Raw genomic sequence first — 144,179 nt, forward strand, 5'->3', positions numbered from 1 at the left:
TCTCATCATTTGTGGGAGGTGTTACTGTTTTGTTTCAATATGAAGAAAACAGTAGCTGAGTCTCATTGAATGCTCTCAAGTATGTGTGGTAAGGACGCTATTAGTGAAAGAATGTGTTCTGAGTGGTTTCTTTAGGACGGTGATTTTAACGCCATAGACCAGCATAGTGGTGGGAGAGAGAATGTTTTTGAAGATGCAGAATTGGAGACATCGCTGAGTGAAGATTCGCGTCAAACTCAAGAAGAATTGGCATGATTAGTGGGAGTGACACAGCAAACCATTACAAAATGTCTTACAGCTATGGGCATGATTCAGGAAGAAGGAAGTTGGGTCCCGTGTGAGCTGAAACCAAGAAATACTGAACGGCATTGGTGTGTTTGTGAACAGTTAATTCAGAGGCAAAAATGGAAGGGATTTCTGCATTGCATTGTGACCGAGGACGAAAAATGGGTTCATTATGAAAACCATAAACGCAAAAAATCATGGGGATATCCCAGCCATGCTTCCACATCGACAGCCAAACCGAATATTCACAGCTCCAAGATTTGCATTTGGTGGGACCAGCTTGGCCTCGTGTTCTATGAGGTGTTAAAACCAAATGAAACAGGCACTGGTGCTCGTTACTGAATGCAATTAATGTGTTTGAGCAGAGCGTTGAAAGACAAACAGCCAAAATACATAGAGGGGCACAATAAAGTGGTTTGGCAGCATGACAATGTTTGACCCCACGTTGCAAAAGAGGTCAAAATGTACTTGAAAACGTTAAAATGGGAAGTCCTACCCCACCTGCCATATTCTCCAGACATTGCTCCCTCCGATTGTCACCTGTTTAGATCAATGGCGCATGGCCTGGCCGACTAACACTTCCGATCTCATGAAGAAGTCACAAATTGGATTGATTCGTAGATCGCTTCAAAAGATGAAGAATTTTTTCAACGCAGGATTCGTACACTGCCCGAAAGATGGGAGAAAGTAGTGGCCAGTGATGGAAAATACTTTGAATTATACATGTGTAACCAATTTGTTTCATTAAAGCCTCAAATGTTGGGGAAAAACAGTGGAAGCAAAGTGTACATCTTGTAGCAAGAAGATCTGCATGTGCGGGATCCACTGAAATTTATTATTAATTACATCAGCTAGTCACTATCCATGGCAAAATAATTTAGAACAGTCAGTTTTACTTTAAGATTTTATGCCAACTGCTATGAAAATTTTTTGTTAATTTGTATTTACTGTATGGAAGCAGTGGATAAGTTTTACTTATTTGGCATATTTAATTTTTGGTAATTCTGCAGTATTTGGAACAATAGCGGTGCTGTTTTACTTGATCATGAATTTGGACACACTTTAGTACATCATGCTAAACTTACCTCTTCATTTTTTTGTAACAAGAATAGGACTCTCTCTCTACAGAAATAAAGAAAATTTTGCAGCCACACACTTAAAATTTGATAAATCCATGACCTGGAAGATGACAAGCCACATGGAAGTTAAATTTCTGTAGAAGTGTGATAGAATTTTTGTGAAAAGCTTCCTTGGAGAAAGATTTGATTATGAAAGACTGTTTTCTATCTGACCCATTGCAGCTGCTGTAGCAGAAGAAAATAGCATTTTTTTAGCTGTTGTTACAGTGAATAACATTTCTCTTGTATTATTTATTTATTAAAGATGATAAAAAACAACACACAATTGGGTAGTTAACAATAATTTAATTACATACTATTACTTCAGTACAAATGTGTATTATTTATAAATAATTGGCACTTAGAGTTTTCTTAAGGTCAGTTTCTTAAAATAACTCTAATGTCTTCCTCTATAACTTACTTCCAAAATGCCAGTATAAACACAAAAACTTCTCTTAGTTTGCAGGTTTTTGCATTACCAACTTTCTGGCAGCCAACCCCGAGTTATTGATGCTTAAGGATGTGCATCAGCTTTAGGTGCTGGTACAAGAATGAAGTCTCAAAAATAATAACCTTAACAGACTGATGGAAGAAGAATTTTAAGTATGAGTGGATCACATAGTTAATGTGGCTCATGTTGTTGCTGCTCCCTTGACATTAGCAGTAAGTGGTAAATCAAGATCTCTCTCTCTCTCTCTCTCTCTCTCTGTCTCTCTGTCTCTCTCCTTCCACCCTCACACATCCACACCCACACACACGAGAAAAGGGAACTTGAGTAATAACAACAAAGTCTAGGCATGAATAGATGTGTTGGCACTATTCTGGATAGTATGAAATTATCTCAGCTGTATGTTGAACAAAATGTTGAATGTTGCAATTGGAATAAAAAATAAAAAAGCCACTGCCAATGGAAGTTTGTATTTTTCAATATGTTTCGCTATGTATGTTAAACTAGAGCACTGTATTATCAGTGTCAAGCCATCCCAGGCAAGGATAAAGTACTCTTGCCATGAATGGCTGTCTTTTAAAGCAACTGTTAGACTAGTATGACATCTCTTCCAGAGGAAACTTCCAGTCTCTTATACATCACTTATGAAAGACTCCCTCTCCAAAGGAGAACTCTAGACTTTTTCATACTTCATCTACAAAAATCAGAATCAACCCAATGGATGGTCAACAAGTTGCCCCTAATGGCAATAGCAGCGACAAAGATTTGAAAATACAGGGTGGCCAAATAAAAGTGGCTCAAATGAGTAGATATGACTGGTCATGAATGTTTGCATATAACCACACCTCATGACACACATACCACCTCTACCCCTGCCATGTGATCCACACAGATTCTGAGCATAGAGCAGGCTATGTCAGTGTGAGTGGAGGAGAGTAAAAGGGCTGATGGTACTCTCAGTGGAGCAGCAGGTTTTTGTTGTGGAAAGTTGTGTGACAACAAAGTCATGGGAGTGTCATGGTCAGTTGTTTGCTGAGAAGTTTGTGTCAAAATGCAAGCAAAAATGTGCCCACACACCAGTAAATGTTGCTGCAGTACACCAGAAAATGCTTCGGAGTCCTACCACATCAACCTGAAGCCTGTCTGTTCATGCATTAAAACTGGCAGATGCCCCTAAGTGCCTCCAGTTTTTGAGTGGCTGTTCTCTGATGTAACAATGAATGGGTTAGACAGGGCTCTGTTCTTTATGTCTGATGAAGCCTGGTATCACCTGAGTGGCTATACATCTTCAGCAGCTTGCTAACCAGGGCTCAAAAGTGCCAACAGATGAATGGTAGGCATTTTCAACATCTGCTATAGTCAGTTTAGTTCTATATTTCCTTTCCTCTGATGTCCCTCTTTGTACCCTGGAACTCCATTCTCTGGGCCATTTTTATTTGCCCCACCCTGTACATTTTCCACTATGGATCACCTTGAAGTATGAAGTATCTTATGTATGAAGTATCTTACTTCTGAATGCTGCTGTGAAAGTTTTTACATGTTACAGTAACACACCCATGCATGTCCATTAGATATTGCAGGGATAGAGGTGACACCTCACCTTACAATGAAGTAATGAGACTGATTTTCTTTGCAAGATATGGCAACCCTGCAGGCTTACGTAGGCACAATACCTTTGACCTTGGTCTATAAGCTTCTTCTGGTCCAAGCGGCACATCGATGCAACAGCTCAGTAGTGAGTTGTACTGTAATAAGTTGACACGTGTTTGTGTCTCTCGTCATGGAAATGAAACCACATAATACTGTGCAATGGCATGCCATTTCTTTTTGCGTTAAATTGGGTGAAAACGTGATGACAACTACGGTAAGCTTCAGAAGGCTTTTGGAGAGGAGGTTATGTCAAGAGCTCAAGTTTTTCTTGGCATAAAATGTTTAGTGAAGGCGGAACGAATGTTGAAGGTGAAGACTGCAGAGAACAACCATCAACCTCACGGACAGACGTCAACTTGGCCAGGGTGAATGAATTTGTACGATCTGATCAAAGATTATCCGTGAAAATGATTGCAGAAGAACTGGACATCAATCGAGAGACGGTTTGTCTAATAATAACTGAAGATCTTGGTATGAGAAAGATTTGTGCAAAAATGGTCCCCAAAAATTTCACACCACAGCGGTGAGAAACATTGAAAAATGTGGCAGCTGGGCTGTTAGAGCAAACAGAAATCAATCCAGAATTGTTGAGCCGTGTTATCACTGGTGATGAAAGTTGGTTTTTTCTGTAAGATCCAGAGACAAAACGCCAAAGTTCGCAGTGTGGCTCAAAGGGATCACCCAGACCAAAAAAAGCTCGCATGTCAAAGGCAAAAGTGAAATGCATGCTTGTGTGCTTCTTTGATTCCAAGAGAATTGTTCATAAAGAGTGGGTGTCTCCTGGATAAACAGTTAACCAATATTACTACAAAGAACTTTTAGAAAGACTTCGTAAAAGAGTTCTTCATGTCCGTACCAACATTGCTGATAATTGGATTCTGTGTCACGATAATGTGCCATCCCACACTGCTCTGTCAGTACAGCAATTTTTAACCTCAAAACGAATTTCGGTACTACCACAGCCACCTTATTCACCAGATATCGCTCTGTGCCACTTTTTTCTATTTCCAAGAGTCAAAACGGCAGTCAAGGGACACCATTTCCAAACAACACAAGATGTCCAAAAAGCTGTGACGAGGGTCTTGGAGGATATTACAGAACATGAGTTCCAGAAATGTTACCATCAGTGGCAGAAGCGCTGGAAAAAGTGTGTGCAATCAGAGGGGAACTACTTTGAAGGAGACAACACTAAACTTGACTAAAACGGTAAGCAACATTTTTTTTCACATCAGTCTCATTACTTTATTGTCGCACCTCGTATAAGCATATCTTCTTGTTGACGGTCAGATACTGATGCTGTCTTCCAACATATGTGCAAAACTCCCATACATCACAGTCCACACATTTCAGATCATGTATTCCAGCTCTGCTCAAGTATTCAGCAGTATTTCTTTCCCTAGCTTACACACTTTTGGTACAATATCTTCATCAACTGCCAACTAGATGCTAAAGAGTTTCACCTAACAGGTGAATACCTCTATTCTTTGGGCCTAACTGGGCATCCTTATACAGTGACGTGATAGTAAAAAAATGAAAACAAATTCTGTAGTTACGGTAACATACAAGTTATCCATGTCTCATTTCTGCGAGACATAAAAATATCGATGATTTTCCCACTGTGGTTAAATCTACATTAACGTTCCATATAGCCCAACAATATTTTCAGAGACAGAGTCAGGGAACATTCTGACAAGCACGTCAGCTGAATTGATTCCCTGTTAGAACTGTAAATGTGAAATAGTTGCAGCAGGGAACTACATGGCTTGTGAATGATGCAGCAGTTAAAAAAAAAGTAAGAAAAAAGCAAGAAAAAAAAAACGACTGCTATTGTCAATGAACACAGGTCACATATGAAAATCTATGAAGTAATTACTTCTTCTTCTTCTTCTTCTTCTTTCACTGACAGTGGGATAAGTCGATGGGATTTTGATCAATCGTTCTTGGGAATGAGTGTCGACTAGAGTGGTTTATAATTAAAAAAAAAAAGTCACAATTCTTTCTGTAGAACTATCATGACGAAGTCCACAGCATTGTTTGTCCGTGAAGGGACAACAGATACTGGCTTCTGAAAGTTAATATCACTTGAAAGTACAGGTTTCCACAGCAAGGCAGCAGTATGCAGCATGTGATACATAGCGGCCAGTTAACTGAGGACACTGCTCCGGTCTCACCACCTGGCGCACGGCGTGTTCGCAGGGTTGTCCGTATTGCTTCTGGACGGAACAAGGGACGGCTGTCGGCTGTCTGTGGCTGCACTCAGCTCACAGCTCGCGGCGCACTGCATTGGCAGAGTCTTTCGGGGGAGCATCGATGACGTAGCGGCGGGTGTCCGCGGGTGGCTGTGCTCCGTCGAGTCGCTCCGCCAGCGACCAGTAGCGCTTGCGCACCAGATGCGCTGCCGACTTGGGCTGGCGCGCCCGAGTGAAGATACCCTTCTTGTTACCGCCGACCCTCGTGTACGCTGCGAAAGAAATATCTTGATGAAAAACGCAATAAACGAGCTGGATTTTAGTTTTCTACATCTGCATGCAATTTTCATTGGATGGTAATTGTTAATTACACTCCTGGAAATTGAAATAAGAACACCGTGAATTCATTGTCCCAGGAAGGGGAAACTTTATTGACACATTCCTGGGGTCAGATACATCACATGATCACACTGACAGAACCACAGGCACATAGACACAGGTAACAGAGCATGCACAATGTCGGCACTAGTACAGTGTATATCCACCTTTCGCAGCAATGCAGGCTGCTATTCTCCCATGGAGACGATCGTAGAGATGATGGATGTAGTCCTGTGGAACGGCTTGCCATGCCATTTCCACCTGGCGCCTCAGTTGGACCAGCGTTCGTGCTGGACGTGCAGACCGCGTGAGACGACGCTTCATCCAGTCCCAAACATGCTCAATGGGGGACAGATCCGGAGATCTTGCTGGCCAGGGTAGTTGACTTACACCTTCTAGAGCACGTTGGGTGGCACGGGATACATGCGGACGTGCATTGTCCTGTTGGAACAGCAAGTTCCCTTGCCGGTCTAGGAATGGTAGAACGATGGGTTCGATGACGGTTTGGATGTACCGCGCACTATTCAGTGTCCCCTCGACGATCACCAGTGGTGTACGGCCAGTGTAGGAGATCGCTCCCCACACCATGATGCCCGGTGTTGGCCCTGTGTGCCTCGGTCGTATGCAGTCCTGATTGTGGCGCTCACCTGCACGGCGCCAAACACGCATACGACCATCATTGGCACCAAGGCAGAAGCGACTCTCATCGCTGAAGACGACACGTCTCCATTCGTCCCTCCATTCACGCCTGTCGCGACACCACTGGAGGCGGGCTGCACGATGTTGGGGCGTGAGCGGAAGACGGCCTAACGGTGTGCGGGACCGCAGCCCAGCTTCATGGAGACGGTTGCGAATGGTCCTCGCCGGTACCCCAGGAGCAACAGTGTCCCTAATTTGCTGGGAAGTGGCGGTGCGGTCCCCTACGGCACTGCGTAGGATCCTACGGTCTTGGCGTGCATCCGTGCGTCGCTGCGGTCCGGTCCCAGGTCGACGGGCACGTGCACCTTCCGCCGACCACTGGCGACAACATCGATGTACTGTGGAGACCTCACGCCCCACGTGTTGAGCAATTCGGCGGTACGTCCACCCGGCCTCCCGCATGCCCACTATACGCCCTCGCTCAAAGTCCGTCAACTGCACATACGGTTCACGTCCACGCTGTCGCGGCATGCTACCAGTGTTAAAGACTGCGATGGAGCTCCGTATGCCACGGCAAACCGGCTGACACTGACGGCGGCGGTGCACAAATGCTGCGCAGCTAGCGCCATTCGACGGCCAACACCGCGGTTCCTGGTGTGTCCGCTGTGCCGTGCGTGTGATCATTGCTTGTACAGCGCTCTCGCAGTGTCCGGAGCAAGTATGGTGGGTCTGACACACCGGTGTCAATGTGTTCTTTTTTCCATTTCCAGGAGTGTATTATGTAGTCGGCAAGTGAACACAAGCCAACAGAAACTGCTGCACATTTAAGAATGCAGAAATCCTGTCACATACAATTCCAAAAACTTACAATCGAAAGAAACCTCCATATACAGGATGAACCGTAACTCCACTGAAAAACTTCCAGATTTTGTTTAGGAACCGGTGTGGTCGAGCGGTTCTAGGCGCTTCAGTCTGGAACCGCGCGGCCGCTACGGTCGCAGGTTCGAATCCTGCCTCGGGCATGGATGTGTGTCATGCCCTTAGGTTAGTTATGTTTAAGTAGTTCTAAGTTCTAGGGGACTGATGACCTCAGATGTTGAATCCCATAGTGGTCAGAGCCATTTGAACTATTTTTTGTTTAGGGATGTCTTCAGAGTATATTGGTATAAGGGACCCACGATTTCCAGCAGCTCGTTACAGAGTCATAATGTAATTATGATTTATTAGAATTGTCACCACAATCACTCGTTTCTGTAAAAATACCTTCACAGCAACATGGAAGCCTGTAATACGCAATAACGTGGCCAACACGTACAACACAGAGAAATGCCGCAACCCTCATATGAAACACGTACACTTTTATTGTGCTACCTGTTTCAGTTGCAAACCATCAACTGGTACGCAACTGTAACAAAAACACATTACGAACTACGATAGTGGAAATTTAGGAATGCAGCTAATGACACACATTGACAAGAATACGTCAGTCATGTTCAGTTGAAAAATAACATTACAGAAGGTCCAAAGAAGAGCGGCAAGATTAGTGACTGGTACATTTAGCCATCGCGAGAGGGTTACAAATCTCACAGAAAGTTTGAAGTGGGACATTCTTGCAGACAGACGTCGCGCTAAACAAAAGGGCCTGCTCACTGAATTCCGAAATCCGATCTTCACCGAGGATGTAGAGCATATATTATTACCATCAACTTTCAAATCACGCAATGATCACCATTCAAAAGATAAAGGAAATAAGAGCTCGTACTGAGGCGTTCAGTCGTTTTTCCCTCGCGCGATCCGCGAGTGGAACAGAGGGGGGAATATGACTTTGGCGCGAATTGTGCCCTCCGCTACACACTGCTTGGTGGCTAGCGGAGTGTATATGTAGATGTAGAACCTGACTGACGTATTTTTGTCAATGGAAATTTGTGGTAAGTTCCTATGCGACCAAACTGCTGAGGTCATTGGTCCCTAGGCTTACACACTACTTAATCTAATTTAAATTAACTTACGCTAAGGACAAAACACACACCCATGCCAGAGGGAGGACTTGAACCTCTTACGGGGGAGAGCCGCGCGAAACATGGCAAGGCGCCCTAGACCGCGCGGCTACCCAGGGCGGCTTTTGTCAATGACTGTTTCTATTTTGGTAACATGTAACGTGATATTGTTAAGAGTTCCGTATCAGATGATGGTTTGTAACTGAAACCGGCAGTACAATAGAAGGACCAAACACAGCTTTGTGTTATGAATTTTGTGAAACTTTCTGCGCTGTTGACTACTGATTGAAGAAAACTTACACTTTTATCACAGCGTGTTTAGTCTGTTCTGCTAGTGTACAGCGCAGCACGTAACCAATGCACAAATTTTTCCGGCACAGATTATATTCAGCAGTTCAGATGAGCAGTATTTAACGCAAACTTGAGGTTGGTGGAGAGGTCATTACTGTTGTCGACAGCAGATATTGTGTGCAGTTGGAAACAAGACACACGGCGCATACCATCGACAGTTGCAGTGTTGTTCACTGTTATCAGTGCACTGCGGATACAGAGATAATAGCGACAAGAAAACAAACTAAATGCAATAACTCTGGAACCAGGTGCCGAAGATAGTGGGTTTGCTGTATCAAAAACCAACTGAGCATTCCCGAACAACCCGTGAAAGTTCGTCGGTGCATTTCTGGTTCGCCCCGCATATTGCAAAGCGTTACACTGCGCTACAAGACCACACTGACGGAGTGGCGAGATAGGTCCCCGCCAAGGTGAAGGTCATAAGCAAAATACATTTTGTTTTACTTTCAATATTTTTAGAAAGTTTATACAAGTCTTAACTCACTTCCAGAATGAGATTTTCACTCTGCAGCGGAGTGTGCGCTGATATGAAACTTCCTGGCAGATTAAAACTGTGTGCCCGACCGAGACTCGAACTCGGGACCTTTGCCTTTCGCGGGCAGGTGCTCGCCCGCGAAAGGCAAAGGTCCCGAGTTCGAGTCTCGGTCGGGCACACAGTTTTAATCTGCCAGGAAGTTTCTTAACTCACTTACTACAGTAATACAATTAATTTGGCGTGTGAAGTATTTTTAATGTATATAGTCTATTTTAATAATGTTTTTCAATAATTCTTAATTTTTATGAACCATACTTACAAAATTATGAAACTGGCTAAACCCACGTATGAAATAATTTCAGAGAGTTGGTTTTACGTGACGGGATTGTGTTGCAGCTTTGCGTGTTCTGCGCAGGATCACCTCTGTACTGTTCCGTTACACTATACAGTGACTTAATATTTAGTACAGTAAATAAGCTACCGCATAAAAAACAACATAAATAGATTAAAATGCGTGGGCGCACGCACACTCAGTGTTATTTTGCTAACTCGCCAATTAAATTCACAAAAACATCGTATTGTTTTGCCTGTCTGCGACTTAGCGCCTCCTATACGTGGTAGGTAGCAGTCTATTCTTTCCATATTGTTACTACTTTCTGGACTTTCCACTGTTTAAACATCATTTTGTTTCAAATGGCAAGCTATATTAATGTCCTACAAAATGTAACCTTCGAGAAACTAAGGTAGGAATTAGAATAGATACGTGTATAGGCCTAATTTTCGTTGAGTAATTGTTCCATAAAACATAACTCACTGATACTGATATAGACCTACATATGCTGAAAAATGAATAGATAACGAGAAAAGTTAGTTATATGCATAATCAGACGGAATCCAATCCTCAACATTTAGTTTGCAAATACAGTCGGTCTTAGGGCACCAAAACACAAAATAATAAAGATGATCATTCGTCGATAAAGTAGCACATATACCTTTCTCCCATGTGAAACTGAATTCTCCAGCTAGGAAGGCAACGTGCCGGAGGAAGATTTTGCGATCATTTGCGTAGAGTTTATAACGAGTTATTTCCCTGCATTAAATCTCACTCACACTTTTACATGGGTTTTAAAATCGTGATCTTTGGAAACACTTTCCGAAAGCGAGGCGCGACGTAACTCCGATCGATAGCATCATGCATCATCTCGCCCCCTCAAAACAACCCCTCATTCACAGAGGCTTGAAGTTACTTCTCTCCTATGTAACATGTGGTGTCACCGCCAGACACCACACTTGCTAGGTGGTAGCTTAAATCGGCCGCGGTCCATTTAGTACATGTCAGACCCGCGTGTCGCCACTGTGTGATCGCAGACCGAGCGCCACCACAAGGCAGGTCTCGAGATACGGGATAGCTCTCGCCCCAGTTGTACGACGACTTTGCTAGCGACTACACTGACGAAGCCTTTCTCTCATTTGCCGAGAGACTGTTAGAATAGCCTTCAGCTAAGTCCATGGCTACGACCTAGCAAGGCGCCATTAACCGTATCTGAAGAGAGTCTTATTTGTATTATCAACAGCGATGTACCACAACATGGAATAAAGTTAAGTACTTGAGGAGCTGCATACTTTTCTTATTAGAATTCACTACTTATCCTGTTCCAGAATTCACGCCCGTCTGCGTTAGATAGCGTGCATTTAGGCCGCCTCTATCTACAAGGTGTTGGCACATTTACCAACACATCATAACATCGTAGAAGCGGACATTCTTATAAGAATTGGCACAGGGGAACGGGGTTGACCATGAGCAAAGTACAAAGCTACGCACTGCGTGTTGCGGGCGTGGACCCTAGCGTCAGTTGCTTTTAGCACAGCCAGCTCTACGTTGCTCCCTCTCTCATGTTAGTGAAGCAAACCAGCTCTTCGTTCATGTTTTCTGTCAGACTACTTCAAACGTTGTATACAAAGAAGCTTTAGAAGTAAAAAATAAATTACAAGCGTACGAAGTCTCTAACACAGCTGTAAATAAATACCCGGATAACTCCGAGTTTCTCTGCTAATATAATTACTCGTAAGCCCCATCCATGGCTTAATGGCAGCGTAGACGATTTTCACGTAGTGGAACTGGGCTCGATTGCTGGTGACATAACCAATTGAAACTGACACTCCCATCGCTGAACTAGCATCAGATGAAAATATTTGCAACAAGATTATTTGTTTATTTACGACTTTGCAGTAAGGATTCCATTGTTATATCTACAGTGTGGATCACAATTAATAGCCGAACTGACAGTGCGAAAGTATACGATGACGGAAGCAAAAACGTCCCAGTAAACATGCTAATAAGCCATTTGTGAATGTGTTGTTACGAGCTGTCGCTTACTTCAGTATGAAAAATAGACCTACGTAGTACAAATGTAGCCGCGCGGGACTAGCCGAGCGGTCTTAGGCGCTGCAGTCATGGACTGTGCGGCTGATCCCGGCGGAGGTTCGAGTCCTCCCTCGGGCATGGGTGTGTGTGTTTGTCCTTAGGATAATTTAGGTTAAGTAGTGTGTAAGCTTAGGGACTGATGACCTTAGCAGTTAAGTCCCATAAGATTTCACACACATTTGAACATTTTTAGTACGAATGTATCTGAGATGTAAACTTTGCGTTCAAGTCCCCATCTAACTGGGCTCAAATCTGACCCATGGCGTACCTTATCTTGCACAACGTGGGGGATTGTAATACATACATGATATTTTTCTAATGATCCGAGGCAGGCAACGTCTGTTTCCTGGCCTCGAGGAGCACAAGGCATCAATCAATCATCTGCATTCTTCTCTCTAGGACCGTATCAAAAGAGAAGTGTACGGCACTCCAGTTGATACGGTTGAGGAAATGGAGCAGCAATCGTACAGTGTTGGCAAATTTACGTGATAATTTGGAGGTATTTAAAAGAATTTGTAATCCACTGCAGAGACAGGAGCAGTATTGTCTCCATATGTGAGAGCATGTGAAGACGCGTGGAAATACCCGTGGAACACCCACCTTTAACAGGTAAAAGTGTAGAGTAAATTGTGACATTCTAAAGCAGTATCGTACTACTTGTTGAGGTAGGTATTGGGTCAAATTTGAGTCCAATTACATCGAAAACTATACATTTGAAATACGTTTATATTTCGAAGACAGTATCGGTACTGAGGTAAGTGGCAGCTCATAAGCACACACTCGCAACTATTTCCGAAAAGATTCGTTTGCAGACACATGTTTACTGGAATGTTTTTACTTCTGCTATCGTATAAATTCTCCAGTGTCAGTTTTTGCTGCTACTTATGATATACTCTGTATATAAATTATTGTAGTATGCACGCAACACGAGTTACCATCTAAGTATGATTAGCCTACATGGAGCAGTGTTGTCAAATTTACGTGATAATTTGGGGGTATTTAAAAGAATGCGTAATCCACTGCATCCGATGCAGGATTAAAATCCCACGAATTGAATTCGGCTCATCTTGGGAAGTTCGTAGACGGCTTAAACTACTTTTGTCAATTAACTGATTTTTCATTACCTGGGACGCTCTTGTGACCGTCCACAACTTAGACTCATCAATCACCACTTAAAACTGGAATCTATAGGCCCTGGCGGGGGAACCGCACACAAATATGGTAAGTTTGACTATCACGATTATTAAAAGTAATCAGTGACTGTAATGCTTAACTTTCCAGGTGTTTTGGAATAAAAGGCTACGTAATTTCGTTTCTGCAGTTGCCTGCGGGAGCACGGCGCACTCAGGTGAAATAACGAACCGAGTAATTTTTTTGCTCTATGCTGTAAACGGCAATTCGTCGGAGTACAGCCAGATCAGTCCGGAGAAGAAACTTCAACATCTGAGTCGAGAAGTTGGAGTCGACAAGATGTAATGACTATGCACAAGAAAAAGTTACATGATTGAAACTAGCCACGAAGTCTTCTGTCTCATTATATGTTATGATCCATTAAAGCAATTTTACGAGTCAATTTCTAGAGAAGTCTTTACATAAAATATGACACATGCAGAATAAAAAAAATCATGAAGGTTTGTAAATGAAGAAATAGTATGGGCGCAAATTAATGCCACTTTTGTTAAGATGTCAAAAACAAAATTAGAAACTTGACTACTGTTCTGCTGTTTATGATTTAGATTCATGGGTGTTAGTTATGATTTAGGCTTTAGATAGATAACTTACTTTGTGCAGTTTTGAAATCTGCAAAATTCCATATCATTTCTCCGATGAAATAACCCTTTTCTCTGAGGATGTCGAATGCTTTGAAATGTTCCGAGAACAGCACTTCTTGGTATTCTTCAGACCATATGTATTCAGGTTCCTGTAAAAACGAAAATTACCAGTTAATACTTCAAGAGAAGAAACGTGAAGGCATGTGTATTGCGAATCCTGTATCTGTGTACAATAATTAGGATGCTGGCGGAAATAATGACGGAATACTGTGAGACTATTGTAGAGACGTAGTGGTTTTCCTTATACACTCCTGGAAATTGAAATAAGAACACCGTGAATTCATTGTCCCAAGAAGGGGAAACTTTATTGACACATTCCTGGGGTCAGATACATCATATGATCACACTGACAGAACCACAGGCACATAGACACAGGCAACAGAGCATGCACAATGTCGGCACTAGTACAGTGTATATCCACCTTTCGCAGCAATGCAGGCTGCTATTCTCCCATGGAGACGATCGTAGAGATGCTGGATGTAGTCCTGTGGAACGGCTTGCCATGCCATTTCCACCTGGTGCCTCAGTTGGACCAGCGTTCGTGCTGGACGTACAGACCGCGTGAGACGACGCTTCATCCAGTCCCAAACATGCTCAATGGGGGACAGATCCGGAGATCTTGCTGGCCAGGGTAGTTGACGTACACCTTCTAGAGCACGTTGGGTGGCACGGGATACATGGGGACGTGCATTGTCCTGTTGGAACAGCAAGTTCCCTTGCCGGTCTAGGAATGGTAGAACGATGGGTTCGATGACGGTCTGGATGTACCGTGCACTATTCAGTGTCCCCTCGACGATCACCAGTGGTGTACGGCAAGTGTAGGAGATCGCTCCCCACACCATGATGCCGGGTGTTGGCCCTGTGTGCCTCGGTCGTATGCAGTCCTGGTTGTGGCGCTCACCTGCACGGCGCCAAACACGCATACGACCATCATTGGCACCAAGGCAGAAGCGACTCTCATCGCTGAAGACGACACGTCTCCATTCGTCCCTCCATTCACGCCTGTCGCGACACCACTGGAGACGGGCTGCACGATGTTGGGGCGTGAGCGGAAGACGGCCTAACGGTGTGCCCAGCTTCATGGAGACGGTTGCGAATGGTCCTCGCCGATACCCCAGGAGCAACAGTGTCCCTAATTTGCTGGGAAGTGGCGGTGCGGTCCCCTACGGCACTGCGTAGGATCCTACGGTCTTGGCGTGCATCCGTGCGTCGCTGCGGTCCGGTCCCAGGTCGACGGGCACGTGCACCTTCCGCCGACCACTGGCGACAACATCTATGTGCTGTGGAGACTTCACGCCCCACGTGTTGAGGAATTCGGCGGTACGTCCACCCGGCCTCCCGCATGCCCACTATACGCCCTCGCTCAAAGTCCGTCAACTGCACATACGGTTCACGTCCACGCTGTCGCGGCATGCTACCAGTGTTAAAGACTGCGATGGAGCTCCGTACGCCACGGCAAACTGGCTGACACTGACGGCGGCGGTGCACAAATGCTGCGCAGCTAGCGCCATTCGGCGGCCAACACCGCAGTTCCTGGTGTGTCCGCTGTGCCGTGCGTGTGATCATTGCTTGTACAGCCCTCTCGCAGTGTCCGGAGCAAGTATGGTGGGTCTGACACACCGGTGTCAATGTGTTCTTTTTTCCATTTCCAGGAGTGTAGTAAAATCTGTTTGCGTGATTTAAAATTTATTTGTTCATTTTTTAAAAACCAGGAATTAAAAGTAACTATGGTAATAAATACAATAATATTTTGAAGGAGTTAACGATTTAGTTCTCTGCTTGCGTAATTTGATGTGCACGAGAGACGAACAGTTGGTAGTAATTACGACGACGAAGGTCAAAGCAAAAAAAAAAAAAAAATTGTGGTGATACTGGGTTGTGTAATAATAACTGAATATCAATAACGGCAGATGATATTCAGAATGACAAAGATGACTATAGACGGAAGGAAAAGAGAATAAATACAGCCTCTGCAACTTCACGAGATGAAGGCTTCTGTCGTAATAAGATGCACACTGTCAGCTAAAGCTGGAAGGTGTTAGGAAATAGTTTAGAGTAACTGGAGAAATCGAGAAACAACACTTTTTCTGCGGTTGTCTGGAATGGGGATTTTACTGGTGGAAATAAGTAATCGCATCGTGATTCTGAGACAGGGTGACAGCTCTTGAGAGAAACGAAAAAAAAAGAGGAGGAACTAACATTTTGTTGGAGTTACTAGAGACGCAACATTGGCTCGGGTGGGAAAGGAAATGGTTGTGGTCCGTTTAAGGATACGGCTGGTCGTATGAAAACAAACTTCACATCTGGATGGCTCGATGGCGATTTAAAGGTCCCTCATGCAAAATTTAAGTCCGTGACCTCAACAAGTGTACTACTTTCAGGTCTACTCTCTCGTGCATTCATTCATACGTCATGTAACCCACGATTAATAGAAGAAATGCGCAACTGCACTGCACGCAAGCACATATCGCCAGCCTGAGACATAAAGAGAAAGTCCGTCTAAAAAAAATGTTTCCGTAGTCCAGCGACTCCACAAAATTTTTTCTATGTTTCTGCAATCCATGGTCAGTGCTATTCTGTAAACTATAACTGTTTTCAGCCTGGCTCTAGAGATCATCTTGTAATACATCTGTATTGTAGAGGCAATTTGTGGTAAGTTCGATGGTTCCTCTTCTGCGCATTTACTTTTTAGAGAAAGTGAATGACACAAGAGCGCTCGCACGAAATCCATTTGAAAATCAGAAGACTGATATCAGGTTCTCCAATTCCAATCACCAAGAGACACTGTAAGATGACAGCTACAGTCGTAATTATAGTTTTGTTTGCAGGTAAATACTATATTTAGTTTAATATTCTTTCTCACGCTTTCTGTTGGAAAGGTGCGCACTGACCGACTTTGATATGGGCGTGAACCTGACCCTGGTGTGAGGGTAACTTAACATGTGGTGTCCCAAAAGGAGCAGTGCGGCATCAACTACATCTACGTCTACAGGGGCATGATTTTTGCTCGTAATTTTCGACTCCTTCGTTTCCGGACCAGGGACACTTACCTCAAATCGATATATTTGTCCGCGTCCTTTGTCCTTTAAAGTTTGTAACATCATCACAGTATCATCTTGCATATACGTACATTTAGAGACGCCTGCGTCTATAGCTTTGACCTTCTGTAGCTTCGTTGGATGACTCTTCCGGACATGTGTTCCCATGTAAAACTAATCTACTACGTCCCCTCTACAACCTCTAACATAAATTGTGGAACACCCTACATATGTGTGGTGTTGGACGTATCCGATAGAACAGTCACGACAGATACATATGTATGTAGTAACATGTTTTCAACGGGACTCTGTATCCACTATGCAGCTAACTATTTTCTTTGAAAAATAGCAATGTAATCAAGTAAATATCAAGCTAAGACATCAGCTAATTAATATAACTGAGGAAGCAGCAGCTGCTTTCGAAGTAGCAGCTTTATTTCTAATTTACTTAGTTGAATTTATCTGGTATATGAATGAATGGCATTAAGCAGTATCATAGTCCACTGTTAATACAGTGTCTTTCTTTAATTTGTAACACGCCCATGTCTTTGATTTTTTTCATTCCTAACGACGTGACTTATTCAACATCCCCGAAAGTTCACCTTCTCGATGGGATCCACGGAACTGAATGAATGATTAAATTAAGTCAGTGAGTTTAATGAACTCCTTTTTGGTTTGTAACTAAGTAGTAAATTGTAGAAAATGAACCATGAGTATTACCATTGTCGTTACGAATGACGTTAATATACAACTGAAGAGACAGGGAAAAGTGCAAATTTAAATCTGCACAAGACGTGAATAAAGTCGAAGAAGTCATTCTTAACGCGCCGCGTGAAAAAACGTTTCTGGGCAGTGCAGTACAGCCTGTGGTTGGGAAACTGTAGTCCCTTTGTCCATCAGCTGTCCTAATAAACTAGATGGAACAGAATACTGAGATGGGCATCTATAATAGCTCACTGGTCTGAGGAAGAGGTCCAACGCGATGGAGACAGATCTGTTTGAGTGGAGGTACCTTGCATGCTTCAAAGTGTGGATTGCATCACAGGCAACGTACAGTGATACGTCTACTTTACATTCTTTACGAGGTAGGGATTGGCTTGACACTGTGCCAATCAATGATTAAAATAATTCAGTGAGTTTCATGAACTCACTTTCGGTTTGTAGCTAAATAGTAAATTGTAGAAAATGAACCACGAGTATTACCATTGTTGTTATGAATGACGTTAGTGTACAATTTGAAGAGACAGAAAAAACGTGTAAATTTATATCTGTCGTTCCGTTCGTATAAATGTATAATACACTGAATATTAAGTTGAAAACTAAACGAGTCTGCTCGTGTAAATTATTGTACCTTGTTGCACAAGTATTTACACCGCACCAAGTAATGACAACAACCGGTAACTGTTAGAAGAACATAATTTCAGTTCTGCATAAGAAGCTAATCGCTTAATCACTCCGAATTTACCAAAACATCTAGAATATTATTTTATGCTCCAACATGCTGCCACAGCTGATCTGCAATGCTCCATAGTAATCATAAACATTATGATCTTCCGTGATGTATGTTTGTATATAAGTAAAAGTGAAGTGTAATTGTGCTGACACGTGGATGTATCCCATTTTTCATTATTTCTTTTCCGTAAGGCTATTTGCTTAAAATGAAATGGCTTCTGCAGTGTAGTCTAAATATACGGCTTTGTTACAAAAGAACAGTGTTGCAATAGTGTCATTGTGTATAAAATGTTTATGTTGTTGTGGCTCCGAAGTACTTTGGAATTATTTTGGGAATGTACCAGTTTTATGTATAGCGTTTCCAGTGAGTAATATTACGTGTGATGGATGATTAGGCATAGCCGAGAAACGTCTGATAGCCATTCACTACAAATTTTATTCTGTGTCTATCAAGCGGTATAATTAATGACAAGGTGTATCTCTGCTCTGAAAAAAAAACTTAACTACGACAAAACATTTTGAAATCCAAGCAGCTTTCTTAATGTCAGGAGCAGCGTAGTATTTCAGTGAATACCTTGGGGCTAAGTAAAAAAAATAAAAAGCTTTTTTTTTAATTTGACTAGTTTCGACCTCAGCACATCATATGGAAATTGAAGATGGCTACGAACTGTAAACATAGTCTTTTGTCCATGATGCTTTCGGGGCTATTTTTCATTTTCAGGTTTACCCTCTGGTGTTTCGGGGTTGCGCCTTTCGCCAGGCGATGCAGTGAAGACAACACTTTTACGTCAGGCAAATCTCTAAATCCGTCGAACAATAAAGTTTTTAATACAACTGCGAGGCGTTCGTTTACAGAAGCGGTGACGACGGCTCTCCATACTCCTAGTTCAGCAAGGCTTTGATTAATAGTTTGACATGCACAAAATAACTTGCCTCATAGCTGCAAAGGTGATGTGCCTAGGTGATGGACGGGGGGGGGGGGGGGGGGGGGGAGGGGGGGGGGTGCAGCGGCGACTCCGGTTGTGAACGACCAAACTGGGGGTAGGGAATGTGCAGTTAGACACCTTTATAGCTCGCATATCTTGTAAGCTACCGCTATTTTCATCCTACTCGTTATCGTTACTTAGTGACTGGAATAGCTAACGGTTCCCGCAATCTTCTCAAGTACAATTTTCAATGATATTTTGCTTCCTTGTTTGCCTCGTCCGACAAAAATTTAATGGCATTGCATATTATCACACGCACCTAATTGCAAAGAACTTTCCCTGCACGTTTGATGCGTGAAGGCTTCGGTGCTATTCGGAAAATAAGTTCCGATCGGTCGCGAAATGGAAACCGCTGTGAAGATCCGATAAAGTTTTCAGCAGATGGATTTTGTGTCTGGTACGCACGTCGATCGCGGCAAGTCGCTCTTTTCAGTTCTGAGCGTACAGTGATGCCTGGAAAATAATCTATCGCACCAAGTATGAGAGAGAGTCTGGTAAGAGATTTCCCCTGATGTCGTGCAGCCCACATAACATAACCGTGGTCACGCGTTTCGTTCTTCCTGACAGTTCTCGGCCGCACTGTGCAGGGTCAATTAAGATGCTCCTGTAGCACTTTCGATGGGAAGTGTTTGATTACCCACAGCACATCCCGTAACTGGCTCGTCCTGAGTTCCGTCTCTGCTCATATGAACCGCTGGCTATGAAGACAACGTTTTGGCACAGACAACGTGCTGTAGACGAGCGTAGAGAATTGGCGGAAAGCACAGGCGGCTGCCAGCTGTGACGAGGGTACTGAAAAGTTGATATAGCGCTACGTCAAATGTCTAAGTGGGAGTAGCGACTATGTAGAGAAATAGCTGTAAGGTGCAGCTGACTACTGGAAATAAAATATTTTTTACTTTCACACTGGTTTCCATTTCGCGATCGATCGGAACTTTCTTTCCGAATTTCTTTCCTTCGCTTACGCCACAGTCCCGCAGCGATCGCAGGGTCGGCGTGGCAATGTTAGTTTTAGGGATGGCTGGATGCCCTTCCTGCCGCCACTCTATACCCCCCCCCCCCCCCAGGTTGGAATCAGTGTACCCAACTGTCTGCGTCTAGTGTAAATCGTGAAATAGTGCAGACATGTTTCAAATGTCTGCGACGCGTGTAACTGAGGCGGAACGTGGGGACCAGCCCGGTATTCACCTAGCGGTATGTGGAAAACCGCCAAAAAACCACTTCCAGGCTGGCCAACACACCGGCCCCCGTTGTTAATCTGCCGGGCGGATTCGATCCGGGGCCGGCACGCCTACCCGAGTCCAGGAAGCAGCGCATTAGTGCTCTCGGCTAACCTGGCGGTTAACTTTCTTTCCGAATAGCCCTCATATAAACGAGGGCGCACTAAAAAGTGGTCTCCTAATTCTTTATGTGAAAACTCAAATCTTTTTAAATAAATCAAACTTTATTAACATGACACTTCTTTATTCTTCATGTCTACATATTTATTTCTCAACATAGTAATCCAACGGCGAACATTTCTCCCAACAAGAGACAAGTTTGTAGATACCGTTACTGCAAAATGTTTGAATTTGTTGACAGAGCGACAAACTCACCTTTGGTTCCACCGCTTCATCACTAAGTGAAATGCTCGAAGGTGCTCGTAAGTTTCAGCAACAGATGAAAATCGGCTGAGGCCAAGTCGAGATTGTATGGAAGACTGACTGATTGATTGAGGGGTTATGGGACTAAACAGCAAGGTCATCAGTCCCGCGATTCACACGTTACATGTGTAAGATAGTGGTTTCTACTAAAACTGGGCGGATCTAGTCAGAGATGTGAAACTATAAAGAGAGGGAGCTAAAAACACACACCATAGAAGGCATAACAGGGTAAGCCAAATGTAAAAACTAGAAAAACAGGGAAATGAAACAGTGGTCCTTTCAAGAGGATTGATCATGGGTCCCAGACCGGGAAAACACGAAGTGAGGCCCAGCCACAACCACCATGCCCCTGCTCAAGGAGTAAACAAAAACCTTATATCTGAAAATAAAAACCACGTTCACATAGGAAACTGAAGACCAGTTCAACCACCCATGAAGGATGGGGGAGGAAATACACATGGCACATTCCAGTGAGTGGAGACTGAGGCCCTGACAGTGATGTGAGATGCATTTTAGCCAGCAATCCGACCTGTGGACGGTGATCAGGAGGGAGATGTCCTTTGTTTGCAAAGAGGGACAGGGTACACAGGATGGTCAGGGACTTATCAAATGGTGATTCCATAAAAAAATGAGGAGTTGGCTCCATTGTATTTGTAGAGGGGGAATCCCCACTTCTGTGAGGAGACACTTGACAGGCGAAAGGCACCGATAGCCAGGCGCACCCCATAGTGATGAACAGGGTCAAGTAGTTTCAGAGTGGAACGGGTCTCCAAGCCATAAACTTGACACCTATAATGTAGTCTGAACAAAACAAGAGCCTGGATAATATGGAGGAGAGTAGTATGGTCTGCATGACAGGATGTGTGTGCCAGGAGGTGCAGAGCATTAAGCTTCCACATGTGAATAGTCTTAAGGTGACGAATATCAGGCAGCCATGTCAGCTTTTTATCAAAAAGAAGACCCAAGAAACGGGACCGTGCTACAACATCTAGGCACTGGCTGCGTAAATAAAGTTCTGGATTGGAATGCACTGTGGGTCAACAGCAAAAATGGATAAACCGCGTTTTGGAGGGAGAAAATGAAGCTATGGAAAGGGTCCCTGCAGAGGACCATCAGATGACATCTTGGAGGTGGTGTTCAGCAGATGCTACAAAGTGGGGGCATCGTTGACATACAACACCAGGGTAACCAGAAGCCCAAGAAAGGCTACAAGCCCACTGATGGTGGTGAAGAACAGTGTGACACTTAATACAGAACCCTGTGAGATACTGTTCTCCTGGGTCGAAGGGGTGTTAAGTGAAGTGCCAACTTGAAGCCAAAACAGCCGGTGGCATAAAAACTCGTGGATAAAGATGGAAAGGGAGCTGTGAAAGCCACAGTCATTGAGGGTAACTAAAACATGACGGCTCCAAGAGATGTCGTATACATTATATAGGCCCAAGAAGACCGCCACAAGGTGTCAGCGTTTAGAAAAAGCCTGTCGGATTGCTATTTCCAATCTTAATAAATGGACAGTTGTTGATTGACCTTCCCAGAAGCCACACTGGTATGGGGACGAAAGACCCCGAGATTCGAGTACCCAACATAATCAGAAGCTAACCGTCCTCTCTAGCAGTTTACAAATGTGCGTTTGTCGGCTAATTGGTCGGTAGCTTTCGAGAGACGTTGGGTTCTTCCTGGGCTGTACGGGGATAACTATGCTGTCTCGCCATTATGGGGGAAAGGCGGCCATGAGACAGTTGAAGATCCTGAATAGATGTTGCCTCTGCGTAACATCAAATTGTTGTATCATCTGGTTGGATGGAATCTGGGCCTGGGACTGAGTCATATGAAGAGGTAAAAGACTGACAGAATTTCCATTCAGTGAATGGTTGATTATGGACTTCAGCTTGGTGGAGGTTCAAACAGAGGAGTGTTTGTCAACTCCTCATTTCTGCAGGAGAAAGGTAACAGGAACGTATGAGGACACCAATGCTGTCTCAAAGTGTGTTGCGAGTTGTTACGCAAGGACCAATGGATCAGTACACAGAGCATCATGTGGGATAAGACCCTACACAGTTAATTGTCACTGGTGGCCCAGAAGGATACAGAGCTTGAACCAAAACGAAGATGAAGAGGCATACATCCCCAGGGAGAAAACACACCACTCGCAGCATTCCATTTTAGTCTCCTTAATAATGTAGCGAGTCTGAGTAGGGAGACATTTAAAAGCAATAAGGTTAATCTGTAAAGGGCGTCGTTTAAATCGTTCCACTGCCCGTTGGCAGTCCTGCATAGCGACTGCTACATCCTTTGTCCACCAGGGTACTGGTTGGCGTTGAGGGGGAGCCCTGGATATGGGTATAGCAGTGCCAGCGGCTTGAAGAATAGTGTCAGACACATCTTGCATGACCGCGTCACTGCAATCAAGGAGAGAGGCCCCTAAGTGCACGGCAGATGTACAGTATATAAGGTCAATTAGCTGAGTGGAATGCCCACGGTGGGGGCCCCCTCTGCCTGGCGGTGGTAGGGGAACGATAAAATCTGCGGAAAGTGGTCATTGTGACAAAGATCATCAAGGGGTGATCAGTGTAGTGAAAACAAGAGAGCAAGGGAGGAGATCGTGAGACCGACAGCAGAAAAGGTGCTATGAGGGGCACTGAAGTGGGTAGGAGAACCATCGTTGGGGAGAGAAACCAAAATCTGTAAGAAGTTAGTCAACTGGAGGACTCTTGCCTGTCTAAGTGTCACTGTCTCTCAGGGGGTGGTGTGCATTAAAATCTCCAAGAAGAAGATGTGGGGGTGGGAGTTGCTATGGTAAGGTAGGCAGTTCAACATAAGGAAGTGGCCTACCTGGAGGGAGACAGACATTGCAAGTGGTGATTGCTGGGGGTCATTTGCACTTTTACCACTATTGCTTCCAGGTTGGTTTGAAAGGGGATCCAGTCACTAATGACATAGGTGTGAACCAAAGTGCAGACTCCTCCAGCTGCTACCTCGGGGCCAGCACAGTTCTGACAGAACGCCCAATAACCATGAAACATTGGAGAGTGATCATCATAGAAGTGCGTTTCATGAAGAGCAAGACAACTCAGAATAAGAGGAGACAAGTTGTTGTATTTCCAGTAGGTGACAGTAATATCCATTGCGATTCCACTGGATTATCATGTGGCGACAGTCCAGGTTAGACATAAAAAAGCCAATTGGCAGTCATATCACCATGTCAGTGGTCGTCACTGTTGAGGACAGGGTGAGACCCATAAGAACTTGGTATGTTTCTGAGTGAGACCAAGGGGGCAAAGCCCCCTCAAGATGTCAGGGAAACCTCGTACTTCGACTTTCACTTCTTCTTCTTCTTCTTCTTCTTCTTCTTCTCCTCCTCCCTCAGAGGGGGGGGGGAGGAGGTTTTATCAGTAAGGGAATAGGTGGCATCAATGTCTGGCTCGAACAGAGAGAGAGCAGCTCTGAGCGTGGGTCTCTCATCTGGCTCGAGGCTGCAAGCTTCCTATCTTGAAAACGCGGGGAGGGAGGTTCTGAAAGGTAGCCCCCATCCCCATCAGGAGCCAAATAAGAGGATAAGGAGAAGTTCCTTGAGGGGAAGGGATGGGAGCTGCCATGGGGAAGGAAAGGGGGCAGGGTGGGGATAAGGAGGTGGGGGGAGGAGGGGAAGATGTAGCTGATGCAAGGGTAGATGAGAGATTCACAAGGTGAAGTCTGTCAAACTACTTCTGGGCTTCAAAATAGCTGAGTTGGTCAAGGATCTGTATTTCCTGGATTATTTTTTTCTATGTGTACGCTGGACACTCCAGTGAGTGGATAGAATGTAGACAAGAACACCTTACACAGTTAGCCAGTGTCGTGCAAGGGCTCCCCAGGTGAAGAGAGTGGCCACAGTGACAACAGATGTTAGTGGCATCACATTGCGAGTGCATGTGGCTGAACGTGAGGCAATGGGAGCTATGCATGTGAGTGGAATGAATGGTTTGACGTCGCATCTGTATACCATCACCTTGACGTTTTTAGGCAGGGTACCCCCCCTCAAAGGCCACGATGAAAGCGCCAGTGCATAGAGAATTTTCCTTAGGGCTTCTCGGGACACACTGGACGAAATGGACGTCACGTCGTTCCATATTAGCCCTAAGCTTGTCATTTGGCGGGAGGAGATTGTCCCTATGGAAAATTACACCCTGCGTCATGCTGAGAGACCTCTGAGGAATGATATTCGTCGAGATGTCTTCTACATGGTCGCTGGAACAGATGAAGGCCGACTGTGGTGCTAGCACAAGTTGTCTTTGTAAGGAGGGTGCCAGATTACATCTTGCTTAAGGACTCAGCTTCACCGAACTTGTCCTCAACGTTTCCAAAAGATTTATTGGCAACAAAAGTCTCCCCATCAGTCATGGTACAGACCAGCGGAAAGGACTTTGTTTCAAGCCTGCAGGCCTTGCCCTTCCTCCCATGCAGTAGCTAAGGGGGGAAACGCTGGGAAGGCAGAAACAGGAACTGAGACATAACTATCCCTGGGAAGAGTTGCGGCCGCGGACGAGCGACCAGAGAATTTAAAAAGTTTCATGTGCCAAAGGTCCGTCCTAGTAGCACCCATTCAGGCCAATGGCTCGCCTCAAGGGCGCCAACCAACCACAGCAACAGCTGCCTAGTGTAATGGTTATTGCTGGGAGTTCTGATGTCCCAAAAAGATCGGCAACAACTACTAGGTTTTCATGAAGCGTTCACAGCGCAGGTGCCAGCAATGTGATCCCTGAGGTGTCAGGGGGCTCATTGAGTTGGATACATAACAGCCCCACTACAATGACTGGCTAATGAGCTGTTGACCAAGGAAGAAGGCGAAAGGACTACTGCAGGGAGGAAGGGGAAAGGGGAAAAGGGAAAGGGAGAGGAGGAGGAGGAGGAGGAGGAGGAGGAGGAGGGGAGAGGAACACACGCCAAGGACACTAGGTAGGGAGTTCTTCCCTACTTGGCTCTCACTATAGATTTCAAATTTAGAGATCGAGATCAAACCGCTAAAGGGGATCAAAAGAAGAAAAGCCGAAAAGGAGAGGAAAAGCAAACAATGCAAAACTGGAAGACGAAACGAAATCAGGAGGATAGCCTCGCCGACATAAATAAGAGCACCAAGAGAGGGAAAGGGAGAGGCAAAAGGAAAGGAATAACGAGAGGGGGGGAGAAGAAAGGCGAGGTAAAGCAGCTTGATAAAGAAGGAAGACTTCAATAGTTAGGGGCCCGACCTTTTTGCGCAACACACACACCTACAAAAGAACTGTGAGCCCTTTGGGAGCACAATATTGAGGGTGATCGATGACACTGAGCCCAAAGCGTTGGGTTGTTGCAGAGGTCGCAGTGCTCTTGTGTTGTCTGGCACTGTTGTGTTGAAGGAGAGCATGCTCCATTTGTGGCGTTGTTTTTCGTCACCTGTCACATTGTTGTTAAGTAACCTATCACACAAATGACATTGTCAACACATGTCCAATCTCTTCTGTTTCATGTGAAGGGGGCGAACATTCGAGGCTTCCACCGTGCACATAGTTTTTTGTACTGCAGTTCTGGAATGATGGCCTATACACGCTCTCGTGATATGCCACTCTTACCTAAGAGCTGTGTCTCTGCTATCCAACGATTTTCTCTGATGAGTTCATCAATCCGATTCCAAAGGTCGTCGGCTCCCGCAAGCTGTCGGTCGCTCGAAGCTCTGTTACAAACTTAAAGGTTTGCACCACCATTTCCTTCATTACGAACCCGAAGAGCCAAACGTTGCACGTTACTGGTGTTGATACAATCGCCACCGTACACAGCTTTCATTCTTATATGGATTTCAATTGGAGGCAGGTTTTCTGCGGTTATAAACTCTAATACACTACGCTGTTTCTCACGCAACGACTTAGCTACGTTACGCAGTGCCTCGTTACACGCTAGAGTTCGGATCGCTCTAGCGACAGAAGACTGCAAGTTACGTCAGCAAACCGATATTGAGAATAGAATGAAAAATATGGAGACATTTCTTTTCAGGGCGGCTTCGTAGTAAGGAAAGAGCAAAGAGAACGGTCGATGTGCGCAGCAGGGATGAGAGGAACCAACCTTTTTAAATCAGTACCGGTATTTTGGTTCTGAAAAATCGGCATCATTCGGTATTTGTTTGGTCTCTGTTGTGGTATTTTACTAATAGTTAGTTAAAAAACCGAAATATCAATTAGCCAAAGCAGCAGTGGTAAGATTTGTTTTTAAATAAACCTTTTTTAATGAACGAGTAGTTTTTATTCGCAAAATTTCCATTGTTTTGATATATTGCTTTATCATACAAAATGGAAAAAAACGAACAGGGCTATTTTAATTCAGCGCCGATAGAAACGAGTAACAAGCACATGGCATAAGAATTGGAACAGCATTCTGCGACAATAATACCGTGTCGCATGGCCTATTACACGGTACGCGCGCACAAGCAATGTGCATGACTTGCCCCATCTGGTCTATACGGCAGTTTCTCACTGTCGTCGTCGGACATCAGTTGCATTATAGAACAGCACCATGCCTAATCTGGAAGCATTTAACGAACTGCGGTATCAATGACGTACAATACTCCATTTGCTTCAACAGATTTAAAATGGGTGGGACTACAACAAGATTGCGACGTCATATATGCAGTACGAAATACTTCATTTACGGTAAGAATAGAAAGTGGCTGATCTGTTGCCTGTGTCTACAGAATATACCTCAATCTAGTTGCAGCCTTTGAAAACGTACAAATTAACACGAAGAACTGTTCTTCAACCTCAGTTTTCACTCTTTACCACTGACAATCCGTAATGCCTATATGCGGGTACGATCCTCGATTAGAACGTAATTTCTGAGCAGAGTTTCAGAAAATTTAAATTAATAGGAGAATAATTGTGACTTTTTTGTAGAATTCAACCACTTAACCATTTTTCGAGAAAAGCAGCGAACGGCGGTCTGACTAAGTTTTATTTTATTTGATGTTTTGATTCCACTTATCTTTAAACTGAGGAAGAAGAAGTTTTTCAATCTCTATTCGATTTCTACGTTTATCACACGAAAAAATAACAATAAAAAATCGAAAAGCGGTTATTTCAGAAACCCTTTATTATGGGCGATTTGAGAATTCAGGTTAAACTGACTTTAAAGAAAAAAAATAAATAAAAAGGAAACCAATGTAACCGAAAACTGGTTGTTTCAGCGGTAACCGCCACTCCCAGTGCGCGGCTCGGCAGGCAATAATGAATTGAATCAACCACCCCTTCCGAACAATGCGATGAAATGGCCAAGTGCACTCCACGATAATGCGTTTCTACACCAGTGCCACGATATTTATGCGGGTTCTACACTTTCATTATCTAATCAAGCCACACTTACCAATTGACTTTGGTACTGGGTACTCTGTCGCTACTAGTAGAGCGCCGCAGTGAGAACTGAAGTGCTGCGCTGAATTGCGGTTACGGGCTCACTCACCAGGTGCAGGCCCTCGAGCGTGTCGGCGCCGTACTCGGTGACGAAGACGGGTTTGCCGAACCTCGCGTACCAGCCCTCCGCCTCGGCCACGACGCGCGGCACGATGGTCTCCGTGAGGCCGCCGTTGCTGTACCACGCGTTGTAACGGTTGAACGCGATGATGTCGATGAACGGTGCCTGAAAATATCGACATAATCCACTGACGTTAACGTCACAAATGTGTAGAAAATCACAGCAGTCACAAGTAGACGTCAATCAGCATGCAGCTGAAAGTCATACAAATACACTATCTGATCAAAAGTGTACGGACACGGCTATGAAATGCGAAACTGACCAGTAGGTGTCACGAGGGGGTGGGGAGTATCGCGTTGTCAGTAGAGAAGCAGTAATAGCAGAATGGGCGGTCAGGAAAGCTTAGTGACTTTGAACATGGACTATTCAGTGGATGTCACCTAAGTAACAAATCCATCAGGGACATTTCAGCCCTTCTAAAACCCCCCAAGTCGACTGTTGGTGATGTGATTGTGAAGTGTAAACGTGAAGGAACGAGAGGCAGACCTTCTGTATTGAAGGGTATGGATCATCGAGCACTGTGGGGATGGTTTTAAAAAACTCTCGTGAAATCAGTGGAAAGCATCACCCGTGAGTTACAAAGTGATGTCAGCAGTTCAGTTAGCACAGTAACTGTGCGTGGGGCACAACGGGGCACAGTGGTCGAGCAGCTCACCATAAGCCACATATTTTGTTGTTAGTGCAAAGCGACGCTTGAAGTGGCGTAAAGAGCGACGCCACTGGATTGTCAATGACTAGAATCGAGTGATTTGGAGCAATGAATCACGCTATACCATGTGGCAATCCGATGAAAGGGTTTGGGTTTGGCGAATGCATGGGAAACGCTATCTGCATTCATGTGTAGTGCCAACAGTGAAGTATGTAGGAGCTGGTACTGTTATGGTATGGAAGTGTTTTTCGTAGTCCCGTTATGGTCCTCTTACTGCGGTTAAGGAAACGCTAAATGCGGTGGGATATGAACTGTACTACATACAGTAGAGGGACAGTTCGACAAGATGGTGGTTGGTATCAGCTTGATAGTGCACCTTGTCAAAGTGGCAGTGAGGCGATGGTTTGTGGACAATAACAGATCTGAACTGGACTGGCCTGCTCATAGTCCCAAAGTGAGCCCAACGGAACATCTTTGGGATGAGCCAGAACGTAGACTTCACTCCACACCTCAACCTCCAACATCACTACCTTCTCTGGTTTCAATTCTCGAGAAAGAATGGACTGCCACTCCTCCACAGATAGTCAGACGCCTCATTAAATGGATCCCCGGCAGAGTACAAGCCATATTAAAGGCAAAGAGTGGACACACATATTAATGGCTTCAAATGGCTCTGAACACTATGGGACTTAACATCTGAAGTCATCAGTCACCTAGAACTTAGAACTACTTAAACCTAACTAACCGAAGGACAGCACACACATCCATGCCCGAGGCAGGATTCGAACCTGCGACCGTAGCGGTCGCGTGGTTCCAGACTGTAGCGCCTAGAACCGCTCGGCCACTCCGGCCGGCTCAGATAGTGCACTCATAATTCGTTCTCTAGATATGAAGACGTAAATGGTTCAGGCTGCAAATGAATATTTCCTAAAGTGATGCAAAACCAACTCCTGTGAACAAATTTTACAAAAAAACATCATTTTACATTAATCATTGGGAAACTCACTTGAGACGAATACAGGCAGCTGCGATAGGAAGCTAGAGGCCAATTTGCCTCTCCCTGCAGTCAGGACCTCAGAATTTTTATTCATTTTAAAAATGTCAGCAATCTTTAGAAATGTCTGCGAGTCTCCTAAAGCGCACATGTATTCTAGTCTGGCGTTCCACTGCTGAGAAATACTGGAAATCTGTGCTTCGTGACGCTCTACTTGTCTGGAAATGCGTTTTGATACAACTTCGCGTGCATTACCATTCGTGAGACCTTATATCACATTTGGTTGTTGACAAAATATATACCCTGAGATGGTTGAACGGAACACTTACCGAGTGAATCTCAACTACATTCGTGAAATATTCAAGGCAGTCCGACTTAACATGTACAGAAGTGTCAAATGTAACCATGTCTCCGTAGTAGCTCATCAACATCGAGAATACACTGTGAGCATCAACTGAGCCATTTGTGTCGATATTATCACAAAATTAGTTTTATTGCAGACATCACATTTAATGGCCTGACTTAGAATTTTCATTATAAAAAAATTTATATTTTTACTTGGTCTTTTTCTGGCCCCAAGTTTGTATTTGTGCGACACCCTGTAGATGACAGTCTTTATTGCCTCTTCTTCCACTTCTGAGGAGTGCTACCAAACAGCACTTTATAACTGGTTATGTTCTTACACCGGTGAGAATTATTGCTGCTATTCTCAATTTTTCTATCACATTTCAGTTTTCTGGACCATCCGAACATTTGAGTATATTTCATTCCTTTATTTCCAAATTTGTAATTTTTTTTAGACTTAATAAAGTAAAACAGTAATGAGAATAACATTTTACATCATTGTGGTATGACAGGTGACACCAACAATTATACTAATGTTACAAAAACTTATAGTTAGTATAGGACTATGCTAACGATTCATGTGAATCTATAACAAACATTGAGTGGATAACTGTCAAAAGATCTGCAATACAGCCAGTTTCATTTATCTCCTGTAAAATTTAATTCTTGGCGAGCGAAACGTCTTCAAACTGTGTCTCAGTAACATAACAATTTTAAACTCATTCCTCTGATTTTGAAAGATCTTTATGGACGTCCATGGTGACAATACTAATATAAATAAACGACTGCAGTTTCAGGCTAGTATGACCAAATGTTTTTAGCTACTGTAACTGAAGTAAGAACTTCTGTAGGTCGCAATAGCAAATCATTAACGTGTTACGATGATTTTCAGAGTTACTGACTATCAGTATCTTTCAAAACTGTATCAAAGAACGTTAATGGTGACTACTGGAGATTATGAGCCAGTTACCCTGAACGACTCATGCATATCTACATAGTTGAATTTATGACTGTTTAATGGGCAGAATAACAAACACTCGTGCGTTTCAGTTACACAACCTTCAACTCTACGAAACTACATGAGCATTGCAATAATGTGCGCAGAAGAACATGAATCAATAACGTTATGACACGTACATCACAGGCCGAATTAGAAGAGCCTTTCCTATCATGGGCATCCGCAGACATTTTTCCAGGGGAAAACAAGACTCTAAAATTGCAATTTTTGATGTAAGTGAGCTGGTCAGTTTCGAAACATGTTATGCCACAAGAACTACAAAAATGGTTCAAATGGCTCTGAGCACTATGGGACTTAACATCTATGGTCATCAGTCCCCTAGAACTTAGAACTACTTAAACCTAACTAACCAATGAACAGCACACAACACCCAGTCATCACGAGGCAGAGAAAATCCCTGACCCCGCCGGGAATCGAACCCGGGAACCCGTGCGTGGGAAGCGAGAACGCTACCGCACGGCCACGAGCTGCGGACCAATAACTAAACGATAACTTTCTATATCCCTGAAAATTTATGGTTATCCACTGACTATGTGAATAAAATCCAGATTTCAGTGGGGGGATGGGGTGTCTCCCCTTGCCTCCAACCCATCTTCCATCCTGCCCTTCCGGACGCCTACGATGCTTACCTCTTTCAGCCGTGAGTCAAAGGAGCTGCCGAAGGACACTAGATGTGCATAATTTTTCATGGATGTATTTATTCACAGCGCAGCGTATTGTCGCCTAAGGACTCTGTCGGTCACCTGTCTGAGAGTAAAACAAAAGATTTGTCTTCTATTGCTAGTTTATCAGTTTTGCCTTACCGTTCAGCTGGAATGATCAGTAACATAATGGAGAACCCCCGTCTTTTGTAAGCCTCAACAACCATCAGACAATAAGATTGTAAGGAGCGAAGCTAAATTGATCCCAAACAATTTCTTCTCATGAGGGTCTTGTCAGTAGATGGAGTAACGCTGACAGTCATTGCAGCCAATATGCGTGTTACACCTGCGATATAACGGGCAACTCTTGATAACATCTTCATAGAAAATTTCTGAGTCATGCTTGAGTTTCTTATAGCAATTTTTGTTTACTTTGGTTCCAACAGGGCCGAATGCATGACAGTTGTCTAAATGGTAACATTTGGTCTCCCTGGTTGTCGAAGGATGAAGTAAAATTGACGGTTTACGTTTGTTTTACTTCATTCAAAGACAGTCACCGGGTTACAATATTTCTTAGACAATTTTTGTTTGTGTTGCTTATTTGCCAGAACTACACTACTTATAAAGAGTGGCCGTGCGGTTAAAGGCGCTGCAGTCTGGAACCGCAAGACCGCTACGGTCGCAAGTTCGAATCCTGCCTCCAGCATGGATGTTTGTGATGTCCTTAGGTTAGATAGGTTTAACTAGTTCTAAGTTCTAGGGGACTGATGACCTCAGCAGTTGAGTCCCATAGTGCTCAGAGCCATTTTTGAACTTATAAAGAGTTCTGCGGCTATATGTAATACTGTGTAATTCTCTATTACCTACCCGCCATTCTACCATTTTACGTGACTAAAATATTGTTATGAGAAGATGATTACTCTGTGCATGTCTGTAAAGTTAGAGAGAGAGAGAGGAAACGGAGGGTGGCGAGGGCGTTGGAGGAGGTTTAACTGATCGAAAATCGAACTGAGTGCTGTGGTGGTTAGTACAATGGCGACAGACGCTGTCGGTAATACGAGCGTTGTACGATAATAAATGATGGTATCTGTTTTTAAAAAATGCAAGGTTTCACGCAAAAATGACTGACGCAGCAATAACGCTTTACTTGACAGACATGGCGCTTTTTGGTTTCCATGTTATCATTAAGATATATTAGGAACTGTTTGTTGGCTTTTCTATTTACGTATGTACCTCAAATGTGTAAATTTGCTCCTAGGATAATATCGTAATTTATGTACAAGGAAAAAATAGAGTATCTTATACATTAAACTACGTCTGATTTAAATTTGGCAAATTCTGTTTGGTCGATGTATGGAAAGATGAACCCACAGGTTTGAAAGTTTAAGGAAATGTAAATTTCAGTAGACAAATACTTACAGCCCTGTCCTCGCTGAAGCCCCTGGCGATGGCCATGGTGGTCGGCCGCGACGGGTCCAGGCTCTTCACGTGCTGCACGATCTCCCTGCAACAGACGGCGGGCCGCACGGTGGGTGAACGGCGCTCTTCCGTGTTGCACACAGCAAGGGCGTACGATGCTTTAACGGCAGGTCAGCTTTAACGTGTTGCCGATATGTACGTGACAAGTGACTAATCACTAGCTCAGAAGAAAATGGTTACGAGAAGCGATAGCATCCAACATTGTTGGCAGAAACGTCAATACATTCGTCTGAAGTGATTTAAGAAAGCTAAGAAACTTTAAATCAAGATGCCTGGATGGAATCTGGAATTCAAGTCCTGCCATGAAAACTAATGTATGTTTGGGTCTATTTGTTTAAAATTTTACCTTTGATAGAGCATTCGTGCAGAAAGTGTGTGTGTATTAATTGCAAGCTGTTTTCCATAATCTTATTACAGCGAAGTTTTTCGTGCCTCAGTTCGAGGTGGAGCATATGATGGCACTTAATCTTGTTACAGTGAAGTAGATGGCCATATAACATTACGATTTAACAGTGCGAATACAAGGGTAAAAAGAATACTTGATGTAGAAAGGTATCAGACATAGACCATGTACATTTTTCATTAATTTATGAGGGGATACACAATGAGAATTTTATTTTTTTTATTTATTTATTGCCAAATTATAGACCTGTTACCTGATGTTTAAAACAGGTCGCACATTTACAATTTTCGTTTTTCATCTGTTTACAGTTTTCTTTCCTTTTCTTTTATCTACAACATTTACAAAGAATGATACTTTTCAAAATAACAATAATTTAAGGTTGAAATATAAATAAAATTTTGTTGTTTTTTAAGAAGAATATAAAAAGAAGGTAGGATAGATGAGAGATTTGTTAGTACCATCACCGAGTGTGACTGACGGTGAATACCTCGGAATGGTTTCTTCGAGCCGTTGACCGCCAGTCACACACACACACACACACACACACACACACACACACACACACACACACACACACACACAAATGGTTATTAGTTGAGAAATAATGTTATACACAATGAGAACATGGATCATCAACAAATCAACATTAACAACAACATCTGGAACATCTGGAACATTTTCCAGCTCCAGGGTGGGTCTGTATGGAACATAAGCATCGCCATCTAGTCCTGTTTTCCCACCATCTTTCTCCTTCGCGTCTCCCTTTCATGTATCTGCTTGGGAACCCTCATTTTTCCATTCTCTTTAAGTGCCCATATCATCTTAGCTCTGATGTGATATTCTGCTCTGCAAGGATTCTTTTCCCTTACTCTTTCACTCTTTGTCCTCTCCTATCCTACTTTTGAGGAACTTCATTTCACTTACTTGAAATCTGTTTAAGTCTTTTTTTCATTAGCCTAGTTTCAGGTGCACAGGTCAGTACTGGGATGTAGTAACTGCTACTTTTACTTCCCTTTTTATTTTTGAGGTACGTCTTTGTTCCAAACCAAGCTCGTAACACAGCGCAGAAACGTTTCTGTCCGTCTGCCTTATTCGTCTGCTCTCTATCTCATTTCTTTTGTTTTCCTGTTTCACTCTATCCAAGTACTTAACTCTTTCCAACTTCTTCAATTGTTCACCTCCAATCCTTATTCCGCTAGTTGGTCTCCTTCTAGCAGTGATCAGGATCTCTCATTTTTTTACATTAAATTTAAATTCCACACTGTCTCACAGTTTCTTCCCAAGCATCCAGCTGTTCCTAAACCACCTCCTCCCTGTTTCCCCAGATCAAGTAATCTGCTAACAATGAGAACATGAATAATTAAATTCAGAAGCCAGACAATTATCAAGTTTCAACCTGCGGCTGACACCACATACTGCGGAAATCTGAAGAAGGTGAAATACTTAACAACTAGTTATTGTACTGAAGAGCAGGGAAATGAGTAATTTATCAAAGTTATGGATGTATTTTGAGACAGGAAGGGAAGAATGCGAGGACCAGCTGCTGTAATTAATTAGACAATTGGTAAAAGAAATCTTCCAATACAGACTAAAATAAACGTGACAGACTTCAATCTCACCGATAACTTTGTATGGACGATAATTGTGAACAGTGAAGATTGCTTTTCGTCCCAAAGATAGGCACTGTTGAAATAAAATTAAAAAAATAGAGAAATCATCTACGGGTTTGTCGATTATAACAGCAAGGAATGACTCAGCGTTTCAGAAATAAAGCCAAAACTAAATTTATTTGCGAAATACAAGGACTGTAGTTAAAGTGACGTAAAAGAGGCGATAACTTCGTTATTAGAAGATGCAGGCGGGTCAAAGTTGACGCCTAGGTGGAATCACTTTCTCTACATACAGTTACTACTCGATATACTGTAGTTTCCGTTCGAAGAGATACATTTGCTTCTGTGATGATGGTCATATGTGCACTGTAGTATCCGTCGCTTCTGTATCATGTGTGGCATCATTACTTTGCCCCGAAGACTTTCCATCACAGGAGCTAACGGGCAAGGTCTAGTCTTGGGTGTGAATAGGCGACCGCAGACAAATCCGGTGTGTCAGTTACTTAATATACTGACGAATTCTTCTTCTTCTTCTTCTTCTCCTCCTTCTTCTACGTGATCAGGCCCAGTGGACCGCACGCTGCTACAAGGGGAAACTTGTATTCAGTCCATTGCTGCTACCCGCCACCTGTCCACATCTATTGATGCTTGGTTTAAATCTTCATGGAGGCCATCCCTCCTTCTTGGGTCTCCCTGGGGGTCTCTTTCCTGTAGCTGTGAAATTCAGGAGCTTCAGAGGCCATCTGTGATCTTCCATCCGGGCCACATTGCCGGCCCACTGCTTTCGTTTGGCTTTGACAGTTCCTGCTATGTTTGACTTCTGGTATAGCTCCTCAAGCTCTTGGTTGTGTCTGATCCTACATTCCCCTGTGTCTACAACCAGAACCGGACAAAAGATCTTCCGAAGCACTTTGCTCTCAAAGACGAGGAGCTTATGGAAGTCCTGTCTCACAGCCATACCGAACAACAGGCTGGATCTGGGTTTTGTATAGTCGAATATTGAAGTGTCTGGAGAGATATCTGGACCGAAGGAGTTGTGCTAGGCCGTGGTAAGATCGGTTTCCTGCTTGTATTCTGGCACTGATCTCTGCTTCACATGACGAGCTCTCAGCGAAAAGTACCCCTATGTATTTGAATTCATGCACACTCTTGCAGGACTGGTCTCCCACCTGCAGTGATTGTAGATGACCAGCAGTCTGACTTTGACCACACGTCATAACGAGGTACTCTGTCTTGGCTTCGTTTACGTTTAGCTCAAATTTGCTGGGAGCCCCCTTTAGTACTCTGGTCATTTGCTCCAACTCCTCTTCAGACCTAGAGAGTAAACAGATGTCGTCTGCGTAAGATTCTTTCACTCGATTTCAATCCCATCGTTCTCCTGGAAGGTCTTGCGTACGATTTTCTCGAGGGCAAAGTTGAGCAGGATAAGGGACAAACCATCTCCTTGCCTGAGTCCTGTCACAATTGCAAATGATACCCCATGTTGTTGTGGTCTTCAGTCCTGAGACTGGTTTGATGCAGCTCTCCATGCTACTCTATCCTGTGCAAGCTTCTTCATCTCCCAGTACCTACTGCAACCTACATCCTTCTGATTCTGTTTAGTGTATTCATCTTTTGGTCTCCCTCTACAATTTTTACCCTCCACGCTGCCCTCCAATACTAAATTGGTGATCCCTTGATGCCTCAGAACATGTCCTACCAACCTATCCCTTCTTCTAGTTAAGTTGTGCCACAAACTTCTCTTCTCCCCAATCCTATTCAATACCTCCTCATTAGTTACATGATCTACCCATCTAATCTTCAGCATTCTTCTGCAACACCACATTTCGAAAGCTTCTATTCTCTTCTTGTCCAAACTAGTTATCGTCCATGTTTCACTTCCATACATGGCTACGCTCCATACAAATACTTTCAGAAACGACTTCCTGACACCTAAATCAATACTCGATGTTAACAAATTTCTCTTCTTCAGAAACGCTTTCCTTGCCATTGCCAGTCTACATTTTGTATCCTCTCCACTTCGACCATCATCAGTTATTTTGCTCCCCAAATAGCGAACTCCTTTACTACTTTAACTGTCTCATTTCCTAATCTAATTCCCTCAGCATCACCCGACTTAATTCGACTACATTCCATTATCCTCGTTTTGATTATGTTGATGTTCATCTTATACCCTCCTTTCATGACACTGTCCATTCCGTTCAACTGCTCTTCCAAGTCCTTTGCTGTCTCTGACAAAATAACAATGTCACCGGCGAACCTCAAAGTTTTTATTTCTTCCCCATGGATTTTAAAACCTACTCCGAATTTTTCTTTTGTTTCCTTCACTGCTTGCTCAATATACAGATTGAATAACATCGGGGATAGGCTACAACCCTGTCTCACTCCCTTCCCAACCACTGCTTCCCTTTCGTGCACCTCGATTCTTATAACTGCCATCTGGTTTCTGTACAAATTGTAAATAGCCTTTCGCTCCCTGTATTTTACCCCTGCCACCTTCAGAATTTGAAAGAGAGTATTGCAGTCAACATTGTCAAAAGCTTTCTCTAAGTCTACAAATGCTAGAAACGTTTAATCTAGCTTCTAAGATAAGTCGTAGGGTCAGTATTGCCTCAAGTGTTCCCATATTTCTACGGAATCCAAACTGATCTTCCCCGAGGTCAGCTTCTACCAGTTTTTCCATTCGTCTGTAGAGAATACCCGTTAGTATTTTGCATCCGTGACTTATTAGACTGATTGTTCGGTAATTTTCACATCTGTCACCACCTGCTTTCTTTGGGATCGGAATTATTAAATTCTTCTTGAAGTCAGAGGGTATTTCGCCTGTTTCATACGTCTTGCTCACCAGATGGTAGAGTTTTGTCAGGACTGGTTCTCCCAAGGCCGTCAGTAGTTCTAATGGAATGTAGTCTACTCCCAGGGCCTTGTTTCGACTCAGGGCTTTCAGTGCTCTGTCAAACTCTTCACGCAGTATCGTATCTCCCATTTCATCTTCATCTATATCCTCTTCCATTTCCATAATATTGTCCTCAAGTACATTGCCCTTGTATAGGCCCTATATATACTCCCTCCACCTTTCTGCTTTCCCTTCTTTGCTTAGAACTGGGTTTCCATCTGAGCTCTTGATATTCATACAAGTGGCTCTCTTTTCTCCAAAGGTCTCTTTAATTTTCCTGTAGGCAGTATCTATCTTACCCCTAGTGAGATAACCCTCTAAATCCTTACGTTTGTCCTCTAGCCATCCCTGCTTAGCCATTTTGCACTTCCTGTCGATCTTGTTTTTGAGACGTTTATACTCCTTTTTGCCTGCTTCATTTACTGCATTTTTATATTTTCTCCTTTCATCAATTAAATTCAGTATTTCTTCTGTTACCCAAGGATTTCTACTAGCCCTCGTCTTTTTACATACTATGTCCTCTGCTGCCTTCACTACTTCATCTGTCAAAGCTACCCATTCTTCTTCTACTGTATTTCTTTCCCCCATTCCTGTCAATTGTTCCCTTATGCTCTCCCTGAAACTCTGTACAACCTCTGGTTCTTTCAGTTTATCCAGGTCCCATCTCCTTAAATTCCCACCTTTTTGCAGTTTCTTCAGTTTTAATCTGCAGTTCATAACCAATAGAGTGTGATCAGAGTCCACATCTGCCCCTGGAAATGTCTTACAATTTAAAACCTGGTTCCTAAATCTCTGTCTTACCATTATGTAATCTATCTGAAACCTGTCAGTATCTCCAGGCTTCTTCCATGTATACAACCTTTTATGATTCTTGAACCAAGTGTTAGCTATGATTAAGTTGTGCTCTGTGCAAAATTCTATCAGGCGGCTTCCTCTTTCATTTCTTAGCCCCAATCCATATTCACCTACTACGTTTCCTTCTCTTCCTTTTCCTACTACCGAATTCCAGTCACCCATGACTATTAAATTTTCGTTCCCTTCACTATCTGAATAATTTCTTTTATTTCATCATACATTTCTTCAATTATTTAGTCATCTGCAGAGCTAGTTGGCATATAAACTTGTACTACTGTAGTAGACGTGGGCTTCGTGTCTATCTTGGCCACAATAATGCGTTCACTTCACTGTTTGTAGTAGCTTACCCGCACTCCTATTTTTTTATTCATTATTAAACCGACTCCTGCATTACCCATATTTGATTTTGTATTTACAACCCTGTATTCACCTGACCAGAAGTCTTGTTCCTGCTGCCACCGAACTTCTCTAATTCCCACTATATCTAACTTCAACCTATTCATTTCCCTTTTTAAATTTTCTAACCTACCTGCCCGATTAAGGGATCTGACATTCCACGCTCCGATCCGTAGAACGCCAGTTTTCTTTCTCCTGATAACGACATCCTCTTGAGTAGTCCCCGCCCGGAGATCCGAATGGGGGACTATTTTACCTCCAGAATATTTTACCAAAAAGGATGCCATCATCATTTAACCATACAGTAAAGTTGCATGCCCTTGGGAAAAATTACAGCTGTAGTTTCCCCTTGCTTTCAGCCGTTCGCAGTACCAGCACAGCAAGGCCATTTTGGTTAGTGTTACAAGGCCAGATCAGTCAATCATCCAGACTGTTGCCCCTGCAACTACTGAAAAGGCTGCTGCCCCTCTTCAGGAACCACACGTTTGTCTGGCCTCTCAACAGATACCCCTCCGTTGTGGTTGCACCTACGGTACGGCTATCTGTATCGCTGAGGCGCGCAAGCCTCCCCACGAACGGCAAGGTCCATGGTTCTTGCTTTCTGAAATGTATCATTGTGACGCTAGATTTTGACAATTGGCCAAATTCCAGAAAATATAGGAAATTGCCGTCATTTTCACTCAAAAGAACAATCAGCAAAACTTCCTGATTATCGCTTCAAGTGGCTTTACAGCATTTCGTGGTGTTTGTTTGTGAATCATAAAGGTAGTCCAAGTTTCATTTTTTGCCACAAAGCGGGAAAACAATTGACAGTTGGCTTCGAACGCTTCAGGAAAATCTGAGCACAAAAAAATGGTTCAAATGGCTCTGAGCACTATGGGACTTAACATCTATGGTTATCAGTCCCCTAGAACTTAGAACTACTTAAACCTAACTAACCTAAGGACAGCACACAACACCCAGCTATCACGAGGCAGAGAAAGTCCCTGACCCCGCCGGGAATCGAACCCGGGAACCCGGGCGTGGGAAGCGAAAACGTTACCGCACGACCACGAGATGCGGGCGATCTGAGCACATTTCCACACTTTTTGTCCGCCAAGATACCCATTCTTTTTGTATAGTTTACGGTATTTTCATCTCAGTTCTGATTCGCAGCACGTTCATGGCCTCTGACACGTGTATTCGCGCCAATCAGCTCGTCCAATCGCTGACGACTTGCGTCAGTGGTGACAGTTGCTCTCTCATTGCGCTGTTAGACACCTGAGCTCATTTCTCTTGCCAGTGGGATCATCTGCGTACGTGTTCTGTAGCCTTATGTAGATGAGCGATAGCTTTTCACTCCTTCGCAACAAATCCAATGAACTCTCATACAGTTCATCACTGACTCGTTAAAAAAGCACCACGATGCAGAGGCACTAACGGCATGTGCTATCTGAACAATCTACATACAGAAGAAAGATGGTGTCACCTATTTTGCATTACCTTGTATTCGATGTGCAATATTTTCAGCTTACCTAATATACGAAAATGAAGGCCAAAGGCAAAGAGCAAAGACCAAGAATGTGGTGGCTAGAAGTAACTGTAGTACGTTCTAGTGTCGGTTGGTGGCTCAACGGAAATTAGGTAAGTGCCAGACTATCAATCCAAAAGTCCAGGGTTCGATTCTCTGTAGGTCATAGGATTTTTTCCTGAGAAACCTTTCACGCCTAGTGATGATCAATCCCTATAGTCTTTCAAGCGGGGTTTAGTTATTTACCTATTCTGATGTCATTAAGTTTATGTCCTGTTTTTCTGGGATCGACCTGTTATGTATCTCTTTGGGATTGTAACTCAGTATTTTCATGGGTAGCCTTGCACCTCTCAAACAATTTGGATGAAACCCTTCACTCTCCTCGAGAATAGCATCTTCCTGCTTAAATTTTTCTGACATCTTTGTTTTTATCTATCCATCTTTCACTCTCATACAACAATAATGTCATTTCCATAGTTTAAAAAAAGGTATATATTTTTTGCAGCTTTTCAGATATCGTAGTTAAATTTCTGTCTATTGTTCCACATATTACTTGAAATTGGCGCACCTTTTCTTCTATATGCTGCGCTGGCCATTAAAATTGCAACATCGTAAGTGTGGCATACAAAGAAGATCAAATTGACAGAGAGTACTACATGTTTTGATATGTAAGTGACGGGTGTTGCAGCGCAGCTTCGCGAAGTAGGTAGGCGTGGCTACTTCAACATTCTACATAAAAGGAAAGACGCTTCGGCGGGTTTCTGGATTTGAAATCGCGTTTGGATGTTGTTTGTTTGAGAGAAGATCGTGTCATGGCTTGTGTAAGAAAGAGAAACATCTACCAGCCCAAAATTAGAATTATATTAATACCTCCAGTTGCTGAAGGGCGTTGATATATATCAACGGGGGCAAGTGAAAGTGTGTGCCCCAACCGGGACTGGGACCTGGGATCTCCTACTTATATAGCAGATGCTCAATCCATCTGAGCCACCGAGGGCACAGAGGATAATGCGACTGCAAGAACTATCTCGCGCACGCCTCCCGCGAGACCCACATTCTCACCTTGTATGTCCACACACTACATTCGTAGTGTCCCACCCCAAGAAACTCATTACTCGTGGAAGACATTCTTGCCAAATCCCGTAAGAGTTCGGGGCATATGTGTGCATCGGCACAGAAGAAGTAGGTTACGGCCGGTATTGCCAGAACTATATACTTATATGGATATGGTGTCTGTTCCTTCGGACATGTTCAGGAGGGCCATACTCTGTGTCATGCAGGATTCAACGACCCCACGTGACTAGCGGCAGAGAGGGCATATATTTTTCACTCGACAGCACAGCATTGTGTAGCCACTTCATGTACGTTGAGTCAGGAAATGGGCTTGTTTGTAGCAAAGAACTATCTGCAGGGACAGTGCGACGCCGTGTGGAGGAGCACCGATTATCAAAATTGTGACGGTTGTTGTAACTTGTTGCACTGATAGGACAGCAGACAGAGCTGGGCCGACAGCAGTTCTGCGCCCAACAACGCTGGACACAGGTGTGGCACCACGCCGTCTTTTTAGATTCATTCCACTTCGGTATGTATCATCACAATGGGCGTATTCCCCTGTGGAAGCTTAAAAGAGAACGTACGTTGACAGATTGCATTTGTGATCATCATATGGACCCTTCACGTGGCGTGATGGTATGGTGTGTCACTGGGCACACAACACGTTCACCTCTGATTCAAGTAGCTGGTAATTTTGGCAGCGGGCATTACATTCATATCGTGCTAAGGCTGGTGGCTTTGCCCTGTCGTCGAGGTCTTTCAACAGCATAATGCAAGATCGCATGGTGTCTGTACTGTCCTGACCTCCCTAACTACAGAGGGTATTTAACTGTTACCCTGGCCAGCACCTTCTGCAAGTATCTCACTCAGAGAAAACATTTTATCACATTTTTCCGAGAGATTTGCTCGCCACTACTCTCCAGCCACTTATATTGATGAACTTTGGCATAGAATTTAAGCAGCTCCCAGTGACACGTCCACATCTGTCGTCCAAGTTCTGCTGAACTCCACCTCAAGCCGCGTCAGAGCCAATTCTGCAGTCAGAGGTGGCAGCCCTGTATACTAAATATGACGACCTACATATTCCCAATATACCAACAAATTTAACCGCGTGTTCCTTCTAATATAGTGTATACGCACAAGAAGTAAAATTTTCCTATTCACTATCCTTCCTGCTGTCGCAGTTCTAAAGGCCAGTATTTCATTGTCATATGAAGGTTGTACCAACAACCCAACAGTACAACACTTACTTAACCACTGTAACGCTCGAACCAATGCTCCTGTTCAAAAAGATTTACTTTATGTAAGAGGAAGAGTGCAGAGAAAAGTATTTTAGTGGAACACGTTACTACAGTGTGTTTACAAATTAGTTATACAAGTAACTGTTAATTGTGAAGAAGGTAATTAACTTAGAGAAATGTTTGATGCAGCAGTGAATGCAGTGTACCTTCAAGTTTTATTTACAGTTTTTCCATGTGGTTACCTTTTGTAACACAACAAATCTCCCATGTGTAATCCGTTTCCTGCCAAATCCTACGAAGCAAGTCTTGATTTATGATAAGAACTGCAATTGTTATCCGTTGTCGCAGCTCGTCGACGTTTTCCAGAAGCGGAGTAACAAACACTCTGTCTTTAATGCAGCCCTATACACTGAAGTCCGTTGGGTTTCAACCAGGTGATCGTAGTGACCAGGATATTGCTGCACCATGTTCAGTCCAAGTCGGCACACTCCTATGGAGATACGAGACAACGTCACAATGACAATGAGGTATCGCGCCCTCTTACTGGAAAATAAATTCTGTACCCATATTTTGTTGTAACTGAGGCATTAGACAATGTTCGAGCATGTCCATGTAAGATAGGTCAGTGACAACTGACTCGGCAAAAACGAAAGGACTGTAAATCTTGTTACAGTTACAGCACAAAAAATATTTGCCTTAGTAAGTCCGACACATGTTCGATTATGTTACGCGGTTTCTGCTCACCCGGTATGCGAACATTATGCCAATTCACTTTACAGCAGGTATGGAAAGTGGCTTTGTCAATGAACACAATTTTATTAGAAAAATCATCTTTAGTTTATATTTTGCAAAACTCATCTCGTTTTTCTTTATAATTTTTTCTGCAAACCTGCAACAGCTGCAATGTAGGGCTTGAATGATACGACATTTCTGTAATACCTTCCACACAGCAACACTAAGCATATTCAATTATTAGCTGGCACATTTCGTCGGTTTACCCAGACTACGAATGCACTTGTTCAGTTGCTGCGTCAGAGACTGTTGGCTGACCTTGACCTGGCGTCCTGTGTTGCAAAGGCCAGTTTTGGTGAACGATTACACAAATAACAGTTTGCTCTTGAGATGGTGGCTTGCTGTACTTAGTCCTAAACTCTGTCTGAACTGTAGGAGCGGATTTGAATTCATGAAACCATAAACAGCACTACACACTGCACTGTTATACGACGCCATGGCGACTGCTGGAATAACACACTCGCGCATGCCACCTAGCGGGATCGTCGGGAACTTAGTGTTAGGCGGGAGTAAAACTTGAAGGTATACCTCATTCAGTGCTGTATCAAACATTTCTGTACGTTATTTGCCCTTTTCGCAATTATAGATTATTTTTGTGTAACTATGAGGATGAGTCAAATGAAAACCCTAAATTTGTAATAACAAATCGAAATTTCGCGCCGTTATCCTGTAAGTTGGTAAGCGTGCTACAAACAGCGTGCAGAATGGCCTGTAGGTGGCAGCATAGTGCAGATGGACACATTCCGTCGCAGTATCAGTATAAAGATGGCCACCCCACTTGCGACTTGCACCACGGAAGAACAGCGTTCTGTTATTCGGTTTTTGCGTAGTGAAGGCGTGAAACCAATTGAAATTCATCGACGAATCAAGGTCCAGTATGGTGATGCATGTTTGTCACAGCAGCAAGTCTACGAATGGAGTAGGAAGTTCGCAAATGGTGTGACTTCAGTGGAAGATGCTCCTCGTCCAGGTCAGGAACAACGAGTTGTGACTCCACAGAACATTGCAGCACTTGAAGCCATAGTGAAGGAAAACCGCCGAGTGACACTGAATGACATTGCAGCATGTTTACAGATTAGTCATGGGTTAGCACAGCACATTGTGCATGATGTGCTACAGTTTCACAAAGTGTCTGCAAGATGGGTGCCACAGCAGCTGACTCCTGAAATGAGAGAACGGCGTGTTGATGCTTGTGAAGAACTTCTTTGGCACTTTGAACGAGAAGGTGATGGCTTCCTTGCAAGAATCGTTACTATGTATGAAACCGGGGTTCACTTCCACCATCCGGAAACGAAGACAGCGAGCAAGGAATTGCGCCATTCCTCATCACCAAAACCAAAGAAGTTTCGAACAGAGCCATCAGCAGGGAAGGTTATGCTGACTCTCTTTTGGGACGAAAAAGGCATCATTTTGGAGCATTAAATGATTAGAGGGGCTACTGTCACCAGTGCATCATACACAGATCTCCTAAAAAATCATCTGCGGGCTGCAATCAAATCAAAACGATGTGGATTGCTGTCAGTAGGTGTCCTTTTGGGACATGAAAATGCAAGGCCCCACACTGCCCGTACAACAGTTGCAACAGTCACAGACCTGCTTTTTGAATGTCTTCCTCATGCACCATACTCACCAGACCTTGCCCCAAGTGATTTCCATACGTTTGGACCACTCAAAGACGCAATGGGAGGAAAGAAGTTCCGTTCTGATGAAGATGTACGGCACGCGGTGCACGAGTGGTTGCGCGGACTACGTAAAGAATTTTTTTTTCTAAAGGAATTTATGCACTTTGTAAGCGCTGTAGGACTTGCATTGAGCGTGGGGGAGATTATGTTGAAAAGTGATACAGCTTTGTACCACTTCTGCACAATAAATAATTTTTAAAAAACATTTAAGGTTTTCATTTCGCTCACCCTCGTAATTTATATGAACACCCTGTGTGTTAACACATGTCACACTTCTTCCTATTAAATCGATGAAACATGGTCGTGGAGAAAAGTTATTTACATAAGAACTGTATATAAAGAACTTCCCAGTGTGCCTTTACTTTTTTTCAAATCTTTGTACAGACGTGGGGAGACTGAGCGCAGAGCATCAACATGACGTGACAGCGATGAAACCTTTCTACCTGCAAGGGAGGGTTGGCTTATACTTTGTGTCGCGGCTTGGAGTTTTCTTGTAAATTCTGTAAATTCACAGAACCAGATGGGCTGGTCACATCCCGAAACAAACTAAGAATGTTCTGTAATTTGGCACTTGCTTCTGTGATGAAATTCTGAGAGCTTCTGTCATGAACTTGGCTACGTGAAAGTATATCGGCCATTGTAATTGTTTTATATGAGAAGCAAAATACAGAAGAGTGTTTGAAAGTGGTTATGTAACGTCATAGCTAGGTGGCGTAGATGGGAGCTCTTTTACAGCCCTCGACCCTCTGCAGATAGTGAAGAAATCACACAGTAGGATTAGTGGCACTGCATAGCGGGTCCACAGCATCAAGAAACTATCCGAAGGTGACCGTAAGAAAATAATCAGCAGGAGTGATTACGAAAAGCACGAGGGTGATATTGTTAGTAAAGTTGTTGACTCACCTGCAGCCCATAACTTGAGGGATAAACACTTCATCGTGCAGACAAATTGTTCGTCATGTAATCGGGAGTCAGAAATGATTTGATGAACGATATAAATAATTCATTCTGCGAAACGCAATTAGAACATCTTAGACACAAGCCTGATCAAGTGCCGATCACAATTTGAAGACTAGAAGAAGGAACGCAAGACAACGCGCGGTTTCCCTAGGTTGTTGCTTGTACATGGGGCATATTGGGCCGGTAGTGAGGTTGTGGGTGGGCGGGTGGGTAGGTAGGTGGGTGAGTTTGAGTGAGCGTGGCGTTACCTGAAGTAGGACTCGGCAGCGAACAGCTGCGTGCGCGCCTCGTTGGCGACGGACCACATGATGACGCTGGGCCGGTTCTTGTCGCGCCGGATCAGCTCCGTCAGCGAGTCCTTGTGCTTCTGCAGCAGCGCCGGAGAGTAGTTCCTGCGGCACACGGGATAATACTATACTTAGTGCGGTGAGAGGCAGTAGTCTACTTACTCTGCAGGGAATAGCCGCCATTCAGACGTTACTACTACAGTATGAAGCACAAAACGTATTTGTTATTCGTGTAAACCAACGTAAAAGAGACATCAGCAGCATGTACAGTACAAAGAACAGCCTCAAATGCTTCTTTAGGTGCGAATTCGAGGGAACTTACTAACGATAATTGAAGGTGATGGTTTTCCACTTACGGTGTTTTTATTTAATCGTGTTCTTCGTTATTGTACCAAATTGTGAGCCATTATCGAGTGTGTGTACGAAAAGTCCTCGTTACCGCTGCTAAACAGGAACACAACATTGCGAACAAAAATTGTGGTATTCCAGATGGTGAAAGTTTTAAATGTTCTAATATTCCCATTTTATATCTCAATAACTTTATAATATTTTTTAGTTTTTTTACTACACTATTTCGCTATACGAATAAATATTTGCTTATAGATCCTAGGAATCTTTTGTCTGTCATCACACTTTGGTCAACGGCGTACCTTTCCCGCCAGAAGTGTGCCGAATAACTGTCAAACCAATAAGAACAGTATTGCTTCTAAAACACAACGAACGGTAGCGCATGAAGTGAATACGCTGTCACTTCCATATCAATGGCACTATTTTTGAGTTAATTACCTATCTGTGAAGTTACTTTCGAAGTGTTGTGCTGCAGTTTCGTAATGGTACTGTATGCGCTTTTTATGCAGCTAAACATTCACTAAGCTTCAAAAGCAGAAATTATTGTTTAACAGAGAAAAGGTGTAATTAAATAAAGTCTAAGTGGAAAACGACGTTACCATTTAACAAATTAATGGCTGTGATGCCCACTATGAAAAACATATTAATAACGGTAATTGAGCGGTAATTATGTCTTTAAACTTCTATGCAGACCATACAAAAATTAATTCTGGCATCTTCTATATACTTTACAAGAGCGTGTACTCAGTTCTGAATGAAATCACATTTACATTAAACGGTACAAATAATTTGCACACAGTGTTTAGCAATGAAAGGAGACCTACTGACTGTGAAGACCACATGGACGGTTTTTCAATAGTTAGGCGACACCTTTGATAACCTTGGTGAGGAAATATTACACGCAAAAAATATTTAACGCTACATGAAATCAGTGTTTTTATCTATTTCTTATTTTTAGCACTAAACGCTCAAATGTGCTAATTTTGTTGACATCTTTTCAGAATAAACAACAACACCATGTCGGTAATTGCGTTAAATGGAAACAGACATTTGGAAAAGTAACGACAAAGAAGATACTCACACATCTGTGTGCTACTCCAGCAGCTTGTCTGTTTCGTCTATTTGTCGTAATTTTTTAATGAATAGGAGCTGTGGCAGGGCCAATTTTAATGTAAAGCCACCAGTGTTTGGGTAAGACAGTTAAGTGACCGCACAGTGACTTAATTCTTCAGCAATTCTTGCATCTATTTACAAATCCGTAACCACGCAAACTTTAATTTTCTAACATTTCAGACTTTATCAAACACATTCACTGAATCGTCGTGTGCACAACTTTTTTTATTTCTGGCCTGACTTACGTCACTTGAGAACACGGAAAAATCGAACCGATTGAAAATAAACACGAAATGACTAACGCACGGAGGTTGGAAACTTGCATCGTATAATCAGAATTTCGTTTAAGGAATTAGTTACCAAAAAGCATCATACAATTCGTCAGGCATCCTGATCGCTCTGGAGAAGGTAAAAAAAGGTACTGAAGACAAAAATGCAGCTAGCTGAACAAATGCGAGTTTGTGAGGAGATCATGGATGATAAGGTAAATAAGGTAAAACGCCACCGCAGTTGAAATATTTATGCAAAAACTAGTGATCAGTAGAGTACAGAGTCACTGCAGCGTACTAGGAGGAAAAATTGTGAAGTTCGGGAATTGTTAGGGAACTATGATTCTGCACTTGCTGAATACAGAATACGCAGTGAGGGCGACACAATTCTGGAGTGAATAAAAGAAGGATCGACCTTTAAAAAAGACTGACGTAATTAATACTGTGCACGTGAATTTGTAGAATTTAAACCAGTAGGCAATGTACATAATGTTACATTCAATGACAAACTTCCGACAGGCATTTCAAACATTTTTGGGGCAAAGAAAGGAGAATAATTTGTTCATACAGAATAAGTGAAAAACAAAGCTGACGATTCAGGTATCAGAATCAGAGAAGAACATTGTAGTTACGAAGAATAGTCAGAAAAGTTAGTCGCATAGCCAGAAACGAGCTGGAAAATTTGGATTCTTAGATAACACGAGTTATATGCAAAAATATGGCGCCATAAAAGATGTCAGAAGCTTGAACGTGGTGCCGAAACTAGAAAATCTGAAAAGGGAAATGCAAAGGCCCAATCTAGATATAGTAGGGGTCCGTGAAGTGAAGTGGAAAGAAGACAAGGATTTCTGGTCAGATGAGTATAGGGTAATATCAAAAGCAGCAGAAAATGGTATAAGGGTAGTAGGATTCATTATTAATAGGAAGGTAGAGCAGAGAGTGTATTACCGTGAACAGGTCAGTGACAGGGTTGTTCTTATCAGAACCGACAGCAAATCAACACCGACAACGATAGTGCAGGTACACATGCCGACATCGCAAGCTGAAGATGAAACAATAAAGAAAGTGTATGAGGATATTGAAAGGGTAATACATATGTAAAGGGGGATGAAAATAGTCATGGTGGACTGGAATGCAGTTGTATGGGAAGGAGTAGAAGAAAAGATTACAGGAGAATATGGGCTTGGGACAAGGAATTAGACAGGAGAAAGACTGAGTTCTGTAACATGTTTCAGCTAGTAATAGCGAATACTCTGTTCAACAATCACAAGAGGAGGTGGTATACATAGAAAAGGTCAGGTGATAGGGAAGATTTCAGTTAGATTACATCATGGTCAGACAGAGATTCCAAAACTAGACACTGGATTGTAAGGCGTACCCAGGAGCAGATATAGACTCAGATCACAATATAGTAGTGATGAAGAGTAGGCTGAAGTTAAAGACATTAGTCAGGAAGAATCAATACGCAAAGAAGTGGGATACCGAAGAACTAAGGAATGACGAGATACGGTAGAAGTTCTCAAAGGCTATAGATACAGCAATAATGAATAGCTCAGTAGGCAGTAGAGTTGAAGAGGAATGGACATCCCTAAAAAGAGCGATAATGGAAGTTGGGTTGGAAAACATAGGCACAAAGAAGGTAACTGTGAAGAAATGCTGGGTAACAGAAGAAATACTTCAGTTGATCGAGGGAAAGAGGAAGTACAAAAGTGTGCCGGGAAACTCAGTAATACTGAAATACAAGTCGCTGAGGAGGAAGTGCAGGAAAGCTAAGACGAGATGGTTGCAGGTAAGATGTGACGACATCGAAACAGAAATGACTGACATACAGGAAAGTCAAAACAACCTTCGGTGACATTAAGAGGAAGGGTGATAACATTATGAGTGCAACGGGAATTCCACTGTTAAATGCAGACGAGAGAGAGGAGAATACATAGGAAGCTTCTATGAGGGGGGGGAAGATTTGTCTGATGTGATAGAAGAAGAAACAGGAGTCGATTTAGAAGAGATAGGGGTTCCAGTATTAGAATCAGAATTTAAATTAGATTGGAGGACTTAAAATATCCTAGAATTTAAGAGCACATTGACCAGAATTGCCGTTAGCGATGCAAACACCGCCAAGCAGAGCTCTCGTGCTACGCTGTCAGAATGTCAACACATTTTCTTGTTTACTTGTCTGCACTGCAGGCCGCTCATTTCAGCTTCAATGTTCGTTACCTGCAGACACACCACTTTTATGTGGTGAATATAAGAGAGATGCTGTAAAAACAATACAGCGGTAATTTTGTTGGTTTGGCCTCCAGCAGTTGAGGGACGACCCTACGATTTTTCAACGTGCGCTCTTATCGAGGAAACAACGTTTACTACCCCTATTAATGTAAATTTTCATAACTTGCACTACTGAGCAGCCGAAAATCCGCAATGGCTTTGTCAGGTGCAACATCGACGGCCGTGGAGCGTAAACTAAGGTGCGGCATCATAGGAAATTACATTGTGGCACCTTACTTCATCTCAGACGTTCTAAATGAACATTCGTACACACACGTTCTGAAGAACACTCTGCCGGTCCTTATAGAAGAGGTACCACTGGATATTCGACAGTGTATGCGGCTGCAACACGACGGTTGTCCAGCTCACGCGTCCCATGTTGCAACGCGAATACTGAATGAGAACTTCCTTGGACGTTGGATAGGACGAAATTCTGTTGTCAAATAGCCTGCGCGGTCCCCGATTTGACTTTTCGATTTATTTCTTTTGGGAGCATTCAAAGACGCAGTCTGCAAAGAAGCCCCAACTACACCAGACGACATATGTCGCCTGTGCATGCTCCACCATATAATCCACTGTAATTACATCTGTTCAACATAGTTCTTTCGAACGGCGATTGCAAATTTACCTTTCTGCCCATTATTTACAGTTTAGGCACATGCTTAAATAAAAGATAAAGTTATTTTTTAGGAGGACAAAATTTGTTGACGTGATCTGAGAAGTTACCAAATCATTGTTAGAAATTTGTTTATTTCATTTACGTGTGTACGACATTTCATTTGAAATTCAAGTAAGTCGACTGCGCGTATTCAACGTAGCTGGTAACACTGTCATTACGCGCTGACGTTCAGTGTGAAACGACGCTTCGCTAGGAAGATGATTTATTTTGCGGTGTACAGACGGTCATCAAAGTATTTTTAATCAAATGTTTAGTTCAACGAATGTATCCCATCTGACATAATGTAGAGCAGTGTAGGTTGGGACAGTTGTCCGACAGCATGTATTTTGCCGCGCGGTCTGAGGCGCTGCAGTCATGGACTGCGCGGCTGGTCCCGGCGGAGGTTAGAGTTCTCCCTCGGGCATGGGTGTGTGTGTGTTTGTCCTTAGGATAATTTAGGTTAAGTAGTGTGTAAGCTTAGTGACTGATGACCTTAGCAGTTAACTCCCATAAGATTTCACACACATGTAAACAACATGTATTTTACCTCTAAGAAGCACACAGCCACGTACAGGAAAATATAGTTCAAATTTTCCTTCAGGCGTTTAGATATTAAGTACAATAGTTTCTTTCTGCAGCGTATAAAATGGCTCTGAGCACTATGGGACTTAAAATCAGAGGTCATCGGTCCCCTAGACTTAGAATTACTTAAACCTAACTAACCTAAGGACATCACACACATCCATGCCCGAGGCAGGATTCAACCCGCGACCGTTGCAGCAGCTCGGTTCCGAACTGAAGCGCCTAGAACTGCTCGGTCACGGCGGCCGGATTTTCAGCGTATAGTACCTTTTTACTTTTGAATAATGAACAGCTGATTTCTCTGTTGCAGCTCATCTAAATCTTGGAGGATACACAAATGTGTAAGAGTTTTCCGAAGCCCTTTGTGATACACTAGATTCTAGCCCATGTCGTATTTCCGTATGCAACAAACGTAGATGAACCTGCATCTAGTTAAGTTTGTCCAAGGGGAAATAAAGCTTTATTGTCTTAGCGCATTCCTACCTTACGGTATACAACCAAGCAGCCTGGTCCTGGACGCCTACTTGGCAGTGTTTGCACCGGAAATGCCGATTCTAAACACAGGACATTTCTCGAAATCTTTTATGACCGGTTTCAACGTCAACATTAACCAATGCTATATCACTGTAATTGTCTTCTCAAGAGCTATCGAATGCAGTTACAGAAAGTATACGGTTCCTTTCAAGAAACGTACTTACTTTAGTATCTCCGTTGATGCCAGCCGTATAAGCATTAACCAAACGAAAACACACGTGCCCCTCGACGCTCTAAAATTTGCCGAAAACTGCGTCTCCATATGTGTAACCGTTTACGAAATGAAAGTGGTGTTATGTCTTAGGTGATCCACTCTGTGTATCGTCGTTAACAACAACAACAACACAGCATCATCATCATCATCATCATCATCATCATCATCAACAACAACAGCAGAAGAATGCAAGTTGCGAGGCACGGCATACTCACTCTGTGTTGACGCTGGGACATTCGTCGATGATGAGGAAGCCCTGCTGGTCGGCGAAGTCCATGACCTCGTCAGCGTACGGGTAGTGGGAGGTGCGGTACGAGTTGGCGCCCACCCAGCGCAGCAGGTTGTGGTCCTTCGCGACGGTCGCCAGGTCCAGCCCCTTGCCACGGATCTGCGGAAGCACCGTCCATCTTCAGCTGTCATTGCCGCTCTGGGCGGAAACGTAGGAAATGTGACAATATCGGATAAGACCACGGCAGTGCACCCGAGAAATGTATGGATACAGTATCGCTGAGTAATAAGGACTCCTGGTGCTGTGTCCTGATTGATAATACAGTTAAAGAAATTACCAGAACGATATGAAGATATTAGCGATCAGAATTTCCTGTAAAAACTATGCCAAAGTGCGCTACGTATTTTGGGTGTACACATTTATCAAATCTCTATCATCAAATCTGTGGAATGTATAAGATACAGGCGGCACTCCTGTTTCACGTCCCGATTGGCTTTGCGAAATGTGTTGTGCTGGGCGTGTAATGACAGGAGGTACAGTGACTTATTTTTTCGAAGTTTATACTCTAGTAACTACTTTCCAGAAGAGGACATTTACTCCGAACCCATCTTAGTTTGAAACAACATGGTAGTAAACTTCCAACAACCGAAGAAATTGTCGAGAAAACACGACATTTTTACTGTGACAAATAACGTACCGATTAAAATTTTACACAGACACACTGGGATTTTGTTGAGGGAGATGCAATGGAAAAACTGTAGACCGTCGATAGTATGCCGAGATTAAGACGCCGAGTGTCGGAACAGTTTCATTGTCTTCTTCCTAACAGACATATGGTATTATCTGGAGATATGCTATGCTTTTAGGCATAGTTTGCTGACCAATGTCCCATCTCCTGGTAATGAGCATCGTCGGAAGATAGGTATATTAATTCCTTGGTGTTAACTTTTTCATAAAACGAGTACTTCGACCACTTCGGTAGTAGGGAGAAAGAAATGCTGTTTCTAGTAACAATTAGTTATTCCATATTCTATAGGTTATTTGTGCCACGTCTGTATTGCTACTTGATAGCCGTTTACGGGTCAATAATGATGCAGCGCCTTTAAATTTCATACAACTGGGCGTATTAGTGCGTAACAATACACATGTTAGCAATGAAATTAATTATATTTAAAAGCAAAGTAAACATCTTTGTCTCCTATGCTACGCATGGCCCCAATCTTAAACTTTGTTCGTACTATTCCTCTGCATCCTTACAGTTTAAGATGCTAAAATGTAAGTGATGAAATACTTTTGTACGAGCAGTTGAACATCTTTATGAGTCACTAATACCAAGTGCTATAAATGTGGACAGTTAAGGTCTCTTCAAATCGTGATTTCATGGTTTGGCAGATTTATTTTGATTTTAAGTTTATGACCCGACGCCCTTGCTCTCATCACAGCCATCAATTGACAAAAGCGAAGGCTTGTGCGCCATTTGTGTGGGACTTTTGTTATCTTGGTTTTCTGTGCTACCGTATATTCTGCGGTGGAGATTGGGGACCAGTCAAGCATACGTCTAAACGGGCGTGGAATACCGTGTAAAAACACACCGAGGCTGTTCGTTGTACCAGAACAACGACCGTTAACCCGCAGAACGCCTTCCATTCGGGTCTATCCAACCTCCCTGTCTGGCAACCTAGTGTGCTGTGACATAAGCTCTATGAACAGGTCATTCATGACGAATTCAACTACCTTGTGTATATATGCTGAAAGTATTGTCGGAATGCCTGTCTCCAAGGAAAATGTTGGAGGTATCGCTGTAGGTCTAACATGCAGATAGGAGTGTACAATACTTACGTCAGCGTCTTCGTGTCGGCCAAAGCCTCGCAAGTAGACAGGTCGGTCGTTGATGAGCAGCGACGAGTTGTCCCAGGCGAGTCGGCGGATGCCGACGGGCAGCCGGTACACGTCCTCCGTACCCCATTCCGATGACGTCAGCCGCACCTGCAGCATTACAAGGCAGCGAATTAGCCAACTTCGACCACTGTAGATGCAGGAAAACATGTACCTGTCTTCATACGGATCGAGGCCGTTAACTAGGCTACCACACGGTCGCTAAAGGATACGCACTGATTAAAACAGCTTGTCTTTTTCATCTCCCAGTATGATTCCTTAAAGAATTTTTCAGAAATCTATACAAATTACAGCATTAATAAATTCTTGAGAAGCCCAAGAAATTTGCGTCAAGCGGGTATAGAAATGGGAAAATCGATGCATCAACCCCCGATATGCAGATTTTGCCCAATATGTACAAAAAGTTGATACAGTCCTGTAACAGAGACTGTTTGTGAGTTTGATTATTCTAATCCCCTGGCTGCGTTATGAGCGCTGCGCAGGTTCTGATAAACACAGGTACGAGTCGATTAGAGCAAATAATTACTAACCGAGGTGTTAGACAAGGGTTTGAACTATCACCTACCCTTTTTTGTATTCACATTAACTACATTCTTTGTAGGCGGCAAGGTAAAGTAAAGTAAACGAAGGAATTAAGGTAACGAATGAGGAATAACTGAAGGCCCTTTTGTTAACAGCCGACATCGCTATTATCCAAAGGGATGAACAAGACCTCCAAAGATCATTATACCAGCTGAACGAAATTTGTAAGAAATACAACTTTAAGATTTATAATAATGAAACGAAAATAATGGAATTCCGATGAAAATATTCAATCAGAACAAAAACTGTTTTTGATAGTTCAGTTTTCGAACAAGACTCTCAAATCTTTTATTTAGGCTGTGCTATAAGCTTTGATTTTTACTCTGATACTGAAAAAGAAACACACAAACACACAAGTTGCCCGTTGGACACTGTAGACCGGCAGTACACCCGTGATTTGTGGTACTACTAGCAGAACATTAGGCCATGAAGTACAAAGAGAGACAATCCTGAAATTCTAAAAAGTGATAGCAGTTCTTGTGCTACGCTATGGCAGCGAAAGCTGAGGTACCACAAAATAAGAAAGAAAGACACGATAATAAAATTCACACAGCAGCGATGACTTTCCCAAGGCAGTCGAAGGACTGCAAAAGAAGAGACATGATTATAAATGAAGGTATTAGAACATAATTAAATAATTCCAACATGAATGAAGAAACACAAAAATATCGCGAAGATTGGAGACACCACCACAACAAAGTGCGAGATCACGAGGATTTCTCAGAAGATCGTGAAATACAAGCGAAATGGGAAAAATGAGATACCGGAAGACCTCGAAAAAGATCGGAGTGATTTTGTTTGTCTGGGTTTAGAACAGGCAACAGCCTACTCGTTGCAAAGAAGAAGAAGATAATTAACCAAAAGTATTAATTATTAGTGCCGCTGCAAAAGCCACGAATTTTAATATTTTAGTATTTCTTCTACGTTTTTTGGTTATAACACGTATGTTTTCCAATACGTAGTTTAATGTAAGGCATGGAAGGTTATAGTTTCAACTTTAAAAAAATTCACACTGTCGTCCGTATCAGCAATTCCATGGTTAACAAACTACATTTGTTCCTGCCTTTTTCAGCCTGACGATAATTAGATAGCATCAGAACGTTATTTAAATATTCAAAAAATCTGCAGTGTGTCAAGGAAATTGAAAGTATGGAAGAGTAATCTCGAAAGGTAGGTAGAAGTGTTATATTAACTTCATATTCAATGATAGCTCTCCTGTTGTTCTCTTCAGTAAGTGGAAAAGGGATCCCAGATGTTTCGGTTGGGTTTCGTGATGGAGAGGTCTCTAAATAAGCATGTCCAGTGCTGTCGTTTGGTTGGCTTTCTCGGAGTTTGTGTAGGCACACCAAATGCTTATTGTAGACTGAGGAGAGAAAGCTCATGGGATAGCGATATGCACACATACTTAAGTACGGTGCACTGGCGGAGCTGTCATCTATACTCAAGTGATCCATGTGAAAAGGTTTCCGACGTGATTACTCGTATGTCCACTCGAATGAAATTAACAGACTTTGAACGCGGAATGGTAGCTGGAGCTAGAGACATGGGACATTCCATTTCAGAAACCGTTAGGGAATTCAACACTACGAGATCCACAGTGGCAAGAGTGTGCCGAAAATACCAGATTTGAGACATTACTTCTCAACACGGACAATGCAGAGGCCGACGGCCTTCACTTAATGACCGAGAGCAGTGGCGTTTGCGTAGAGTTTGCAGTGCTAGCAAACAAGCAACACTGTATGAAATAACTGCAGAAATCAATGTGGGATGTTCGACGAACTTATCTGTTAGGACAGTGCAGCAAAATGTTGCGTTAATTGGCTATGGGAGCTGACGACCGACGTGAATGGCCGACATCGGCTAGAGCACCTCTTCTAGGCTCGTGACCATCTAGGTTGGACTCTAGACGAATGGAAAACAGTTGTCTGGTCAGCTGAGTCTCGATTTCAGTTGGTAAGAGCTGATGGTATGGTTCGAGTGTGGTGCAGACCCCACGAAGCCATGGAATCAAGTTGTCAACAAGGCACTGTGCAAGGTGGTGGTAGCTCCATAGTGGTGCAGGCTGTGTTTACATGGAATGGACTGGATCCTCTGGTCCAACTGAACCGATCATTGAATGGGAATGGCTATGTTCGGCTACTTAGAGACCATTTTCAGCCATCCAAGAACTTAAATGCGGCTTATCACTGGGCCACAGTCTTTCACGATTGGTTTGAAGAATATTCTGGACAATTCGACCGACTGATCTGGTAACCCGGATCGCTCGACATGAATTCCATCGAACATTCATGGGGCATAACCGAGAGGTCAGTTCGTGTACAAAATCCTGCATCGGCAACATTTTCGCTTTTATGGACGGCTATAGAGGTAGCATGACTCGGTATTTCTGCAGGGGACTTCCAACGACTCGTTGAGTCCATACCACGTTGATTTGCTACACTACGCTGGACAAAAGGAGGTCGGACACGGTATTAAGAGGTGTTCAGTGACTTTTGTCACTCCAGTGCATTATGCGTAGCATAAGCCGTGAAAATATTTCGTGACATAGTTGAATCTCAACTATTCTGTACTGACGGCTTTAAACTACGAGGCGTGTTTTTTAAGTATGTACCGTTTTGAAATAGAAAAAAGACGTGCTAAGATATCTCAATAATTTTATTATTACATGAAAGCCTGTACCTTAATCCACTTTTCTACATAATTTCCGTCACTTTTGAGGCACTTGTCGTAACGTTGTACCAGTTTTTGAACACCCTCCTCATAGAAGTCTACCGCCTGACTTGTTAACCACTACGTCACCACTGTTTTTGACTTCGTCGTCGCCTTGAAGACGCTGACCGTCCAGGTGTTTCTTCAAGTGCAGGAACAGATGGTAGTCACTGGGCGCAAGATCGGGGCTGTACAGAGTATGATCTAGAGTTTCCCATCGAAAAGATGTGATGAGATCTTTGGTCCGATTCGCCACATGAGGATGGGCATTGTCTTGCAGCAAAACGATGCCCTTGCTCAACTTGCCAGGTCTTTTGTTCTGAGTCCGCAGCTCGTGGTCGCGCGGTAGCGTTCTTGCTTCCCGCGCCCGGGTTCCCGGGTTCGATTCCCGGCGGGGTCAGGGATTTTCTCTGCCTCGTGATGACTGGGTGTTGTGTGATGTCCTTAGGTTAGTTAGGTTTAGGTAGTTCTAAGTTCTAGGGGACTGATGACCATAGATGTTAAGTTCCATAGTGCTCAGAGCCATTTTTTTGTTCTGAATTGAACTGCGCAGATTGTGCAATGTCTTGCAGTAAGCTGCCACATTGATTGTCTCATTACGAGGAAGAAACTCCACAAGCAAGCACTGTGCACATGATTTCCCGGGCAGAAATTGTATGCTTAAACTTCTCTTTTCTGGGTGAATCTGAATACCGCCATACCATGGACTGTTGCTTTGATTTTGGTGTGACGTAGGCCATCCATGTTTCATCGCCCATAACAATTTGGCTTAAGAAATCATCACCGTCTTTGTGGCACGGCTCAAGTAAAGTCAATGCACTGTCTAAACGTTTGGTTTTGTGCACACCCGCCAACATTTTCAGTACCCAACGTGCGCACAATTTTCGGTAATTCAAGTGCTCGGTCACAATGCTAAACAGAACACTACGAGAAACATTAGTAAAGTAATCCCGCAAGGAGGAAATCGTAAAGCGTCTGTCTTCTCTCACCTTATTGTCCACTTCCTGTACCAAACTTTCATTAACGACCGAAGGACGCCCGCTCCGTTGTTTGTGAGGCCATCTTTAAATGTTCTCACCCACTTTCCTACCATTCCATCACTCAATGTTTTCTCCGTAAACTGCACAGATCTCGCGATGAATATCGATCGCTTTTCGGCCTTTAGCACTAAGAAGTCTTATAACAGCTCGTACTTCACATTCGGCTTGACTGACGATTATTGGAGGCATCTTGAACACTCGGTGCACAACGTAAACAAGGAAGAATCAGACTGTAATGGCGTCAGTGCGTAGACAAGAGATGTAAATACCCAGTGCGCATGCACAGAACGCCGACCGCAGCGCTGCGGCCGCGGTGTGGCAAAACGGTACTTACTTAAAAAACACGTCTCGTACATGTCCTAATTATAGCTTCTAGCCTCCAGTACAAAGGCACTTGTAGATGTGGAAAGTTATTCCTCTACATGACAGGAGTGAAATTATTTCAACTATTTCAGGTGGAGATTAATGTCATAAGGGAAGACATTGAATTGTGCAACTGAAATAGCGTGGCCGGCCGCGGTGGCCGTGCGGTTCTGGCGCTGCAGTCCGGAACCGTGCGGCTGCTACGGTCGCAGGTTCGAATCCTGCCTCGGGCATGGATGTGTGTGATGTCCTTAGGTTAGTTAGGTTTAAGTAGTTCTAAGTTCTAGGGGACTAATGACCTAAGATGTTAAGTCCCATAGTGCTCAGAGCCATTTGAACCAAATAGCGTGATTGGATAACGCTTGAAACAGAGGCCAAGCGCGTGAGGCGAGGTGTGGCGTGGCGTGGCGCCTTACCTGCAAGGTGTAGAGGTATCCCGGCCGCGGGTGCATGAGGTAGGGCCACCATGCGTGCGCGTCGGGCACGCGGATCTCGCCCTGCAGCCCGTTGCTGGAGTCGCTGGAGCCCACCACCACGCCGTCCGCGTCCAGAAGGTCCACGCGGCACTGCGGCGCCTCCATAGAGTAGCCCGCGTACGTCACGTTGTACCGTACCGTCCCTGCAAGCCGCAAGTAACACCATGCTAGCCAAGTCTAGTTACGATGCCGTCAACCACAGCCATTCAAGAAGCATCTTAATTTCTAAAATGCTGAAAAACCATTATGTACCATCCTTATACCTAGTATAGCTAGAGATTTTATCGAAAATCTCTTTCTCAGTGCTCTTTTCAACAGAGGAAAGAACTAGGCAGAATAGCCAACGTGATAAAGTTAAAAGTAAACCTGCGTACACCGCAATGTCATTTCGTCGACTCCGCTCCTGACAGCTGAGTGGTCAACGCGACGGAATGTCATACCTAACGGCCCGGGTTCGATTCCCGGCTGGGTCGGAGATTTTCTCGTCTTAGGGACTGGGTGTTGTGTTGTCCTTATCATCATCATCATCATCATCATCATCATCATCATCATCATCATCATCATCATCATTTCATCCCCATCGACACACAAGTCACCGAAGTGGCGTCTAAAGACTGGCACCAGACGAACGCTCTACGCGACGGAAGGCCCTAGCCACACGGCATTTCCATTTTCCATTTCGTCGAGATCGGGTGTTCTGCCCGTGGTCCACGTGTTCCCATCACGATATTTCGACGTCGAAACTCTACGTCTTCTTCAGGTGTTCGCGAGACTGTCCCAGGGAACCCCTGATGAAGACGTCAAGTTACGGCATCGAAATATCTTGTTGGGAAGATATGCACCACCAGCAGGACACCCTATCTCGACGAGGTAACAACGAACCGCCGAGAAATACTAAGGAATTACGGCATTCTTATTGTTAGTGCACTTCAGTAGAGCACATCGTCTGCCCAATAATTACCGTATTTTACGCACTTTTTTCTTCGAAAAATTGCCTCCAAAATTCTGGTGTGTCTTATACTCGAAATTAACATAAAATATCCAGTGTTTGATTTAAAATTCCAGCCAATCTTAAAATGGTCATAAATTGGATGCCGCGCGAAATCTGTCTGTATCTGGCAACATTGATTCAACTGGCAGCAGCAATGCACCGATGCGACGAACATGAGTTGCGGGGATTCACAAGCTCTCTAACATTGTTTCCTTCAGGCCCCGCCACCACAGTCCAGAACAGTGACCAACCTATGATGCGTTATTGCAAAATGGTTCAAATGGCTCTGAGCACTATGGGACTTAACATCTGAGGTCATCAGTCGCCTAGAACTTAGAACTGCTTAAACCTAACCAACCTAAGGACATCACACACATCCATGCCCAAAGCAGGATTCGAACCTGCGACCGTAGAGATCGCGCGTTTCCCGACTGAAATGCCTAGAACCGCTCGGCCACATCGGCCGGCGCGTTATTGCAGTCTACGGCGACAGTGAACTTGAACTGCGAGTGGTTTGTGTTATCGGTAACAGTACAATTTTTTTTTTGGTATCTGGTTTCGTAAAGGAAAAAAATAAAAGGAATCCATTAGATGCGGGCTGTAAATTGAGAATATCAGCACATACAGAAGAACATGGAAACAGAGAAACTGAGTGGCATTTCAGCCTTCTACCAATAGAAAAAAAACCATTCCAGATGGGCAAGCTGGGAAAGAAGAACGGAAAAAGTTAAGAAGACTAAATGTGCAAAGAGAGGACTGAATATACAATGACCAAAACTAGAAGATGATGTACTGAAATGGATTCAAGGACATCGTCAAAATGGCATTGGATTTAATACAAGAATGATTCAAATACACGGTCATATGCTAGCGCTACAATGAACGTAACTGGCTTTAAGGGTGGAGTTGGTCGTGCTACTGGTTTATGACGCGTCATGGACTTAGCATGCGAACCAAAACCAAAATACCTCAGAAAATGCCACAAGAGTATGAAGAGAAAATATCTTTCCATCGATTTATTACTCAATATCAAAAGAAAACTAGTGCGGAACGAAGTCAAATAGCGATTAAGAACGAAACTCCTCAGACATATGAGGTGCCGAGTAACAAAACTGTTGCCACAGAAGGTGCTAAAACTGTAACTATAAAAACAAGTGGATATGAAAAAAAAGCTCTACGCTTTTGTCCTTTCACGTTGTGCTGGCGGTACTAAACTTAATCCAATAATCATTTTCAAGAGTAAGACAATACCAAAACCTTCTGAAGTACCTCCAGGTGACAGTTTACACGTACATGACAAAGGTTGCATGGAAGAGACTGGTATGACATTATGGATTAACGGAGTGTGGGAGAGAAGGAAAGGTGCTTCATTGAGGAAGAGTTCTCTTCTTGTGCTAGATCAGTTTAGTAATCATTTGAAAAATTCTGTGGAAGAGAAATTGAGACAGGGAAATACAGAACTTGGTGCTATTCCGGGAAAACTTACTCCACAAACCGTGCGGGGTGGCCGCGCGGTTAGATGTGCCATGTCATGGACTGCCCGGCTCCTCCTCCCGCCGGAGGTTCGAGTCGTCCTTCGGGGACGTGTCTATGTGTGTGGGGGGTGGGGGGGGGGAAGGGGAAGGGGTAGGGAGGGGGAGGGGGAGGGGGAGGGGGAGGGAGAGGGAGAGAGTGTCTACCATCACGGGTTTCCTGGATGGCTCTGTTGCTCGCAGTTCGACGACGCACAGACTTGGTCAACGCGTTCTCTAAGGCATACAGATCGTCTGAGATGTATTGTGTGAACTGTAGCCTGCCAGCTTTCGCCAAACGCTTTTCCAAATCCTCGTACAACCCGTTCTCCGAGATGGAATGGAGTCATAATAGAGCTCTTGCATCATGTCAAGTATGTATTAGATTTAGAGATGACCACATAATCCGTTAACTCCATTGTTGTGGGGAACAGATGTTTGATTTTGTTTCTCTTTTTGAATGATTATATAAGATGAACATCAACAAAAGCAAAACGAGGATGATGGAATGTAGTCGAATTAAGTCGGGTGACGCTGAGGGAATTAGATTAGGAAATGACACTTAAAGTAGTAAAGGAGTTTTGCTATTTGGGGAGCAAAATAACTGATGGTGGTCGAAGTAGAGAGTATATAAAATGTAGACTGGCAATGGCAAGGAAAGCGTTTCTGAAGAAGAGAAATTTGTTAACATCGAGTATGAATTTAAGTGTCAGGAAATCGTTTCTGAAAGTATTTGTATGGAGTGTAGCCATGCATGGAAGTGAAACATTGACGATAAATAGTTTGGACAAGAAGAGAATAGAAGGTTTCGAAATGTGGAGCTACAGAAGAATGCTGAAGATTAGATGGGTAGATCACATAAATAATGAGGTGGTATCGAATAGAATTGGGCAACAACAACAACAACAACAACAACAACAACAACATCTCCTTTCCGGAGTCTGTCTATTGGGTTGGTGCGTAAGTTTGTAGCGGTTTTGTTTTGCATGTTGGTATTCCAGCTGCTATGCATTTATTTATAGATTGTCTCTTTTTTTGGGGGTCTACAGTTAATGTTTGAGCTTACATATTGTCATTTGGAGGCAGTGCGTGGAGCTGTGGACACTAGAAAATGGAGTACCAAGCGGAGAAATCGGAACATTTCCGACATTCTTCTGTTTGCGTTCAATAGACGGTTGAGAGCAGAGGATACAGCCAGAAACATTTTCGCCTTCTATGGAGTTAATTACATTAGACAGAGCACTGTAAGATAATGGTTTCTTCGTTTTAATGAGGATCGTTTTGACATTATTGACTATCCACGTTCAGGAAGACCTTCGGGGTTTGCTGAAAATGTTTAAACGCATTAATCCACATTTATCCACTATAGTGTATTCGAAAACTGGCAAATGTGATGAACTGTTATCATCCTACCATTGTCCGACATTTTCATTCAATAGGGAAGGTTAAAATATCATATGTATGGGTACCTCAAGCTCTAGGTCAAAAGCACAAAAATCAGAGGGTGGGCATATCTGCATTTCTACTTGCTCGTCATCAATTGGCTCGTGAACAACACTAACCATTCCTATCCCTTATCGTTAGCGGTGACTAGAAATGGTTTCTTTAAGCTAACATAACGAAAACAAGGGAATGATTGAACCCAAACAAAGCAGGAACTCCCCCATCCATAAAAGATAATATTATGTATCTGGTGGATCAGGGACTGTATGGTGTACTACGAATCGGTTCCCCAAGGTGTAACCATCACTGCTGACATTTCTTGTCAACAACTGAGACGTCTTGCAAACGTTGTCCAAGGACAACGACAAAGAACACTGGGTGAAGTGATGCAACCGCACGATAACGCCCGTCCGTATTCTGCTAGACTGACAAAAAACACTAAGTAGGAGTTGGGTTGGGAAGTCATACCGCAGCCATCTGATTCATCTGGTCTTACGTCCTCAGATTTTCAGCTTCTCCGCTCTCTATCGAACAACCTTCAAGGCATTTCCTCTCCGGAGGAAAATGCGCTCCGAACATGGCTGGACTAGTTCTTCGGCTGAAAACTTCGTGATGTCTACAGTCGCGGAATATGCAAGTTACACCAGTGCTGGCAGACTGTTGTAAACAGTAAAGGAGAATATATTATTTATGAAGATTGACAATGGTATGTGTATCTGTTGTGTTTAATAAACTCCTGGAAAGCCGCTATGAACTTATACACCAACCTGTATTTACTTGTTTTGGATCCTATTATGCACAGTGCTTTGTTATTAAGCTTTGCCTTCAACAGTGGAGTGAATTGCAATCAAATGCTCAAAATACTTCATTGCTTAAACTTGTTTCATTTTAACAGTCATTTCATTAGCCCATGCTCTTGGAAAGAGTCATGGCCGTAAGCGCGAGATTCCGATCAGTGGACTCTACCAACAGGAGCTTCGCACATGTGCGGACGCGAGTCATACTTTGAAGCAGCCTTATGCCATTAACCATTCCATGGATTATTAAAAATAAATGGTACTGCGAAACCGATTTGGACACCAAAATGTTTTACGCAGTATTTGACTTAAGTACACTAACTTATATTACTTAACTGCTAGCCCCATTAATGAGGCGCAGACCCTGTTGCACGTTGCTTATGTGACTGTTTCCAACGGCAACAGAAATGTTATTTTCAATTTTCGTGTAACAACTGACCAAATTTAAAATTCTGCATAATCTACTCATTAACAGCTATAATCTTATGTTCAAGGTTTAACATGGTAACGCGAGCATTATGGTTAGAAACTGTGTTTGTGCTTTGAGCCAGTTGAACTCAGAGCGCGCAAATTACCCGCACTATATGCATCCAGTGCTTGGTATTGACAGCACTTAACGACTTCCAATAAGCCTTAATACATGATCCCAAACTTTTTCTGAACTTTATCTCACTTACATGCTTAACGAAATATTTAACACATTAACGCATTTGCAACTTAATCAGACGATTGGAGCTGTTTTATACACGGGAGTTCGATTATTTAAACAACTGGTATTATTTAAGCAACTGGAGGAGGGTGGTTTACGAGTTAAAACAAAGGTAGCCCTGTCGCTCTGACGGCGACACAGCGAACGTGACAACGATTCATCTTATTCTATAAACCTTCTGACACCTCTTCAGGAATTATACTCTCCTTTCAGGATTGTGTTAAATTTTGCCTTGCGAGAATAACAACGCCGTCTATCATTTTTGGCATGTTACGAAGCGCAGTCCTCAACTTCAAGACACATTTTTATTATCGTGCCGTGATGGGCACCGCACCGCTCAACTTTGATTTCATGGTGGCGCAGTCGTACGATTCAGCGGGAGATGTAGAGGGTGCAGTTACCTTCGCCTTGGCAGGAGTACGAGCATCTAAAATGAGTACGCTACAATGGTGTTCGCTGGCGTTTATCTGAAATGGGAAATCGATCAAATAACGTTCCTTGCTCGCTGTGCGGTTCGGTCTTTATTTTGACAACCGATTTTACGAAAGCGTTGTTAAGGATTCGGTCGCAGCTTAATATTCGTGACAAACAAGCATATAGGGGTCTTTGCTGCTCGTTTCACACGCAGTAATTTCATCTTCCGTTTTTTAATCGGTGAAGTCACAAAATCGAAGAAACTCATTCCTGACACGGTGCTCTGATACATGCAAATAACATCGAATATTGCAGAATGTACTTCTACTGAAGCATGCTGTCAGATTAAAACTTCCCTTTCGCGGGCAAGTGCTCTACCACTGAACTGCCCAAGTAGGACTCACGATTTGTCCTCACACCTTAATTTTCGCCTGCACCTCGTCTCCTACCTTTCAGACTCTACAGAAGCTCTCCTGCGAAACTTGCAAGACTAGCACCCATGGAAGAAAGAATATTGCGGAGACATAGCTTAGCCATACCCTGGGGCGATGTTTACAGAATGAAATTTTCGCTCTGCAACGGAATGTGAACTTAAATCAAATTTCTGGGCAGATTAATATCGTCGGACACTGTCAAGCTGCATGAACAGGTGTGTGTCCCACAGATGAAGGACAGGTTTCAGATAAGGGACTGTACACATAGGAGAGAGTATTTTATTAATACCCGTCTAACACACAATTGTCTGCAGTGAGAGGATAAGGTGAACGACACACGTCCATTGTTTTCTACTGTTCCCGTCGATGATGATGTCAACAGAGATTGAGAATTAACTTCGATAAGACAAGGATGGGAACGTAGAACCATGTAAGCATTCGCTTCAGTCGTGTTAGGGACACCACGAAGATCCGAAGCTTACCGTGAGCATCATTTGAGATGAAACCAACATAAAAATTCAGTTTATTCCAATATTTTAACAAAGCACAACACAGAAATCAATTCATGACAATTGCAACAAGTGTTTTCGGCAGTCCAATTGGACTTTCTCCTTGCACAGATCAACAAACGATTTCTCTGTACATTTGCGTCATTAGTTAGCAATGTTTGATTTTCTATATTATATGTGCTTCAGTACCATTAACGACAACGTAAAATGGTGGTCTGTAGTCGAGAATGCATTTACAGTTGAGTTTCCTGTGCATATTTCAACACAGCTGCTGGTGTACGTTGCGTACTTACCGGTCCCGTCGAGCGAGTAGTCAGTGGCGACGTTGAGATCGTCTATGAAGACTGAGGGCGTCGTGTAGAGCAGGACGGGCCGATGGATGCCCGCGTAGTTGAAGAAGTCGAACGAGTACGACTGATACTCCCGCGTGCCGTTTGCGCTGCAACACGCAAAGGAAGAGCACGTGAAAACTCACTGAGTGTCAGACGTAAGATTTATGAAACTAACATGTAAGAAAGGACAACGCTATGCTGCATATCCTTAAAAAATCTGAAATTAAATTACAGGTTCTTACAAAATTCTTTGACAATTTTAAGCTGTTCGCACGCACATGTGCTTCGATCAGCCAGAACATTATGACCACCGATCTGCTATCGATATAAACCCGTCCAGGCGATAGCAGCGTCACCTGGTGAGGAATGACTGCTAGTCAGACACACGCACGGTGCATGTAGCATCAGTGAGCGTGTTGTCCGTGTGTAGAATGGGGAAGGCACTCGGTCTATCCGAGGCTGACCGAAGGCAGATTGTGATGGCCCGGAGGCTCGGCACGAGTATTTCGGAAAATGCACGACTTCTCTGTTGTTCGATGGTGCTGTGGCCAGTGCCTTCAACATGTGGTGAAGCCAAGGTGAAGCCACGTCCAGAACTCGTCGGGTTAGGCGGCCACCCCTCATAGGTGTCAGACGTCATAGGCTGGTCTAACTGGTAGAATAGGACAGGCGGCGAACTGTGGCGGAACTAACATCAGACTTTAATGCAGGGCAGAGTACAAGTGTGACTGAACACACAGCGCACCGAATACTCCTAAAGACGGGCCTCCGCAGCCGAGGACCCATGCATGTGCCATGTTAGCACCACAACATCGGCAACTACGACTGAAATGGGCACGTGACCATCGGCACTGGACGTCGGTGCAGCGGTAGAGCGTTGCATTTGATGGATCCCGGTACCTTCCTCCTCATGCCTATGGGAGTGCAAAAATCCGTCGTCTTCCCCGGGAACAGCTCCTTGACACCTGTACTGCTGGGCGGAAGCAAGCTGATGGCGGCTTCTTTATGCTCTGGAGAACGTTCACGTGGGCATCCACCGGTCTAGTGGAGCTCGTGCAAGGCACCATGACGGCCAAGGAGTATCGTACATTGGTTGCCGATCACGTACTCTTCTTCATGACGCTCGTGTTTCCCGACCAAGTGGCATTTTCCAGCAAGGTAATGCGCCATGTCACAAGGCCAGGAGTGTAATGGAGAGGTTCGAGGTATACAGTGGCGAGTACCTATCGATGTGCTGGCCCCAACAGCTCGTCAGATCTGAATGCGATTGAACGCATCTGGGATGTGAATGAACGTGGCGTCAGAGCTCATGGCCGCCCTTCCCGATATTTACGGGAATTGTGTGATTTGCGAGAGCAGACGTGGTGCCAACTTCCTCCAACGACCCACCAGCGCCTCACTACTTCCATCTCACGACGTGTTACCGTTGTTATCTGTGCCAAAGGTGGACATACCGCCTGTTGATAGGTCGTCTTGATATTCTGGCTGATTAGAGTGTGCTCTTCAGGTGATTACGTGATAGGATCTCGATGTCTTAATTATAACGGAGATGGCACATGAAACGCACTTGTGGAGTCTGTACCGTGGCGTCTAACATAACGTTCGATTTCAATTTCTATTATCTGTATTGTTACACCCGCTCATTGCCACCACCATCCCCTTCTCCCCAATGTCGACTCTTTCGCAGTCGTACCTGCCCCTCACGTAGCCGTGCAAGACAACAGATCTGTATTTTCTGCGGGGCATTGCCGACGTGCACCATTTGGTCCTAGGAAGAGCAGAGTGGACAGTAAATGATTTCCACGTATATCTGTTATCGCTACCATAACCAGCACCACTTGTCTCAACAACAAACTGGGCTATAAATCGACGTATCTTTTCGTATCATCTTCAGCACTGGAGATATTGCCATTCTGAGGATCATCTTTGAGGTCATCTCCAAGATTTTGGCATCAGGTCTTTTGCTCTGTACCTTTTTAACTGATGTCCACCACACAACACCTTGTACTTATGATCATGTATGAGCAGGAAGTCATGAGGCATCTCTGTCCGTAGAGCAATCACTTTTTCATAGGAATATTTGGAGGTATATTTACACAGTACCTCAGTTTGTTACATGGTATTGGTATGAAAAGTCAATGATCATCCTGAGACAGTATTGCTAGAAAGTCAAATGTTTGCAGTTTCACAACTGTTCATCGTTGTGGTAATGGCAATAGTGCTTAAGAGCTCGTTTGTTATTGAATGAAACGGAAGTAGGTGCTTGGATTGAAATATCGCAGACGGCATCTTGTTCGACTTCCATTTGTGACCTGGCATGGTATTATCGAGGGTATGTCCAGTTAACATGAGACACGTATTTTCAAGTTAACACTAAAGCCGAACTTTGATATTCGAGTTGTCATTTATTACTTTCAAGAATTACTTCCACTCACAAAGTAGAATAAAGTCCTCCGCAAAATCTCGATGTGCTTAGATTTCTCTCCCATATGATGTGCAATTACATACTAAGAAGGCCATACCGAATGAAAATGGAAGGGGGTGCCAGAAAGCGTCATTGTAGGACCTGTTAGCGGAACAGGTGCTACTGCACTGAGGCGCTATGGAATATCTTCGGTTGAGATGCAGACTGCTGAAATTGATAAAATGTTTTGGGAAAACATCTGACATTTGTGACAACGATTCTCGATGGATTGTATTGAATATTTTCTTCCTAGCCAGCATTAAGTACTACACTGTATGAGCATCGTTACGCAATGCTGCTTATTATCCACCAGATGTCTGTACACTTCATGTTGCAATCGGCAGAACATTATAACAGAGACTTTCCTAGGAATCGAGTAGAGCTTGGAGCCTATCTAGATTTTTCCAATCATTGGGATTTCTTTATTTTTAGTTTCTCATTTCAGGAGCTGGTCAGTAACGTAGCGAGCTCATAATCAGTGATTTACCTAATTTAAATAATGTGTATCGTTACTCATTTGAAATGTTGTTACACGCTTGGGTTGTGCTTTCATGCTTGAACCCACATCTGCTTGTCGCTAGTCTATTTCCGCCGCTCTACCACAACCTCTCAAAAAATGGTTCAAATGGCTCTGAGCATTATGGGGCTTATCATCTGAGGTCATCAGTCCCCTAGAACTTAGAACTACTTAAACATAACTAACCTAAGGACATCACACACATCCATGCCCGAGGCAGGATTCGAACCTGCAACCGTAGCGGTAGCGAGGTTCCAGACTGAAGCGCCTAGAACCGCTCGGCCACAGCGGCCGGCAGCACAACCCTTGTTACAGAGTTATCTTAAATATTATAAAAAAACATCTTCCCTCTCTCTTCTCCCAAGAGTACTTCCATTCTTGACGTTGATTGTGATCCTCACATTGTTTTCGGTGACGTTTCATTACCGTATTCACTACATGTTATTCGTCTTTGTATCCTCTGCTTTTTGTGTTAGATAAAATCTGAACGCTGCGATCTATTTTGATAGATACACTAGAATATCTAGGTAAAACCACTGACGTCTCTCTGGAGCGTAATATGTCGAGAAAGTGAGCGTATAGTGAGTGCTGGTGGAATATAGTTGTGTGTTTGCGTTGCCACGGATGATTACAGAAAATATAGGAATGGAGAGCATGAAAGCGGTGCTGGTACACAGTCTTCTGTCACTGAACAGCGTCAATCGACAGCCCAACTTTATGTTTGAATCCGACCGATTGATGTACTTCAGCAGTGAAACATGGTATACTGACGAACTGCGGAGATGTTTCAGATTTAACCGTATTGTAGGGTGTCGCTGTCAGGATGATTTAGCTTATCTGCCTCTCCTTCCCGTGTCACCAAATACTGGTGGTGAAAACTACTTCCACCATCTGTGTTCTGGACCTAGACCATCGAATGGAGAGTTACTGAATTGGCGTGGGAGTCGAATGATAGCAAGAATAATTACAGTAAATATAGCAGAAAGAATAGCAACCATGAAAAATCGTAGGAAGCTACAAAAGGATTCAGGCAAAGAAACCAGTAGAGCAATAATTCAATGACGGTGGCATGTTTAACTATAGCATAGTATTAGAGGTTGGTCAGGGCAAATGACTGTTCAATCAATTCCGTTTCGGCTGTGGTGAATGTAGTGATACGTACCGTTGTTTTCGAGGGGCGTAAAGAAGGAAGTAAGTTCTGTCTATGAACGAAAAGTATTTTATTTCGTAAAAGAGTGAATTGTGTTATTCTACGTTTGTAGCACGTTTCAGGATTTGGGGCTGGTTTTATTGTTGCAACTGAACATATTCTTTTACGCCACGCATGAGTGTGTGGAGAGCGTGTATGTTGTATAGCTAACTGATGAATGGTTGTTCACCTATCAGAGGTCTTGTGGTGAAAACAGCGTTCAGAAGTGTCGTTTAATAAAGCGGCCAAGTTATATTGGTGTCTAAACTTCCCAAGAAATTCCAATTGTGTGTTGGGCCGGGACTAACAGAAAACCTTACCTTTCTTAGGCGATGTTCTTACCGGCTGAGCTATCCAGGCACGGCGGACGACCCGTTCTCAAGGTACCAGTTCTAACAGTACTTCTCTCCTGCTTCCCAAACTTACAATTTGACTAGTAGTGCTGAAAGAAAGTTATAAATTTCGGTTTTTGAGAAAATGCAAAGGATGTCAAAGATATGTACGAAAAAGAATCTCTCTTAAAACACTGGTATGTTAGATTCTCGAGTATAATTCGTCTTTTGTAAACTAACTAAGCTGAGGAAAGTAAAGGGCAAAGCAACTGTTGATTATACATAAATGTCAGTCAAAGGGATGGTGAATTAAGAGGGTGCCTCACTCAAGTGATCGTAATGGAATTTTAAGCTCTGTTCCTGTGCTTGCAAGAAGACGCACCCTCTTAATTCACCATCCCTTTGACTGACTTCACGTTTTCGTCCACTTCGTATAAATTTTTAATGTTACACGTAGGTACCTATTCATGTGTTAGAGTTCAGCCCTGAATGTCAGATGTGATATTTGAAAGTAACGGTTCTCCTACTCACGAGCATTGTTTAAATTTATTTGCATCTATGGCAAGCCGCTGTTAATTGACAGCTTGCTATAGGCCGGATCTGTTCTACAAGAAGAAAACAGCGTTATAATAAAGTCAGGCCAGGATAGGGGACATCATCGAATCGAGCAAAATTTTCAAAAAACTTATATGGAAATGCCCCTTTGTGGAGCCACAACCATAAAAAGACAGAAAATAACCAGCGATGAATGTGCAGAAATTTGCTCGGCAAGCGAACGTGCTCTGTTGTGGATATTAGTGCGGTTTTGGCCGGCTAAGCTGCTACCGAGTTATGCTGTGGGAATTATGGTCCAGTGCTCTTGTCTCCGCGTGTCAGGATTTTTCGAGGGGATGAGCCAGACATTGCTTCGATAATGTCAGCTTCCTAGCGACATCAGAGGAATGAATTTCCAGCGTTCACTATACAGAAAAAATAAAAACAATATTTTAAGAAAAATAGTTCAGTATTTAATTTGTGGCATTTTCTTAGTTCACACTAACTGATTTTTTTGGACTTGTTGGATTTAAAGTTCATTCATGCAATCTGTGCATTAGTAAAATTTAAAACATGGGGCCTTCCGCTTCCTTGATAACAGTATGGCACAGCACATGGCGACTACCTTACTGCAGTGCTTTTCCTGCCGTCGTTCTATGGCCGTAGATACACAATAGCCCATTTCCAGCCTCTGAGTAACCTGTAAAATTTAACTGTATCTGAAGTGTCCTACCCTGCTCTGACCTTACTATCACGTGGTTTTTCCTCCTCCATGCAGTTACCGTTCCCTGACAAGTGCCGGCCGGGGTGGCCGAGCGGTTCTGGAAGCTTCAGCATGGAACCGTGCGACCGCTACGGTCGCAGGTTCGAATCCTGCCTCGGACATGGGTGTGTGTGTGTGTTGTCCTTAGGTTAGTGAGGTTTAAGTGGTTCTAAGTTCTAGGGGACTGATGGCCTCAGAAGTTAAGTCCCATAGTGTTTGAAACGTCCCCTTAGAAAAATTATAAATGACTGTGCTTAAACTGACACACAATATTTTTAGCGCCACGCAATCTGACTTTCAATAATCTCCACAAAAGAATGGCCCTGACTAACAATAACCTATACCTTTCATGAATCACTTACCTCACAAAAATCTTCGTTACGAACTACTGCAATACAGCGAGCGCCAATACTGCCATCTAAATAAAAGATTCTAACTACTGAAGGCACTAACTACTGATAGGCATAGTTAGCAAATGAAAGATTTCGGGCCGGCCCGAGTGGCCGAGCGGTTCTAGGAGCTACAGTCCGGAACCGCGCGACCGCTACGGTCACAGGTTCGAGTCCTGCCTCGGGCATGGATGTAAGTGATGTCCTTAGGTTAATTAGCTTTAAGTAGTTCTAAGTTCTAGGGGACTGATGACCACAGCAGTTAAGTTCCATAGTGCTCACAGCAATTTGAACCATTTGAAAGATTTTGATAGAGAACAAACAATGTATTTACCTTAATAGTGTTCAAAAGTCATAATATATATATATATATATATATATATATATATCAGCTCATGACATCCAGTCTTACAAATTTACTCTCTCTGATGGACACACGTCCAGATCATCCGCTCTCAAAACTCCGCCATCTCTATCCCAACATCCACTACTGCTGGCGGCTCACCTCGAACTGCGCAACGCTACGCGCTGTTAACAGCCAACTGCCCAACACTACAATAGCAAATTCCAACAATGCAAACCAGCCACAGACTTCACACAGCAGTCAGTGATTTTCATATAGAGCGCTACGTGGTGTTACCAACATAAAAATCTAAACAGCCTACTTACATGCTCAGAGCCATTTGAACCCTGACAAGTTTAAACAAAATGCTTACGACGATTGGAATAGGAATGCGAGTCTTTCGCGGTCACTGCTGTGCCATAAGGATCATTCCATGATGCCTCGAAGGTCGTTCAGCAAGCTGAGCCCGTCGCGAGCTTCCCGCGAGAGGGAGCGTCGCGGCGCCGCGGACTGGCCTGGTACTCACGTGTCGACGTGGTGGAGGGAGCCCTGCGGCACGCTGGTCTGCAGCAGCGTGTTGTCCACGGCAACGGTCAGCCGGTTGCTGGCGCCGAACTTGAGCAGCCCCGTCACCGACGCCTGGAACGGCAGGTGGCCGATCTCGTGCGCCATCGCCAGCTCGCCGTTCACCCACTGTGGACACACGCCCTGCTCTCAGCGATACGGCTCGTTAGCTTCCGAAACGTCTATAGTGTAGGCTTTGGTAAGTATCGTCAAGAGGTGCAGAGGATCGACGCTTGGTGCAAGGAATGTAGTTGATCCTGTAAACCATTGGGAATACATAGACAAAAAGACCTATTACTGTACTGGATGGTTATAACTGAACTGCAGTTACTCACAGAGGCCCATTCTGGGCTGTAATTATCGTAAGACAGCGAAGCTTGGTATGTATTCTAACGCGGAACCAATTTGCTTTGGAAAAAATTAGTCCCATTTTTGGCCAACAGGTGCAAATCTGGCGCTGTAAATGCAAGTAAGACACACAAACGTTTCCATATTTAATGACCGTAGGCAGGTAGGCAGTAAAGGTCAAACAAGTGAGAACGGGATAATATTGATCTCATTATTAACTGCTCCTTGCACAGTTTGTTCAGTATGAGCACTGGAGACGTCGGCGAGATGTACAGCGCCAAATTTGCTCCTGGAGGGCAAAGCTGTAACTAATTCTTCCCAGCGCAAATAACTTACGAATTAAACATTAGGATACGTACGAAGTTTCGTTACCATGCGATAACTACAGCCCACACTGGACCTCCGTGAGGCCGGCCGGTGTGACCGAGCGGTTCTAGGCGCTTCAGTTTGGATCCGAGCGACCGCTACGGCCGCAGGTTTGAATCCTGCCTCGGGCATGGATGTGTGTGATGCCCTTAGGTTAGTTAGATTTAAGTAGTTCTAAGTTCTAGGCGACTGATGACCTCAGATGTTATGTCCCATGGTGCTCAGAGCCATTTTGAACCTCCGTGAGTAATTGCACTTTAATTATGACCACCAAGTAGGAGTGTGATTACACAATTGCCTAACAATTACTGGAAGCAGTCACAACCATGAAATATCTAGGAGCATGCTTACAGAGCCATCTAAAATGGGACGACCACATAACCAATCACAGGTGACGCAGACGTCAGCCGGATTCATTGGAAGAATCCTCAGGAAATGTAGTCTATCAACAAAGGCGGTGGCTTACAGAACCCTCGCATGACCAATACTTCAACAGTGCTCCACCGACTGGGATCCGCACCGAATAGGATTGATAAATCCAGAAGATCCAAAGAAGATCAGCACGTTTCTTTACTCTTAAACTTGCGAGAGCTTATGTTCATAGAAGAGTCAACCGATATATTGCTTCATGCTGCGTATGTATCGCGAAGAGAACATCAGGATAAAATCAGAGTGTCCACACATGGCTCACCAGCAGCAGTTTTTTCCGTGAACCTTTGTGGACTGGAAGAGGAGAGGCGGAGGGGTTAGTGACAAAGGTACTCCAAGTTCCCTCCATTACATGCCGGCTTGCAGAGTATGGACGTAGATGTAGAAACAAGGCTGTTGTTATACGTTAAAGCTAATATCTCCCTTTCTAAGCATTCAGAATGAAACATTTCACAGCTATTTGTCAGCCACATGAAAAAAGTTTCTAGATAAGTGGCGAATTTCGGTTTATTTATTTATTAATGTAAGGTCATTGTGTCACAACTAATTACACACTTTGTAAAATATATATGAATCTACCGCACCGCTTCGACATTTTTCTAGCTCATCTGGTTCTTACCGCGTTTATCTTAAGTTGGTAAGGGAGTGCAGTAAAATTATGGAACGTACATAGCAAATGTAACGTAAAATATATCATTACGTGACTAGTTGCGACTACACAAAGTGAGGCAGCTAACGCAGGGTACCAAATAAACGAATATATCCAGTATGAGTAACTGTATCTACGAGCGGTTACCGCTGAATTACAGCAGACGATGTAACAATTTCTCACCAACGAAAAAATATTTTACCCCATTTTTATTAGGTTGCTTTTTTGGCTGTCGGTCTGTTCGGTACAAATTTTGCAATTTATTTTAAATTAACTTCCTGATGAGCTAGAGATCTGAAATTTTAAAAACAGTTCAGAACTGGATGACAATACAAGACTAACTAATTTTGTATCTTGTGTGTGGCAGAGGGTACTTCGCGTATCACTTTCTTCTTCTCCCCTCCTCCTCCTCCTCCTCCTCCTCCTCAATGATTCGTGGGAAGGAGGATTTTTGGTAAGTCTGCGTGGGCTCAGATTTCCTAATTTTTACCTTCACAGTCTTTTCGCGACGTTATATATATTACTCAAATATATAATCCCCAAAGTTCCCTCCATTACACGCCGGCTTGCAGAGTATGGACAAAGATGTAGAAACAAGGCGGCTGTTATACGTTAAAGCTAATCTTATATATATATATATATATATATATATATATATATATATATATATATATATGTGTGTGTGTGTGTGTGTGTGTGTGTGTGGTGGTGGTGGTGGGGGGGGGGGGGGGGGCAATATGCTGCTTCCCTCACGTGAAGAAAACGTGAAATAAAGCTGAGATTTACCACGTGTCTCTGTTGTAATGTCATCAAAAATGTTTGAAATTGATTCAACAATTTCACACACACACACACACACACACACACACACACACACACACGCGCGCGCGCGCGCGCGCGCGGCTAGAAATAATTTCTCCTAACCCACTATAGATTGCTAACCTTATGCAGGTAGTTCTAAAAATTTATGATTGAGGATTTTTAATAGCTGTGAAGATACTTCTAAGATTTATAACGAAGAACGTGGGGCACATGCAGTAGATAACTGATGCATGAATATTTCACCTGATTACTATTATCACTTGCATGCGCACCCATTTTTTTCCTTTTACCTACAAGACTGTTTCCGTAGATGATAAGAATTCACAATCAAAAATTTTCAGAACCATCCATATGAGGTCAGCAGTCCGTATTGGACTAGGAGAAATTATTTTGTACTTTTTATTCAGTTTTAAAAACGGAGCGTATTAGCTCATTTTTATTTAAGTAATTATTAACGTTTGTAGCTGACGAGTATGGCAAACCTTTTAATACAACTATGGTCTTTTTTGTAGCATTGGAAAGAGCCTTAGAAGGATACTTTAACGACATAAGACGCATGGAACTTATAGCAACACTAACACGACAACAGCGCCACAAGCCATTGTCCTGCCGCCGGCCGATGTGACCGAGCGGTCGCAGGTTCGAATCCTGCCTCGGGCATGGATGTGCGTGCTGTCCTTAGGTTAGTTAGGTTTAAGTAGTTCTAAGGTCTAGGGGACTGATGACCTCAGATGTTAAGTCCCATAGTGCTCAGAGCCATTTGAACCATTGTCCTGCCGTCACGACATGAGGTCCAATAAACTTCGTCTCTAGTGCACTAAATATAAACATACACGGGACTCAGGTACAGTTCTTGTGTTTATTGTTACAACTGTCGTGCTAAGAACGTTGACTTTGAGCAATGATTCATGTTAGAAATCGATTCCAGACAGGTAACACAGCACGTCGAACTGCACTAGTACTCGTCACAACACAGACATTTGTCTGTGGCGTTGCATGTCCGGCGGTCGTCAGAGTTTCCTTGTAGACCTCACTGTTTAACGTTCGAGATATGTTAAGTCTGATAGGCGTGCAGGCCAGTTTGTGTTTCCCGAACGACCGACTCTGCGAACACCAAATGCTGCCCTAGTCTGTAATTATCAGTGCGTAATGGGCGACACTTCCGCCATATGTCCAAACCAATGTCCTCCAACTGCGACAGCATATTTGCTAGGCACTGTAGATACCTGTAGGTATTCAGGGCCACAACAGTAAAACAGGGGCCAGTGATACGGTTCTTGAAAAATCTGCACCACACGTTGACAGCTCAGGGACGTTGTTTGTGCACTTCTTTCAGCGAGCGTAGGTTTTCAAGTGACTCGTAATGACTGTTGAGAAGATAGATTTTCCCACCATTTCTGAAAGATTTTTCATCCATAGACAAATTAGTGTACTGAAACGCTGCATCACTTTGAAATTTTCGTAGACACTATTCAGATTATTTTATCTACGATAATGATACAGGCTGAAGCAATTGAATTAAAATTTGTACCAGCACTTGGATTCGAACCACGGTCTCCTACTTACTAAGCAGATCCGCTGTCCATTGAAACGGATAGGGCATCTGTCTAGTAACCAGGAGACCCACGTTTGAATTCCCGCCCTAGTACAAATTTCAATTCATTGATTCAGCCTACACCATTATCATAGGTAAAAGGCAAGACTCAGTATGTATCGGGAACATCAACTATACATAATTACTGTTCAGAGAACTATAACTGATTTTGAAAATATCTGCCATGAAAGTGTTGATGGAGCTAAATGTGGAAAGGATGACATGTGTTAGAATAAAGTATTCACAGAACACTTCTTTGTATGAATCGACACGCACATTCAAGCTACATCCTCATGTGTGTCTGTCTTCCCATTGCTAAAATTTAGTTGCATTTCTTTCATGAAATGCTGTTGGCGTAACATGTTCTTGGCACTTAAAACTTACTGATTTTTTAAATAATGTTTACATAGACATGTCAAACGGCTTGACACAATAGGGAAACCTTCCAGCATACAACCGCACCACTTCTCTATAACTAAAACCATATCCACTTTTTAGACTGTGGTGTTCATTGTGACTCTCTGAATTGGTTCAGGATAACTTATCTGTTAGTTACAACTGCAGAAAATACATTAATGACCTCAAGTGCACAGATATACACACAAACTGTAACTGACTTACGTGCCTGCTTAAATCTGTTACAGTAGGAGAGACGTTTGTGGGGCTTCAATATTATTTTTTGTCTGCCTTGTCCAACAAAACATTAAGCTACAAACATGAAGCGTAACATGAAGATGTGTGTTAAATCTTAAAACGCACCCACTTACATACATTAACACGACGTACTTACAGTTCAGTGTCGGAACTCCATCAAGAATAAATGAAAAATAACATACATTCTCATTATACAGTCAAAACGGAATACCCACTCTACAATGTAGGACCATTTTCTCTCCTCGTGGCTGTGCACTGCTTTACTGCTCTGTTATGCTGCTACTATTCGGTCAAGTTCCATCATTTAGTTCCATTCTAAAAAAAATTGTGTCATAATTCAGCAGCTGGAAACATTGAATTGTACTTGTGTACATCAGGCCGGGAGATACGGGAAGATTTCAATTAGATTACATCATGGTCAGACAGAGATTCCGAAATCAGATACTGGATTGTAAGGCGTACCCAGGAGCAGATATAGACTCAGATCACAATATAGTAGTGATGAAGAGTAGGCTGAAGGATCAATACGCAAGGAAGTGGGATACGGAAGTACTAAGGAATGACGAGATACGTTTGAAGTTCTCTAACGCTATAGATACAGCAATAAGGAATAGCGCAGTAGACAGTACAGTTGAAGAGGAATGGACATCTCTAAAAAGGGCCATCACAGAAGTTGGGAAGGAAAACATAGGTACAAAGAAGGTAGCTGCGAAGAAACCATGGGTAACAGAAGAAATACTTCAGTTGATTGATGAAAGGAGGAAGTATAAACATGTTCTGGGAAAATCAGGAATACAGAAATACAAGTCGCTGAGGAATGAAATAAATAGGAAGTGCAGGGAAGCTAAGACGAAATGGCAGCAGGAAAAATGTGAAGACACCGAAAAAGATATGATTGTCGGAAGGACAGACTCAGCATACAGGAAAGTCAAAACAACATTTGGTGACATTAAGAGCAACGGTGGTAACATTAAGAGTGCAACGGGAATTCCACTGTTAAATGCAGAGGAGAGGGCAGATAGGTGGAAAGAATACATTGAAAGCCTCTACGAGGGTGAAGATTTGTCTGATGTGATAGAAGAAGAAACAGGAGTCGATTTAGAAGAGATAGGGGATCCAGTATTAGAATCGGAATTTAAAAGAGCTTTGGAGGACTTACGGTCAAATAAGGCAGAAGGGATAGATAACATTCCATCAGAATTTCTAAAATCATTGGGAGAAGTGGCAACAAAACGACTATTCACGTTGGTGTGTAGAATATATTAGTCTGGCGATATACCATCGGACTTTCGGAAAACCATCATCCACACAATTCCGAAGACGGCAAGAGCTGACAAGTGCGAGAATTATCGCACAATCAGCTTAACAGCTCATGCTTCGAAGCTGCTTACAAGAATAATATACAGAAGAATGGAAAAGAAAATTGAGAATGTGCTAGGTGACGATCAGTTTGGCTTTAGGAAAAGTAAAGGGACGAGAGAGGCAATTCTGACGTTACGGCTAATAATGGAAGCAAGGCTAAAGAAAAACCAAGACACTTTCATAAGATTTGTCGACCTGGAAAAAGCGTTCGACAATATAAAATGGTGCAAGCTGTTCGAGATTCTGAAAAAAGTAGGGGTAAGCTATAGGGAGAGACGGGTCATATACAATATGTACAACAACCAAGAGGGAATAATAAGAGTGGACGATCAAGAACGAAGTGCTCGTATTAAGAAGGGTGTAAGACAAGGCTGTAGCCTTTCGCCCCTATTCTTCAATCTGTACATCGAGGAAGCAATGATGGAAATAAAAGAAAGGTTCAGGAGTGGAATTAAAATACAAGGTGAAAGGATATCAATGATACGATTCGCTGATGACATTGCTATTCTGAGTGAAAGTGAAGAAGAATTAAATGATCTGCTGAACGGAATGAACAGTCTAATGAGTACACAGTATGGTTTGAGAGTAAATCGGAGAAAGACGAAGGTAATGAGAAGTAGTAGAAATGAGAACAGCGAGAAACTTAACATCAGGATTGATGGTCACGTAGTCAATGAAGTTGAGGAATTCTGCTACCTAGGCAGTAAAACAACCAATGACGGACGGAGCAAGGAGGACATCAAAAGCAGACTCGCTATGGCAAAAAAGGCATTTCTGGCCAAGAGAAGTCTACTAATATCAAATACCGGGCTTAATTTGAGGAAGAAATTTCTGAGGATGTACGTCTGGAGTACAGCATTGTATGGTACTGAAACATGGACTGTGGGAAAACCGGAACAGAAGAGAATCGAAGCATTTGAGATGTGGTGCTATAGACGAATGTTGAAAATTAGGTGGACTGATAAGGTAAGGAATGAGGAGGTTCTACGCAGAATCGGAGAGGAAAGGAATATGTAGAAAACACTGATAGGATGACCAGGATGATAGGACATCTGCTAAGACATGAGGGAATGACTTCGATGGTACTAGAGGGAGCTATAGAGGGCAAAAACTGTAGAGGAAGACAGAGATTGGAATACGTCAAGCAAATAATTGAGGACATAGGTTGCAAGTGCTACTCTGAGATGAAGAGGTTAGCACAGGAAAGGAATTTGTGGCGGGCCGCATCAAACCAGTCAGTAGACTGATGACCAAAAAAAAAAAACATCAGATGTATCGTCACATTGCCGGCGGTAACTTAGTGAAAACCGCGCCTCGACATGTTGCTACCGTTGTGGATGTACAGTAATGAGACTGCCTCACTCTAGACATACAATTTTCGTCACGATCATGGACAAGAGGGAGTCACCACTGTGTTTAAAGTAGTACTGTGCATAGGAGTTACAGGGAACATCGCATCAGATATTCACATACATGTGAAGTGAATTCCGATTAGCATTTACCCAACCCCCAAGATGTACTTACGTATCTGTGATACATCTTTCAAGCGAATTTTGCAAAAATTGACATAATGTCCTCATTTTGTTCGGTGACTTACCACACAAATTATGCTGGTAGTTGGACAGGCTACTCTTGTAACGGATACAGTCAGCTCTGAGGATGCTTGATGTTGAACCGCAACCGATCATTTTAAAAACTTAATGCGATCAAGACGACCAGTAACAAATCTGTTTTAAATACAGGAAATATTAAAGAAGTCTGAATACTGCACGGCTCGCATTATTGGATGTGGGCCCGTAGCTGCGCCGGATGGAGTACTGCCGTCTACAAAAATGGGGGGGGGGGGGGGGGCACTGCCATTGCCACCAAAATACGACCGAATAATTTCGCCCCTGCTCTATCGAGACCCAATGAAACGTAGCGGATGACATGCAAAGTCTGCATATTCCACTGATACTGACTCCTGTCGGCAGAATCAACGCTGTACAATGTAAGTCAAAAAGGACTTTCAGCTCTGGAATGATTTAGAAATTTCTTGATGTAACTTACAGAATGGATAGATTTGTCATTTTGTAACAAACAACCACAAGTTTCGCATAAAAGTGTCGAGTGCATTTTGTTCGATGTAACTATCATTTGTGATGCGACAAACATGCCGCCGATAATCAACTTTTTCCGCCACTTGTTGCAGCGAATCGGGCTTAACTTGAGCAGCAGCAGCGTAGATTCGATTTTTCAGGACTGCTAATTGTTTGGTAGGGGCGGAACGTACACAGTGTCTTTCATGAAACCCTAAAGACAGAAAGGGAGGTGGCCATGCGATTGGCTCTTCACGGCTAATCCACCGGCTTGGGAAGTGATTATCGAGGAAACCTGGAACGTCCACGGAGGAATATGGTGGTTCACCGTCTTGCTGGTAGTAAAACATCCCATCTCGGTCATCTTCATCGATCTGTGGGATTAAAAAGTTATCAAACACATCCAGATACACAATACGAATGACAGTTTTCTTCATAAAGAAGAAAGGACAGTACACTTTCAGTTTGCTACAGGTACGAAACACATTAACTTTGGGGTGTGTGCATTTTCACTGCCCAATATTCTGCAGTTCTGGGTTAACTGATTGATTGAGAGGGTTTATGGGACCAAACGGTGAGGTCATCAGTCCCGCGATTCCGAAGTTACTCACAGAAAACAGAGTGTCCGCTAAAAGTGGAAGGATCCAGTCAGAAGAGTCAAATTATAAAACAACGTAGTTAAAATACACACACATTAAAAGGCATAAAACGTGAGATCAAATCTAAAGACTGGAAAAAAAGAGAGCTCTTCCCATGGGGGAGCGGTCATGGAGTCCCAGACTGAGAGGACATGAAGAGAGGTCCATGAGTAAAGCAAAACCTTATATCTAGAAATGAAAACCACTGAGGACCAGTTCAGCCATCCGTGAATCATCTAGTAATGTTAAAATTAAGGAACCTGGACGATTGTACTCAGCACGAAGGGCCAAAAGAAGGGGACATTTCACCAACATGTGGTATACCATCAGTCTGGCTTCAGAACCACATTTTGGGGGTGGTTCGCTACGAAGGCAGAAACAATGGGTGAGCGTGGTATGCCCAATGCATAGGCGGCATGAAACAATGGACTCCTTCAGAGAGGAACGGAGGGAAGAGCGCCAAACTGGGGTAGCTCCTTGATTGTACGGAGTTCATTACTGTGAGCAGTAGCGTACCAAATGTCATTCCACTTTTGGACAAAGAGAGATTTGACGTATGTCCGTACATCTACAGCTGGAATCATGGAAGGGAATGGGGGGTAAGTATCTGCTTCTCTAGTCAAACGTTCAGCCAAGTCATTCCTTGGGATGCCCACATGACTTGGGACCCAGAGAAAGACAACGGAGCAGATGGTATAGCCAAGGGCAGAGAGAAGATCATGGATAGTAGAGACCAAAGGGTGACGAGAGTAGCACCAGTCGATAGAGTGCAGGCTGCTTGTTGAGTCAGTATAAATTAAAACTGTGGAGGAAGGCCTGAGAATCAAAATAGAGGGCTCTGTGAATGGCTAGATGCTCTGCTGTGAACACATTGCATGATCCCGGCAATAAATGGCATTCTAAGCCAGTAGGAGACGTGAAAGCATATACCACCTCATCTACTGTCTTAGAACCATCAGTGTAGAAGATGTCGGCACCCTGAAACTCTGCAAGCATGGCACATACAAGACGCCAGAAGACCATGGGTTCGACAGGGACCTCAGAACCCTGGAATAGGTCGGTCCTAATCCATGGTCTAGACACGATCCAAGAGGGCTATGGGAGGAAATACACAAGGTGAATTCCAGAGAGGGGAGATGGAGATTCCGACAGAAGGAAGTGAGACACATGCCAACCGGCAACACCATCCATGGGCGGTTGTCAGGAGGGAGACATCCCTCGTTTGCTAAGACATGGTACACGGGGTGATCAGGGAATTGGCGAATGGCGATTGTGTAAGAAACCGTATTTGTAGAGTCCCCATTTCTGCCAGGAGCCTATCAGCAGGAATGGGGCAAAATGTGCCAATAGCCAGATGCCCACCCCACATTGATGAACAGGGTCAAGTATTTGCAGAGTGGAAGGAGCTGCTGAGCCATAAATCTGACTTCCATAATCTAGTCCGGACAAGACCAGAGCATGGTGAAGATGGAGAAGAATGGTATGGTCAGCACCCCAAGACAAGTGGCCCAGGAGGTGGAGAGCACTAGGTGCATGCAGCACTAGGTGGGAATATGGGGCAGTCACGTCAGCTTTTTATCAAGAATAAGGCCAAAGAAACGAGAGTGTGTTACAACATTTAGGAGCTGGTCGCCTAAATAAAGTTCTGGATCGGGGAGTACTGTGGGTCGTCGACAAAAATGCATAACTCGCGTTTTGGAGGGCTAAAACTGTAAGCCATGGGAGATGGCGGAGGCCCCTCAGATGGCGCCTGGGAGCCGGCGCTCGGCAGGTGCTATCGAGTGGGAGCTGCACCAGTTGCAAAAATCGTCGACGTACGATGACGTGGTGAACACAGGCCCAACAGAGGTTGCAAGCCCATTGATGGCTATGACGAAAAGTGTGATACTTACCATACAACCCTACGGAATAGCCTTCTCCCGAATCCGAGAGACGCTGACTCATGTGCAAACTCGAACCCGGAAGATCCGGCGAGATAAAAACTCGTGGAAAAAAGTGGGAAGGGTAACTAAAATTTTATGGTGCCAAGTTGAGTTGTATATCTTATGTACGTAGATCAAAGAAGACTGCGACAAAGTGCCAGGGATTAGTAAAACGTCGGATTGCTGTTTCCAATCTGAGTGTATGGTCAGTTGGAGACAGTCTTTCTCGGAAACCACACTGATGTGGGACAAAAGGCCCCGAGATTCGAGTACCCAACATAATCTGAAGCTAACCATCCTCTCTAGCAGTTTACGAAGTACATTCGTCAGGCTAATGGGGTGGTAGCTGTCGAGAGACGCTGGGTTCTTCCTGGACTTAACGACAGGGATAACTATACTTACTAGCCATTGCCATGGGAAATCACCCGTGAGCCAAATGCGGTTGACGACACTGAGGAGATGTTTCCTCTGGGGAACGTCCAAGTATTGGATCATCTGGTTGTGGATGGAATCCGGACCTGGGGCCGTGGCACGTGAAGAGGTAAGAGCCTGCTAGAATTCCCATTCAGTGAAGAGCTTATTATGGGGTTCAATGTGGCGCAGATTGAAGCAGAGGGGGTCTGTTCAACTCGTTTCTGCCGGAGAAAAGTAGCCGATGCCATAGCAAAATGTGTCGCGAGAAGTTCTGCGTGGACCAATGGATCAGTGCACAGAGCCCCTTGGAGGATGAGGCCCACGACAGTTGACTGTCGCTAGCAGCCCAGAAGTCTACAGAGCTTGGACCAAACCTTTGATGAGGAGGCGTACGTCACCAGGGAGGAAACAGCTCTCCCAGCATTCCTTTTTTACTCTACTTAATAAGGTAACGAGCCTTAGCACGGAGACGCTTAAAAGTGATGAGGTCGGTCTGTAAATGGTGTCGCTTAAATTACTGCAGCGCCCGTCGGCGGTCCTGGACAGCGACTGATAATTCTTGGTCCACCACGGTACCAGTCGACGCCGAGGGGGACCTGTGTATAGGGGGACAGCAGTGCCAGCAGCAAGCAGTGGCAGAGACGCCTTGCACGACAGCATTAATGCAATTCGAGAGGGAGGTGTGGAAGTGCACAGCAAATACATATAAAGGCCAATTGGCCCTGCGGAATGCCCAACGGGGGCGCCTGTCTGCCTGGCGGCAGCAGGGAAGCTATAGAATCAATGTCAAAGATCGTCATGGGATGACCAATATAGGGAAGCTATGGGAGCAGAGGAGGAGATCATGCGATAGCAGTAAAGATGGCATGAGTGGCACTGAAGTGGGTATGGGAACTATCATTGAGGAGACGCTAATCGAATTCTGTAGTAAATTGGTCAATTAGGAGACCGCTACGCATTGAAGTGGCAGTCCCTGACTGTGGGTGGTGGGCAGTGAAGTCCCCAAGGAGGAGAAATGAGAGTGGGAGTTGCTGTAGTAAGGTAGACAGTGCGACATAAGGAAGTGGCCACCTGGAGGGGAGTAGATATTGCGAACTGTGATTGCCACAGTCGTTTTCACTCTACCCACTATTGCTGCCATGTTGGTACATAGGGGGTTCCAATTGAAACGTTCCCTTAGAAAAATTAATTAATGGCTGTGCTGATAAACCCCTACGATATTTGATTTTCAAACAGCTGAGCAAAACTGAACGTACTCAGACATTCACTAAAGTGACACACAATGTTTTTAGCGCAACGCAATCTGACTTTCAGTAATCCGTACAAAAGAATGGCCCTGACTAACAATAACCTATACCATTCATGAACTCTCACCTCACAAAAATCTTCGTTATTCTAACTACTGCAATACAGCGAGCGCCAATACTGCCAGCTAAATAAAAGATTCTAACTACTGAAGGCACTAACTACTGATAGGCATAGTTAGCAAATGAAAGATTTTGATAGCGAACAAACAATGTATTTACCTTAATACTGTTCAAAAGTCATTATATATATCTCTCTCTCTCCCCACATCCACCACTGCTGGCGCCTCACCTCCAACTGCGCAACGCTACGCGCTGTTAACAGCCAACTGCCCAACACTACAATAGCAATATTGCAACAATGCAGACCAGCCACAGACTTCACACAGCACAGTCAGTGATTTTCATACAGAGCGCTACGTGGCGTTACCAATAAAAAAAACTAAACAGCCTACTTACAAAGTCACTAATGACATCGGAGGAACCAAAGTGCAGATGCCGCCAGATCCCCGGGACCGGCAGGGTTCCGACAGGATCCCCGATAACCACGGAATGTTGGGAGAGTGGTCATTTCAAGTGCATTTCTTGAAGATCAAGACAGAATGCAGAATAGGGATGCGCAAGAGAGGATAGGCGATGAACGTAATCCAAAACAACTGCTATATTATATCTCTATGGCAAGATCAAACATTGTCTGGTCTAGTGCATAAGGGGATGAAGAAAAGACGAAGAATGGTAAGTGGCAGTCGGCAGATCCGAAAAGACTCGAGATACCACTCAGAAAGGAAGAGAAGCTAGGGTCGCAGCATCGTCGGCGTCGAAATAATTCGACACGAACTGTTAGCTAACTACCCGAAGTTTGGGAATGGACATTGGCTGTAAATAACAAATGTGGGACCTATGTCTTTATGATCTGGACTAACCACACAAAATCTATCAATATGCGTGGGTAGGAATATGAAACTCACTTCTTTTTAAAGTTTAACCCAGTGCTGTAACTGGGAGAATATCGCTCGGTGGCAAATGAATTCAGAAGGAGGAGAGGGCGAGGGACTCCAGGCACTTTACAGCGTCAATAGCTTCAACTGCTAGTGCAAGAAAGCTGCGCCAGCACTTACCACTTGGGCGACGTAGTGTACGCTGCCGAAGCGCAGCCACACGCGGATGTTGGGCGACTGCCAGGAGCGCGGCACGAAGAAGCGCCGGTCGTACCAGACCAGCCCCACGTGGTCGCGCACCTCCTTCAGCTGCGTCACGTCGTTGTAGCTGGCCGGCACCGGCATCATCATCACTTCTCCTGTCTGGAAATTCCGCAATGTCGCATGCATTAAAAGTAAGAATCAAATTGACTCGCCACTCTGATTACTCGAAGATGCTTATCCCAGTCGGTAAACGCATCAGAGACTGAGGAAGGTTAAGGGCGAAGGCAGCCCCACCCTTGACACAGCGACGAAAATGGAAAGTATCTTATCAGGAACACCTTGACCGAACGCTACTGAACATACTCCGTTATTTCCGTACCTATGCGATGTTGTTGTTGTGGTCTTCAGTCCTGAGACTGGTTTGATGCAGCTCTCCATGGTAAAGCTGCATGCCCTCGGGAAAAATTACGGCTGTAGTTTCCCCTTACTTTCAGCCGTTCGCAGTACCAGCACTGCAAGGCCGTTTTGGTTAATGTTACAAGGCCAGATCAGTCAATCATCCAGACTGTTGCCCCTGCAACTATTGAGAAGGCTGCTGCCCCTCTTCAGGAACCACACGTTTGTCTGGCCTCTCAACAGATATCCCTCCGTTGTGGTTGCACCTACGGTACGGCCATCTGTATCGCTGAGGCACGCAAGCCTCCCCACCAACGTCAAGGTCCATGGTTCATGGGGAGGACCTGTGCGATACGTTGGTTGAATTTTCGTCCTTTTGCCGGTGTCGTTTCTGTACAGAGAAGAGGCATTCCTAAAGAGAAAAATTATCGCGTAATTGATCAGTATTGGCCGTATGTTACTGGAACTTTTCACGTGGAGATCAAAAGCACTGTGCTCAGAGGACGTATACCTGCAGATTGCCACCATCTTTCGGACTCAGCAAAAGATAAACTCTTTGGCACCGGCACGAGAGACGTGGGAATATCATGCCGACTGATCGCTGTAGTCCAACGAATTCAGAACGAGTGGTGATGAGATTGACTCTGGACGATGGTGTGGCAACAGGAACAGGCACGGGTCCTCCCAGATGGACTAAATCACGAAAGATCGTACGATTATTCGACTGGCTCTGATGCATGCACGAATGAAAACAGCTGATATATGGGCAGAGATAAAAGGTAGAGTGTTACCACGAACCGTCAGGAACAGAGTACTGGAAGCTGGGTTGAGATCTCGAGTTGCCATGTATCTTTCATCGCTGATATCTTATGACATACGTCATAGACCTGTGTGTTGCAATGTCAGAGTCAATTGGGACAAATAGTCGCATTTTTTCATGTTCGGAAATGAATGTAGCATCTGTTTGTGACTGTCATATCAACGCTAACATGTATCTAGACGACAAGCTTCACAGGAAACAGCCATTGTCCGATCGCTTCTCAAATCAGGTTGCTTCTCTCTCCAACTCCTGGAATCTTGATGTGGAATGTGAGAAAAGGACTGATCTGGTAATTGGTGAAAGGAGGTTGAAAGCCCGCCGATATGTGGCAAGAACTGCGAATCCTGTTGCCATATTCTTCATGACCTGGTCACAAAATGACATACCAAGAGATCCTTGAGGAATGTACTAGTCAGTCCTGCCCAGCCTTCTACTTTGTCACTTACAGAGCATGTCTGGGATGAAACGGGGGGACGTACACTCTCATATCAATCTCCATCTATCAATATTCGTGGATTTACGTGTGTTTTAGGTATGGCAAAAAGGTGAAGATGGTGCTCAGAGGCTGTTTGCTTTTGGGCTGCGTATTAGTGCCTGTGGGTGTCACACCTAGCACTCATGTTGACGATGGACATCGGTTCCGAATGAAATGAAAATTAAATCATTCATTACCCGTTATGTGATGGGTGTCCCTACAAAATTTAATGAATACCAGACTGGTGCTGGGTGGTGTAACACTATCCATTTCCGTCAGTGTGTGTAGGGTGAGCTAAAAGTCTACGTGGAAGTGACTATAACTACCGAGAGCTTGATGCCAGTGCACTCCCGCTATCTAAACATGAACACTATAAATGAATACTTTGTACATTGAAAGAAATACACAGTTATTTTAGGAGTAGTGATCAGTATCTTTCGAAAATCAAACAGCCACTTAAATTGAAAATTCAATTTTTGTGCCGTCGAATGACTCAATAGGATTCTTGTACCTGAAGTCTTGTCACTATGGAAGCATTCAGATGGATTTTTTTCTGGCCCAAAGCGTCCATGAAGTTTTATTCCCTCAAAAGTAATCTTTTTAACTTACATGACTTCTCATAAATGTATATAGACTTTCTTGAAGAGGTTTCTCAGAGACTGCCTCGAGTCACAATTATTACATAATTCGCCTAAATTATCTACAATAGTTTTTGATACGTGGCCCCATCAGGAAAATGAGGAAAAACAGTGTGGACGCATACACTAGGTGTGTTCAAAAAGTAACAGGAATTTACGTTTTCCGTAAAGAATTTTATTTATACATCTACATCAACGTTATCCCCTTCACAATAGTGATCATTAAATATACATTACGCCATCGTTTTGTCCCGTCTCCCAAACATCTTTGGGGCAGTTTTTAGCTCTCTCAACGATGTGTTTTTAATCTTGCCTGTGCTTGTAAAACATTGGCTCTTTAAGGCTTTCTTAATTTTTGGGAACAGAAAGAAGCCACAGGGGCACATGTTTGGCAACTACACTCCTGGAAATGGAAAAAAGAACACATTGACACCGGTGTGTCAGACCCACCATACTTGCTCCGGACACTGCGAGAGGGCTGTACAAGCAATGATCACACGCACGGCACAGCGGACACACCAGGAACTGCGGTGTTGGCCGTCGAATGGCGCTAGCTGCGCAGCATTTGTGCACCGCCGCCGTCAGTGTCAGCCAGTTTGCCGTGGCATACGGAGCTCCATCGCAGTCTTTAACACTGGTAGCATGCCGCGACAGCGTGGACGTGAACCGTATGTGCAGTTGACGGACTTTGAGCGAGGGCGTATAGTGGGCATGCGGGAGGCCGGGTGGACGTACCGCCGAATTGCTCAACACGTGGGGCGTGAGGTCTCCACAGTACATCGATGTTGTCGCCAGTGGTCGGCGGAAGGTGCACGTGCCCGTCGACCTGGGACCGGACCGCATCGACGCACGGATGCACGCCAAGATCGTAGGATCCTACGCAGTGCCGTAGGGGACCGCACCGCCACTTCCCAGCAAATTAGGGACACTGTTGCTCCTGGGGTATCGGCGAGGACCATTCGCAACCGTCTCCATGAAGCTGGGCTACGGTCCCGCACACCGTTAGGCCGTCTTCCGCTCACGCCCCAACATCGTGCAGCCCGCCTCCAGTGGTGTCGCGACAGGCGTGAATGGAGGGACGAATGGAGACGTGTCGTCTTCAGCGATGAGAGTCGCTTCTGCCTTGGTGCCAATGATGGTCGTATGCGTGTTTGGCGCCGTGCAGGTGAGCGCCACAATCAGGACTGCATACGACCGAGGCACACAGGGCCAACACCCGGCATCATGGTGTGGGGAGCGATCTCCTACACTGGCCGTACACCACTGGTGATCGTCGAGGGGACACTGAATAGTGCACGGTACATTCAAACCGTCATCGAACCCATCGTTCTACCATTCCTAGACCGGCAAGGGAACTTGCTGTTCCAACAGGACAATACACGTCCGCATGTATCCCGTGCCACCCAACGTGCTCTAGAAGGTGTAAGTCAACTGCCCTGGCCAGCAAGATCTCCTGATCTGTTCCCCATTGAGCATGTTTGGGACTGGATGAAGCGTCGTCTCACGCGGTCTGCACGTCCAGCACGAACGCTGGTCCAACTGAGGCGCCAGGTGGAAATGGCATGGCAAGCCGTTCCACAGGACTACATCCAGCATCTCTACGATCGTCTCCATGGGAGAATAGCAGCCTGCATTGCTGCGAAAGGTGGATATACACTGTACTAGTGCCGACATTGTGCATGCTCTGTTGCTTGTGTCTATGTGCCTGTGGTTCTGTCAGTGTGATCATGTGATGTATCTGACCCCAGGAATGTGTCAATAAAGTTTCCCCTTCCTGGGACAATGAATTCACGGTGTTCTTATTTCAATTTCCAGGAGTGTATTTAGTCTGAGGCATTATTATAGTGCTGATTTTGGCAAAAAGTTGATGAACAAGCAACTAAGTGTAATAACAGATGCATCATTGTGATGCAAAACCATGTACCTTTTTCGGCACATATCTGTCCGTTTCTTCCGGATTGATGCTCACAAACGGCATTAGATCTGTAAGTAGTACTCCTTATTAAGCGTTCCAACTTGTGACATGAACTCATGATTAACTGCGGCGGTAAATCGAAGAACACATTGATCCTAACTTCCACATTTGACAGGACTTTAAGAGCTATTTTTGTTCTTGGAGATCCAAAATGCTTCCAGTGGGAAGACTGACAAGGGAAAAAGCCTGACACTGCTAAGCGATTCGGCTTACATTTTGTGGCTCGTTTGTATAGAGCATAAAATGGAAGACTAAAATATTATAGTCGAACAATCCTCAGTTTTTGAGAAATCCGTCCCTGAAGGTCATGAAGCGTGATAGGTTCAGACTTCATGGGATCAACAGATAACTGAAAATTGAACATTTTCAATCGTGATGGGGTCCGTAAACGTATATTTTCCTAGAAATCTAGGAAAGAAACTGTTTAGACTGCTGTTTACGTCCCCACATGGTAAAGGCTGTTCGACGAAAGCGCAAACTGGGTAATTCCCGAAGAGGAAATACTTTAAAAGGTAAACCATGTCTGTTTTTCGTCGAATATTCGAAAGGAACGGTGTAGTTCCGCGAAGATTGCATTCATTAGATGTTCTTAGTGCCGCCAGTAAATTTGCTTCGAATGTTTGCTTGATGCTATTCACGTAGTTGTTGGAAGAAAAGTGAGGACATTCAACAGAGTGCTTGAAAGAGCTATTGTAGAGCTATCAGAATTAAAATGTTCTCAAAATATGTTTTCTAAAACCGTGCCTTCCTCCACACGCGTGACCCGGACACACTACGACAGCACCGGCAATTCCAGCGGCACATCCGAAACTTGGTCGTGGCTAAGAAACGCCAGGACTGGCGACAGACATGCACCCGTTTATTGCTACCCTAACTATAAACTCGTCCAAGTTCTGGTCAGCCTTCCGTCGCCTTACCAGAACTAAACCCCCCCCCCCCCCTACTATCCTCTTCTCCATGATGATCACCCCTTCCCTGACACCCTCAGTAAGGCCAATTACTTTGCCTACTACCTCTTCGATGTCTTTTCCATCCCCGACGATCCCCAGTCCGATTACTCCCTCTTCCCGGATGTCCGCGATCGAACTAACACCTCTGTCCCTCCCCTCGCACCTGATTTCCAGTACTTGGACAACATTGCACACACGGAACTCAATGCCCCTATCACTACACAGGATCTCATTGCTGCACTCCGCACAAAACGCAACACCGCTCCTGGTCACGATCGTGTCACCTATCGCCACCTTCGTGAAGCTCCTGTCTCTTTCCTCTCCACCCTGGCCAGGCTCTACAATATAGCCCTGTCCACCAGCTACTACCCCGACCTGTGGAAAACCTCCCATATCCTGATGTTCCTTAAACCTGGTAAACCGCCGTCCGCCGTCTCCTCCTACCGTCCCATCAACCTTACATCGGTCTTCAGCAAGGTCCTGGAATCTATCCTCACCCGACGCATCCACCAGCATCTCGACCAGCACCACCTCCTTCCCGTTACCCAGTGTGGCTTTTGGCCATCTTTCTCTTCCGATGACCTTCTCCTTCACCTCACTCATTTCCTTTCCGAACAGCTTAATTCCCGTTGCTCCGCAATCTTCCTCTCCCTGGATCTCGAACGTGCCTATGACCACGTATGGCATTCCGGCCTCCTCTTCAAGCTCCAAACCTTCGCCCTTCCCATTAACTACGTCCGTCTGATCGACTCCTTTCTCTCCCACCGTCCTTCCTACATCACCATCCATAACACGGATTCCTACACCTTTTTTCCCTCCGCCGGTGTGCCCCAAGGCTCCGTCCTCTCCCCACTTCTGTATACGGTGGACATGCCGCCGCCGTCACCCCCCGTCACCTTCTCCAGTTTGCCGAGGACACCGCCTTCCTTGCCCTCCCCCCCACCCTGCAGCGTTCCCAACACCTTCTCCAATCCCATCTTGGCGCAACCAGTGGTTGCTCAAGGTCAATCCCTCCAAAACCCAGGCGATCATTGTAGGCAAAACCACCTCCTCGATTTCTATCTAACCATCTATGGCCGTCCTATCGCCCTCACCCCCACCCTTAAGTACCTTGGCGTCACCCTCGACCGTCGCCTCTCCTGGACCCCCCATCTCCGGACAATCCAAGCCAAGGCACGCTCCCGACTCCATCTCCTCAAGCTCCTTTCCGGCCGTACGTGGGGTCTGGACCCCTCCACCATACTCCACACCTATAAATCCCTCATCTGCTCTATCCTCTGTTACGCCCATCCGGCCTGGATCTCCACCCCCCCCTTCCTTTTATAAATCCCTTCAGATCCTTGAACGCCATGCTCTCCGCCTCGAATATCGCATCCGTCTCCCCTCCCCTCACGGATCCCCACCTCCTCCTTTTACTCGAACGGATACAGATCCTCTACACCTCCGGTAAACTCGATCCTCCTCACCCGCTTGTCTCACCCATCCTCTCTCACCCCGCCCACTGCCGTGCCTGTATTCCCACGTCCCACCCAGTCTCCATTTCTCCACCATCTTTACCCTCTCCCAAGGTGGCTTCCGCCAGCTCCCCCTCCCTGATGATGCCCTCCTCCCCTCCATCTACCCCTCCTATCAACTTTGATCCTCCCCTTCCACTTCCTGTGTTTTCTCCTTTGGGCACCCTCCCTCCCTTCTCTCCTCCTTCCCTCCCTCCTCCCTTTCTTCCCACTCCTCCCCCAGGCTTCCCCTACCCCCATCCCTCAACTCCCCCTCCCATCTCCTCTGCCATTGGCATCTTTGCACTCCCATCTCCCTCCCCCTCACCCTTCTCCCCCTCTTGACAGGTCCCCGGACTCGCACACGCTACGTGAACATTCGCGCGGCGGAGATCATCGCCATCCGTTTCTCGTGTGTGCCGTCGTTTTGTGTTTAGTGTTCACCATCACACTCCATCGTTCACATGTGCCATCGACATCATCAGTGTTAGTGCGTCGTGTCAACAGTTTGTAGTGTGGATTATCGTCGAGTGTGAACGGCTCCGTGGTTTTGTATTTATGTGTCTACTGTTTTATTACCCGCCATTATGTAAATTCTGTGTATTCCTTCTGTATTTTTTATCATTGTCTATTCTACGGCTGAAGAGCAGCGTAGAATGCTTCTGCCAGCCTGCCTGTTGTACAGGTTTTAAAATCACAATAAAGAAAAAAAATGTTTTCTAAAGTGAATCTCCCTATTTCCCGGATTTTGAACAAGTGACAAACATGTATTAACGAATCGGTTAAGTGATTTACCCCTTCTATACTCCGATGACCAAATTAATCGTTAATTATAAGTATAGGAAAACTGTAGGCAACAATTTTCCAGGCGCTGTGCTGGAACATTGCGCCCTGAACGAATGCGTTATTTTTGTATACTACCTACTGCGACAAGGGCTCGTTTCTCTTCCTTATGCGCTAACATACGTCAAATGCTTGTCTTCGCAGCAATCTTACTCGGAATTGTTTTCATATGACAAGGCTCATAATTTTACTTCCTTACTAATCCAGTCGTCTGTGAAATTTATTTCACTATCTTGTTATTGTTCCCCATTGATTTACTCACCTTAGTAACTCTCTATTCCTACCAATTTAGAAGCGGAAAGAAACACGAATGAGAAAACTGCAGAATGCATCGGGCAGTTGAACACAGGTTCTCCGCTTTCAAGCCATATGGCCTAGTCGCATCACCAGTGGCGCTTCCGAAAAGTAGCCTTCATGTTATGGGCACATTAGCGGCAGTCGTAAACGTTTCTTTCCTCGGTTTTTAGGAAAACATGCATTTGCAGGACCCCATATACAGCCTATGACGACGATGAATGCTCAGTTTGCAATTACCTATTGATCCCCTGAATTTTGTGTCGATAGCGCGTCGTGAACTCGTTTTCTTAAAATCGAACGCTTGTTGAGCCAAAATATATTCATTTCAATTTGTACACAGGAGACTTGAGAAATATGAGCCGAATCGGTTGGCCGTCTCTGGGAAGTTCCCTTGTGGTCCCTAATATTTCTACATCATATCCGTAAACCCATGTTTCATCACCTGTTATGACACGTTTCGTAAGTTCTGCATCGCTGTTGACTTCATCTAGCGATCCCTCAGCAACTTGCATTCGGCGGTGTTTTTGTTAGAAATTTAACAATTTTGGAACAACTTTGCTGTCACATGTTTCGTAACCAATTTTTTTTTTTTTTAAATACAGTGCCTGAGCACTGTTTGTGATTCGGCGATCGTTCACTATTGTTTCATTCACTTTCTCCATCGGTTGCTGATGTCCTGGAGCAATCAGGGCGATCATCATCTTCAACGTCTTCAAGGCCGGCTTCGAAATGCTTATACCACTCGTAAACCTTTTGTTTTAGTCATAGCAGACTCAGTGAAAGTAATGTTTACCATTTCTATAACTTTGCTATACTTTATTCCGTTATTACAGCAAAATTTAGTATAGATTCTATGATCCATTTTTAGAGAAAATAAATATAATTACCTGACAGAGTCGAGATGCCGATCTGTGAACTTTACTGTTTAAGATTTTGTGACAATTCGTTATTTGGCCAACATAGCAATACAGAGAACATGTTTACTAGTTTCAGCCGCTTAAAAGGTCCTCATCAGATCCGAAAACTGTTACAAGATTTCAAGTCAGAAATACTGCGAACCAAAATATTGACCAGAAATAATTACGCAAAAGCTATGAAGAGTTCATCGCAGAATACAAACACGGTGTGTGTAAATCGAGGGAACAAGTAAGATGTTTTGTCATCCTTGTGTTAACATCCGTAACGAAATGTCTCTGTAAAACAAAATAAATTTACATGGATAAGATCGAAAGCAAATGGCATGAAACTACTTGCAACAAATTTATAGCGAGGAACGTACCTTACAGTCATATTTACAACATACGTATGTGAACCAGTGCACGAGAATCGTTGTCGTATATACAGCCGTCGTCAAAGTTAACTGGATCAAAACAGTAAACAGACTGACTGACACTTTGTACATGGGCTCACAGGTTTCTCTGATGACATACGATAAGGATGCTTATACACTGTTTCACATTCGTATGTCGCAAATACGAGCGTAGGGCACGTTCTGCACGTAGTTTCGTACCAATGGCTTTGGATCTTACCCATGTAAATTTATTTTGTTTTACAGTGACACTTCTTTATGGATGTTGACTCTGTAATGACAAAGTTTCTTACTTATTCTCTGGATTTAAGCACCGCATGTTTGTATCTTTGTGTGTGTGGTTCACAGTTTTTGCATAATTATTTCTGGTCAGAGCTGCTCTACTCCAAAATATTTCTGACTTACCTGTGTAAGTTTCCAGGTACTAAGATGACCATTTAAGCGGTTGAAACTAGTAATCTATGTTCTTTATATTGCAATCTTGGCCAAAGCAGCGTTTTCTATAAAATGTGCAACGGTCAAAATAAATAATCGCCCAAAACTAAAAAGCATTTGCGGTCTTTGATACAGCTTACAACAGACTAAATATCCGATAGTAGATACTTTTAAACGTGTTACCAACACAACGAGGAAATCTCATAAATTGGACTAAAACAACATGCGAAATTACAGGATTCCCGTTGCTTTCGGAACACATCTCGTAGAATTTAATTCGTTAGTTTTTCGTCCGGTATGTGCTGCATATGGACAGAATGGGGAAAGCAATACTTCCAAGAGGTATCGATCCGGTTTTGAAACTGCACATGTAGACACGTGGAAACTTATTCGGCAGTATTCTCACGCGTTTCGGTACAAAGCACAACTAGGCAGTCGAGTTGAGAAGTTACTCACGGAGCGCAGGTCGTGCTCGTACCAGCGCTCCCAGTAGCCCTGCAGGTTGTCGGAGAGGCGGAAGTCCCAGACGCCGTCGAGGGAGCGCACCTCGCGGGACTCTGACTCCCTGGGGTAGAGCATGCCTCCCAGAGACACCTCGCCGCGGGTCGCCGACAGCACTACGGCCACCACCAGCATCGCCGTCACCACGGACATGCTGCCTGCAACGGAACGAGTTCACTGGGATCTCACTAGCACGCAAGCGACCGCATACATAGTGATCATCTGGTAGATAGGAACCACCCAACAGCGCTGGAACAGTCTCTATCAAACACTTACAATAGAGGAGCACTTCCGCATGCAAAAAACAATAAAGTAAGTTTTACACGATTACACAATACTATGCAATAAGACACTGTTTCCAACAATTAATGAATTTTACAACGACACTTCTGAAAGCATAGTGTATGAAACATTCTCAGTGATCCAAAGACAGTTGTTTCTCAACTCATCCCCCGCGCGCACGCACACGCACACGCACACGCAGGCGTAATTTTTCTCAAATATCGTTTTCGTAAATTAAAACCTGTTGTTGTTTTTGTGGTCTTCAGTCCTGAGACTGATTTGATGCAGCTCTCCATGCTACTCTATCCTGTGCAAGCTCCATCTCCCAGTACTTACTGCAACCTACATCCTTCTGAATCTGCTTAGTGTATTCATCTCTTGGTCTCCCTCTACGATTTATACTTTCCACGCTGCCCTCCAATGCTAAATTTGTGATCCCCTGATGCCTCAGAACATGTCCTACCAACCGGTCCCTTCTTCTTGTCAAGTTGTGGCACAAACTCCTCTTCTCCCCAATTCTATTCAATACCCCCTCATTAATTATGTGATCTACCCATCTATTCTTCAGAATTCTTCTGTAGCACCACATTTCGAAAGCTTCTATTCTCTTATTGTCCAAACTAGTTATCGTCCATGTTTCACTTCCATACATGGCTACACTCCATACAAATACTTTCAGAAACGACTTCGTGACACTAAAATCTATACTCGATGTTAACGAATTTCTCTTCTTCAGAAACGCTTTCCTTGCATTTCCAGTCTATATTTTATATCCTCTCTGCTTCGACCATCATCAGTTATTTTGCTCCCAAATAGCAAAACTCCTTTACTACTTTAAGTGTCTCATTTCCTAATCTAATTCCTCAGCATCACCCGACTTAATTCGACTACATTCCATTATCCTCGTTTTGCTTTTGTTGATGTTCATCTTATATCCTCCTTTCAAGACACTGTCCATTCCGAAAATTTATTCGGCTACTTTGGAGACGACACGCTGTCAAGCTTCAAAAAGAGGTAAAAGCACGCTAAAGGTACAAATCAATCTTCACCATTAATGTAGCTCCAGGTGAGCAATCAAAACAAAATAAGAACATATTGTTTTAGACCCTGAATAGAGAAACAATAATTAACCTTGAATACAATTTTCTTACAGAAACAAATCGATAGTCACTGAAGACGACATATAAGTGTCGGAACACTTTTGAGCAAATAGACAAAGAAATACATTGTGTTTGCGGAAGGAGGATTTTAAAAATTCACATTTAATTCATGAGCACTAAAAAACAAATAGGAGCTTCCAAAACCAAAATGATGATAATTTACCACTTCTTATTGACATTCTGGCTTTAACTACCTTTCTTTATTGCCGAAGGTATTAACTACTTGATATGCTGAGGAACCGACTTGAAAAAAGATGAGAGAGCTTTAAAATTAACAGAACATATATGATAGTGGGTGTTTACGATCGGTACGATTTTAATGCTGGGAATTTTAGTAGTTAATGTTTTTCTTCTTTTAAATACCTACATGCAATTACAGCTAAGATTGGAAATAGTGTATAAGATATGAAAAGCAAGATTGGACTAGGGAAACCTGTTCCTCGACATCAGTCCTTTGCAGTAATAACTTCACAAACAAAACGAGAAAGTATTATATTTAAAACAATAGTAGAAATCATATGTATAAATGGATCAGAAGTGTAGGAAATAAAAAGGAGAAAACAAGCTCAACTACTAGCCACGGAAACAGAAGTGGTGCTGCTATGTACAGTGCGCTCAGCAGCGAGGTCATCAGCGCTCTTACTAAAGTAATTGGAGGCTTTTTATCGCAGAAAGTACACACCAAACGGTAAAATGTTATTAGGCACCCTGCTTTTCTCTCTCTCTCTCTCTCTCTCTCTCTCTCTCTCTCTCTCTCTCTCTCTCATTCGCACTCACACATTTGCACAGAAGACCAAAAGACGTACACCTGAAGTCAGTTTAGAGCTGAAATACACTGACTATAACTGCATAATGTGTCCGCCCCTGGTAGCTGACTGGTCAGCGCGACGGAATGTCATACCTAACGGCCCGTGTTCGATTCCCGGCTGGGTCGAAGATTTTCTACGCTCAGGGACTGGGTGTTCTGTTGTCCTTATCATCATCATCATTTCATCCCCATCGACACGCAAGTCGCCGAAGTGGCGTCAGCTCGAAAGACTTGCACCAAGCGAACGGTCTACCCGACGGAAGGCCCTAGCCACACGGCATTTACATTTTTTACTGCATAATGGGCGGTAACTGTCTTTCATGTTTACGTTGCTGGCTTGTGCCGCTTTCCTGCCTGGTTGTTTGGTGCTCATACACTAGTAAGACACAGTATTCTCATCTCCCCTATTGGATGCTGTTGTTGAATGTGCGAGATAATATTTTGTGCGAGTACGACCCTGATTTTGAATTATTGATAAAACACTAGTGCACGCAACGGGTAACAAGACACACACAAAACCAACGCACTGCGTAAGTGGGACTGTAAGCGATAGCAAATTTTCAGGCCTATGCCCACATTCCCACTGGGTTATCAAGAAAGGAGAGGGAGAACGCTAGTTGATCTGGCATTATTTACTAAGGTTATAAGAGAGTTCTTAATCTTGCAATTATGGATTTGAGCCTTGGGAGACGAGAGATGATGATCTGAAAATTCCTATTTTTCTTAGGTAACTCAAATTTTATAACAAATTTAGATTTATAATTGAACATAATCTGGGATCACTGTCCATATTATTATCGGTGCTGCCAAGTACTGAAATAGCTGATTGGTATCAGATATTTAATGGTCACACTACAAGGAGGCTGAAGGGAATTCATTATCACACACCAGAGCGGCAAAATCCTTCCATGTATCGCCACGCTGAAGAACACCGCGAAGCACTACGCGAAATGCCGCTACTACACAAATTAATGCACAAGCGCGACCGCACAGAGCTGGGACGTTACCCACAGAGATGCTGGAGCACATAATTTTCAAATACTTTCGTGAAACGAGCCACAGAAAGAAGTTGGTTCGCGTTCTGTATCTACCACGATATACCGTATTTCACATCTTACCACCTTCCAGACGAAGCCTCTCCGCACTGCTTCGTCTCCTCAGCACGTCCCGGCTACCAGTCTGTCCGCCACGCTACCGACCGGCCACCCCGGCCGTTGTTCGAACAGCCACGTTCCCACTGGCTGAAGGCCAACCTACACCCTCTACAATCTTCAGAACCGACCTTTCTGAAGTGCCTCAAGCAATCCCTGTCTTTAGTGTTTAGCTACCCTAGCTTTTCTTTTAAGAAGCCTATCGCATCTACTGACAATCCTTTTATACAGCTCTTCTTTCGGAGCCCAACACATTCACACAGCATGCCCTCATACGTACTGGAAAGGTACAGAGAGGACAAGGAAGTGTGACACATTGAAAAGTAATCGAAAAAAAAAAAACTTGGTTACCTTCTACATGTCCATTAGCTGGGTTATTTCTGAAGCGTACTCACAGTACCGCTTCAGTAACAGCTAAAATAAATTAACATATAACCTTCCTTAGTTGATGAATGTGAAAAGAAAAGATGAAGCAATCACCCTGAAAACACTAAAATCTTCTGCTTAGTAAGTTTTCTAGTCACGGAAATGGGTTAGTAGAGATTAAGTGCTGCAATCTCATGATTTAGACCACTTCAGAAAGGAAGAAATTATCTAAATGTAAATGGAAGGATACATGCTACTGAGAAGAAGAGATATTACGTTAGTGTCAAAGACGGTATGGAGGTGGAAACCTCAGGGTAAGAGAGAATGAGGTCGGCCACTGATGTCAAGGAAGCTATGGACTTGGGGAATCTCCATGAGGGGGCTGGGAAGACGGTCAGCTATGGAGGTTGGGGACCAAGAAACAGTATTGTCTGGAAACAACTCGTAAAATATGTACGTGCCTATAAACCGAAAGATTAAATGTAAGACACACACATTATAATTTGGAGTCTTTTGTTAGGAGATTATACTTCACAGTAAGCTAAGTGTTTCTTATAGAAAAATTCAGCATTAGTGGTCTCCACGTCACTGTTCAAAATACAAGCTGCGTAGTTTCGCAATATAATTCACTTTATCACTTATACGTGAGTATCGTAGAAGTAGACTTAATTGTATAATGTGTAACATTTCTTATCGCATCGCAGAATGTTTTTGTCTGTTCCTTTGCACGAACAAAAGGTGCCCTATTAGGGCTCTTGTGTTCCAACAGCTGCAAAGAGCGCGAATACGTTCGCATTTCAAAATTTTTGGAAAATTTTTTAAAGATGCTGAAGAAGGTAGAATGAGACAGCTGATATCCCACTTTTCAGTCAGTGTCTTAATTTAAATAAACAGGAGCATATTCACATTTTGTGTGTTCCAATAGGAGTATTTGTGCACTGGTTCTCTCCTTTCCCCTGCTGCAAAAGGTCATGTAACTCACATGAAAAGAAAAACATTGGTCAGTAAAATTTGGATAGTTTACGTATGTGAAATTGAAATAACGCAAAACTAATTTTACAGCTCACAACGGATTTTATGTGCGAAAAGTATGCATGTGCTTCAGTACTACAACATGAGGTTCCCAGATGATACCCGATGCACTTTTATAGCATATTTTTCCGTGTTATGTCACTTTATAAACTACGTTTTCGCCTGTCACCGGATTTTATGTGAACAGGTATGGTAACTTCGAGCCTCTGCGTTTCGAAAACGGGTAAAGATATCAAAGAAATTTTAAGAACTGTTCCAGATCAGTATCTTAGGAACACATCGCAAAAATTTTAGACATTTTCTGTCCATAAGCGTCATAAAATCCTCGGCTAGGTTTTGTGTGTGTCTTGTTATCCATTGCGTGCACTAGTGTTTTATCAATAATTAAAAATCAGGGTCGTACTCACACAAAATATTATCACGCATATTCAACCACAGCATCCAGTGGGGGAGATACGAATACTGTGTCGTACTAGTGTATGACCGCCAAACAACCAAGCAGGAAAGCAGCACAAGCCACCAACGCAAACATGAAAGGCAGTTACCGCACATTATGTAGCTATAGTCAGTGTATTTCAGCTCTAAACTGACTTGAGGCGTACGTCTTTTGGTCTTCTGTGCAAGTGTGTGAGTGCGAATGAGAGAGAGAGAGAGAGAGAGAGAGAGAGAGAGAGAGAGAGAGAAGCAGCTGGTAACTGTGAAAATATAGTAAAAAAGCCCTTTTCTTGCGGTTTCCCGAGGACCCGCCTATTAGTTAATACTGCCTCCATAAGTCTCATCAAACTTACTGTAGACCAGCAAAAAGATCCAACCGATTTGCTACTTTTGCCTAAGCACGAGGAAATGTGTAATATTCATACTTTGACCCTATACTGGAGGACGATATGCTGGGTATACAAACGGTCCCTTGCCCAAGAGCTACACGAAACACTTTACCCTACCCTTTCATTACCAATACAACTTTAGGTATGGGCACCGGACAAATTCACGCACTAATACGTTCGTGCAATTTAGAACTGCATATTCTCAATCCATACGTCAGCAAAATACACTAAGAATAACAAATGACGTACCACAGAGGAAATATCTGACTGGGACAGAAATCGGTAAATGTTAACATGTTATCTGTGTGATCGTTCCAATTTAAGTTATTCGTAATTGTACTCCATAAATATTTAGTTGAATTTACAGTTTTCAGATTTGTGTGTTTTATCCTATTACCGAAATTTAGCAGATTCATTTTGGATGACTTCACACTTACCATTATTTTGAGTCGGTTGCCACTGTTCGCAATACAGATACCATGTCTAAATAATGTTGCAATTGGTTTTGATCATCTGATGATTTTAGCAGATGGGAAAAGATAACATCATCTGCAAACAACCTAAGACGACTGCTCAGAATGTCTCCTAAATAGTTTATATAGATAAGGAACAGCAGAGGGCTGTAACACTATCTTGGGGAACGCCAGAAATTACTTCTGTTTTACCCGATGACTTTCCATCATTTAATACAAACTGCGATATTTCTGAAAGGAAATGACGAATACAGTCGCGCAAGGGATACTCTATAGACACGCACTATGATTAGATGTCGCTTGTGAAGATCAGTGTCAGATGTCTTCTGGAAATCTAAAAATATGTGATCAATTTGACATTCCCTGTCGATAGCACTCATTACTTCGTAAGAAAGAGAGATTTATGTTTCACAAGAGCGATATTTTCGAAATCCGTGTCGGCTGTTTCTCAGTTCAAAATGTTCTAACACAGTGTATGTCCCAAAATCCTACTTCAACTCGACGTTACTCCTATTTACTTTCTTGAGAATTGTGTGTGATTGGGTTCAAACAGATGTAGGTTGCAGTAGTTATTCGGAGAGAAGTGTTGCACAGGATGGAGTAGCGCGGAGAGCGGCATCAAGACAGCCTTCGGAATGAAGACCACAACAGCCGTTCTTTACTCAATAACAGTGGCTGAAAATAACTGTTTCCGCCCGTAAGGAACTGTGACAATCTTTCGGTTAAATGTGAATACTGACAGAAGGTTAGCGTTGGAAAATTTCCTTGTCGATAGACCCGTCTCACACGATCAGGTACTACAATTATGCGGTTTTTCACTACCTATAACGCACCTGCCGAACAAGCAGCCGACAACAGCTAAAAATATTTATCGGACGTGGTTATTAACACTGATACTCACAGAGCAAAGAAAATACTGAGGACTTCCTCCTCCATCTGGGAATAAGGTTGCGATCGAGAGAAACTTCAAGGTCGTCTCTGCATGATTTTTACTTTGGGGAATGCCTAAAGGGATATGGACACGTTCTAGCTAGGGATCTTAAGGACCAAGCACCTATTACTTGTAGTGCCTAAAAAACCACAAAGCGCTTGGTGTTTGGAGAGATCGATGGCTGCTATATAGAAGTTTCTAGTCGTGTGGGAAGATAACTATAAGCAAGTTTCATTGAAATGCTTGAAACGAGGCCTAAATGCTCCAGTTAAAAATTTATTGGTACTTCGAAGTAGAGTCAAGACTTCACCAGACATGAAAATTAGCTAAACTGAGGTGAGATCATAGTAAATCATCATGTCTCAAGGGCGCTAGTAGATTAGGCGTTGCTGCTGAACTACCGAGTACAAGATGAGGTGACGAAAGTCATGGGATAGCGATATGCACCCCCCCCCCCCCCTCCACAAGCGTGCACGCCCACGCACACGCACACGCACACGCAGATGGCTGTAGTATCGTGTACACGTGGTATAAAAGGGCGGTGCAGTGGTGGAGGTGTCATTTATACTCAGGTCATTCATGTGAACCAGTTTCTGACATGATTATGGACACACAACGGAAATTAGCAGACGTTGAACACGGAGAGGTAGTTGGAGCTACACGCATGGGACATTCCGTTTCGGAAATCGTTAGGGAATTCTATATTCTCTGATCTACAGTGTCAAGTGTGTGCCGAGAATACCATATTTCAGGCATTAGCTCTCACGACTGTCAGTGCATTGGCCAACGACTTTCACTTAATGACAGCGAGCAACGGCATTTGCGTATAGTTGTCAGTGCCAACAGACAAGTAACACTGCGTGAAATAACCGCAGATATCAACGTTGGTTGGTTGGTTGGTTGGTTGTTTGAGGTTTAAGGGACCAAACAGCAAGGTCATCAGTCCCTTGTTTCACATGTGGTCCATTCCTCTAATGTGACATCTCAGGGAAGTCAGAACAATAAAAGGGAAAAGGCTAAAAAAGGAAAGGGGCAGTCATGTTGTCAATGGTAAAAACAAAACGAGGGAAGTCAGCAAGAGAACGAACCCAACGCTATGCTGAAGCAGCATAGGCAAGACCACCTGTGACTTAAAAGGTAAAACCGCTAGAATGTAGAAGTACGTATAGGAAAAGGAGACTAACCAATCCTTAAAAAAAGGGTAAAAACAGAGTAAAAGGGGAAGAAAAGAGGATTTCGGTTAGGGAGGTGAATAGGGAATCTCCGAACACTGCTTACAGTGGGAGACACCCAAACACTCACCGCCCTGCCCCAATACCAGAGAGAGATCAAAAACCTTAAAACTGAGAATAAAAACCACTTTCCTGCAGGAAACCGAGAACCAGAGAGACCATCTGGGAATCGTCAGCCAACATCAATGGTAAAGTGTGGGGGAGTCTGTACTTAGCACGCAGAGCCAAAAGAAGGGGGGCATTCAACCAAAATGTGGGCTACCGACTGGAAGGCTCCACAACCACAAAGTGGGGGTGGCTCATCACGCAAAAGAAAACCATGGGTCAGTCTGCTATGGCCAATGAGTAGACGACACAGTGTGGTCGAGTCCTGCCGGGAGAGGCGAAAGGAAGAACGCCACGGGCCTGGTGTCACCTTAATTGCACGAAGTTTATTAGACAGGGGAATAGCCTCCCAAGAATTGGCACATGACTGTGCGAAGTGGGATTTGATGTGAAGCCGTAAATCCGCTGCAGGAGGGGTTAGAGGAAACGGGGGGTAGGTGACTGCTCCCCCAGCCAAACGATCAGCGAGCTCATTACCCGGGATACCCACATGGCCAGGGACCCAAAGGAAGTCAATGGAACAAGCAGCACGGTGAATATCAGCGAGATGGTCATGGATGGCAGAGACCAAGGGATGGCGCGAAAAACACCGGCCAATAGCAAGAAGGCCACTCATCGAGTCCGTACACAACAAAACGCGGTTGTGTTGGGACTGTTTAATAAAGGTAAGGGCCTGGGAAATTGCCATCAATTCCGCAGTAAACACCCCACATGTAGGTGGCAGCAGATGATTTTCCGTTCCGACAGAGGACGCGAAGGCATACCCCACATGATCAGCAGATTTAGAGCCATCAGTGTAAAAAACAACAGCATCCCGATACTCCCATAAAATTTGGCGGAAAAAGGAACGGAACACCACCGGGGGGGGATGGAATCTTTTGGACCTCGGCGGAGATCCATCCGAATTCGAGGCCGAGGAACTAACCAAGGGGGGGGGGGGGGGGGTGGAGGGGAGGGAGAGAGGAAGGCAGGACAAAGAAGGAAACTGAAAATCACGGCAAAGAGACGCAAGGCGGAGCCCAACTGGTAAACCTGCCCGAGGGCGGGAGTCGCGCGGGCGACGTCCATGGTCTGGGAACAGGATAGAATAGGAAGGATGAGTAGGAGAGGAACGGATAGTGTGTGCATAAGACACCAGAAGCTGGGACCGCCGAACAGAAAGGGGGGGGGGGAATCCCAGCTTCAACCAGGAGACTATCAACAGGGCTAGTAGGGAAGGCACCGGTGGCCAAACGGATACCACGATGGTGGACTGGTTCCAGTATGTGCAGTGTGGAAGGAGCAGCTGAACCATAAACTTGACAACCATAGTCCAAGCGAGACAGAACTAGAGCACGATAAAGACGGAGAAGGAGGGAACGGTCCGCACCCCAAGAGGAGTGGGCGAGGAAGCGAAGGACATTGAGTTTACGGAAACATCCTACCCTCAGATGTCTGATATGGGGCAGCCAAGTGAGCTTGTTGTCAAAAAGAAGACCCAGGAAACGAAACTGTGGGACCACAGGCAATCGGTGGGCATCGAGATAGAGCTCTGGATCAGGGTGGATCGTAGTACGGCGACAGAAGTGGACCACCCGCGATTTTAGAGGAGAGAATTGGAACCCATGTGAGAGGGTCCATGCAGAGGCACGCCGTATAGCTCCCTGGAGCTGCCGCTCTGCAGATGCCATCGAAGAGGAACTAACCCAAATGCAGAAATCATCCACGTACAGGGCAGGGGCAACCAAAGGACCGACAGAGGCCACAAGTCCATCGATAGCAATGAGGAAAAGAAGGACACTCAAGACAGAACCCTGTGGGATGCCCGTCTCCTGGGTCCGTGGAGAACTAAAAACAGTACCAACTCGAACTCTGAATGACCGATGGAACAGGAACTGGCGGATAAAAATCGGGAGTGGGCCCCGAAGGCCCCACTGATGAAGGGTAAATAAGATGTGATGGCGCCAGGCCGTGTCATAGGCCTTGCGACGGTCAAAAAGCACTGCAACCAAATGGCGGCGCTGGGAAAAAGCCTGCCGAACTGCGGATTCTAAGCGAAGTAAATGATCGATTGGAGACCGTCCCTCTCGAAAGCCACACTGGTAAGGGGACGATAGATCTTGAGATTCGAGGACCCAAGTTAGCCGACGGGCTACCATCCATTCAAATAACTTACAAACAACATTGGTCAAACTAATTGGCCGATAGCTGTCAGCAGATAGGGGGTTCTTACCAGGCTTAAGGACAGGAACCATAATGCTATCCCTCCACTGAGAAGGGAAGTCATCCTGGAGCCAGATACGGTTAAACACCCGAAGAAGATGTTGCCGTTGTGGAGCACTGAGATGTTGAAGCAGTTGGTTATGAAAAGAATCTGGGCCAGGGGCCGTATCATGAGAAGAAGATAGAGCAGAAAGAAATTCCCATTCAGTAAAAGGTTCGTTGTAAGATTCTGACTCACAAGAGGTAAAACATAAGGTGGAAGCTTCAGCCCGCTGTTTAAGGTGAAGGAAAGCAGCTGGATAGGAGGCTGATGCTGAGGCCACTGCAAAATGGGTCGCAAGATGTTCTGCAAGAACGAATCTGTCCGTGCAAACGCCATCTGGGAGTTGAAGACCTGGAAGGATGGACGGCCGATGGCAACCTTGGAGAGAGCGAAGTGTAGCCCACACCCGTGACAGTAGAACCAAGGGAAGAAACGAATCGTTCCCAACATATCCGCTTGCTCTGTTTGATTAAATATCGGGCTTTAGCGCGGAGCGTTTAAAGGTAGTAAGGCTGGCTACGGATGGGTGCCTCAAAGTGTTGCAAAGCTCGACGGCGATCACGGATGGCAATGGCAATGGCCACACTCCACCATGGGACTTGCCGGCGATGAAAGGGTCCAGATGAGCGCGGGACAGCAAGGTTAGCAGCGCGAACAATCGCGTCAGACATGTCACGTAGGACGTCATCAATACAACCCGACAAAGAGGGAGAAAACACGACCTGTGCAGTGTATAGAGGCCAAATGGCACGTTGGAAAGACCAACGAGGTAACCTGTCCATCGGAGAGCGTGAAGGGAGCGAATTAATCAACGGGAAATGGTCACTATCACAAAGGTCGTCGTGTGGCGACCAGTGTAATGAAGGGAGGAGAGAGGGAGAAGAAAGAGAAAGATCAATGGCAGAAAAGGTACCGTGACCGGCACTGAAATGAGTAGGAGAGCCATCATTAAGAAGGCACAAGTCGTGGTCTGCAATAAACTGGTCTATATGAAGACCTCGTCTAGATGGAAAGGTACTGCCCCACAAGGGATGATGAGCATTAAAATCCCCAAGGAGGAGGAAGGGAGGAGGAAGTTGCTGAAGAAGGGCAGTTAAGGCAGCAGATGTAAGAGTCCTCTCAGGAGGAAGATAAAGATTGCAAACTGTGACCGCAGAGTCGAGGTGGACCCTAACAGCAACCGCTTCCAATGTAGTTTGAAGAGGAATCCACGTGCTAGCAATGTCTGTACGGACCAACGTACAAACATCACCAGACGCCCGCAGGGGTCCGACCCGATTTCGACAGAAAACACGGAACCCACGGAGGGTCGGTGAGTGAGAATCAGTAAAATGAGATTCCTGGAGAACCACACAAGCTGCAGAGTAAGACGAAAGAAGGGATTTCATTTCCGGAAGGTGACGAGGTGACGATAGTATCCATTACAATTCCATTGCAGAACCACAGAACGATGATTTAAATGGGGGCTGAACACGCTAAAGCCAGTCATACCACCGGATCCCCACCTGTCGCCGACAAGGAGGGGGCGACATCCATGAACGACAGGTCAGAATCCGGTTGTGAAGTCGGGGAAGGGACCTCTGGTGACACCAGAGGCTCTTTGCCCCAGGGCTTATGTTTCTTCTTCTTTTCAGGCTGAGATCGAGGAGGGCTGTGTGGCATAAAGGAGCCAGCTGCAGCAAGATCAGGAATAGAAAGAGACCGGGCGACCTGGGGGCCGACAGACCGCGGCTCTCGCGGTCGTCACGCGGCAGCAGACCTTTGGCCTGGAAGGTGCCGGGAAGGGGCATCCCGGGAGAGTGGCCCTTGACCGGCAGACGCCGAAGGGGTGGGACACTTCTTCGGCTGGGGAGGGGGAGCAGCGCCCAGAGGAGAAGGTGTGGGAGCCACAGGGGAGGGGGGGGGGGAAGAGAGGGGTCCGGGATGGGGGTAAGGAAGGGGGAGGAAGGGGTGAAGATGTAACCAAGGCGTAACTAGATGTCGTGGACACAGGGTGAAGACGTGTATATTTCTTACGGGCCTCTGTGTAGGTTAAACGATCGAGGGACTTATACTCCTGTATCTTCTTTTCCTTCTTATATACTGGGCAATCTGGTGAACGTGGAGAATGACTACCATGACAATTTACACACACAGGAGGGGGAACACAGGAACTCCCCTCATGGAGTGGACGTCCACAGTCACCACAGAGAAGGGGCTGTGAACAGCGGGAAGACATGTCCAGAACACAAGCACTTAAAACACCTCATAGGAGGTGGGATGTACGGCTTCACATCACATCGATAAACCATAATCTTAACTTTCTCAGGGAGGGTATCCCCTTCAAAGGCCAGGATAAAGGCACCAGTATCAACGCGATTTTTAGGACCCTTGTGGACACGCTGAACACAGTGAACACCCCACTGTCCGAGATTGTCCCGAAGTTCCTCATCAGTTTGAAGGATGAGGTCCCTGTGAAAAATCACACCTTGTACCATATTTAGAGACTGGTGGGGGGTAATGGACACAGGAATTGTGCCAGGATGGGTACAGGCACGAAGGGCCGCAGATTGGGCAGCTGAAGCAGTTTTGATCAGCAACGAACCCAACCGCATCTTTCTCAGGGAGTCCACTTCGCCAAACTTGTCTACAACGTGTTCCACAAAGAAGAAAGGTTTGGTATTGGTGAAAGTATCTCGATCAGTCCTGGTGCAAACTAGATAACGGGGGAAAGGTTTCGCCCCTAGCCAACGGGCCTGACTCTCTTCCCAGGTGGTAGCCATGGAAGGGAAGGCCGAAGGGGCAAGAGAAGAAGCACTTGAAGAATCAGTTCCATGCAGAGAGACGGCCGCAGAAGAACGGCCAGAGTTCTGGACCCGTATGCGTTTCATTTGCATAGCGTCCGCCCTGATACCACCCACTTCGATCAGGGGCTCTCCTCACGGGCGCCACCCAGCTACAGCAAGGGACGTCTGGCACGGCGGCCATTGCCGGGAGTTCCAATGCTCCAGGATGACGAGCAACCACTCCAAGGCATGCATGAGGAGGACACAGCTCAGGTATCAGAAGTGTGATCCCTGTGTGTTCAGGGGGCTCAACCAAAAGGGTACATAGCGACCCCACCACACGGGCTGGCTACCATGCTGGCTATGCACCCTAGATCAGACAACGACGTGCAAGAAAAGGTGGAATGTACCAGGAGGGCGCACGTCGTAGACACTAGGTAAGGTGCTCTTCCCCAAATGGCTCACACTAGGGAGGAGAAATTTTGTAACGGTGGTCAAACCCCAGAGGGGGACCAAGGAATGCCAAAAGGAGTAGATGATTACGCAACAAAGCCGGATTGTAAAACCAACACAACCAGGAGGATAGCGGGGGCCAACATAAGCAAGGACACCAAGAGAGGGAGAGGAGAGGGCGACGGGAAAGGAGTAAGGAGGGGAAAGGAGGGGAAGGGGAAGGAAATGCACCCCTGGAGAGAAAGAAGGCTGCAATAGCTCGGGGCCCCTTGCTCGCCACGCACGTATCCACAAAAAGAGTTGTGGACCCCCTGGGGGGATATCAACGTAGGACGTACGATGAACGTATCAGTTAGGTCAGTGCGGCGAAATTTTGCGTTAATGGACTATGGCAGTAGACGACCGATGCGAGTGCCTTTGGTACAGCACGACATCGCCTGCAGCGCCTCTCCCGGGCTCGTGACCATATCGGACTCTCAGTGACTGGAAAACCGTGGCCAGGTCAGATGAGTGCCGATTACAGTTGGTAAGAGCTGATGGTAGGCTTCGAGTGTGGCGCAGATCCCACGAAGCCATAGAACCAAGTTGTTAACAAGGTACTGTGCTAGCTGGTGGTGGTTTCCTTAATGGTGTAAGCTGTGTTTACATGGAATTGACTGAGCTCTCTGGATTTTCGGCTACTTGAAGACCGTTTGCAGCCATTCATGGACATCATCTTCCCAAAAATCGATGCAATTTGCATGGATGACAATGCGCCATGTCTGCAGGCCGCAGTTGTTCGCGATCTGTTTGAAGAATGTTGTCGGACGGTGTGGCGGAGCGGTTCTAGGCGCTTCAGTCTGGAACTGCACGATCGCTACTGTCGCAGGTGATGTCCTTATGTTATTTAGGTTGAAGTAGTTCTAAATTCTAGGGGACTGATGACCTCAGATGTTAAGTCCCATAGTGCTCAGAGCCATTTTTGAAGAACATTCCGGACAATTCGAGCGAATGCTTTTGCACCCAAATCGCCCAGCATGAATCCCATCTAACATTCAAATGGTTCAAATGGCTCTAAGCACTATGGGACTGAACATCTGAGGTCATCAGTCCCCTAGACTTAGAGCTACGTAAACCTAACTGTCCTAAGGACATCACACACATCCATGCCCGAGGCAGGTTTCGATCATGCGACCGTAGCAGTTGCGTGGTGTCGGACTGAAGTGCCTAGAACCTCTCGGCCACAGCGGCCGGCTCCATCTAACATTCACGGAACATTATGGAGAGGCCATTTCGTGCACAAAATCCTGAATCGGCATCACTTTCGCAGCCATGGGCTGCTGTGGAGGAGCATGGCTCAACGACTTGTTGAGTTCACGCCACGCCGAGTTGCTGCACTACGCCGAGCAAAACGAGGTCCGACACGATGTTAGGAGGGATCCCATGACTTGTCGCCTCAGAGTACGTCTGTCAGTGACTGTTCAGGGCAGCGTGCTGAATCTCTTCTCGGGGACCGAGCGAGGTGGCGCAGTGGTTAACACACGGGAATTGCATTCGGGAGGACGACGGTTCAAACCCGCGTCAGGCCATCCTGATTTAGGTTTTCCGTGATTTCCCTAAACTGCTTCAGGCAAATGCCGGGATGGTCCCTTTGAAAGGGCACGGCCGACGTCCTTCCCAATCCTTCCCTAACCCGATGGGACCGATGATCTCGCTGTTTGGTCCTTTCTCCCAAATCAACCAATCTTCTCTGGAACCTTACTGAGCTATGCGACATGTGCTTACTCAGACATCGGCATCTTTTCAAAACTCTTGACAGAAAAAGCTTTTAAGAAGATCAATAGAGAAAACTGCATGAATCGAGGCTAAGGGGAGCAGAATTTTTGGAGTACTGGGGAAAGAAGATAGACTGGGGTTTAACGTCGCGTCGACGAACCCTGACAGGACAAGGATTAGTATTAATCGCTTTGGGGATACCACGGATGTAGAATATGTCTGCGACGCTTGGCGCTTCGCGGAAGCGGGTCGTTTACGATAGCTTATCAACCGGATTACGAGCAGCGTTAGATTACTCTTCCATTCTTACCAAGCGATGTGTTTACCAGCTGAAAAATGTGATATTGCTTTCTGTTATGGGACTACTGAAGCTCTGACACCTATGAGTACAGGGATGAATGAGAATAAAACCTGTAAGATAGCAATACAAGCAAACAAGCTTACAAAAAAAGCAAATGACTACTTGGAAATAATGAAAATCATGTTGTGTAGAAAAATTGCGATAGTTAGTCTTCAATAGGTGTGTGAAACGTGCAGGGTAATCTTACATCTTCCTTAAATTTGATGAAAGCCCACGAGTGTGTGCATAAATAATCAGACCCCTACTGTAACTGGAAAATGTGGTAAGAAACGAAAAATCCGTGGCATCATCATGAATGAAAGAAGAATTCGAGGAGATTTGCTAGCCGTGTCAAGAGTATAGAAAGGAACCGGGCACAGAGTGAGCAAAAAGAATAAACTGTTGATTTAAGAAAGTCATTCTATTTACGTGAACATGTCTATCCCAGATCAATTTAACCTCCTCCGTCAAATCAGATTGCTTAGAATCGAATGCTTTCGCCGAGACGCGGTTGTGTGTACTGGTCTGTGTTTCCCCTCCACACTAAATCTGCCCTACTTTTCGTTGGTAGCTGTGTGTAATTCTGACGGTGTGTTGTTCGGATGGCGTAACAATGGTTTACCACAGTTTCACTTCTGATGATGTATGAAAAGTAATGAAAGTATACATCGTGTAAAGGTAAGGTACAAAAATATATGAAAATCTATAGATGAAAACATACGTGCACAAGTAAATGATTCATTTCTTAAAATCAAAAACCATACGCTCATATTTTTCCACTGTAAGCTCCCCAGGTCGACAATAATCGACTCCAACCGAACGTATTCTATATACATATGATGCATATTTTGTCATGCAATGTATAATGAATGGCCAGTAAAGTGATCTCTTAATGCGTTTCGAAGAAGCTTGACGCTTAAAATATTGTGAAGGATAGGGGAATTACCGATAGAACAATGCCAGTTGGAAAAGGAGAAAGGAAGTAATTCACCTTGCTTTCTTTAAGGAACCATCTCGGCATTAGCTATACGGAAAACACGATAAACTTTTTCAGGATTGCCAGATGGAAATTTGGATTTCAAGTTTCCCGTATACCACATATTTAGAGAATGGACTACGATAAAATTTTTGAATCCTGATGATTAAGATTTCTACTGACCTTTATGTTTTTTTTATTATGTGTGTGTAGGGGGTGGGTGGGGGTGGTAAGGTCTTATGGGACCAAACTGCTGAGGCCATCGGTCCATGGATGGGGTGGGGTGGGGTGGGGTGGGGGTGGGGGAGGAGGGGGTGTAGAAACAGGGGAGCGGTCTTTTGAAATGGGGTCAACTGTTTTGGACGATGGTGGAGGTAATGTAAGTGTTTATTTTTCTGAAATACATTTGCACCCGAAGATGCATAGCATATATTACCGATTTCGCCCATCGGGGACCGCGTTTGTGTTACAATGGAGGACCACACGGAGTACTCAAATCATTGCAGAGATCCCAAAAACTTGAATGGCAAGTCTTGACTCATTCGCCGAACAGCGGGATCTAGCGCCATTAGAGAATAGCGTTGGGGATACTAAAGCAACCTTATCGCTGTAGTAACTTTGATGGGGCATGGAATACGTACAACAGCGCGATCCAACGGCTGAGTAACAGAGGCAATGATTTCTTTTCCGCGAGAGAATACGTGCTCTTGCTCAAACGTGCGTAAAATCTGTTGAAAACGGCAGGTTACAGCGAAAAGTTAACTCACAAATGAAAGTGTTTTTCTTCGAAATAGAAATAAGTGCAGAGGCATTTTTGCTGACCGATCCTCTTAACCTAAAATCTCAGCTTCTGAGTCCTAAACTACAAGAAATGTCGGATTCGAAAATGAACTTACTTGACGCGGCGCTTTATTTGAGCCAGACGTTAAAATTTTTGTTTCTCTGGGCGTTGAATCTTTAGCTTGCAGAGACTTGTCCAACTTTTTTCCAACTTTATCAGCAAATACGCATAAAGTCCTATACGTTTTCTGTCACTCGGGATTTGGAAACGAAAGCATTCTGAATATGAGTGTGTAGTACGAAGTCGGTTCTGGTATAAAAATAAATTTAAAAGTATTTACGGCTTGTTGCATTCTTCGCCAATAATCCTTAACGGCCGCGGTGTTCACCAGATCCAGCATGTGTAAAATAACGAAGAAAGGTAATAAATTTACTGGCATAAGAAAATTCGAAGAATGCAAATAGCAATGACGCGGCATAATACCCAGAAGAATTTTAATCACTATGACACCGGCCGCGGAAGCCTACGTTCTTATAACGCAAATTTTAGTTTCTGAGCTCTTGTGCTTCTTACCTGGAGTTTCATGTTGTGAAGTACTTCCACGTCGCTGCTATACATCGAGCAATTAATTCATAATGGATCAAGGATTTCATTTTGGAAGGTGCATTATTTATTGCTGCATCAACTTTGAAGAACAAATTGCGACTAATATGAAGAACGCAGGAGCTGATAACTTTGTCTTCCTCGTATGTTTCTACAGCTTTTGGCAACGGGTAGCGTTCGCGCTTCCCACGCCCGGGTTCCCGGGTTCGATTCCCGGCTGGGTCAGGGATTTTCTCTGCCTCGTGATGACTGGGTGTTGTGTGATGTCCTTAGGTTATTTAGGTTTAAGTACTTCTAAGTTCTAGGGGACTGATGACCATAGATGTTAAGTCCCATAGTGCTCAGAGCCTTTTGGCAACGTTAATTGCGATAGCTCGCAAATATCTCGAAGGCAAAAACGAGGCAAATTGAAAGAAAAATGGCTTATAAACTCACTAATATGAAGAAAAGGCCTCGGAACCCGGAAGAAAAGAACACCTACAGAATAGAATTACGGAAATATTTAAGATAAGATTGTGGTTTCTCATTACAATTCTCAAAAAATATTTAGAGCATACGACTGTGCGTAGATTCCTAATGAAGAATGGGGTAAGAATCTGTGGCTGAAGAATATAGTGTTTGAGATTTGAGGTTTTTCTACCCAGAGACTGAAAGATGCTTCAAGAAACAGTAGACAAGATCGAAACCATGTGTAGTCTGCAAAATGCTGAACAGGTCACTGAGGGAAAAGCCATTGTCAGCGGCCTACTTAGACATATTTTTCAACATGGTCGCATACCACCTTCGTGACTTGATGTCACGGTTGTGTTAAGATCAAAAGAATTGGATAATATTATGGAATAAACATTAATACAAAGGATACGAAAATAATAACAGTAAGACACAAATGATAAAAATAATGCTGAAAATGAGAGAAATTATAAAGGTGCAGAGTAGAAAGTAGAATAGAAAGCAACTGTAGGTGCAGCACACACACTAATTAGAAAATGACAGTGGCAAAAAATGGGCATTTTCTTAGAAGCGGAGGATGTTCTATAATGGTAAGGAAATGAGAATAAGAGAACTTTTGATAAAATGTTTTACCTGTTGTGTCCTACTGCACGGTGCCGAAACATGAACCATGAAGTTAGCACGGGAATAAGCTGGAGGCGTTTGGTACGTGGACATGGTGCAAAACGGAAAAGAGACTAATGGTGCATCAGTGTGACTAACGAAGAGGAACTGAGAGAGACTGGGAGATTGATCTGAGAAAACGCGGTGTTCTAAAAACCATACGTGGAAGAAAGGAAAAAGCAAGACGGGAGATCCTGAACGATTTACTCCGTGGAAGTCAATACATCACCCTGAAGTAGACAGCGCTCGAACGCAAAAAGTGGACACAACAAGGTTTCACACACAGAGCAGAATAATAATAATAATAATAATAATAATAATAATAATAACCATATAAAGAAAAATATAAATTTTCGAGCGTTCAAAATCTTAAATATTGGGGAGTTCTTCACCGATTCCTCTGAAATTTTGGCACAACGTTGTGTTTGAATAGTTTTCATTTACCTACCGGAGCGCCAAATGGTGTGTATAAAAATGCGATCTATGTAATATGTACGGTGCCCCAGTGGGTAGCTTATATAAAAACACGAGCATGTTTATATGCGACGTTGTGTCAAAATTTCGAAGCTATCGGCGAAGAACTTTGGGACATTTAATATTTTGAAGAAAGGAACTTTTAAATCTACATAAATAAAAGTGTAAATGTTCGTTTGTTCAACATTTTAAATATCCGAAAGTTCTCCGCTGGTTGCTTCGAAATTTTGACAAAAAGCTTCATTCGAATAGGCGCGTATTATTATATAACCATTGGCTACATATATACAGTGTGTGTGAGTGTGTGTGTGTGTGTGTGTGTGTGTAAAATATATAAAAGTGAGACGTTAGCAAACAGAAAGTTGTATTTATGGCTTACCGGCTTATGATTAGTATAATACTGCAGAATCTGAATTTGCAATAATAATGAACAAAGTTCGCAGTCAGAGAGAGAGAGAGAGAGAGAGAGAGAGAGAGAGGAGACGAAGTGAGGGGTGGGGACAAATGGGCATAGAAAGCAGAAAGGAGGAGACGGACAGAAAGTGGGTCGGGGCAGGATGAGATGGAGAGGGAGGGGGGAGAAGATGATGTTGAGAGAAAGATGGAAAAGGTGATTGTCAGAAACGGAGTAGAGAGGGGGTAGGAGGCGGTGGACAGAGTGCGGGGAAGAAGTATGAGATGGACAAAGAGAGGGACACGAGAAAAGAGGCAGAGACAGCGGAGAGAAGTAGATTAGGATGAGTATCCAGTTACTATACATATTAGAAACGTGTGCTTTCTCTTTTCCTTCTATTCCATTTAACCAGACAGCCACAGAAATACATGATCTGGAACAGCTAGTAGTAGTAGTAGTGGTGGTAGTAGTAGTAGTAGTAGTAGTAGTAATAGTAGTAGCAGCAGTAGTAATAGCCTAATAATAATTGTCCGTGCGTAATCGTAACGCAGAGATTATTTCTGAAAGGATCTATTTCACTCGTGTGTTAGTACTTCACGTGGAAATGGTTCAAATGGCTCTGAGCACTATGGGACTTAACATCTATGGTCATCAGTCCCCTAGAACTTAGAACTACTTAAACCTAACTAACCTAAGGACAGCACGCAACACCCAGCCATCACGAGGCAGAGAAAATCCCTGACCCCGCCGGGAATCGACCCCGGGAACCCGGGCGTGGGAAGCGAGAACGCTACCGCACGACCACGAGATGCGGGCCACGTGGAAATGAGAGACTTATTTATGGAAAGCAGATCTCGTTCGTGTGCAGTGTCGCGTGTGCTGATTTAGCTACTACAGTTTCTTGCGGATTAATGTGCGTTCAACGTCCCTGCTACTCTCCTTACAGGCCGACGAAGTCTTACTCCAGTAGCGCTTGCTGTCTGGTAGTCCCGGTGGTTTACCTTGGAGTGTCGAAGAGACATTTACACTTGTTGGACAAGTACACAACCGTGGCTCATAAATCAATCGTCGCTGTTTCGGGCAGGGGTCTGTATAGTCCCCTTATACATTCACGTCAGCTGGCTGAGAACAGCTTCCAGCAAACACACCTGTTGACTTAAGTGGTTGGGACTGTTGAAATATTGTTCGTAACGAAACATGACATTTAACTGGAAGCGGACAACTCGTTGATCCTTCAAACGTGGCAGGTGAGTCTCAGAATCAAGATTTACTTCGGCCGTAATTTCACCGAATTAGACTCAAATAAATGCACAGTCGAACTTAGTCTCATTTATAATTTACTAAAAACCACTGGCTTTAGATGAAGACTGGTATTTGAGTTTCACATTAATTCTGCACAATGTAGAACTGTTTCTTGTACGACTGTGTTACCTGCAACATTGTTTCTGCATGTGCGGGCCACATTACTGTGATATATTTTCCACTTTGTTAGCATGTGGCCTCACCTGACACACACACACACACACACACACACACGATTAATCCTTCTCAGTTACAGAATCATAGCAGAGGGAAGGAAGAAAGGAGGAGTAAATTTTAATAACGGTTGGGCAACGGGGTCATTGGAGCCTCATTTGGAAAAGCACGCGGAAGAAAATTGGCTTTAGCCTCTTCGAATGAATCATGCCAGCATTCGTCTCAAGCGATTTAGGGAAATCAAGCAAAGAATAAGATCGATGGCATCGCAGAGTAAAAGCAGTTACGGTCAATAGGCGTATTTAAAAATTTACCTATTACTTTAACAACAGAAATAGAGTTTAATACTCAAGCATACCCATTCTGTGGCTTCCTCCAATTATTACTTCCTGTCAGTTGCCAGAAACATAGGGATGGGCAAAGCATTGCAATCTATTTACAAAAGTTGCAGCCGTTTCGCCAAATGGGGTCTTTATCAGATAAGCTTGACCAAGGACATCTAGTAAGTTCAAAGAAAGAGGACGAGGGTCACGCTTACGATAAGCTAGTTGCTGTGGCCATCTTTAAAACTGCTCCTTCTTCATAACGCCTGACATTTTCAATGAAGGAGAAAGCGATCTTACCTAATTTTTTAAAATGCAAAAAGTCGTTATTGCCTAGATCGCGTACATATATGAAAGTTAAAATATAATGACTAGACTAATTTCAGTTGCCAACGCAATTATCTTCGTGGTTTTTTACGCTTGTTCGCAGATCTGAACTAGTGTGGTCGCCACATTTTAACTCCTACGTGTGTATACGACCTAGGCAATTAAAAGATTTTTTTTTTTACCTTTTAACAAAGACTTCTTCATTGCAGCCAGATGTTTTCACTAAATTTCGGTCACTAACTTTTGTTTTCTGGTTAGGTACACGGAAGGAGCCATATAACTGGATCTGTGAATCAAATCGTTATGCAACAGCTCTTGATGGCCAGGCGTTGTCCCATGGTCCATAACGGATCAACGAAGATTAGTTACTCCATTCCGGTCACTAACATCACCCATCCCATCAAAGGCTTCCTTGAAGACAATCCCAAAAGGAAGAGGTGGATGTAAGAATCTGTATCTATGCAATGTTCGGCCACAGCTGACTTGTCCGACTGTGATAAGCCTGTGTATCTTCGATGTTCCTCAAATCTCTCAAACGGTGTGTGTTGTTTGACTTCTCGCAATTTGCGCAAGGTATCTGATACACACCCACCTTACGAAGCAATAAATCGTCCTTCACAGAGCCTATTAAAGCTGCATTCTTCGTGGGATACCGGAAGATTACCGCAACACAATGTTTCCCGAGATTACGGTCTATCTTCGAGGAAAGAGCAAATCTATATGTACATGATATACAGGTGATATCTACATGATATACAGAGGTAATCCATATCTACATGCCAGTAGCTGCCATCACCCTTCACAGACCATAGGTGTCCTTAAGACATGATAAAACAAGAGAAACCAGAGTTCGCACCGAAGGCTGTAGGTGCTCAGTATTTCCGCGTGCTGTCTGAGGTTGGAACGGTTGGGAAGTAGCCTGAAAGTGGTTGTGTGAACCATCCGTCAAATATGTAAGTATGAATTTGTGGTGTAATTATTTAGATGTAGCCTCACCGAAGTGCAACTGAAGACGGCAGTGTGATTCAAGCAACTTTTAATAGCAAATTCATGACCAGTCGAGACTGCACCGAAGTAGACCTCGAACACGAGCGGGTACCGTTCACAGCCAATACTTTTTCCTTTGAGCCATTTGCGTACAGTATTTCTCACGTAGCGATTCTTAGCGTTAAATGCCAAAACTGTCTCCTGCAATTTCAGACTCCATACCGTGCTACAACTTTCTATACTCTGTAAAGGCGACATAATTAATAATTCTAGATGGTGCGACAATTTAGATTGTTGTTGTTGTTGCTGCTACTGCTACTGTTTCACAGCGTTGGACATCGGATGATCACCACTTCGGAAATCTCTTCGACGTCTTAATCGGAGTTAGCTAAGGGCGGCCTCTGTCAACCACGACATGCTGAGTAGTTCAGGGGACCCTGGAGACGGTTTTACTGCAATGGCAGAGTTCACTGGAAGTCCTCAGGATGGTCGTTCGGGACTTGTTTCACTTCTCACAATTTCCGCAAGGATTCTGACACACGCGCCTCACGAAACAATAAATCGCCCCTTTACAGAGCCGAGTAAAGCTGCAATCTTTGTGGAAGGCCGGAAGATCACCATACCTTAACACAGTTTTTCTCGAGAAAACGGCCTATCTTCGAGGAAAGAGCACCCACATAAGGCAAAAACACACTGGATCTGAAGGATCTTCCCCATCACGTACCCGCATTCTAGATTTTACGCTGAAAGCTCTGCGAATTTGTTGCGGAGAAAATCCATTCGCTTTAAAAATGCTCTTGAGGTATGCGAGTTGTTCTTGCAAATTGTCATTATCGGATATACAATGCGCCCTATGCGCTAACGTCTTAAGGACACCTAAGGTCTGTGAAGGGTGATGGCAGCTACTGGGATGTAGATATGGATTACCTCTTATATCATGTCCTCGAAGATAGGCCGTGATCTCGGGAAACATTGTGTTGCGGTAATCTTCCGGTATCCCACGAAGAATGCAGCTTTAATAGGCTCTGTGAAGGACGATTTACTGCTTCGTAAGGTGGGTGTGTATCAGATTCCTTGCGCAAATTGCGAGAAGTCAAACAACACACACCGTTTATGAGAGATATGAGGAACATCGAAGATACACACGCTTATCACAGTCGGACAAGTCAGCTGTGGTCGAACATTGCATAGATACAGATTCTTACATCCACCTCTTCCTTTTGGGATTGTCTTCGAGGAAGCTGTAGAGAGCAGATTAGCTGATAATTTAATAAATATAGATAATGGTTTTAATTTGGACAAAGCATGGAATCTGGCTCTTAGGAAAATTAAACTGCAAAGGAGTCTTCCTGGTGTCATCGCCGCCGTACATACATCGATAAGCGAATCGAATGTCTGTACGCCTTCGCCACAGGCGGTGCGTGTCCAAGCGTATCTCTTTGCTGCCGCCCAGCATCTGTAACTCGAAGGCGCGTACCACAGTGGTGGAGGGTACAAGGCCGCGTCTGGCACCTCGTCGTCAGTTTTGCGGTTAATCTTGTTAGTAATTAGACAATACGTGGTTGAAATATTAGTGGAAATAATTAAATTTTCACAGTTGAAAACCCGATATCTGATGATGGATCAGGTATTTCTGCTACTTATGCGGATTGTGTCCCAAGCACAATGAAAAACCGATGGCGTTTAGCTCGCCTTTTTGTCTCAGGACAATTATGAACCGAATTTTCGTATCAGATGCGGTACGATGTTGCCATGGTGGTTGTGCTTACCTAGCTACCAGTGGAACAACCGTTGACTGCCGAGCATGTGCTGTATGAACGATGAATACTACACATGATGCGATGTGCATCTCAAACTATAACCGTCGCATTGCGATTGATCTGTCATTTGTAGCAGAGCCCATTTACGTTAAGAAGCTTACAGCACCACCTGTTGGTTATTTCATTATGTTTCCCCCTCCATCAATAATATGCTACTGAAATCTGACGTCATTCTGAGCAGTGGTTCTATTTCTACAGCGTTTTGAAACAGAAACTTTAATTATGGACACCTTGTATAATACACACGAACCAAAAAAAACCACTGAAGATGTGTAGTGCGACTGGGGAAAACATGTGTGACGAAAGCAATAATAAAAATTTCGTTGTAGAATACAAATAATATTTAGTCTTTTCTACGTAATAAACGTAATTGAGGTAGCATCTGAGGAATAATGGTAAACTATGTAAATAGTTTATTAAACAATGGAAAATCCAGGATGAAATATAACAACATTGTTATAGTGAAGATGCTGAGTCGCAGATAGGCACAACAAAAAAAAAGGACTGTCGCGAATAAAACTTTTGACACTGAAACCAGACTCTGGCAGCAGCACCAGTACATGATGAGAGTGGCGACTGGGTGAGAGTAAGGAGGAGACTGGGGTGGGGAGGGGGAGGGATAGTATGCTGGGGGTAACAGATGGTGAAGTGGTGCGGGTTAGAAGGAAGGCAGAGGTGAGGTGGGGGGTGGGAGTATCAGAAAAGGAGAGAAGTAAAAAGACTGTGTAGCGCTGGAATGGGAAAAGGGAAGCTGGATGGATGAGGACAGTGACTAACGAAGGTTGAGGCCAGGAGGGTTACGGCAACGTAAGATGTATTGCAGGGAGAGCTCCCACCTGGTGTTGGTGGGAAGGATCCATATGGCACAGACTGTAGCATACTCCCACCATTACTTACTCCTTGATGCAATAATTTACCAACAGCTGTATGTATTGTTGAAATTTATTTTATGAACTTCTTATGTGCTACCAGCTTCCGCATTAAATTGATGCTATCTTCAGGCCCCACACGTCATAGTCGTAAAATCGCTATACACGGAAGGAGCCATATAACTGGATCTTTGAATCAAATCGTTATGCAACAGCTCTTGATGGCCAGGCGTTGTCCCATGGTCCATAACGGATCAACGAAGATTAGTTACTCCATTTCGGTCACTAACATCACCCATCCCATCAAAGGCAAGGCTACCTGTAAAACCAGTCATGTGATCTACAAGCTAAGCTGCAACCACTGTGCTGCATTCTATGTGGGCATGACAACCAAAAAGCTGCCTGTACGCATGAGTGGCCACTGGCCACTGACAAACTGTGGCCAAGAAACAAGTGAACCACCCTGTTGCAGAGCACGCTGCCCAACATGATATCCTTCATTTCAATGACTGCTTCACAGCCTGTGCCATATAGATCCTTCCCACTAACATCAGCTTTTCTGAGATGCACAGGTGGGAACTCTTTCTGCAATACATCCTAAATTCCTGTAACCCTCCTGGCCTCAACTTACATTAGTCACTGACCTCACCCATTCAGCCCCTTCCCCGTTCCCATTCCAACACTACACAGCCATCATTCCTCCACCACACCCAGTCTTTTTACTTTTCTCTATTTCGATACTCCCCCCTCCACCTCTTCCCTGCCCTCCGTCTAACCTGCAGCACTTCACTGTCCACCACCTCCACCATACTATCCCTCCCAACCCAGCCACCTCCTTACTCTGCAGTGTGGTTTCAGTTGCCTGGGACTGCAGTTGTGTGTGTGTGTGTGTGTGTGTGTGTGTGTGTGTGTGTGTGTGTGTGTGTGGTCTATTGTTGATGAAGGCCTTAATGGCCTAAAGCTTTATTTTTGGCAGTCTTTTTTTTTTTTTTTTGTCTATCAGCGACTCAGCATCTCTGCTATATGGTGAGTAGTAACTATCCTTTTCAAAATATTGTTAAATAATTTATTAATTGCAGACTGGTTTGGAATTCATAAGGCAAAGGAAGGCGAAAATTTCAGTTTCTTCCTCCAGAAAACTCAAGTTTACATCTTCAGTTAATAAAATAACAGTAGGAGCAAATCAAAAGACTGGTACATTAACTTCCTCGATAAAAACCACACGTTTTTATTACCTTAATTGGTAGCAGGGCAGAAACTAATCCCAGTCCTCTAAAGCGCAGTGTGTGCGCCTTACTTAGATAAAAATGTTTAGAAAGCGTATTCACTGAGAGAATATCAATAAGTGGCTCAACACAACTTTTTCACGGTCAGTTTCGGTTGAAAAAAATGCGGAATTTGTGGTGGAGCATATTTTGGCTTGTGTCTTTACAGTTTCATGAAGTTTCTATATGTTGCGGCGCTGTACGTAGCCAACAAAATGGCATTTGTAGCGGAGGTGTGTTACAAGCAGAGAGCTGTCATTGACTTTCTTTTGACGGAAAACCAGAGCATCGCAGATATTCATAGGCGCTTGCAGAATACCTACGGAGACCTGGCAGGGAATAAAAGCACGTTGAGTAACTGGACGAGGCGTCTGTCACTATCGCAACTAGGTCGTGCAAACCTGTCTGACATCCCACAGGCCAGCCGACCGCACACAGCTGTGACTCCTACAATGTTGGAAGGCACAAACACATTTATTGGAGATGATTTATGGATCACAATCAGACACCTCGCTGCTCAACTGCATGTCACTGTTGGTAGCGCTGACTCACTCTTCCGCCAGCTGGGGACTCAAAGGTGCCCATTGGGGTCCTCTCCGCCTAACCGTAGAGAATAGTTTCCATCAATTTGGCCCAATGAAGGATGCACTCCACTGGAAGCAGTACGTGGATGATGAGGGCGTTACCGATGGGGTCGACGGGTAGGGTGGTACCATGCTGGCATACAGACCCTCCCAGTAAGGTGCCGTAAGGTGCCGTCGCGTTGACCACAGATTACGTTGCAAAACAGGGTTTTGTAGCCAAAAGAGTAGGGAATAATATGGTATATTGAAATCCTGAATACAACCGACCTGTTGCCAGAAAAAAAAAGTGTTGCTTTACTCATTGAAGGCTCTTCGTAATACGTGATCTGACTGTACCAAATGAAGCAGACCAACATCAAAAGTAGATATAAACATAGGACTATAGATTAGTATCAGTACTAGTCGTGTACGTTTGGTATAAGTAGTCACTTTTATACTGCACCAGCAGTAGGTGCCAAAACTAAACATAAATGAAGTAAGAAGAACTGGAAAATATTTTTTGTGATACCCGACTAAATGGAAATGTCCCAAAAAGTACACACAGAGTGGGGTGTAGGTAGCCACCAGCATACACTACTGGCCATTAAAACTGCTAAACCAGGAAAATGACATGCTACAGACACGAAATTTAACCGACAGGAAGAAGATGCTGTGATATGCAAATGATTAGCTTTTCAGAGCATTCACACAAGGTGGCGCCGGTGGCGGCACCTACAACGTGCTGATATGAAGAAAGTTTCCAACCGATTTCTCATACGCAAACAGCAGTTGACCGGCGTTGCCTGGTGAAACGTTGTTGTGATGCTTCGCGTAAGGAGGAGAAATGCCTACCATCACGTTTCCGACTTTGATAAAGGTCGGATTATAGCCTATCGCGATTGCGGTTTATCGTATCGCGACATTGCTGCTTGCGTTGGTCGAGATCCAATGACTGTTAGTAGGATATGGAATCGGTGGGTTCAGCAGGGTAATAAGGATCGGCGTGCTGGATTCCAACGGCTTCATATCACTAGCAGTCGAGATGACAGGCATCTTTTCAGAATGGCTGTAACGGATCGTGCAGCCACGTCTCGATCCCTGAGTCAACAGATGGGGACGTTTGGAAGACAACAACCATCTGCACGAACAGTTCGACGACGTTTGCATCAGCTCGGAGACCATGGCTGCGATTACTCTTGACGCTTCATCACAGACAGGAGCGCCTGCAATGGTGTACTCAACGACGAACCTGGGTGCACGAATGGCAAAACGTAATTTTTTCGGATGAATCCAGGTTCTGCTTACAGCATCATCATGGTCGCATCCGTGTTTGGTGACATCGCGATGAACGCACATTGGAAGCTTGTATTCGTCATCGCCATACTGGCGTATCGCCCGGCGTGATGGTATGGGGTGCTATTGGTTACACGCCTCGGTCACCTCTTGTTCGCATTGACGGCACTTTGAACAGTGGACGTTACATTTCAGATGTGTTACGACCAGTGGCTCTGCCCTTCATTCGATCGCTGCGAAACCCTACATTTCAGCAGGATAATGCACGACCGCATGTTGGCAGGTCCTGTACGGGCCTTTGTGGATACAGAAAATGTTCGGCTGCTGCCCTGACCAGCACATTCTCCAGATCTCTCACCAATTGAAAAGGTCTGGTCAATTGTGACCGAGCAACTGGCTCGTCACAATACGCCAGTCACTACTCTTGACGAACTGTGGTATTGTGTTGAAGCTGCATGGGCAGCTGTAGCTGTACACGCCATCCAAGCTCTGTTTGACTCAATGCCCAAGCGTATCAAGGCTGTTATGACGGCCAGAGGTGGATGTTCTGGGTACGGATTTCTCAGGATCTATGCACCCAAATTGCATGAAACTGTAATCACATATCAGTTCTAGTACAATATATTTATTCAATGAATACCCGTTTATCATCTGCATTTCTTCTTGGTGTAGCAATTTTAATGCCCAGTAGTGTATTACAACGGTAGTGATCGGAGGAAACCAAACATAGGACAATTAATATGAATCTATTTCACAAAAATTGAGATAAACTTCCCGATACCGATTACTTCTAGCCGCGATATTCGATCCATGGTCTTCTGACAGTTTTCTACTGTAAATTGGTTGAAGTAATCTCTCTATGGAACTTGCTGCCAACGTGTGCAGAGTCTTCTCCCAAGTTGAAGCGCAGGAATTACTTGAGGATAAGCACCTTTACTTTAAGCACCTTGTTCCGAGCGTCTACTGACGCCTTCTCCCATTGACCGGTATCAGTGTTTAGAAGCTAGATTGAGTATCCTGAATTCCTCACTTTGATCATTCGTATCTCTGTTTGCATCTCAATTTACGGTATTGCAGCCTGCGAAACCAGTAGAAGAAACTAAAAATGACACAGATAGTAAGATGGTTTCTCGTTACTTGTGGTGTAAGTAATACAGCTAAAATCAGTTAAAATAATCGTACATGTGACTATAGCTAAGTAGACAGCTGGCTATCAACTGATAGGAGATAAGTCATCGTATAATGCTGCAAATTCTCCCCTTCCGGTGTCATAGGAAATTCATTGTTCAAAAATGTCGGTAACTGTAGGCACTGAATTAAATGAATGTTAGCACTTACAACTGAGTATGAGGATATCATGTGACCTTCCCCTCCCCCAGATGGCGATATGCGATTGCCTTTATTTGAGCTGAGGATAATTTCATATGTCTTTCGTGTAAAGAACTGAAGAATACTTCTGTACAACATTATCGTAATTTTAAATTTATTTCGCTTCGCTTAGCTGCATTCAGTATACTGCTACATGTTAGTCCATACGCTCAAACCGGAAATATTTTACAACGTGCAACATGTGTGGTCAGTTCAACCCTAAGCCTCACTGTCCACACACGTTGTGGTAGCGCTCGATACGAAAGACCTCACGCGACCCGAAATAGAAATAGCAACTCAGAGAGGGGTGGGAGTAGGGGGGGAGGGGTGGAGAGGGGAGGGGGAAGGGAGAATGTGTACAGCAGCGACGCAAATTTTGCAGACGGGCGTGCTGTGAACGGCATGCAATCAGGGGCGCTGCACGCGACTGCTGCTCGCTCCTGCCCCGTGATAAATGACAGTAGATGTGCCTCCATGATACGCTCTGTGCCAGTTCTCACACTCGTCCGTTAGTTGTACATCGACGCTCGCCAAGTGCCATTAAGGGAAAAAAATTATGTACCAAGATGTCAACATTTTTCCATGAGCTCGATACAATACTCGTACACCTGTCCGAAATACAGTCTGAGAAAACACGACCCTGGCGCAACACGATATTTGTCACGCCTGAGCAACCAAAATAAAACGTTGCTATTGGAAACGAATGAAGGCATCCCTGTACGCCAAAGAGAACGCTGAACAGACCAACACGAGTCAACAATTTATCTGCTGTGCAGCAGTTCGATGACAGTAACCGACATTACTGAAAGTTCAGATGCATCAGCGAGTGAAGAACATATCGACATGCATCCGAATGTGAACTGCGAGAGCGAGCAAAAAGCCACCACGGGAACAAGTGCGGTAGTCCGTGGAAAGTTTTAACCATTCAGCAAACTCATTCAGAAGTTAAAGCCAAGGCTTAACAGGAATCAAAGGCATGTCATCAGCAAATATTCGCAACGTTGCAGTCCAAGCAGGTACACGGTCCATCCAGATTAATGTGACCACCGCCTATGTTCGACGTCAACGTGGAGTAGCCACTCACAGAGGGCAGGACGTGGCAGCACTAGCAGTTGAGGCTGTACAAAGCATGTCGGAAAACAGTGCAGTGGTTGTCACAATGCGGAAACGGAGACATTTATCCGAGGTTCAAAAGGATATGATCACTGGCTTGCAGGCCAAGGATAAAAGGCCGGCCAGGGTGGCCGAGTGGTTCCAGGCGCTACAGTCTGGAACCGCGCGACCGCTACGGTCGCAGGATCGAATCCTGCCTCGGGCATGGATGTGTGTGATGTCCTTAGGTTAGTTAGGTTTAAGTAGTTCTAAGTTCTAGGGGACTGATGACCTCAGATGTTAAGTACCATGGTGCTCAGAGCCATTTGAACCTTTTTTTTTATGGAAGCACTTCCCGAACGGCTAAGTTTATAGGTTGTTGGCATGCCGCCGTCCTTACATCTACATGGATACGCTGCATATCACATTTAAGTGCCTGGCAGAGGGTTCATCGATCCACATTCACAATTCTCTATTATTCCAATCTCGTACAGCGCGCGGAAGAACGAACACCTATATCGTTCCGTACGAGCTCTGATTTCCCTTAGTTTATCGTGGTGATCGTTCCTCCCTATGTAGGTCGTGGTCAACAAAATATTTTCGCATTCGGAGGAGAAAGTTGGTGATTGTAATTTCGTGAGAACATTCCGTCTCAACGAAAAACGCCTTTCTTTTAATGATGTCCAGCCCAAATCCTGTATCATTTCTGTGACACTCTCTCCCATATTTCGCGACGATACAAAACGTGCTGCCTTTCTTTGAACTTTTACGATGTACTCCGTCAGTCCTATCTGGTAAGGATACCACACCGCGTAGGAGTATTCTAAAAGAGGATGGACAAGCGTAGTGTAGGCAGTCTCCTTGGTAGGTCTGTTACATTTTCTAAGTGTCCTGCCAATAAAACGCAGTTTTGGTTAGCCTTGCCCACAACATTTTCTGCGTGTTCCTTCCAATTTAAGTTGTTCGTAATCGTAATACCAAGGTATTTAGTTCAATTTACGGCTTTTAGATTAGACTGCTTTATCGTGTAACAGAAGTTTAACGAATTCCTTTTATCAATCATGTGGATGACCTTACACTTTTCGTTATTTAGGGTCAACTGTCAATTTTCGCACCATACGGATATTTTTCTAAATCGTTTTGCAGTTAGTTTTGATCTTCTGCTGACTTTATTAGTCGATAAACCGCAGCGTTATCTGTAAACAACCGAAGACGGCTGCTCAAATCAAATTTCTCTGAGCACAATGGGACTTAACATCTATGGTCATCAGTCCCCTAGAACTTAGAACTACTTAAACCTAACTAACCTAAGGACATCACACAACACCCAGTCATCACGAGGCAGAGAAAATCCCTGACCCCGCCGGGAATCGAACCCGGGAACCCGGGCGCGCGAAGCGAACGGCTGCTCAGATTGTCTCCCAAATCGTTTATATAGATAAGGAACAGCAAAGGGCCTGTAACACTACCTTTGGGAACGCCAGAAATCACTTCTGTTTTACTCTATGACCTTCCGTCAGTTACTACGAACTGTGACCCCTCTGACAGGAAATCACAAATCCAGTCACATAACTGAGACGATATTCTATAATCACGCGATTTCACTACGGCCCGCTTGTGTGGTACAATGTGAAAAGCCTTCCGGAATTCCAGAAATACGGAATCGATCTGAAATCCCTTGTCAATAGCACTCAGCACTTCATATGAATAAAGAAGTAGCTGTGTTTCACAGGAACGATGTTTTCTAAACCTATGTTGACTGTGTGTCAATACACCGTTTTCTTCGACGTAATTAATAATGTTCTAACACAATATATGTTCCAAAATCCTGCTGCATATCGACGTTAACGATATGGGCCTGTAATTTAGTGGATTACTCCTACTACTTTTCTTGAATATTGGTGTGACCTGTGCAGCTTTCCAGTCTTTGGGTACGGATCTTTCGTCGAGCGAACGATTGTACATGATTGCTAAGTACGGAGCTAATGCATCAGCATACTCCGAAAGGAACCTACTGGTATACAGTCCGGACCAGAAGACTGCCGTGCACGGCAAAATGATGCCACCGGAAACTGGCTTGGAGGCAACTGCGGTGCACCAGGGGCCATGGATGACATGGGTGTTCGACGGTTCCGAAGATGTGTACAGCGAATAGACGTCGAAGTGTTGAGCGACTGACGGCGCAGATGAACCAAGCGGACTACCAACAGTATGTCGTCAACAACTCTCACGGACGCTGCTACGTATGGGCCTCCACAGCAGGCGCCTGGCTCGTGCACCCGTGCTGACTGCTGTTCACCGGCGACGAGGGCTGGGATTTGTACGCAAATACCGCAGCTGGACGGGCCCTGACTGATGACAGGCGGCCTTTCCAGGTAACAGACGGCCGTTGGCGTGTACGGCGTATAACGCCTGAAAGCGAACACATCCAGGCCGGAGGAGGGAGCGTTATCGTCTGTGGAATGTTTTCGTGGCTTTTCCTGGGTGATCTTGTCATTCTGGAAGGTCTAATGGGTCAACACAAGTATCATCTATGCTTGAGGACCATGTCCACCTCAATATGCAGTTTATTTCTCCTCGGTACGATAGCACCTGCCAGCAGGACAATGCAACGTACCACACAGCTCGTAGTGCACTTGTGTGGTTCGGAGAGCGCCAACGTAAGTTTACCGTAGCTCCCTGGCCACCAGAATCAACTAATTTAAGCCCAATCGAGAATCTGTGGAACCACCCCGATCGAGCTGTTCGCTCTATGGATCCTCAACCAAGGATCCTATCGCAGCTGGCCACGGCACTGCTGTCGGTACATCTATATCTACATATATACTCCGCAATCCACCATACGGTGCGTGGTGGAGGGTACCTCGTCCCACAACTAGCATCTTCTCTCCCTGTTCCACTCCCAAACAGAACGAGGGAAAAATTGCCTGCCTATATGCCTCTGTACGAGCCCTAATCTGTCTTATCTTTGTGGTCTTTCCGCGAAATGTAAGTTGGCGGCAGTAAAATTGTACTGCAGTCAGCCTCAAATGCTGGTTCTCTAAATTTCCTCAGTAGCGATTCACGAAAAGAACGCCTCCTTTCTTCCAGAGACTCCCACCCGAGTCCCTGAAGCATTTCCGTAACACTCGCGTGATGATCAAACCTACCAGTAACAAATCTAGCAGCCCGCCTCTGAACTGCTTCTATGTCCTCCCTCAATCCGACCTGATAGGGATCCGAAACGCTCGAGCAGTACTCAAGAATAGGTCGTATTAGTGTTTTATAAGCGGTCTCCTTTACAGATGAACCAAATCTTCCCAAAATTCTACCAATGAACCGAAGACGACTATACGCCTTCCCCACAACTGCCATTACATGCTTGTCCCACTTCATATCGCTCTGCAATGTTACGCCCAAATATTTAATCGACGTGACTGTGTCAAGCGCTACACTACTAATGGAGTATTCAAACATTACCGGATTCTTTTTCCTATTCATCTGCATTAATTTAGATTTATCTATATTTAGAGTTAGCTGCCATTCTTTACACCAATCACAAATCCTGTCCAAGTCATCTTGTATCCTCCTTCAGTCACTCAACGACGACACCTTCCCGTACACTACAGCATCATCAGCAAACAGCCGTACATTGCTATCCACCCTATCCAAAAGATCATTTATGTAGATATAAAACAACAGCGGACCTACTACACTTCCCTGGCGCACTCCAGATGATACCCTCACCTCCGATGAACACTCACCATCGAAGACAACGTACTGGGTTCTATTACTTAAGAAGTCTTCGAGCCACTCACATGCTTGGGAATCAATCCCATGTGCTCGTACCTTAGTAGGAGTCTGCAGTTGGGCACCGAGTCAAACGCTTTCCGGAAGTCAAGGAATATGACATCCGTCTGATACCTTTCATCCATGGTTCGCAAGATATCCCCGTTTGGATCTTCCAGAACCTCAATTACTCTCTTCCTCCATGCCTCGCAGCGGTCGACGCTACAAAAAGTGGTAATTGAGGCTTTTGAGAAGTTGTGAAATGTGACTTGACATTGTAAAAGGTTACCTCTATATTTCTGGAACTTCTTGTCTTTCTACCTTCTGCAGCCTACTACGACATACGAAACGACAAACGTATTTTTCAGTTTAATGTATTTTTTATTCCAGTAGCTTTCGTTTGATGTCCCAGTTTCTCCATTTCGTCTTCCTAGAATGTGCCACCTTGTGAGATACTGTTTCTTAGATCCTCGATTAAACGCCACTTAGTGTTCAGAGCTGTCCTTTTTTCGGCCTCTCAGAGCTGTCATTGTCCTAGTTTTGCTTATACTAATGTAAAATTTTGTGCAAAATGTTCTGAAAGTCTTATAAGTTTACTTTGAGCCAGAAAGGTTATTTCATCTACAAATGTCATCCATATCTTAGTACAATCCATATTAATATTTTTGTTTTCCTTCAGACACCAAGGGAATATCTTCACAATCTGCAGAGGACTTTCTCGAGATTGCTGCTCTGGTTAGCAATAACAAGTGAAACGTCGCCTTTGAACTATTTATACAGGACTGTGCTTAACCTGACACACAATACTTTGTTAGCGCAACGCAATCTGACTTTCAAAATTCCCTACAAAAGAATGGCCCTGACTAACATTAAACTATACCTTTCACAAATCACTTACCTCACAAAAATCTTCGCTGCTCAAGCTACTGCAATACAGCGAGCGCCACTACTGCCAGCTAAATAAAAGATTCAATCTATGGCAGGCACTAACTACTGATAGGGATAGTTAGCAAATGAAAGATATTAATAGAGAACAAACAATGTATTTACCTTAATATCATCACAAGTCATAATATATATATCAGTTCATGACAAATTATAAATCTCCGCCATCTCTCTCCCCACATCCACCACTGCTGGCGGCTCACCTCCAACTGCGCAACGCTACGCGCTGTTCACAGCCAGCTGCCGCTGCCCAACACTACAATGGCAGACAACAATGCAAACTAGCCACAGACTGCACACAGCACAGCCAGTGATTTTCATATTGAGCGCTACGTAACGTTGCCAATAAGAAAACATAAACAGCCTACTTACATAGAGAAAACACAAACAGCCTACTTACATAGAGAAAACATAAACAGCCTACTTACATAGAGAAAACATAAACAGCCTACTTACATACAGAAAACATAAACAGCCTACTTACACAAGTTGATCAGCGGAAAATTTTATCAAATGATTTGTGTGACTTTAGTCATCAGCAAAAGCCTAATTCGTTCGTAATTGCCTATATATCAGAATAAATAATAGTCCCAAGTAAGGTGAAGATACGCTAAACAAATGAGTTCCAAACCCAACTATTTCCCTTAAGTAACTTGTAGAAGCAGTGTCAATGATGATCACTTCGACTTTAGGGAAGGCAGGAGGCACCTAAAAAGGAAATCTGGCTTTTTGCCTAGTGGAAGAAAGAATTTTGATAAACCATTATACCTCGTCTGAATTTATGGGTACCTACATCACCAAATGTTAGAGCAACATGACAAGAATTACGAGAAAGATACTAAGAGTCACTTCAAAATCTGTGAAACTAATAAAAATAATGAGAAATCAATGAAGGTCCGCTCTAAATACAAGAGTACGATGATGTATTTTGAAATCTGTATTTTTTTAAATCGAAGAAACAGTCAGGAACCAAAGTTTGTACTGGACAAAAGTAACAATACAGTATACTTAAAAAACCAAGGACATACGTCAAACTATTAGGATTCAATCACGGTACCATAACCATACGAGAGCTCTTAATAACGTGGTAAGTTTTAAAGAGCTCTTTATATACAAAAGAATTATTATCTTCGATATATGGCAAATAGGACTTGGATAACCGCAGGAAACAGCAGCAAAATGCAAACTGAAAATTTAGTCTTTTTAAAGAGAACGGCAGGCTAAGGCGATACGAAAATGGACGCAAAATTAGCAATGGAATAAGAAGGAAAAGTGTGAATGTGCAAATCAAGGAAAACAGGAATAGCTGGGTAGACAACATAGCAAGAATGAGAGCTGCAGTAAGAAACGGTAAAAAGTTGCCGGATGCAAGAGGGATGTTGAAGTACTAGTGCAGAATTCGACTTACATAGAAGAGTAACAATTAAAGGGCTAAAACGTGAAGAAATCATTAGATTTATTTTTAATGTGTGTGTGTAGCACTATACTGGGTTGCTAGAATTAAGTGTATAGCATAAATGACATAATAGGAAACAGCAGGGGTTTTGAACACACAAAAACACTGCAAGACGGGTATGGTTAAGATAGTGCCACGTATAGAGTTTCGGAATCCACAAAGTAGTAACTAAAATGCCAAAGCAGTTGTGTGTGGCTGATCATTAGAATAAAAATCGGTAAGCCACTCTGCAACATACTGGAACGTTCACAATAAAAACTTAGAGTGGATTCCAGACAGTGTAATTTATTCTTTTATATTGTACCACAGATTTCTCTTCGTGTGTTAAAACTGAGAACAGGTCCGCACTTCTGTCCCCCGGTATCCTCTTGTAAAGATATAAGAGGCCTTCTGTTAAAATGTGGCATGAAGTAAATTGTCTAACACAAGGGACGTTACCTGATGGAGGCCAAATTAATAAATAAATAAATAAATATGTCGGTCTTATTCGGAAGCCGTGTTGACGTTTCTGACTAACATTTTTTATATTTTTCAATAGAAAAGGCTGCGTATTGCATTATAGATACGGAGGAGGGGCTTGTATGTAATGTGATTACAATCATTCTTAAGCCGGAACCGCACGCAGGTTTTCTGTGATAGCAGTATACCAGGTCTGTCTGTTTCTCATTTCTCGTGACAAATGCGATTTGAAACGTCGGTTTTCTGAGGGGCTGCGCTCTCACACCCCTTAGGTGTTAGTCAGTTACATGTTCCACACATCATGTGAACGATTCGTTTACCGAAATGTGGAGCGAGTCACTTTACAGGATATGGATACACGATTACTGTTAACATTAATGTGTCAAGCAGGTGAATTTAAATCGCAAACAAAGATGATAAACCTCAAAAAAAATTTTAATTTTGTGTCGCTTATTCTAATCAATGTAATGCTAAAACTTGACGTGAGTGGATAAAAGAACAACAAGGCTGTTCCGTACAAAATTTAAGACCAGTGTTTACTGCCCACATCTCTAGTCTCTTAATTGTGAATTGCAACTGTCCAATGGTTGCATGTGTACGGCAAAATTGGAAAATTAGAAAACGGTTTATGAATGACGAGCGGTAACGCGTGCTTCTCACTATGACGTTACATTATTGTGTCTATTTAGGAAAGAGATGTATTTAACACATTACCTTCGGGAAACCGGGTTATCTAGTATAAAAAGATTTAATATGACGTTACTGGCCGTAAGTAACGCGAGGCTGTTTAGGGTGGTCAGAAACAGTCTGAAAAGCTTGTAAGGTTGTTGCAGGGCATGTTGTGCTGAGAAACAACTGTTGAGAGGATAAAGAAAACATCGAAACGTTTCGCCGTTTCCGAGTTAACTGACACTGAAGTTAATCAGTGGGTTGCGCGCGCAAACTGAAGCGGCCTCCCAGACAATTAGTGTCAGTTGTTCTCATAGAGTAGATGATAGCGCACGAGACTCCAAAGCCTTAGGCTAGCGTTAGGTCCTTACTACCGTCTCGTGTCCAATTTCTGCATCTTGTTCACTTTTAGGGTATCAAACTAAGACACGTTTGGCTACACCGTCTCTGGCGGACAACTTGAATTTGTGCTCACTATGATCTCATTGGCTCTTTACTAGTAATTAACCCGGAAATGGCGAGAAGTATCGACTTTTTTCTTAACAGTTATCTTATTAACAGTCGTTTCTCAGCACAACCTATCCTGCAACCCCCTTACAAGCTTTTCGCTCTCCTTCTTTCTACCGTGTAGGTAAGAAGATTCAGCTGGTTCCGGCGGAGGTTCGAGTCCTCCCTTGGCCATGGGTGTGCGTGTTTGTCCTTAGGATAATTTACGTTAAGTAGTGTGTAAGTTTAGCGACTGATGACCTTAGCAGTTAAGTCCCATAAGATTTCACACACATTTGAACATTTTTGAGGAAAGAAGACTGCCTCGTGACCACCATGCGTGGAACTGGTTGAAGGTCTTCGTGCCTGCAAATTCACTTACAGGTCACCTGGAGGCGGATAAGGCTTTGTATTAGGTGAAACGTGCGTAGGAAATCATATCGTCTAGCCATCTTCAGTAGGATCGGATTATCAACGATGCAGTTTCACTTCCTGAACCCACAACGAAAGTCATAAAGGAGCTGCACGTGTTTTAAGATACCGAAAAGACAGGATGCCGATTAAATTGAAACTGTCACTGGATGAACAAAACCAGCCATATTACAGTGGGCTTCATTTGAGTATACTAGTGTATTGCACTGTCGAGGGTCCACTTACATTTCATCACGAGCTCCCAACTGTGGGTAAAATTAAGTCACAATTTTAGAAACTGTTAATGTGTTTGACCTCCTATGGTGGAACGAGCGGGCATTATTAGATTAGTTTATGTGGTGGAAGGAGCAGGATCTGCTGTCCCGAACAAGCCTGAAGGCCCAACGGTACTTACCGGCCGCCGGGTCATCCTCAGCTCATAGGCGTCACTGGGTGCGGATATGGAGGTGCATGTGGTCAGCACACCGCTCCCTCGGCTGTATGTCAGTTTCCGAGAGCGGAGCCGCTACTTCTCAATCAAGTAGCTCCTCAGTTTGCCTCACAAGGGTTGAGTGCACCCCGCTTACCAACAGCGCTCGGCAGACCGGATGGTCACCGATCCTAGTGCTAGCCCAGCCGACAGCGCTTAACGTCGGTGATCTAACGGGAACCGGTATTACCATTGCGGCAAGGCCGTTGGCGCTGTCGCCTGTTACCCTGTTCAATAAGAGCCACTTCTGGCAGCCACTGACAAATGGGCTGTGGAGTGCTGCGAGCGCTATTTTCCACATGCAAAACAATGGATGTGCACAGGCATATTCTCATTGGCAAAGGCCTCAGGTTGTTTGCACGTCTCGGTTTCGCTCTGATGGCTCACAGCCATAAGGCGCAATCCAGCAGCCATCTCCTCCATTCGTACTGTTCAGTTCCTTCGATAGATCTTCCTTGTCCTGAGATTTACCATCCCTAGTTGCACAGGAAATTTCGCAAGTTAAAAACGTTACTGGGTGAGTACAACCGACGTTATGGTTGCTGTCAGGCTTTCCTCTGGCGCGACTGGTGTCTGGTCACTGCCAATTTGTTGTGGGGTCCCAGTCGAATTTTTACTGCTCATAATCTCGAAGCGTGTTGCTGTTGGCCTGCCTGTTTCGCCGATGAACCGGGTGGTTATATTTAAAGCGCAGCTACTCGCAGAGGTCCAATGTGGGCTGTACTTGTCATGTGGCAGTAAAACATGGCAGGGAGGCCGGAAAAAGAATTAGTTCCACTTTTGGCCACCAGGTGAAAATCTGGCCCAGTTAATGCAAGAAATACATATTATTATTATTATTATTATTATTATTTTTGAAATCGTCAGTTTTCTACTGCTTTGATGCGAACCGCCATGAATTCCTCCTCTGTGCCATCATCATCTCAGCGTAGCACTTGCAACCTACGTCCTCCACTATCTGATGGATGTATTCCAGTCTATGTCTTCCTTTACAGTTTTTATCCTATACAGCTCTCTCTAGTATCATGAAAGTTATTCCGTGATTTTTCAAAAGATGTCCTACCATATTGCCCCTTCTTCTTGTTAGTGTTTTCCGTACTTTTCTTCGCCGTTTCTTCATAGAACCTCCTCATTCCTTACCTTATTGGTCTATATGTAATGGGTTAGGAACGGGAAGTGGGCAGAAGAGGTATTCCCGGAGCCAAAAGTCAATGGATTGAGATCAGGTGATCTTGCGGGTCATGCATCTGGAAAACCTCGAGAGATAACACGTTCGTGGAAGGCTGCATTAAGCAGATCGTTCAATGGGCGAGCGATACGAGATGTTACCCCATCTTGCAAGAAAACAGTGGTTTGCACATACTTTCGCACTTGCAAAGTTGGAATCACATGTTGTAAAGGGGGTGTCGATAAGGTGCAGACCCTACGGTAAACCTAGTAGGCCCGCTTGGGTGTCTTCTCTTCAAAGAAGAATGGACCGGGGAAAAATATGCTTGTGAATCCACAGCACACAGTCATATACGGAAAGTGCAATAGCTCTTCGTGCACAACACGCGGTTTAACATTAGTCCATATTCGGCAGCTCCGTGTATTCACTGCACCCTGTAGTCTAAAATGTGCCTTGTCACTCCATACAATATTGCCCGGCCATCAACTTCGAACCGTGCCATAATCACAAGTGTAAATTCAGAACGTTGTTGAAAATCATGAGATTTCAGTGGCTGCACCATCTGGATCTTGTACGGGCGTCAGTGCGAAATAGACCGTAAAACTTTCCGTGTTGTTGACGATGGGATGGGTAATTACACTGAACGAACACTAGCGCTATCAAGGGTACGTGCTGCGTGGACATATAGGGAAATGTTGACCTCGTCAATGACTTTCACCGGAACAGGACTCCTCCTCCTTCCAGGAGCCACACCAACCTCATCTGTGTGTTCGAATTCCATCGTCATCTTCTTTAAACCGTTTAATGACATCGGGCCTCTCCTCAGACCTTTCAGCTGGCGATACTCACTCAGTGCATTTCTGTAACTGCTGAAGTTCGCAAAGAATAGTTTCACCAACAGCGCACGGTCTCTCTTCTCGATAGCCATACTATTCACTCACATTATGGCTTGCCAAATGACAGTGTGAATGCCATATCATCACACAAACAGTCTACAGCGATAGATTTGCAGCTGTTGGCAAAACTTAATTTTTTGTGCAGCGTAAATCGGTTTCGCATTAACGCATTAGCAAATCTACTAAGTTTCGCTACCATACAATAATTGCTGCCCGCTGCACTTCAACTATAATCTACCGGTATAATACTACCTGCTACCACTACCACTACGACTACCACTACTGTTGTTGTTGTGGTCTTCAGTCCTGAGACTGGTTTGATGCAGCTCTCCATGCTACTCTATCCTGTGCAAGCTTCTTCATCTCCCAGTACCTACTGCAATCTACATCCTTCTGAATCTGCTTAGTGTATTCATCTATTGGTCTCCCTCTACGATTTTTACCCTCCACGCTGCCCTCCAATACTAAATTGGTGATCCCTTGATGCCTCAGAACATGTCCTACCAACCGATCCCGTCTTCTGGTCAAGTTGTGCCACAAACTTCTCTTCTCCCCAATCCTGTTCAATACTTCCTCATTAGTTATGTGATCTACCCATCTAATCTTCAGCATTCTTCTGTAGCACCACATTTCGAATGCTTCTATTCTCGTCTTGTCCAAACTATTTATCGTCCATGTTTCACTTCCATACATGGCTACACTCCATACAAATACTTTCAGAAATGACTTCCTGACACTTAAATCTATACTCGATGTTAACAAATTTCTCTTCTTCAGAAAAGCTTTCCTCTTTGCATACATCCATGGTGTGCAGACTGTATGTTTCGACGTTGTACTTAAATAACACCACCTAATGTAATTTCAAAATGTGAACGACGTGTTGCAAATGTCACGGAAATCACGCCCGATGCTGTAACTAGTCCAATAGGCACAAATTTTCAGTCTTCGTCACGGATTTTTACAACTGTTAAACCGAAGTTGGTTTTTTACTCTCGGGATTAGTGACAGTTTTTTTCACATCGTCGTGAAAAAACAGTGACCCGTATATATAATAAGTTTCCTTTAATTTACGTCCATGGTCACAAACTTTCGTTAACAGATTACCCGTTTCGGTCCTTAATGACCATCATCAGATCTGTTTCATAAAAACAAAGTCCTAATGTACTGCAGCCATAGTGGCATCGTTCAAATGGTTCAAATGGCTCTGAGCACTATGGGACTCAACTGCTGAGGTCATTAGTCCCCTAGAACTTAGAACTAGTTAAACCTAACTAACCTAAGGACATCACAAACATCCATGCCCGAGGCAGGATTCGAACCTGCGGCCGTAGCGGTCTTGCGGTTCCAGACTGCAGCGCCTTTAACCGCACGGCCACTTCGGCCGGCTAGTGGCATCGTCATTTGACGAAACAGACCTGATGATGGTCATTAAAGACCGAAACCGGTAATCTGTTAACAAAAGTTTGTGACCATAGACGTAAATTAAAGGAAACTTATTAGTGACAGTCTTTTTCGTGCGCACTTCGGCACAACATCCCGATTATCTGGAAAATTTGAGCGTAGTAGCTCTATACTGATGAGTCAAAACATTATGACCACTTGCTTAATAGCTTCTGTGTCCGTCATTGGAACGAAATAGATCACTCATTTTGCGTATCAGGGATCAGGCAGTTTATTGGTTGGTTTGTGGAGGTAGGAGGTATTAGATTTCTACACACAGGTCATGTAATTTGTGTAAATAATGGGCCGCTGATTTGCGTAAGCGGTGATGGGACCAGGTAGCGACCCAGGTGGGTTCCATAGGATTTACATCAGAAGAGCTGGCCACGGAGACATCAACTTCACTTTAGTGCTTCCCAACCACTGTAGCACTGTTCTGTCTCCGAGAACCGGACAATTATACCGCTGAAAGATCACATCGCCGTCGGGGAAGACATTGAGCATGAAGGGATGCAGGTGGTTCGCAGCTGTCAGCGTGTCTTCGATTACCACCACAGGTACCATGCAAGCGCAGGGGACTGTTTCCAATACCATAATAATGCCCCCACCAGCCTGCGTCCGTGGCGCGTTGCGTGTTTCGTGTCGCCTTTCACCTCTATGACGGCGTTTGTGGAGACTACCATCGACCTGGTGTAGCAAAAATGTGATCCACCTAAAGAACCGAAACGTTTCCACTGATCGACGATCGGATCCCGATGGTCCCGTGCCCTTAACTGACGATGTGTGAACAAACAGAAGTGGTCCGCTCCGGAGTTCCATGTTCAACAATGTACGATGAACGGTGTGCTCCAAAACACTTGTGCGTGAGCCAGCATTTTGCTCTTTTGGCAGAGATGCCACAGGTCACCATCTATCCTACTTTACAGAGGAGACTAGACTCCGAATCCCACATTCTGTGAAGAGACGTGGACGTCCAATCACTTAACGCCTAATGGTAGTTTCACTGCTCTCCTAGCTCTTTCCGTAGTTCCTCACAACAGTAGCGTGTGAACATTCAACCAGCTTCGCCGTTTTCGAGATGCTCGTTCAAAGGCTCTGCGTAATAACAATCTGTCCTTTCTCGAAATTGCTTATCTCATTGGATTTTTCCCCATTTGTAACCCATATCTTCGATAGGGTCATTCCCCGACCATGTTTGCTCCGTTTACATACTTTTGACACCGCGTCACGAGCACGCAACGCCACCAGACACCATCCAGCGTCGCGGTACGCAGTGGTCACAAAATGATTCTGAGCACTACGGGACTTAACATCTGTGGTCATCAGTCCCTTAGAACTTAGAACTACTTAAACCTAACTAATCTAAGGACAACACACACATCCATGCCCGAGGCAGGATTCGAACCTGCGACCGTAGCAGTCGCGCGGTTCCGGACTGCGCGCTTAGAACCGCTAGACCACCGCGGCCGGCGCAGTGGTCACAGTGTTCTGGTTCATCAACGTATCTATCAGAGCAAGAGGCCACACTTTCTCCATGTTTGCATGCCAGAAAACGTTATTACAGTAGTGTGCAAATTAAATGAGACAAGTTCATGGTTTACAATTAACTGAAGTTGGTCAACAGCAACCAATTTTATCCGCCCAATTATTGGACTCTTGACGGACTATACTGTTGTCTTGACGATCAACAACTGTTGTAGGCCCCTCCAGTCCAGCTGAGTACTTTTA

At 44.2% G+C, this 144,179-nt stretch overlaps 1 protein-coding gene across 1 annotated transcript; it reads right to left on the reverse strand.

Moving 5' to 3' along the window:
• Positions 1 to 4,644: 4,644 nt before the first annotated feature.
• On the reverse strand, positions 4,645 to 98,770 carry LOC124547172 (beta-glucuronidase-like). Its single transcript, XM_047125090.1, has 12 exons — positions 98,573 to 98,770; positions 88,462 to 88,644; positions 74,726 to 74,892; positions 67,630 to 67,775; positions 60,469 to 60,671; positions 55,302 to 55,448; positions 53,449 to 53,621; positions 47,209 to 47,352; positions 33,503 to 33,587; positions 28,365 to 28,541; positions 13,738 to 13,876; positions 4,645 to 5,962 (listed from the first exon to the last, which is right to left on the reverse strand). Exons 1-12 carry the CDS (start codon positions 98,768 to 98,770, stop codon positions 5,763 to 5,765), a joined length of 1,962 nt encoding a protein of 653 aa, XP_046981046.1. The 3' UTR covers positions 4,645 to 5,762.
• Positions 98,771 to 144,179: the final 45,409 nt, after the last annotated feature.

The sequence above is a fragment of the Schistocerca americana genome, chromosome 1, assembly GCF_021461395.2.
Source record: "Schistocerca americana isolate TAMUIC-IGC-003095 chromosome 1, iqSchAmer2.1, whole genome shotgun sequence".
Classification (NCBI taxonomy): Eukaryota; Metazoa; Arthropoda; class Insecta; order Orthoptera; family Acrididae; genus Schistocerca; species Schistocerca americana.

Coding starts and splice junctions, on each gene's coding strand:
- LOC124547172 (XM_047125090.1), bottom strand. CDS start 98,770: ATGTCCGTGGTGACGGCGATGCTGGTGGTGGCCGTAGTGCTGTCGGCG. Junction 60,672..67,629: donor CTACTCGCTCGACGGGACCG/GTAAGTACGCAA, acceptor TGCGGCTTGCAG/GGACGGTACGGTACAACGTG. Junction 55,449..60,468: donor GATACCTCTACACCTTGCAG/GTAAGGCGCCAC, acceptor GTAATGCTGCAG/GTGCGGCTGACGTCATCGGA.